Source organism: Rhineura floridana, chromosome 5 (genome assembly GCF_030035675.1).
Source record: "Rhineura floridana isolate rRhiFlo1 chromosome 5, rRhiFlo1.hap2, whole genome shotgun sequence".
Taxonomy (NCBI): domain Eukaryota; kingdom Metazoa; phylum Chordata; class Lepidosauria; order Squamata; family Rhineuridae; genus Rhineura; species Rhineura floridana.
In genome coordinates this window covers 52,839,683-52,983,861 of record NC_084484.1, presented here as the reverse complement: position 1 = coordinate 52,983,861, position 144,179 = coordinate 52,839,683, and the positions used below count along the sequence as shown (strand labels likewise).

Here is a 144,179-nt window from a genome sequence, read left to right as displayed (position 1 = left end):
TCCACATATGACATAAAGTATGACAGAAGTATCCCCAAATGATACTTCCATAAACATGTGTGTGAGATAAGGGTAAACGTGTGCATGCATACAGTAGGGAAGTCAGAGGATTCTGATGAAAATGGGCTGTCAAGCAAATTACTTTCCATCCACCCCATCACAACACAGACTCTTGCTGTTAATGCTTTTCACCTTCGTTCTCTACAACAAAATCTTTTTTAAAAAACATGTGCATATTATACATAAATTGATATATAAATAGATTTGCAATTCATATGCTTATTGATGTATAATTGTTACTGTACATTGCTTTTCTTTTTTGTGAAGTGTTATTTGTTGATTTTTGTGTATTTTGTTTGTTGGTGCAGGCAGTGTATATACAGTAAAGCTGCAATCCTAACCATGTCTACCCAGAAGTAAATTTCACTGAATTAAATGGGGCTTACTCCCAGGTGTGGGATTAGGACTGCAGCCTTAATTGGCTCCCTATTGTGGATTTTAAAAGCCTATGGAATTCATCATTCATTATTGTTCTTTTCACATGGAAAGAAGTGGTCTCTTTTGTTATCTGTAGACTGTAGCGGTTAAAGCTGCTCAATTAAAGTCCAAGCCATCTTGTTAAAGTGAGGAGAACAGTCTGGATTTGTCTGCTCATTTTTGACCATCCATCCCCTAAATCTTTGTTTTAAAAATATAGTTCAAGTAGAACCACATCATGAAGTACTGCAATACACAGGAAATGAAGTGGAACAGGTAGGGCAGATGCAGAATGTAAAGCTTTAAATTGTATTAACTGCATTTTTAAAAAATAAACAGAGTCAAATGATAAATTTAGAAATTAAATTTCTAGGCCTCACTAGAGCATTGCCATAAATACAAAGTTATGTTTATTACAAACATTTTAAACATAAATTAGCTTAAGTGTAATATTAAAACACACACACACAAAAACCATTTTCTGAATAAAATATGCATTTATGAAATAAAATATTGCAATAAAAGAAGAACTTATATCTGGTTAAATAGTATTACAAGTGGGTGAAGGAGTAATTCATACAATCTAGAACACAAAGAACAAAATATCAACATGGTACTAAACAGTCCCTTGCTGATCCCTGTGTGAGGGAAATGAAATAGGAAGACAAGTTTAAACTGAACTGTGAAATCAAGGTAGTGAGATAGGCTGCAGTCCTAACCCCACTTACCTGGGAGTAAGCCCTATTTAAATCAATAGCTCTTACTTCTGAGTAGACACAGAATTGGCACCATAGGAGGTTTTGTGCTGGCCCATTAGCTATTTCATTAACTTTGTCTGTGAGGTGCCACAAGACTCTTTGTTTTGCTGCAAAAAACTACCAGGGCTACCCCTCTGGAAATTAATTAACTTTGAAAGGGAACACACAGGGAAGGAAACACACAGGGAAGGTAATTCATTTGTAAACATCTGTGGGTGGCTAGGATATGCATGCCTATTGTGAGCTATCTGGGCTGCTAGCAGCAGGTACAGGGATACTTATGTACCACGCTCCACAGCCAGCAAAGGCCTCAGACAGCTTTCATTTTTTAAAAAAGTACAACTCTAGCACTCCTACAAATAAAGTTTTGAAGCAAAATGTGGAGGTAGCCTTCTCAGTAATTTCTGTGAAGTGAGTCGGCCTGGCCGCTTCCACCTTTCAGTGTTTCTAGCCAATGTGTAAAGTCTGAGCTGTGATTGACAAATGAGTTACCTGGAATCTCTGGAGTCCTAAAGAGCTGCTGTTTTTCCCCTTCCCTTTTGCATACTTTTTCTGCTTTTGTCTCATTTTGTAGTCCTTGGAATCTTTGTATTTTGCGCTTCCTTTTCCCCCTAACAACCAGGATGTGTCTTTTCTATGGTGGATTTGTCTGAGATCAGAGATAAGTGAAGGTGGATCCTAAAGATACCCCCCCACAAAAAAAATGGCAAATGCAAAATATGAAAACTTTGCAATGTGGTTTATTTAGTCATGTCAGCTAAAGACCAGACACTCATTAGGAATCCACTGTATCTACTACAGTATTCATGTCTACTCACAGGCCCACCTCCAGCAGTGGGCCAGGTGGGGCCCTGTCTGAGGACCCAGGCACTCCCAGAGGCCCTCACTGACCCCAGTTGAATCCATATGCAGTGTGCTTGGGCCTGGAAACTCCTGCTGACACCCCTCTGTGGTATGATATATGGGGGAAAATCTGTATCAGCAGACAATGAAAGGGAATAAAGACTTTTTCAAAATAAACCAATTGGAGCAGACTTGAAAATACCAGACAAAAGTGCAACTGAATATCGTAACAGATTGAGGCACACTCATACATCTCTAGTGTATAGAAATATGAGCAAATCCATTAATAGATTTGGAAATGGCAGCTTCACAGGAGCCATTTTCATCACGACCTCAGCAAGGAGGATATGGTTATACTCAGGGCCTCTGAGAGGAATTTTATCAGGGGGTACAAAGTTTCTTTTGGGCCCCTTCCCTTCTCCATTAGTCATTCTGTTTTTATCCACTACGGTTTTATGCCATGAGCTGTAGCCTGTAAGGTCAAAAAGGGTATGGAAGACGAGAGAGGGGTGGAGTGGAGTGCTCTGTTAATTTTCTGCATTTAAGGCCTTATGCTCTTATACTCCCTCCACGATAAATATAAATACATATAAATAAAATAAAAGAGGATCAGAGATAAGAAAGCACATTTGATTTGAACATCTGTATTTATGCTACAATACAGATAAGGAGAAAGAATTCACATTGAAACAAGGTAGATAAACTTACTATTTACTTTTTAAAAAGAGCTTTCCTGGCCTTTTTTTGTGAAAAATTTCGAATCACAGCATGAACATTAATTGTTCTGGCAATGTTTGATTCAATACTTAGCCTGGCCAAATCCACAAGACGTTCCTGAGACATTGTAGACCTTAAATAATTCTTAATTAGCTTAAGTTTGCTAAATGACCTCTCTCCAGAAGCTACTATTGCTGGAATTGTTAATAGTATTCTTAAGCTAACACAAACATTTGGAAACAGGTCACCAAGTCTGTACTCTGTTAACAAGTTCAACAGATCTAATGGCTTTAACTGTGCATTTACAAAATATGCTTTATGTACTGAGGGTAAATGTTGCATTTCTTTTCCAAAAACATCACCATTAAGGTCAGCAGGATATTGCTCTGATAAAGATAAAGCTTTTATCTCCACATCACTTTCGGACATGGTGAGATATTTCCACAAGAAATCAATTTTTTCTGCCAACTGCTTAACAGCATTGAAGCGGACAGTTAATCCTGCTATAACATTGTCTACCAAAACGTAAAACACACACTTTCTGAAGTAGGCCTCTTCTGGAGTATCATCTGTGTCATTCATTTCTTCTAAGTTAGCATCAGGTGTGCTGTCGTCATGCGGCCTTGCCCTCTTGCACCTATCTCCATCACATCTACAGGAGAGTTTTATTTCTATATTTAGGTTTGACGCCACCAATTTGGCTTCATTCCACATGCATTTCCAGATCTTTCGAAGTTTTGTCAGCTCTGTGAGGAGAGTTTCTATGTTTGCTACTTCAACATCCAGTGTGGCATCTCTAGCTTGGATGACCTTGTTGCAAATATCTATGCCAGCTAATATTTTGTACCACACGGCTGACATTAACACACAGGCAAAAGATGTCACATATAATAAAACTCCATGGATTTCATTTCTTGTTTTGGCCATCAAATTTAGTTCTAGGAGGTCAGTGCTAATTTAAGTGAGCTGCAAAAGGCTTTACACATTCAACACGATCTGACCATCTTGTTTCAGACATACCATGAAGAGAACAACCAATATGGACTTCCGGGAAGGGTGACTTAGCCTGTGCCTGCTTTTGAGACGGGCTCCTGCCTCAAAAGAAGCTTATTCAGATATATCAGTCAGTTTTTTCTTTTTTTTTTGACTGATTAAACTTCTCCCGGGTAGGGAGAAACGAAGAGATTAACCTCAAAGCCTATTTTTGTTGGGACGACCAGATCTCATTAATTTATGGGACGAGGTCCAGCCGACGAAGGTGGGACGGATTTTCAACAGCAAGCTCTATCTGTTAAAGCGAACGTTCATCTTATCTTCTAAGAGAGAACGCACTAACAGGCAAGCACCCTTCTTTCTATATTTTTCTTTTACTTGACTTAAATTGTTGCTGTTTAAAAGAGATTTGCTAGATTGATCGGTTTTTGACATCTCACTGGGGAGCCGTAACTTCTCTCTGCTACGCACTAATTAATAGCTTATCTCTGTTTTTGTTGCAAAAAGCTGTCCTGGATTTGCATTCTAAAGATACACACAGAAGAGGGATTTCTATTCCAGATTTTTATTTTGAAAAATATTATACTGTTTTGAGACTACTCTCTTTTTGGTCTATTTTATTTTGACGAATCTGTTTCTTGACGATTGCCATTAATTGTTTCGATCCTGGGAACTGCATTTTGTTTACTTAACTATTGGAGAGATAAGGCTGTCTGCTCTGTTTATACTGTGATGTCACCAAGTTTGGAGTATTAACCCAATTGTTGCTGAAATAAGAAGTGGTTTTCCTATATTTTTCTTTTAAAATGGCAATTAAGAAAGTGGCTGAGAATCTGGAAATAACTATGTTTCAGAAAATAATGGATGAGATTGAGATAACGAAAATTGAATTGAGTAAAATGAAGCAGGAGATTAAAGATATAAGGGTCCCTGTGAGAGAGGTGACCCTGGAAGGGGTCCCTGTGAGAGAGGAGACCCCGGAGATTGGAACAGGGGTCCCTGTGAGAGAGGAGACCCTGGAGACTGGAATAGGGGTCCCTGTGAGAGAGGAGATCCCGGAGATTGGAACAAACGTGGAACAGGAACAAGATTTGGAGTCTATGGACTTTAGAAATAAAATCTATTGTTTGGAACTCAATGTTATCTCTGAAGAAATTAATGAAGATTCTAGAGATAAAGTTATCAATGGCATGGATTATCTTCTGGACTGGAATGATGTGATGGAGCCCAATATAGAGAAAATCTATGGAATTAACTGCAGCCATGTGACAATGGAAAAACTTTTAAGAGATGACCCAGTGTATTTTGAAAAAAAGAACAGAGATATGATTTTACAGCAGTATTTCAGCAACTTATTCAGAATGGATGGCAAGAAAATATTTGGGATAGAGGTAATTCCCATCAGACTCTTACTATATGACTATGGCTTTGACAGCAAGATTATTATGGAATACTGATAATGGAAGATTGGATATTGAAATTACTGGACTTAACAAGACTACTGAAGATGGAAGATGGAAAATGGAACTAATAGAGATAATAGAACAATGGCTACTGAAATTACTGAACCTAACAGATTCTGATGTGATGGATTAATTGAAATGTTTATTTTGACTATGGTTATGACAATAAGATTATCATAATTAGTAATGAGATGGATTAATCGATATGCTTATCTGGAAAAAAAAAATTGATAGATATATTTCTTAAAGAATTGAAATCTCTCTTTGACTTTTTGTGGAAAGAATAAAGTAATGTTTATGAGATTTGATGATTAAGTAAGATAACTACTGGAGGAAAGTGATTTTATAATATGACTTAAGAGACAGGATTGCTATATATTATAGACTTATAACTGATTTGATCTTTGACAAATGGGAAGTCAATATTTTACTCTTTATTTTTTATTTTTGTTTTTTTTTCTTTTTTTCTTTTTGTTTAACTATTTTTGATTTTGTTTTTTGTCTTTGAATGTTTTATGATTTTGTCTTGTATGTTTTATGAAAATCTGAATAAAAATTATTGGAAAAAAAAAAAAAAAAAAAAAAGAGAACAACCAATATGGTTTTGTAGTAATTCCCATCGCTTAGCACTGGAACTGAACAGGTGGTACAGTTTGAATTGTTCCGAAAAAGGTTATTGCTTCAGGTATGCATTCAGCAACAGCATTTCCACATAAGTTGGGTGTGTTACAACTGCAAGGTGAAAAAATTGCTGTTGAGCATTGTTCTTGTATTTTTGCTTGTGCGCCGTTGTATTTTCCGGCCATATTTGCCCCATTATCGTAGACTTGAGCTCTACAATCACTGAGAGGAACAGCATGTTCTTTCAATGTATCAGTTATCAACTGAGCAATTTCTTCCCCTCTTTTGTTGCTACAATCTGCAAACTTGAGAAATCTTTCTTGAATCTCATACTGTGTTTCTTTTAAAAGTACGTATCTCAAAAGAAATGTTGTTTGTTCAATATGGGAATAATCTGGTGTAGAATCTACTATTATTGCAAAGTACTTTGCAGATTGCCTCTCAAGCAAAATGTGTTGTTTCACAAGATTCGAGCATTCTGCAATAAATTCATTTTGTGAGTCAGGGGACAGATAATGAACTTGAAGCCGCTCACTCCTTTTCTGTGACTCCTCTACACTTAGCACATGATCCTGAAGGATGGGGTCCCACCTGGAGACCAGTTCAATGAGTCCTAAAAAGTTTCCATTGTTTGAATCACCAATTCGATGGGATGAACCAGTAAATGCTAGACCACGTTCTCCCAAGAAGAGTACAGCATCGATGATGCGCTTTAAAAGGTTGTACCATTTCACAGCTTCAGTTTTGATTGACCCTTCTAAGATGATGTCAACTCCTGTATCAGACAGCAGGCGCCTTTCTAGTTCTCACCAAGCTAGGTAACATTCTCTGTGACTATTGCCTTTTTCATGTTTTGGGATCCTGTAGGAAAGTTTCCGCCACTTTCTATTAGAATCCCAGCCTTCAGCAGATACCAGTGCTAGTCTTGACTGTCTTGTGCCAAAATAATTGACACGGAAAGCAATATAAAGCTTGTTTCTGTTGACTCCAGACAAGCCAGTCTCTTACATGTAGTTCTCCATTAGTGCTTTGAAATTTCATTATGCTTTCTGGGAATACTTGATTGCAGGTGTCTTTTGGGAATGTTTTAGGCAGAGGGATGTGACCATTCATAACATACTTTTCTATTTCCTTTTGAGATGGAAACTCTGTTGTGATACATCCAATGTCAAGGCCTACATTATGATTACTCCTCTCATCTTCCAAATTCACTTCCACATGCATCTGTATGTCTGTTTCTTTCTGTTTTCCATTTTCATTTTCTGCATCTGCTCCTTCATCAAAATACTGTGCATGATTACCCAAATCAACTGCTCCTTGGTTGGGGATGAGCTTTCCATCAGTTTCTTCTTGCTCCAATTCTGTAGGTGAGTTCAATGAAAAATTTTTTGAAGCCGCACTTAATCCAAATTGAAAGAGCGTTTGTTGACCCCTTTTTTCATTTTCCTCTCGTTCTTTCTTGTCTTTTCTAGGCTCCTGATTTGTGAGAATACATTTTGGAGAGATGATGTTCTCATCGTGATAGGGTTTAAAGGTTCACACTGCTTACCTTATATGAGCCCTCAAACCGCATTTTTCCTTTCATACTAAAGGGGAAGGGTTAATCTAGCTTCCTAATGACCATGCCCTCTTAAGGTCAAAATATCTCTTCCTCTTGTTACCTTGGCCACCGAGCATGCTCAGTTTCTTCCAGAGTAAGTTTCATAAAAAATGAAAAATATCCTCAAGTTTGATTATTTGTATTTTCAGAATCCAACAGAAATACAAGTATTTGTTTGAACAATGTTATGCTTTTTTGCACAAGTTAGGGGGGAAAGGAAAAAAAGCACCATTTGTAGCAGGCTTGCAGAATGGGAGCCAGCAGGAAATGACATAACAAAGGGAGGAAAAGGGAGCTCCCCTCCTTTGGCTCCCGGGCCCCCTTTTTGACCCCGGGCCCAGGTACAATGTACCCCCTGCACCCCCCTCTCATGGGCCCTGGTTATACTCCCTATCCTTACCTGCTGTGATGCCAATAACTATAACATCTTCCATAGCTGCTGTTTGTATTTTAAAAAAAAAATCACTGGCTAATCTAGCCCTAAGTAAAGCATGCCATTAGAAGCCTAGGATGGAGGACTCACTGAGTAACCTGTTAAGATAAAATGAACATCTCGCTGTTGTCTGCCCTCATTTCTTCAGTTGTATTTTAACTACTGGTTGTCTATATGTTTCCTTTTGGTTTGGTTTGCCCTGGTTATTAGGGTTGCCAGGTCCATGGCCTGAGACTGTTCTTGTATCTTTAGGAGAAGAGAAAGTCAGCCAAGTGCAGGTGTTCTTGCAACTCTGTAATGAGAAAAACCACAAGGTGGAATTCTCCCTTCCTCCTCCACAACTTTTAAAGATACAGAAGACCTCTTGGTTGCCAGGCCCAGCAACCAAGATGTCTTCTGTATCTTTAAAAGGTGTAGAGGGGGAAAGAGGGAAAATTCCACCTTGTGGTTTTTCTCATTACATTGTTGCAAGAACACCTGCACTTGGTTGACTTTCTCTTCTCCTAAAGATACAGGAACAGTCTCAGGCCAAGAACCTGGCAACCCTACTGGTTATACCCCTTCAGTGGTTGCTCTTTAAACCAGGTGATGTTAAAAAAAAAAGCTAAACAAACACAGGGACAGCTCTGCACCCTTATGCAAACCCCCCCCAAAACTTTGCTACAATGCAAAAGGGGGAGGGGCTCTCTCTCTCTGGAATTTGGGAGCAGGTGTGTGCCAAGAGTTGCCTCCCTTTGTTACTGAACCATGAACCCAGACAGACAATACAATTTGAAAGCCCAGTCAGTTCAGACTCTTGTTTTGCCCTGAGCATACCCATAAGAAATCTCCAAGGAAACAACTGCATCCTGCCTTTCACATCATCCCCCTTTATAGAGTGGTGCATAGACTGTAGCTAACAAACCTGAACATTTCCAAACATTATAGTGGGCCACAAACTGTGTCTTGTCATTCATTCTGGCAAAATGCGTAAGTGAATACTCAAGGTGTCATGAAATGGTAGGAACTTGGCAAAACAGTCCACCCACCCCTTCTAAAATAAAGCTGAGGAGTACTGTTTACCTCTATTACAAATACCTACTCCTGGCTATCATTCTGACAGATATATTTTTTTTAAATGCTGTATTGGGAAATGCCCTAGAGCATTTTTTACAGTTTCAAAGCAGTGGCTGGAATTTTTTAAAATAACCTTGTAAACAAAAGTGCCACCCTTCAATATACTTGCACACAGATAATAAATACAGAGAAGTGCTTCTGGTAAGGTGAGCCTGCCCAAACATCACTCTTTGAGTTTACAGTTAAATTAAATCACCACTCCTAATTTATGTCACAGCTTCCTTATGTCCAGTTTCAACTGGCAGAGCAATCCAAATCGCCTTGGTGCTGGGATGGTGGGGGAGGGGGAGTTGGATTAGGCAGAGGTGTCCATCCGCCTCGCTCTGCCGACCTCTGCCTGCAGATTAATTCCAGCATCACCCTGCTGGCGTGGCAGAAATAGCACCAGCAAGAATCTCTGTTGTATCCCAACCTGCCTCCGCTGCCGTTGCATGACAGCATGAGGCTTGATGCAGGCCCGATCCCTGTGTGAGCATGACATGGCTGTGGGTGCACTGGTGGCCCCATCACTCCATAACCCACCGCCGCCACCACACCCTGGGCAGAGAACTTTGCATTTCTCCCTAAGATTCCACCTTAATATAATATTTGCGGCACACTGGCCAAAAAAAGAAGACACAGGTATGCATAAAATTCACAAAGGCAATACATGCAAATTTAGAAATAATGAATGTAATATACATAAAAATAGTTTTCATTTCACCTTTATGGGGAAGACTGTGACCAGACTGTCTGCCAGCTCAGTCTGCTGTCCTGGTATTGTTGACAGGCAACTTCATGGCTTCTGCTTTCTCTTCTTATGGTTATCTTTAAACTGGACGTGGCCTGAGCAACTGTAAAGTAGGAAACAGGGCCGCTCTGCATCCTTCTGCAGCAGTTCCTTTCAAGACATGCCTCTGAATAATATGTTGTCTGAACAGGCTGCTCACACAATTCACTCACAGATTTCCCACAGTGCAAGATTCTTGAAAAGGTGTCATTTGGCAGGTTGCCTACAATCAAGTTGAGTGGATGGCCCATTCACATTAAACATCCAAATGAACATTAAGCAAAGAAGCCGCTTAAGGTTCGGTTTAATGGGAATTGTTTAAAACTAAATGAAGTTGAAAATATAGTAATTGGTTGCTATTTCCCTGCAAAAAAAAAAAACAACCACCAGAGTCCTGTGTGACCTTGAAGACCAACAAATTATTGTTCACTATCAAGTTTATAATGGCATAAGCCAGCAGCTGCCAAACTTTGGGGGCCCACTGGTACATTTACAAACCAGGGCATCACACACACACACACCGCAACCAAACAGACACCAGTCTGTCTCTATGGGCACATGTGCTCCCACAGACACCACGTTGGAAACCCATGGCACAAGCTTTTGTGGACTGCAATTCATTTCATTAGATGAATTAAGTATTATCCTGAGTTGCAGCGACATATATAGTATTTAATGGATGTGGGGAGGAAACAAAATTGTAAAGTATGAGATCAGAAGGAAAGGAAATGATACTGACACAATGGATTTTTAAAAAATCACGCTATATGTGTTAATTGGCTTACCTATGGCAAGATTTCTGGGTTATCAGCACTATTTTTTGTGAAAAGTAAAGGTAAAGGTGTCCCCGCACTTATAGTGCGAGTCGTTTCCGACTCTTAGGGTGACGTCTTGCGACGTTTACTAGGCAGACCATATATATGGGGTGGGATTGCCAGTTCCGTCCCCAGCCTTTCTTTACCCCCCAGCATGTGCCGGGTACTCATTTTACCCACCACGGATGGATGGAAGGCTGAGTGGACCTCGACCCTTTTTACCGGAGATTCGATTTCCTCCTTTCATTGGAATCAAACTCCGGCCGTGAGCAGAGCTTTGGCTGCGTTACCGCCGCTTACCACTCTGCACCACGGAGAGTGCTGTTATAGAAAGACTGCTGTTATAGTATAATTATCACTATCTGTACTTTTCCATGACTAACCCTTTGAAAACATTGTTTTTCAGGATTTCAAGAGAACCAATAGAAATTTAAATGGAAAGACTACCCACAGAATTATTTCAATGCATTTGTGTCACCTCTTGGACAACTAGGGCACCAGTCCAACAGAACACTCATGAAGCAACTAGGATGGCTGTTATCTTTAAAAACAAATCACTAATCAGTGGTTTGGCAAGGAAAGGGAGTGGGGGAACTGAATTGGACTTGAGCTGGTCCAATCATTTCTACAAAAGGACTGTGTAAGTGAAGCCCAGGCTGTTGGATCAGAAAGGAACAGAGCACACCCTTAGGTTTAAGGATTCACATGCAGGAAGACTGTTCTGGCATGTATATGACCCTTAGCCAGATTGTGGTGTATGTAATCAATGTCTGCATGATCTACAGCTTTGGCATTTTCCTCCACAGAGGGACACTCATCTAGTACAGTATGCTGAATCACAACATACAGATGGCTCTTGCAAAAAATAACCATGAACGTAAGAGCTCACAGATCTTCCGGGCAACATGTATTCCTCTGGGGGTAGGGTGGGGGAAATGTATATGTCACAATTGGCATCCTGTCACGGATTTCCTTCTGTTATGATGTACACAGGCAAAATCATGGTGCTAGCCAACCGTTGCTGTAGGAAGCCTATAGCTCGGCAAAGGTCATCTCCCCTCCCACCTCCAATTGTTCATTAGTCATAGTGCCATCACAAAATGGATACAAAGTGATTTATTTTGCATTAGTCTTAACTGGCTTTCTGAAGCAAAGTCTTTAATGCATATGCAAAACCTCATATATGTTATAATCTCCTCCGTTTGATAAATAGAAGGCCTCAGACAGCTGCTTTTAGAAAATAATGCCTATTTTGGCTTATTTCACAAAGAACTTTTTGCCCGTTAAAATCCACCATTAGTGAGAATGTGGGTTTTTTTTCTTTCCTGACAACTCTGAGAGCAACTGTACGCAATTCTGTCTTCTTAAGTCAAAACCCAGGATGTTATTACAAAAGAATAAAAAATAAAATCCAGGATGTTATCACCATAAATTCCCAAAAAGCACTTTGAGGAGAAGGGAAGAATAACGTGATGTTGTTCCCCATATCCGTAAAAGACACTGCCTTTTCCAAGGTAACAGTGAAGTTATAGAGGGTGCAATAAAAAGCTACCATGCGCCTCTCAGCTACCCAGGGAACCATCGGTTTCAATTAAGAATACAGGCTGTGGCATACAATGAAGGCAACTGAAACTCAGTTTAGTGTCATTATAGTCTCATCCAGATGAGCCTTTCCTTTCCATTTTCACATCAACAGATCCTCTTGTCCTCATAAAGATCAAGCTTTATAGCCAAGCCTTTTTGTTGCCGTTCAATCCACCTCTAACTGAGAAGCACATGGAACCTCATTTCTTTCTTTTTTTCTATAGTGTTCTGCAATGTTAGCAAAAGGGCATTTGGGATTAGCTAGATATTCTTGCTCTGTCTGCTGCTCACACCCCGATAATATTACCCAAAGCTTCTCTGGTGCTTAAAGCCCTTGTGCCATGCCCCAAAGAGAGTCCAAAAGTGCAAACAGCTGTGTTGATCTAAAAATACCCACCCCCCAAAAAAAGAGCAGCGGTACACAGCAAAATACCCAATTTATTAGGATCGGATGACTGCAATCCTCTGCAAAGTTCAGTTCAAACCCATTGAATTCAGTGGTGCTTACTTCTGACTGCATAGATTCAACTTGTAAAACACATAGAGCTTGAGCAAAAGACCTTCAGTCAGTTGCAACTTTAGCTTTTAATTAGAAATGCAAAAAATCTTGCAAAAGAGTGCTATCATTTAAACTGATGCTCCACCAAAGAAAAGGCAATCCAGATGATATCATTGCTTGTGCTCTGAAAAAAGCCCCCTGGTGTTCCTTCTCCACTCCACCATTGTAAACAGAGAGAAAGATTTTTCTGTATTTAAACATTCTCTACATTGGTTGTCAGCCTTGTTAAACATAGCCGTTGCTGTGCTCCACATCCAGACATTCCTTCCTACATGTCAGCTGGTTGCACAGTCATAATCATACGCTGCATTTTGTAAACGGAAGGAGGGCATGCTGCCCGTGCTACCTTTCACTTAATAAAATTATGGCAAATCCAATATGTTACCCTGAACTCTCTCTCTTTAATGTCCTGCTTAAACATTCATCCTAGCCTAATAAACGTAACTCAGTTTTCCCATTTATTTTTAGAAGGTACTCTAGGAAATATATCTTCATATCAGAGGGAAGGCACAGACAAGTTTTTAAGAAATATTTATCTGTTTAAGTAAGATGCATCATACATTACGGCTGTTGTTCATGACTGTCTCTAGCTTCCTTTCCAGTGATGCCATCCACTTTTCACAGCAAGTGAAATACTGATGAGATTCCCAGCTCTCCACAAATATATACTTGCAATGTGATTTTAAAAATATTTAGCCCATTGAAGGGGAAGGGCCTTAGCTCAGTGGGAGAGCATCTGCATTGCCTAGAGAAGGTCCCAGGTGCATTCCTCGGCATTTCCAAGCAGGTAGGACCAGGAAATTCTTCTTGTTTAAGACATGGGTGAACTGTTGCTCGTCAGTGTAGACTGGGATGGGGAAACATTTTCAGCTTGAGGGTCACATTCCCTTCTAGGAAGCAAAAGTGGGCAGAACAATTAATGTGAATTTTACTTGTGTAATATAGGCGAGTCCCTACACACACTTACGCATACCTCTCTATCCTCCATCCAGGCAACCAGGAAGAATGATCAGAGCTCAAGGACACTTTCCACCTTGACCAATGCACTCGGGGGGATGTGAAGCAAGGTTGGCAAGGGCTGGGGCTCAGAAGGCTATCTAGTGTGGGAAGGGTCCTAAGGACCAGATCAAGAGGCCTGGAGGGCCACATTTTAGCTCCCTGGCCGATGGTTGCCCATCTCTTATGAAGAACAAACTGAGCTAGATGAGCCACTGGTCTGACTCACTATAAGACAGCTTCCTGTGTCCGTAAATGAAATGTGCAGCTATATGATGGGGATCATTATAGGCCATATTACAAAGAAAGTGCTGTTGAAGTGAACAGCACCTAAGTACTGTTGAAATCTTTGGTCAAGATTTATGGTTTTATCCACAAGATTTATAGTTTAATCCTTGTGTACTGGACATACACAAGGGTGTGTATGAGCTTTCTTCCAGTTGCACATTTCAGAGACCCTGAAAAACTGTCCCTGAAGGGCAGCGGAACTCCTAGAAAGGCATACCATAATATGTGAAGATATGAGTGGGATACTTGCAAACAAATGCACACTCTGCACATAAACATAAGCCTCTTTGGGGTCCAGCCAATGAACATGGCTGGCCCAACCATTGAGCAGAGTGAGGCAGCCACTGCGGATGACAGATAATGGTGTGGCATGGAGTGGTGGCAAGAAAGTGGAGGACGCAATTGTGTGGGCCACCCATGGCCTGATCTGCATCCCCTAAATTAGCCCGCTGCTCCAATGAGGTGGAGGATGCTACCCTATCTCCAGCACTGGATTAAGATTCAGCTGCCACTCATGTTGGCTCCTGTACATGGAATGAGGGGTTAGGAGGAGAGAGGCACCATCTTGTTCTTTGCGGCCCCTGTCCAACCTTGTTCTTGGGCTGGCCTTGTCCTACCCTTGCCAAGATTTACTTGTGTCATCGATTTCAAGAGGTCTTATGTGCTGTCAAAAGCGCCACTACCTGGCAATGTCTCCAATTACAGTTATTTGAATGCTCCCTTGCATATATTTTTTTTAACCCCTGCAATTAAAAATGAACATTGAGATGGCTAGGCTTAAAATTTTCTCTACATTCTGGAAGGTTTTTTTAAAAATAATAATAACAACAACAACAGAGGGAGCATTAAAACAGGTGACAACCAGGTGACTGTTGTGGTGTAGATTTGTATATTTGTTAGCAGAGAACGTCAATGGTCTGAAATGCATGTGTGCCAGTGTGTGCGTTTACCTAAGTAGCAGGCTTTTAACCTGCATTGGCTTAGGAGAGAGAGAGCAGAGACAAAGGTGTTTGCTCTCTCTTGGACAATCGGAGAAAAGAAAACAAGAGCAGAAAGGGCGGAAGGAGGAGGGGCAGATAAGCTTCCCTAAGACATATCAGTCTAACGATGGAAGGAAATCATGCCTATCCATCTGGAGGACCTTTATCTCCCTTCTGGAACAAAAACAAAAGAACAAAACAGGAGTTGCTCCTGCCCACTTCCAACACCCCTTCTCAACGAGTGTTTGATTCAGCTCATGAGGTTCATCTTGTCTTGCAGCTTGAAATGTCTGACTTTGCCCAATGCCTTCTGAGAGCATCTGCAGTCATGTCTTCTGTTGGACAGTACTCCATCTTGAGTAGTCCTTTGCATATTCCACTGGTTTGGGATCTCAGGTAGCTGCTAGCTTCAGTTTCATGGTTGTAGTGCCCTTTAGATATCTCACCACTCTCTTTATTACTTCCCAGTCCTTCTTGGTTGGTAAGCTGGTTTTTCAGCACAGGTATCCCACACCTACCACCACATCTGGCCTGGTAACAGTGTTTATATACAGACGTTTTCTGATGGTTTGTCTTGTATCTCTCAATGTTTCCTTTAGCATTTGGCTTTTTCTTGAATTTCCTCTTGTAGCCTACAGTTCCTTTCTTGAGGAAGCTTGGTCACTGTCCAAGTTTTACTTTGGTGTAGAGCTTCCAGCTCTTCCTTGGCTGCCTGCCTCTACCTCTCAGCTTTAGCTTTGGGTAAGGCTTAAATCTCTTTCCAGGTCTCTGGTTCTGGAAGTTCACCTCTCACAAGGTAAGCAAATCTTTCTGGTGGTACACCTCTGTTGGTGCGTTCAGTGTCTGGGTGCTGGTGCTTTTGCTGCCCCTTCTGGCTCTGTTGCCTCTTGTGACTCAGACTCCTCTCCTTCCTCTGCAGGTGTATTATTGTTATACCTTTAGCATTTGGCTTTTTCTTGAATTTCCTCTTGTAGCCTACAGTTCCTTTCTTGAGGAAGCTTGGTCACTGTCCAAGTTTTACTTTGGTGTAGAGCTTCCAGCTCTTCCTTGGCTGCCTGCCTCTACCTCTCAGCTTTAGCTTTGGGTAAGGCTTAAATCTCTTTCCAGGTCTCTGGTTCTGGAAGTTCACCTCTCACGAGGTAAGCAAATCTTTCTGGTGGTACACCTCTGTTGGTGCGTTCAGAGTGTCTGGGTGCTGGTGCTTTTGCTGCCCCTTCTGGCTCTGTTGCCTCTTGTGACTCAGACTCCTCTCCTTCCTCTGCAGGTGTATTATTGTTATACCTTTTGTGGTGGAAGAATAACTCAGCTTCTTCTTCCTTTTCGCTGTCATCTGTTTGGTGTGGTGTCCCTTCTGGTCAGTGTGCGCACTTTCCTTCATCAAAGTGGACAGCTCTGTATACTCCAACTTCGCCAGTTTTGGGATCTATGACTCGATAAACCTTCTGTGTTGAAGAATATCCAATTAAAATTACTTCCCTGGCAGTATTGTCAAGTTTTCACCTCTTTTGTTTCGGAATGTGCACAAAGGCCTTGCACCCGAATACACGAAGGTGAAACACGCTTGGTGTCCTATCATGCCATAGTTCAAATGGTGTTTTGTTGGTTGCAGATGGCTTAGGAGAGAGAGAGCAGAGACAAAGGTGTGTCCTCTCTCTCGGACAATCGGAGAAAAGAAAATAAGAGAAGAAAGGGAGGAAGGAGGAGGGGCAGATAAGCTTCCCTAAGACATATCAGTCTAGTGACAGAAGGAAGTCAGTCACAGCATCACAGGTAAAGATAGTCAACCCTATTCATCTGGAGGACCCTAACTCTATCTCCCTTCTGGAACATAAACAAAAGAACAAAACAGGAGTTGCTCTTGCCCCACTTCCAACAGTGACAACCAAACCATTGAATATTCACTTCAAACAAGCAATGGCTATATACAAAAAGGTGCCTGGCGAACCAGAGGGGGGGTTATTAAGCCTGCCTACTCATTGTGCTCCCCCTATAAGCTTCCATAATTTTCCACACTCCGGCAGGTACATCACCCTTTCTTCCATCATACAAATGTTCACTCCTTTTTACTGTATATAAAAGCTGTGATTCCATATTAAAACACTGAGTGTGGAAGATGCTTAACCAATAGTCTGAGACATCCAAAATATTTGCTCAGTCAGACGTCTGGGAAATGGGAAGAGCTGTTGCTATTTCTACCCTACACAGAGGCAGTCAACAACTTGAGGAATGCCCGGTGACCGAAGGTAGCTATGAAATTTGGCTACACATACTTCTAGCTAATGAGTTGTTAGCTATAAATAAAGGTCTATATTTATCCCAGAAAGCATTGCACAATGTGTCAATCAGCCCTTCCTGTATAGAGGTGTTAAGGTTTGTCTGTTTTTAAAAGTACAGTGGACCATGCACCAAGCAGAATAAAATCTTGGGGAGGGGATAAGTAGTCCACCTCCCCTCTCCAAACCCTGCGGATGATTGTTTTTGAAATTATAAAACTCCTGAGTTTCAGTGCTTTAAGGCAGCTTTTGCCAAATTGGTGCTTTCCAGATGTTCTAGAGTACAACTCCCATTCCCTCATGGATGCTATAATCCAAAGCATCTGGAGGTCAGCAGGTTAGCAAAGGCTGCCTTAAAGGAACATATTGCTTTTCAGTGCAACAACTTGGAACTGATACAAATAAGCAGTAGCAATCTCAGAATGGTCCAAGAAGTCAGATCCTTCCACCTCCTCCACCTCTTAGCATTCTGCATTCGTCCTTTCTTTACACCGCTGGATACAACATCCATCTTTCAGAGTTGTTTTATTACTGCCTTGCTCAGTTGGGAGGTGAACAAAAAAGTCAATTAGATCAGCCATTGAACTGGGACATACTGTGTGAGTAATGGCCTGAATCGGCAGCATGCACCACAGAGATGCTCACAAAACAGCACAGCTTGCCACTTTGGCTGGCCTGTGGCCCATCTATTAGCACCTATTCATCATTTCAAAGAGGGAAGATGGGGGGAAGGAAGAGGGGGGGAATATTACACTGAAGATGCTGGGGGGAAAAGAAACCTGAAGCACCAAAATGGTCAGGAGAATGGAAAACAAGTCCGGTGAGGAAAGGTTGAAGGAACTGGACATGTTTAACCTGGAGAAGAGAAGAATGATGAGGGTGGAGAGGATAAGACTCCTCAAATACCTGAAGGGATGACACATATAAAGAAAGGAATGGCCAGAGGGCAGGACTCAATCTCATCAGTTTGAGCTACAGGAGGGGAGATTTGGCTGAACATCAGGAAAACGTCTTGATGGTAAAAGCAGTTTGCACGACTCCAAATTTTGCAAGGCTGTTCTTCAGCCACATAATGTGTACAGAAATGCATGTACTAGAGTAAAGTGCACATAAAATGCATATATTAACAAAACCACCATATAGAAAAATGTTCTATCAGGGAAAATTGCTGTACAAAAATATGTCTATTAGGAGAAATTTATGCTACAATGCTGATAAAGTTTCATGAGGGGTTTTTTTTAAATCATGAACTTATGTGAAAATGTGGAGAACTGAAGACTGGAAAAATGAGACAGAGAGGGAATGAAAATGGACAGATTTGCCCATCCTGATGGAGGTACACTCTCCCTCCCTGGAAATCTTCAAAGAAAGACCACAGAGTCATCTGTTTGGGATGTTCTACTCTAGATTTCCTGCAATCTCCAAAGATGGAGAATTACATTTTTGTATGTTTGTTGGTGTTCTTACTTTGCTTCTTTTCTGTGTTACTATTGTTTCTACACAGAATCTAATACAGAAAATTTTATTTCCCTCATTATTCATCCTAGAAACCTGTGCCAATTTATTATACAGCCATGAGAGTGGCTGTATACTATAGCCAGCACAGATTTTTCGCATTCCACAATGTTAAATTGAAAATACCTCCCATGCCATTCTGATGCTTCCCATAAGATCATTTCAAAACAAAATCTTATAAAACTTATAGTCCTGAACTCGGAAATGCTTGCTTAACAACCCTCTAAATATTCAAGCGATACACAAAACAGTCAGAGAGAATAGAGAGTTCAAAGTCTAAAAAAAGAGGGGGGGAAACAGACCCCTTTGGGATTTTTTTCTGTCAGAATGCTCATAATGTGTTGAAATTCATTAAAAATCAGCCATGTTCACAGAGTACCTGTAATCCTATTAATGACCTTGCCCAATACTCTGACCTTCATCTTGCCTGGCTGATTTTTAATTAATTTAAGAAATTTTACCTTGAATTCAATGATAATGTTGGGCGTACTCAGTAAGAACTATCAGTGTTCTAAAAGACAGACTCCCAGCTGCTTGGCTTGCCTAATCAGGGGGCCACACTGTAGGGCAGTCCAATATCTCAGAGAAGAGGTCACGTCTCTTGCTCCCCTGGTCATTCACTACAGCTGCCCAATCTCCCTGCTTTTTAAAGTTTGATAGAAATATCGGTGGGCTATAGGTACATTCTTAAACCACAAGGTTTTTCGCCTATTAGTGAATTTCTCTGCTTTTTAATCTGGGAGGTAAGAAATGGAATCCTGTGCAGGTTTGCTGAGAATGGATTGATCATTTGCATGCTAATTGAGTTCAGTGGGATTTACTCCCCTGCAATCATGCTTAGGTGAAACTGACCACAGGGGATGGGGAGGGGAGGAGGAGGAGGAGGGAGGGGAGAAGAGGGAGGGGAGGAGAGGGAGGGGAGAAGAACAGGTTTGATCATTTGCATGTTTATTGAATACAATGGGATTTACTCCCGGGCAATCATGCTTAGGATAGGTAAAACTGACCAGGGGAGAGGGAAGGAGGGAGGGAGTGGGAAGGGAAGGAGGAAGAAGGAAGAGGGGAGGGGAGGAGGCAGGGAGAGGGGAGGAGAGGGGAGGAGAGGGGAAGGAGGGGAAAGGCAGATCTGATCATTTGCATGCTTATTGAGTTCAATGGTATTTTATTAATTAATTGATTGATTGATTGATTGATTGATTGATTGATTGATTGATTGATATCTCGCCCTTTCTCCCAGCAAGAGCCCAGGGTGGCAAACAGACTTTAAAATATATTAAAACAAAACATCTTTAAAAACATTTTTAAAGAGCTTTCAAGACATCTTTAAAAAAAGGTTAAAAACATTTTTTTTAAAGGTTTAGAAACTTATTAAAAAGCAATTCCAACACAGACGCAGACTGGGATAAGGTCTCAACTGAAAAGGCTTGTTGAAAGAGGAAAGTCTTCAATAGGCGCCGAAAAGATAACAGAGATGGCACCTGTCTAATATTTAATATGTCTAATATTTGTTGTTATGTGCCTTCAAGTTGATTACAACTTATGGCGACCCTATGAATGAGTGACCTCCAAGAGCATCTGTCATGATCTACCCTGTTCAGTTCTTGTAAGTTCTGGTCTGTGGTTTCCTTTACGGAATCAAGCCATCTCCTGTTTGGCCTTCCTTTTTTTCCACTCCCTTCTGTTTTTCCCAGCATTATTGACTTTTCTAGTGAATCAGGTCTTCTCATTATGTGTCCAAAGTATGATAACCTCAGTTTCATCATTTTAGTTTCTAGTGACAGTTCTGGTTTAATTTGTTCTAATACCAAATTATTTGTCTTTTTTGCAGTCCATGGTATGCATAAAGCTCTCCTCCAGCACCACATTTCAAATGAGTTTATTTTTCCCTTATCTGCCTTTTTCACTGTCCAACATTCACATCCATACCTAGAGATCAGGAATACCATGGTCTGAATGATCCTGACTTTGGTGTTCAGTGGTACATCTTTGCATTTGAGGACCTTTTCTAGTTCTCTCACGGCTGCCCTACCCAGTCCTAGCCTTCTTCTGATTTCTTGACTATGGTCTCCATTTTGGTTAATGACTGTGCCAAGGTATTGATAATCCTTGACATATTCAATGTCCTCATTGTCAACTTTAAAGTTACATAAATCTTCTGTTGTCATCACTTTAGTCTTTTTGACGTTCACCTGGAGTCTTGCTTTTGTGCTTTCCTCTTGAACTTTCATCAGCATTCGTTTCAAATCATTACTGCTTTCTGCTAATAGTATGGTATCGTCTGCATATCTTCAATTATTGATATTTCTCCCTCCAGTTTTCACACCTCCTTCACCTTGGTCCAATCCCACTTTCCGCATGATATGTTCTGCATACAGATTAAACAAATAGGGTGATAAAATACAACCCTGTCTCACACCCTTTTCTATTGGGAACCAATCGGTTTCTCCATATTCTGTCCTTACAGGAGCCTCTTGTCCAGAGTATAGGTTGCGCATCAGGACAATCAGATGCTGTGGCACCCCCATTTCTTTTAAAGCCTTCCATAGTTTTGCATGATCTCCATAGTCAAAGGCTTTGCTGTAATCTATAAAGCACAGGGTGATTTTCTTCTGAAATTCCTTGGTCCGTTCCATTATCCAACATATGTTTGCGATATGATCTCTGGTGCCTCTTCCCTTTCTAAATCCAGCTTGGACGTCTGGCATTTCTTGCTCCATAAATGGTAAGAGCCTTTGCTGTAGAATCTTGAGCATTACTTTACTTTCATGGGATATTAAGGCAATAGTTCAATAATTACTGCATTCCCTGAGATCCCCTTTCTTTGGAATTGGGATGTATATGGAATGCTTCCAGTCTGTGGGCCATTGTTTAGTTTTCCATATTTATTGACCAATTTTTGTCAAAATTTGGACTGATTCAGTCTCAGTAGCTTGTAGCAACTCTATTGGTATGCCGTCTGTTCCTGGTGATTTGTTTCTTCCATGTATTTTAAGAGCAGCTTTTACCTCACATTCTAAAATTTCTGGTTCTTCATCACATGGTTCCCCCGTGAATGAATCTTTCATTCTTGCATCTCTTTTATAGAGTTCTTCAGTGTATTGCTTCCATCTTCCTTTTATTTCATCTCGGTCAGTCAGTGTGTTCCCCTGTTGATTATTCAACATACCTACTCGTGGTTTAAATTTCCCTTTCATTTCTCTAATCTTTTGGAACAAGGCTCTTGTTCTTCCCTTTTTGTTGTCCTCTTCTATTTCTATACAATTATTGCAATAGTTCTCTTTGTACCTACGTAATAGTCGCTGTATTATTGCATTTAGGGTTCTGACCGTGTTTCTATCTCCTTTTGCTTTTGCTTTCCTTCTCTCTTTAACCATTTTAAGAGTTTCTTCAGTCATCCATTGAGGTCTTTCTCTCTTTTTAACTAGAGGTATTGTCTTTTTGAATTCTTCCCTGATCATGTCTCTGACTTCATTCCATAGTTCTTCTGGTTCTCTGTCAACTAAGTCTAAAGCCTCAAATCTGTTCCTTATTTGATCTTTATATTCTTCTGGGATGTTATTTAAATTGTATTTTGGCATTATGAGTGCTTTGTTGTTCTTCTTTAGCTTTACTCTGATTTTCAATACGACCAGTTCATGATCTGTACGGCAGTCTGCTCCTGGTCTTGTTTTTGCAGAAAGTATGGAAATTCTCCATCTTTTGTTGCCAATTATATAATCAATTTGATTCCTATATTGACCATCTGGTAATGTCCATGTGTACAGTCATCTTTTCGGTTGCTCAAAAAATGTGTTGGCAAGAAACAAATCACTGGCTTCACAGAATTCAGTAAGTCTTTCTCCTGCTTCATTTCTGTCTCCTAAGCCGCATTTCCCCACAATTCCTAGTTCTTCTCTGTTCCCTACTTTTGCAGTCCAGTCCCCCATGATTATCATCATATCTTGTTTTGGTGTGTGATCAATTTCTGCCTGTACTTCTGCGTTTGACGTTGTAACGTAGACTTGGATGATGGTTATGTTAATAGGTTTCCCATCTAATCTCATTGATATCACTCGCTCAGACCTTGCATTGTAGCTCCTAATTGCTATTGCTATATCACTTCTTACTATTAAAGCAACCCCATTCTTCTTAATTTCTCATTTCCTGCATAAAATATTTTGTAGTTGCCTGATTGAAAATGCCATTCCCGTCCATTTTATTTCACTCACGCCAAGTATTGTAATGTTGATATGTTCCATTTCTTGCTTGACAATTTCTAACTTTCCCTGGTTCATGCTTCTCACATTCCATGTTCCTATTGTGTGCGTTGTACAACTCCGGACTCTCCTTTCGCATCTGTGCATATCAGCCTCTGGGCTTTCGTTCGGCTTTGACCCAGCTGTGTCATCAGTCACAGTACTACTCATACTTATCCTTTGTTCTTCCCCAGTAGCTTGGTGAGTGCCTTCTGACCTGGGGGCTCATCTTCCAGCACTTTGTTGTGTTGCATTTTGGATACTCTGTTCATAGGGTTTTAGTGGTAAGAGGTATTCAGAGGTGGTTTACCATTGCCTTCCTTTGAGTTTGGATGCATCTTAGTCTGGTGTCTCAGCTTTGACCAAGCAGTTGTGAATCTGACTTTTAGAACACTGACAATTGGTTCTTACTGAGCATGCCCAATGTTATCATTGAGTTCAATGTAAAATTTCTTAAATTAATTAAAAATCAGCCAGGCATTTTTTTTAACTTTTAAACTGCAGAAGATGAAGGTCCGAGTATGGGGCAAGGTCAGTAATAGGATTACAGGTACTCTGTGAACATGGCTGATTTTTAATGAATTTCAACAGATTATGAGAATTCTGACAGAAAAAAATCCAAAAGGGCTCTGGGTTTTTTTAGCTCTTTTTAGACTTTGAACTCTCAATTCTCTCTGACTGTTTTGTGTATCACCATGAACATTTACGGGGTTTTTAAGCAAGCGTTTCTCAATTCAGAACTATAAGTTTTGTAAGGTTTTGTTTTGAAATGAGCTTATGGGAAGCATCAGAAGGCAGGGGGGATATTTTCAATTTAACATTGCCTAATGTGAAAAATCCATGCTGGCTATAGTAAACAGCCACTCTTGTGCCTGTATAATCATGCTTTCTGCTTTGATTCTTATAGTCATTTGTTCTCAAGTTCTGTCCCCTTTCCTGAAAAAGTCTTATGAAAGATTATCAGGCAGTAAGAATGTTATTGACAGATTATAAATAAATTGGCTGAGACCTACCCAAGATTGATAGATTAAAATAGAGACAGTCTCCCTTTGAAGATGATTTCCCTAACTTAATTTGTCTTGCCACATTGCCAAAATAACTTGACCTAGGAGGAGGTTTAAAAAATTGTTTAGATTCTTATCTAGTTTGCTTGATGAGGAGCAGGCTACATGGAAAATGTTGCCTAGCAACACAATATCTATTCCAAAATGGAGCAGAAAAGAAATTGCTTACTGGAACCCTCCGTTACCTCACCACGATGGATACGGAATGGAGATTTGGAGCGTGCTGTTTATAATGTCAAATACACGCATGAGATGGCTGAGTTGATCTGATCCTCTTTGTTTTTATTTGCGCTGCATTTTTTTATGGTTGTTTTCATGTAATATGCCCTGATATAGGCATTTAAAACACATTTTTAACTGTAATAATAATACTATCTGGATGTTGTTGGCTGCCTTGTATTCAGGGCCGGATTATCCATTAGGCTTAGTAGGCTGAAGCCTAGGTGCCCGGAGCTCTTGGGGGCCTGCGATCCACGGAAGCAGGACAGGAGCTGCGGATCACAGGACAAGAGCTTCCGAACTGCCCACCTTGCCCCCGCTTCACTTACCTTTTTCTCCACTGTTTTTTGCGGTTTGCCATCAATCAACCAAGATGGCAGCAGAGGCTTCAGCCCCTTAGGGAAACCTTGGCTGCCATCTTGATTGATGGCAAACTTGCGCATGCAGCGCGTGCAGCCGCAAAAAAAGTGGAAAGGTAGGTGAAGTGGGGGGTATGGGATGGGATGGCGGGCAGCTGAGAATCAGCCTAGGGGCCCTCCTCAGCTTAATCTGGCCCTGCCTGTATTCTCTATTAAGAAAAAAAGTGAGGCATAAATAGATTTTATATCAATTGCCTGGAGCTCTCTTACAAAGCTTCAGTAGGCAGAGGTGTGGCAAGGTAGCCTTGTAACACCTTTATTTATTTATTTATTTTTATTTATTTGTTTCATTTATAGACCGCCCATAGCGAGTGGCTCTCTGGGCGGTGTACAAAAAGGTTAAAATACAAAATATCAACAATTGTCACTTTTCATCCCAGCATGGCTGGCCCAAGACATTTTGCTGATGAAGGCAAATGACAAGATGGTGCCCCCTCTCATTCTATGTGCAGAAGCTGAGCAAACACAGTTGAATATTTACTTAAACAGGACAGCATCTTCCACCACACCTGAGAACAGCAGCCTAACATAGGGAGTGCAGAACTATGTGGCATGCACAGGAGTGTCCCTCAACTCTGCCTTGAACAACTTCTGCCACTGCCTTTCTTCCCGCAGGATCTGCCACTTGAGGAAGCAAACTCATTTTGTCTAATGGTTAGGCCCGCCCCACTCTCAGTTTCAGAGGTCAGGAGGGAACATGCACTGGCGGTTTCAGCAACAGGGTTAGTATGTTGAGTAGTTGAACACCATTATTTCAAGTTACAACCAGGGAAGCCTGCTTTTAATACCACTGCACTGACTTCAGGGCCACCTTCTGAACACAATTCAAAGTACTGGTTTTCACTTTTAATGTCCTTTATGGCTTACCAGCATATCTCAAGGAGTACTGAAGATGCCGAGAGCTTCCTTAGAGGCCCATCCGCAGGTCCACCCACCATCAGAGGTGAGGTAGGTGATGAGCTGAGATGATGTTGCATATTCCAAAGGAGTAAACCACAATCCTATATTTTTTGCACTAAGCACTAAGGAAGAAGCCTCCAAGAAAGGAATTTCTTGTTTCTGAAACAGGTTCGGTAATAAAATATTTTGGGCACTTTCAGAACTTTTTATCTGATATGCACCTGAGAAAGGGCCTCTTCTGTAATGACACCCCAGCTTTCAGAATGCATTGCTGGTACCAGCTTGAGCCTTTTTGTGCAAACTGAAGATTTTTGATTTCTTAGATGCTGGCTAGATATGTGAAGGCCTAAGGAAAATTTGGAAAAACTTGAGGGAATTATTTTTAATTTTTCCAACAAAAAAAAGGGAAAATGTTTTGTTTTCAATTTCTCCACTTTTTTCTGGGCCTTCATGTTTCTAATTCTGATTTTAATACACAGTTTTAGTATTGTTTGGCTCTGGTTTTAATATCTGTTTTTATTATTCTTTATTGCATCTGTGATTTTATTGCATGTTTGTGAGCTGCGCTGAGAACAGCTTTGGAGTTGAAAATTGGCACAGAAGTGTATTAAATAAATAGAGTGGCATCCAGTTGGTGCCCTGGGACTCATAGAAAGACTTCTGGATCAGCACAGTGGAGGAGACAGCTGCTGATGGATGAGGGAAGCCAATTTTGCCAATTCCCCCTTCTGTCCCATGCCGATTTCTACTGGGAGGGTGTAGGGAACAACCTAGTCACAAGCTTCTTCCTTGCGCCCCCAAGGTTGCCACTGGAGGACTGGACAGCTGACTACTGCACCAACTCTTCACTTAATCTGGCTGCTTTCAAGCTAGAACATACTGGTAATGGCAGCAGTTGTTTCACAGAGAGCTACTATAGGACCTCTACTTGAGCCAGATGGTTGTAGCAGCCATCTCCAAAGCTGGTCCATGGACCAGATACTCCAATACAACAAATGAAATCTGCAAGGGAAAGCACAGTTCTGCATATGGATCTCCTTAGCTAGCTGAGTCAGGAGCAGATATTAATTAGATGTGCATTATAGTACAGGGAGCTGTTTTTTGCACTACATTACTTTCAGTGAAATGCACTCTTCCATGCACATCACCATGCGTATCAAGAAGCACATCCAAACAATCACTCCACCAAAAGCAATGTATTGGAAAACAACCCTTCCAGTTGATGCATTATGCCCAGAATTTTCAAACACATGTAGGTACCCTATATTTGAGGCTATGTGCCCTTGTATTAATATTTAGAGTAGATTCTTTCCTCCACATTCCACAGCATCTGTGTGGGTTTGGTTTGAATGTGGGAAAGGGCCTTCTCAGTGGCTGCATCTGGGCTCTGGAACGCACTGCCCAGGAAGACGTGTCTAGCTACCTTACAAGCAATATTCTGTTGAATGGCAAAATTGTTCCTGTTCTAGCAGGTGTTTGCTTTACCAGCCTGATTGTTCTCTTATCCCCTGATATGGATAACCAATCTTTTATTCATAAGTATTCTGAAATTAAGTGTTGGATCCATCCATATATCTCCAAACCTAGAGAATGTAAAAATGTGAACATGTAAATGTACAAATAATATACAAAGGATTAGATGTAGATTACATAAGACTGTTAATTAAAAAGAAAAAATATTATCTAGGGCATTCCATTGCTAGTTTATATTGACTGTGCAACAGAAAATAGTAAGATGGTGGCTATTGAGCAGCATCTGCTGGTGAATTCTATGCATAGTTATTTTAACAACATGAGATTTGACATCAGAAACTTACCACAAGAAATCTTAGCAAAGCCCCAATCTGCTTTGAAAACATTTTTGCAGCATTATGCACTACTATTTTAACACTGAAATCCTGAATTAACTGAGGTTGGAGTATTGAAGGCATGTAATGTGTCTCGCTTACATTTACAGCCCAATGTTACAAATTGCTCTGGTGAGATACCAGCCCAGTCTAACACACAACATGTCCCTTTGTCAATAATTATCATCAGTGCTGTTATACCTGTATGTCAATGTGACCCTCAAACACTAGTCTAAAGAGGAATAGATATGGGAACTGGAGCAGGTTCAGAGGAGGGCAACAAGGATGATCAGGGGACTAGAAACACAACGCTATGAAGAGAAACTGAAAGAACTGGGCACATTTAGCCTTGAGAAGACTGAGGGCGATACAATAGACCTCTTCAAGTACTTGAAAGCTCGTCACACAGAGGAGGGCCAGGATCTTTTCTCTATCCATGGAATTCTATGGAGGACATGGAATAATAGGCTCAAGTTGCAGCAAGCCAGATTTCAACTGAACATCAGAAAAAACTTCCTAAATGTAAGTGCAGTACAACAATGAATTACCTAGGGAGATGGTGGGCTGTCCAAAATGGGAGGCCTTCAAGAGTCAGTTGGACAGCCACGTCAGGTATACTTTAAGCTGGATTCCTGCACTGAGCAGGGAGTTTGATTTGATGGCCTTTTAGGCCCCTTCCAACTCTTGCTATTCTGATTCTATGAAGTTGGACCATATTCACCATACATCATTCCACTATTATTCCAGCAGTTTAAGTGACCTGGTGCAGAATATATCAATGTGTTTCTGCAATGTCAGTCTCCATGATAGCCTTAAACTATCACACTTTTCCTCATTGGCCTCATCTATAACCAAGTGTCTTGAATCAAAAACATACCCACAGACCCACAACTACACCTCAAACAAGTTTCCCCTTCCATTCTGTAAAAGGCAGTTTTCAGAGGAAATTCTAACTTACAAGAAGATGAAGTGAATTAACAAAATCATAAATTGCTCCTGCGAAGATCAGAGATAATTATCTTGGCTGCACAGATTAGGCCAGTGGAAGTTCCCCACCATTGGCAATAGGCTTTCCAACATGGGGATGAACCCATGTGCGTGTAGAAGCAGTCCTCTTCAGACTGATGCCAATCACACTTTGGCCAAGGTGGGCTTTGAGGGGGTGGGGCTAATCCTGCATCTTTCTTCATGGTACTCAGTAGCCTTGAGAATGGAGAAATTCAGCAGTTTGCATTGTACCTAATTCATACTTCCCAAATCAGTATGCCACCAAACTGCAGCCATCCTTTGAAATTCACACTTCTACAAATTTTGCAATGCAGTTCTCCAGCCAGGTAATGTGCATAAAAAGGCAGCATATTGATGAGAATATACAAAAATGACATTTCTTGCAAAAAACAAATATTCAACAGATTGCATACAAAAATGTATACATTGGGAGAAATTTGCACAAAAATGCTGAAAAATTTTAATGAATTTTTTTAAAAAAATGCAAACTGATGAGGAAATGAGAACTGAACTTAAGATTGGAAAAATGAGGAAAAAACAGAGAGAAACCTAAACTGACAGATTCTTCCATCCCTCCCCATGTTGGTACTGACTATCTCAACTGCGGTAATGTCAACATATTCCTAGGTTATAAAGGAGCGTGATTGATAACCTTTTTTGAGCTGAGGGCCACCTTGATCCATTTCAGCCCACTAGGAGCTGCATGTCAAAGAAGGTGGGACCAAAATGTAAACATTAGCATGACAAAAACTGCAGGTTTTAAGGCTGCCTTTCAAAAGGCTTTCTGATCACCTGTTTTACACTATTTTAAATATTATTAAAATATTTTCAAAGGACAAATTTGGGGAGTGTCACAAAATTCTTTTGGCATCATAGCAAGGGGCTGGCAGGAATGCTCAATTAAAAAAATAAAAAATTAATGGACAAACTTGGGGACAGTTATGGAGGAGCCCACAAAAACCTTTGGCATCACAGTATGGCAGTGGGGACCCTTGGAAGTCGTAAGTAAATCTCTATATATTATTTAGAAACGTAAAAATTAAAGTTTTTTGAAAATTGACAAATTTGGGGGCTCTTTGGTGGGCCATAAAAAACCTTTTGGCATCACAATAGCACTGGGGGTAGGGCAACAGGAACTCAGTAAAACAATGAGAAATTTTGGAGGACCTTTAGGGGCCACAAACATATTTGGCATCGTAGTAAGGGACAGCGACGAAAATGTTTGCAGGGTCAGGTACAGCTGGTGGATTAGCTTTCTTGGTATAGGATGCATTCAGTTAAATTTCTAGAGATTGGAACAATGCAAAAATATTATAGCAACATCAATAACTGCTAATGATTTAACCAATTATTTTTATTTTTTTTGCATTCACATACATTTTTTTAAAAGAAAACAAGGCTGCAGAAATCTTTGAGAATTGTACACAAAACTTACTTGACCTCCCAGCAGCAGAGTTGCTACTGCTTACCAGGAGAATGGGAGAGATTGGTACTGTGCAAAAGTGCTAGCAGAAGCGCTATATTGGCTTTGCCACATTTGCACAATGCTGACCTCCCCATCATCTTGCCCATCCCAGTAAGCAGCAGCAATGGTGCTGGGACATAGGAAGCTGACTTATACTGAATCAGATCCATTGGTCCATCCAGTTCAGTATTGTCTACACTGACTGGCAGCAGCTCTTCAGAGTTTCAGATAGGGAATCTTTCCCAGACCTATTTGGAGATGCCAGGGTTTGAACCTGAGACATTCTACATGCAAAGCAGATGATATACCAGTAAGTTACAGGCCTTCTCCAAAGGACCTGCTGCTGGGAGGTCAAGTGAGCAGCAGCACCCCTCCACACTATATGCTATTGCTGATCATTGGCCATGCTGACACGAGCTGTTTGGGAGCTGCAGTCTAACTACCTGGAGGGCCAAGGTTCTCCAACCCTTCCCTACTCATTTAATGGGAGTAAGCCCCTATTGAACACAGTGGGGCCTACATCTGATTAAACATGCATAGGATTGCAGAGTTAGAGTTTGGAAATTTTTGTATCTGGTTGTTCAACCCCATAGTCTGTTTTAAGTTAGCATTAAAACCGAAGAAAGGTCACTCTCCAAGGAACTTGATATGTCATTTTAGAAATGAACTGGACGTTGTCATTAAATCATCTCAATTTTATAAATTTGTATTTTGTGTTGTAAATCCCTAGTTCCACACAGTGGGTGACATGTAATGTAGCTGAAGACCTGGAAAGATTGTTCAAGTGGAAAACATCTTTAAACCAAATTACTTCTCAATATATATTATCAAGTAAATCATATGTTTGCATTGATATTTGCAGATATAAAGGAAACCATGACAAAGGAAGCCATAATCCATTTTAATTCAAAGCTTATCACCACCAAACTAGGAAGTACATTTATAAAACCATTTTCAGAAAAGAAAATAGTTTCTTAAACAGGTTTACATATTTTATTCAGTTCAATATATGCTTCAAAGGGAACATTAAATGGTGTATAGTTGACACATTAAAGAGGCAACAATTATTTAAAACAATTACAATATATATTAATTTCTACACTGGAGTATTCATAACATGAATGAAAATTGTTCGATGGGACAATTTTCTTTGGTACAGCACTCGAAGTGAGTATAACTCGGCCATGGGTACGTAGTTTTTAAGAACATACCAATAGGTGTTTAAAAGATATGTCATTATATATGTATTTTAATGCAGCAACAACCACCTACAGTACAGTATACATTATGCATTTTAATATACTTTTTAAACAGTGGTCAGTTTTTGAGTTAGTTTGCATTAAAAAGGCGGGGCGGGGTCCAAGCTTCCTCCTAGACAACTGTGAACCATTTCTTCTTGTATCTTCAATTTCACATAAAGGCAGAGCTGAAACATAAAAAGTTCTATTAGGTGTGCCTTTCTCCACAGAAAGCAAAGGCTATATACAGTATTAAAACGTCTGTCTTCAAATTATTCATATTTACTTTGATCAATGTCAAATAGATAAAACTTGAACTGACTCAGAGAAATATCACATGGTACAGACTTTCTTAGAATGAACCACTTCAGACTACAAGTGAGAGTCCCTATATTTAATGCTCCCATCATCCAAAACTCAGCTGCACATGGTAAACAAGCATGCCTAGTAGAAGGGTTTTAGCTTAGCCTTCTCCCTGATGTGCTAGCTTTCCAAATGAAAGGAATATAAACTCTACCTGTATAAAGTTCAAGAAAGGGCTGTATCACATGCAGTTTCTAAAAAAAATGCCTCAATTCTAATAAACAATCCCTCCCTTCTCTTACCCTAATTTGGGCCAAGAATATTTTTAACTACCACCACCTATTCAAAAGGTCATTTTGTTTTTTGAAAAAGGGTTGGAGTGAGGGGTTCCCAGCCAAATCCAATGAAACTAGCAGATGAAACTGGTTATCTGGATCCATTCAACCTGGTTTATGGACTGTTTGGAAGTGAAACTGCCTTGATCCCCCTGATAAATGACCTTTACTGAGAAACAAGGGGAATGCAACCCCGCTGATTGCTGGTTATCTTGGTAATATTCAATACCCTCAGCCATGATACCCTTCTGGGAAAGCTCTGTGGATTGAGGAACTAGAGGCGCTGCTCTTCAGTGGTTTCACTCCTACCTGGAGAGCTGGTTCAAGAATGCTGTATTAAGGGTCTTCAGCACTGTAGCATTTATGTTATGGGGTTCTACAGAAACCTATTCTGTCCCCCATATTATTAACATTTACATGAAGCCACTGAATGAGATCATCAGATTTGGCATTTGGTGTCATCAATATGCTGATGGCACCCAGCTCCATCTGTCTTTTCCAGCTGAGTCAGGTGAGATAGATGTATCTTATGCCAACCGTAGAAAACAATCTTGGGGTGCACAGGAGATTAGAAGTAGGAAAAGAGAAAGTTCCATTGTGCAATCAGATTTCCATTGAGCAAATGGATGGGCATCACTAGATGTTGCCCAACACTACCAAAAAGAACTTTTTTATCATATTATGACTTTGTCATCATTTAACAGCAGATTTCTAGTGTTAAAATCATTAATAAAATTGTTATAAAATGCAATTAGTTGTGTTTTAAGCAGAACAGGGAGTGCAACAGATGGCACACTCTTATTTCCCACAACACATATTTTAGGTTTTTAAAAATTCTGTGATAACTTCTGTCATGACTACAAAACTACAAAGGCCATTGTGAATTTCAGTAATAATCCTAGGAATAAAAAAAATAAAGAAAGAAACACATTATGAACATAATGGATCTGTTTTCTATGACTCTGAACATACCGCAAGCATAGAACATTTGTAAACCACTTCTAAACACTATTCGTGGTGTTCCCTGCGAAGGATTCTTTCCCTTTCTAATCTCTCTCTCTCTCTCTCTTCCTGTATATTCACAACTTCCTGATCTCTGACATCAAAGCACAGGAGCTCAAGGCGAAAACCTTGTTCCCTTTGGGGGGAAAAAACATAAAAAGAAGAGTTCTCATAAAAGTGCCTGATAATATCAGTAAGAAAGTCTCAATTTAAAACAAAGTGATTTGTTATCACACTTGCTACCAGAATAATTTATACTATTTAAAATATTGATCTGAACTGGACAGTTTATCCTGTCCTATAACTCAAATCCTAAAATCTTCTTGAGTTGACTACTTACTTTTTCCGATCCTTATCTTTTTTAAAACCAACAGTGGGCGTAGGGGGCAGTGGCCTCTCTTGGAGTACATCTGAAGCAGCCTTTCTTTTATTGAATGCAATAATTTCATCTTCCAGAAGTTTTCTTTTCTCTTCCAGTTTCATTCTCTCTTCTTGATCAAGCCGTTTTAACTGTTCAAACTCCAGTTGTAGCTAAAGTCCAGCACAAACATTTCATTTCTGCCACCAGGTGGTAGCCTACCACTTAGCATACTATCCCCAGTAATCACACAGAGAAATATGGACACTGATTTTCTAAAGAAATGTCAGTTTTGCATTTTGCATTTTTAACTTATTCACACAGACACACAGACACACACACACACACACACACACACACAACCAGACCACAAAGAAACAAGGAGGAGGTATTTGCATGCTAAGGGGCAAAGTCATCCTCGCCAACATTTTAAAAAAACTGGGGGGAAAGTGTGCAGTTGCATGGAGGAGAAATGAACACTCATGTGCAGCCCAGCATGGCAGCCAAATGAGCCTCAGCCAGAACTCAGAGCATCAGAGCAGCTGCTTCCTCCTCAGCCAGTCCCCTAACTCGGTCTGCCTCAGGGAGAGATTCAAGACAGCAGAAACACATAACCCCAAGCATAACAATTTGTTAAACTTCCCAATCAGCTCCAGCAGTGTGGGCAAGAAAGAGGAGGAAGGACACACACACACACACACCCAGTGCAGGGGGGGGGCATATATGGGACACAGCTCAAAATTTTGTTGCAAACCCTGGTTAGAGGTGTGAAGGCCTGGAGGGAAAAAAAGAAAAATTTGGGGAGGAGGATAATTTTCCCCACCCTTTCCCCCAAGCCTTCTTTTTACAGAAAAAAAAAATGAAAAGGGGGACATCACCTCCCAATCCCCCCCCAGTTTTTTTCTGGGAGTTCACATCTCTAGTCCTGTTCCTGGTCTAATTCTAACCATGATCAGGATCCACAGAAGGGCCATACTTACTGGGGAGAGAACACCACATACAACCAAAGTTGTACTTGCTGTTCTCACCACAGCAGTTTCTGCTGCACAAGAGTTAAACCACTGTGCAGTTATAAAAAGGTAGTTTGTGTCTTCACCAGGAGAAACTGCAGTAATGGAAACAGCAAAATGCCAGTAATGCTCACCATTCTCTTCAGTGCATTCTTTGCTGGACCCTAGCCAACCTATTCTGGGTTTTTCCCCTTAAATATATAGTACTTACATACGAAGTATTTAATGTCTTCAAGCTACTATTACAAGCAGATGAATATCAAAGTAAATGAGAGATATGCTTACTTCTCGCTCAGCTTCTTTCAGCTGTGCTTCTTTCTCTTTGACCCTCTGAACAAACCTTTGCCTCATTTCTTCTTCTTTCCGCTGTAATTCATTAAGAAATTCAAGCCGCTTAGCTTCATAAGTCTCCTGTAGACTGAGGACCATAAATGAAATAGTCTTTAGTCAGGGCTGGCCCAAGATACTGCACTGCACCAGGCAAAAGATGGCACATCCCCGTTCCCTGTATAAAAGCCAACCAGACTAGCAGTTGACTCTAGCAGTAGCAATGGGACAAGGTCCTCCACCACCACACAGCAGCAGCAGCAGGCTGGCTTAAGGGATGCAGGGCAGGCTTCATGACTCCCACTCTCTGTCCCTATCTGCTGCATGAAGTGGCTGCCTCAGTCTTTTTAATGGTAGGACTGACTTTGCCTTCATCATTTATAAGAGGCAACAGCTTGTAATTCTCATCATATTGCACTCATTGTCAGAGATGTTTATATGTTTTATCGTATGTCTGTACTTGGTAGATTTAAATCTTTTTGAGTAAATATATACAGGTTTTTAAAAGTACAAGCCTCAGCATTTGCTACTTTAATTCCAATTTATACAGACCGTAGAGATGGCAGATGAAAACTTTGTATTTTATGAAGTTTAGTATGTTTTAATAGATTGTTTTAAGTTATTTTACTGAACACTATTTGGTAATTTCTGATTTAAGGGCAGTACAGGCATACCCTGCTTTAATGTTCGCAATGGGACCCGAGATTATACTTTAAGTGAAAATCTACTTTAAGTGAAGCAATTGTCTTCACTTGTACTGCACGCAATCACCACTAGATGGCAGCGGCATCATACCAATAAAATGTACGTTATTGCGAAGTGCGCGAATGTTAAGCGGGGTATGGGGACGTATGGAGCATATATGTTATTGCGAGGCAACGTTAAGTGAAGCAACGTTAAGCGGGGTATGCCTGTATATAAATGTTTTAAATAAATAAATAAGTTGATTGATCTTAATATAAAGAATACCAACCAACCAACAGATCTGAGCAGAATTATGAGAATTGAGAAACATTTTCTAATTTCAAGTAGTGTCTTCAATTCCTTCACTAGTTACTTGTGACACTTTAAAAATTGCTTTTTAAAAGAAGTTACCATTTTAGTTGGGCTTTCACCACACATATTTGATTCCTTAAAGGACTAAAAAGGCCCAACTTGATCTAACAAAGACTTGCCAAATAAAAACATGGGTGAAGACCAAGGAAATTGAAATCATACAATCCATGCAATGTTACAAAAATTGCTTCAATGGTCAAAACTGGTTTATTTTTGCATAAAAGATACTTCTTTATGTTAAGTTTTTGTAGAATGATTGTCTTACTGCTAGACGTGAAGGAACAGGACTCTCAACCATTTTGTTTTGGGGGGGTTCTAAAATTGTTGCATTTTTGCTTTAAAAGCTCTGCTGTATAGTATAGTCAAAAGTTTAGAAGAAAGTTAAAAGCATAAGGGGGTGATTTACTTAGGAAGGTGTGAATGGTGTATAAAGGTTCGTTCTAGGAACCTGGCAATTAAGGAGAAATAGATACTTAACCAAGACTCTCCTCTTGTCTAGTTTGGCTAAAAGGTTGGGGGGGGGAGGAGTAAAAATGGTGTATACAAGTCAAACTAGAAAAACAGGGCAGTTAGACACAAGATTGTGGAGTCAAAAACTTGAGCAGTTGCAAGAGAACAAAAGCTGAAATGTTTTAAGAGAGCTGGAACACTGGGAAATGTTGTGAAAGCAGAAAAAAGTAAAGAGGAAACCCAAAAGGGACCCAGCAGTTGGGATGCAAATAGCTTATCAGAAAAAGTCTTGATTCGGTATAGCTGAATATGTTTATCTCTGTTGATTTTTAAAAAAAATGTTCTCTCATCAGTTTTAAAACAGCTTCACTAATTCCCTATGCATTTCTGTGCAAAATTCAAAGTGCTGGTGTAAACCAGTAAGGCCCTATATAGCTTGCAGTTGCATGTGCTAGAAACTTTTCCACTGCTATATTTTCCCCACAGAGGCAGATTTTGAGGGTGCATGGTGGGCTTTGGAGAGAGGAGAGAAATTCCCTTGCACAAGCAGAAGCCTGTTGTGCATACAGAACAGCAGCATTGGATACAACGTGTAATATCTGTGTTCCAACCCTTCTAATTTCCTCCAGTCTTTTCCACTCTTGCTCTAAACTTTGCATATAACCTTTCCCCTTCCTGGTTCTTTCACGTCCCCCACAACAAGGCTCTGTCATTTAAACACTCCACTTCACAGTTCCTTATTAGATTATTTTCCACCTCTAGTTTATTGCTGTGCAGTAATTAAATATATGATCCAGGTAATGTGCATGTGGGCACTTCGGGTTCACCTGTGTATGCAATTTTAACCTATTATTTTCTGTATGATTCTGTAGTGGCATTTCAAGTCACAAAGCCCCCTCTATGCTTCTATATCATTTTATACTGGCATATTATCACCTTTAAATCTTTATTCATATATAAATAAATACTATAATTGCAGCTACAGCGTGTTTATTGCAGGCTGTCCATCCAGAACAAACACATTAAGATTGCTCTGTGCTACATTTGTCGAATTTTGCTAGTTGATCAAAGCCAATGCAATTCTGTCTGTGTGTGCATAATCATCTCCTGGAAAAATCCCAAGTAGTATTGCTAATTTTCCAAATTTAGTCTTTTAGCGAATATATGTGTAATATGCACACTAGCAGATCTAATTAAACATGACAGAAAATTAAATTCTGCTTAACATTTTTGTAGATCAGCTGACAGATCTGTTTATATCTCTGGAATTATTGTGATATTTCAAAGACTCTAGAGTAGCCTTTCCCAACCAGTGTGCCTCCAGATGTTGTTGGACTACAACTCTCATCTTCCTGACCATTGGCAATGCTAGCTGAGGCTGATGGGAGTTGTGGTCCAACAACATCTGGAGGCACACTGGTTGGGAAAGGCTGCTCTAGAGATTGCCCTTCTGTATTAGAGAATGTCATTTTATCCTTGTTTGCTTGGGTTTCCAATTGTTTCTCCTTTACATGCCAATTTGGAACTCTGATTTTTAAAGCTTCCTCACAGACTACTGAATATGTCCTTCCTTTCTGGCATGCTGACAGCTTGATATTCTCTCAGCTGTTCTCTCTCCAAAGTCACTTTCTGATAAAGAGACTATTTTGAACCAGGCAAACAATAAACTTGCTGATCTTACAGCTGAAAGCTGATTCCAGTCTCACTGTAATAAATACAATAACAACAGCTAGAGGTTTTCCATATTTCCACTCCTGGCATCTATTAAGGAGCAAAAGTGTCTTTTCATTTAGAAAGTATTTTAATCATTTTTTAACAAAGGAACCCACATGTTGAGATACTGTTGTTTATACCAGGGGCCGGGAACCTGTGGCCCTCCAGATGTTGTTGGATCCCAATTGCCATCAGCCTCAGCCAGCATGGCCAATGGCCAGGAATGATAGCAACTGTAATCCAGCAATATCTGAAAGGCCACAGGCTCCCCACCCCTGCTTTATGCCGTGACTAGTTCAGTATTAAGTAGCATCATCCTACAGGTGATTTTTTTTAGTTCATTGACAGTCAACTTTTGCTCCAAGTCTAGCTGTGGTATGAGCAGCACAAACCCTGCTTTTACGCTGGGGTAACAAAATCAGTTATAGCCACTTCACTATCTATACGGATCAGGTGTACGGAACCTATAACACTCCAGATGTTACTGAACTACAACTCCTTTCATCCTTGGCTACTGGTCATGCTTGCTGGGGCTGATGGGAGTTGTAGTTCAGCAACATCTGGAGGGTCAGATTCACCACACCTGGTGTAGATGTACGCAGATGGAGTGAACCCTCTGCGGATCTGCACCCATTCCTTTTGGCCAAGCATACAACCTTTCACAGAACCAAATTACAACTGGTTCTTTCTGTTTCTAGCAGAATGCAAAATGATGACTGGCTGGCCCCTGTGGCAATTCTGAAGCTACATCCCTAGCCCCCAATGAATAAATCTTAAGCCAGGTTAATGTCATGCTCCTTGTGTATTTAAGGGAAGGCTTCCAAAAGCATTGCGGAAGGACCAAAAACCAGTGTTGGATGTGTAATATGTGTAAATACGTATTAGAAGAGTGAAGGTGAAGGCAAACAGAACTCATCCTACAGCTGCAAGGAAAACAACAACTTACCAGCTCGTTTAAGTTACATCTTCAACACCTTAATGTTCAACATACAGCAGAACAGGAGCATCTTATCAGAAAGGTTATGTCCAGGATGATACGTCTTTATTCTATTCTGATCTGACCAGTACTCCTTCAGAGACAGGCAAGCTAAATCTCCCCTTCCCTGTTCCTACAGGCCTATTATGTCTTCTATCCTCAAAAATAATGTTCTGTTGTAGAAGTTAAATGTTAGTACTGCAGTTAATAAAGTCTGCTTTGGACATGAGACATTTCACATATTTGTTTAGAACATCAGTGTAAAAGAAAGTGTTCTTTTCCCATTAAGAAAGAAAGAAACCAAATTAACTTGTATTTAAGAACATAGGAAACTGCCTTATACTACCTTAGACTGTCCACCTGACCCAGGTATTGTCCAATCTGACAGGCAATGATCCTCTAGGATCTCAGGCAGTGGTCTTCCCCTTCTCCTGCTACTTGGTCCATTTAAGTGAGATGCCACTGAATCTGATGCCTTTTGTATGCAACATCTGTTCCAGTAAGCTCTGACCCTCTGTACCCAAAGTTCTAAGGTGCTGAGCTAGTACATAGCTGAAGACATTTTGATTTACACTTTTGTCGTTGTTATGTGCCTTCAAGTCGATTATGACTTATGGCAACCCTATGAATCAGCGACTTCCAGTAGCATCTGTTGTGAACCACCCTATTCAGGTCTTGTAAGTTCAGGTCTGTGGCTTCCTTTATGGAATCAATCCATCTCTTGTTTGGCCTTCCTCTTTTTCTGCTCCCTTCTGTTTTTCCCAGCATTATTGTCTTTTCTAGTGAATCATATCTTCTCATGATGTGTCCAAAGTACGATAACCTCAGTTTCATCATTTTAGCTTCTAGGGATAGTTCTGGTTTAATTTGTTCTAACAGCCAATTATTTGTTTTTTCGCAGTCCATGGTATGCGCAAAGCTCTCCTCCAACACCACATTCCAAATGAGTTTATTTTTCTCTTATCCCCTTTTTTCACTGTCCAAATTTCACATCCATAGATAGAGATTGGGAATACCATGGCCTGAATGATCCTGACTTTAGTTTTCAGTGATACATCTTTGCATTTGAGGACCTTTTCTAGTGCTCTCATAGCTGCCGTCCCCAGTCCTAGCCTTCTTCTGATTTCTTGACTTACTGTCTCTATTTTGGTTAATGACTGTGCCAAGGTATTGATAATCTTTGACCAATGTCCTCATTGTCAACTTTAAAGTTACATAAATCTTCTGTTGTCATTACTTTCATCTTCTTGAGTGTCAGCTGTAGTCCTGCTTTTGTGCTTTCCTGTTTAACTTTCATCAGCATTCATTTCAAATCATTACTGGTTTCTGCTAGCAGTATGGTATTGTCTTCATATCTTCAGTTATTGATATTTCTCCCTCCAGTTTTCACACCTCCTTCATCTTGGTCCAATCCCGCTTTCCATATGATATGTTCTGCGTATAGATTAAATAAACAGGGTGATAAAATACACCCGTTTCACACCCTTTCTGATTGGGAACCAATCGATTTCTCCCTAAGCTGTCCTTACTGTACAGGCGGGCCCCACTTATACGGCAGGTTCCGTTCCGGACTGCCGCCGAAAAGCGGAAACCGCCAAAAAGCAGAACCCATTGACGATAATGGTGCACGTCGCGCAAAAATGACGCACGATGAGCAAAAACCGCTGTAAAAGCGGAACAAGCGCCTTAAAGCGGGGACTTTCCCTAATTGAAAGTCACCACATTAGCGGAACGCCGAAAGGCGGAGCGCCGTAAAGCGGGGCCCGCCTGTAAGTAGCCTCTTGTCCAGAGTATAGGTTGTGCATCAGGACAATCATTTGCTGTGGCACCCACATTTCTTTTAAAGCATTCCATAGTTTTTCATGATCTATGCAGTCAAAAGCTTTGCTGTAATGTATAAAGCACAGGGTGATTTCCTTCTGAAATGCCATGGTCCGTTCCATTATGCAACGTATGTTTGCAGCATGATCTCTGGTACCTCTTCCCTTTCTAAATCCAGCTTGGACATTTCTCACTCCATATATGGTAAGAGCCTTTGTTGTAGAATCTTGAGCATTATTTTATTTACATGGGATATTAAGGCAATAGTTTGATAATTATTGCATTCCCTGGGATCCCCTTTCTTTGGAATTGGGATATATATTGAACGCTGCTTCCAGTCTGTGGGCCATTGTTTTGTTTTCTATATTTCTTGACAATTTTTTGTCAAGATTTGAACTGATTCAGTCTCAGTAACTTGTAGCAACTCTATTGGTATGCCATCTGTTCCTGGTGATTTGTTTCTTCCAAGTATCTTAAGAGCAGCTTTCACCTCACATTCTAAAATTTCTGCTTCTTCATCATACGGTCCCTCCATGAATGAATATCATCCTTGCATCTCTTTTATAGAGTTCTTCAGTGTATTGCTTCCATTTTCTTTTCTTTTCTCTCAGTCAGTCAGTGTGCTCCCCTGTTGATTATTCAACATCCCTACTCTTGGTTTAAATTTCCCTTTAATTTCTCTAATCTTTTGGTATAGGGCTTTTGTTCTGCCCTTTTTGTTGTCCTCTATTTCTATGCAATAACTATTGTAAGAGTTCTCTTTTGTCCCTATGTACTAGTCGCTGTATCATTGCATTTAGGGTTCTGACCATGTTTCTATCTCCTTTTGCGTTTGGTTTCCTTTTTTCTTTAACCATTTTACAAGGACATTGAACTTGTCAAGGATTATCAATACCTTGGCACAGTCATTAAGCAAAATGGAAACAATAATCAAGAAATCAGAAGAAGGCTAGGACTGGGGAGGGCAGCTATCTTTGTCCCTATGTACTAGTCGCTGTATAGTTGCATTTAGGGTTCTAGCCATGTTTCTATCTCCTTTTGCTTTTGTTTCCTTCTCTCTTTAACCTTTTTAGGAGTTTCTTCAGTCATCCATTGAGGTCTTTCTCTTTTTAACTAGAGGTATTGTCTTTTTGCATTCTTCCCTGATAATGGGCTCATTTACACGGGACCTGAACTCTGTTCTAAAGATGAAGTGTTTTCCATCGCGATGGAAGTTTAAAGATCACACTTCCTACCTTCCAATCACTGTTTTCCATACTGAAGGGAAAGGGTTAATCATGCAGCTTCCTAATGACCACACCCTTTAAGGTCAAACTATCACTTCCTTTGGTTACCTTGGCAACCGAGCATGCTCAGTTTGTTCCAGAGTAAATTTTATTTTAAAAAATCCTCAAGTTTGATTATTTGTATTTTCAGAATCCAGCAAAAATACAAATATTTCTTTGAACAATGTTATGCTTTTTTGCACAAGTTAGGGGGGAAAGAAAAAAGCACTGTTTGCAGCAAGCTTGCAGAATGGGAGTCAGCAGGAAATGACATAACAAAGGGAGGAAGAGGGAGTGGGCGTGGACTCACAAAAACATTGGAGCTAAGTGTCTACAAGCCCCTAGAGATATGAAGCACAGATGGTTTTTCCTTCCCTTTTCAGATTAAAATTGAATTGATTTGCTGCAGATTAAAAGCTAAAAGCAGTGAGATGGCTTCTGTTTGCCTCCTACGTCATGTGATCACTGCGAGTTCAACCAGCATGCAAGTAGAACCCATCTCACATTAAATCACAATGTCAACCGGGCCAATGTCTCTGACTTCACTCCATAGTTCCTCTGGTTCTCTGTCAACTAAGTTTAAAGCCTCAAATCTGTTCGTTATTTGATCTTTATATTCTTCTGGGATGTTATTTAAATTGTATTTTGGCATTATGGTTGCTTTGTTCTTCTTTAGCTTTACTCTGATTTTTGATATTGCCAGTTCATGATCTGTACCGCAGTCTGCTCCTGGTCTTGTTTTTGCAGAAAGTATGGAACTTCTCCATCTTCTGTTTCCAATTATATAATCAATTTAATTCCTATATTGACCATTTGGTGATGTCCATGTGTACAGTTGTCTTTTTGGTTGCTCAAAAAATGTGTTTGCAAGAAACAAATTACTGGCTTCACAGAATTCAAAAAGTCTTCCTCCTGCTTCATTTCTATCTCCTAAGCCTTATTTCCCCACAATTCCTAGTTCTTCTCTGTTCCCTACTTTTGCATTCCAGTCCCCCATGATTATCAACACATCTTGTTTTGGTGTGTGATCAATTTCTTCATGTACTTCTACATAAAATCTCTCCAATTCCTCTTCTTCTGTGTTTGCCATTGGAGCATAGACTTGGATGACGGTTATGTTAATAGGTTTCCTGTTCAATCTCATTGATATCACTCGCTCAGACCTTGTGTTATAGCTCCCAGTTGCTTTTGCTACATCACTTCTCACTATTAAAGCAACCCCATTTCTTTTTAATTTCTCATTTCCTGCATAAAATATTTTGTAGTTGCCTGATTGAAAATATCCCATTCCTGTGCATTTTAATTCACTCACGCCAAGTATTGTAATGTTGATATGTTCCATTTCTTGCTTGACAATTTCTAACTTTCCCTGGTTCGTGCTTCTCACATTCCATGTTCCTATTGTGTGCGTCGTACAACTCCGGACTCTCCTTTCGCATCTGTGTGCATCAACCTCTGGGCTTCCTTTCGGCTTCAACCCAGCTGCGCCATTAGTCACAGTGCTACTCGTACTTGTCCTTTGTCCTTCCCCAGTAGCTTGATGAGTGCCTTCTGACATGGGGGTCTCATCTTCTAGCACTATGTTGTGTTGCATTTTGGATATTCTGTTCATAGGGTTTTTGTGGTAAGAGATATTCAGAGGTGGTTTACCATTGACTTCCTCTGAGTTTGGATGCATCTTAGTCTGGTGTCTCAGCTTTGACCATTTCACCTTGGATGCCCCTGCTAGGTCTAGACTCTTGGTCTAGACGTCTGACGCCATTGTTCTCAGCTTCTTCAACACTCTGAAACCCCCTCACCACGTTAAGGTGTGCATGCTAGAGGGGGTTACACTTAAGGTTGTTCATATACAGCTCAGAATCAGTACTGGTATGATGTCATTATCAGTTTATGTAAGACCAGACCGTATTTTTCAAGAATACAGACACAAAAAGGATTTTAAAGACCATGATTCAACCACTGTATAAAGCTACATACCTTTCTCTATGAGTCATCTTTTTGCTATCTGTATAAGGTTTTTGTACTGGGATCCTAGAAACAAAGATGTAGGTTTATGAAGTTGTGCTTCTACAGTTCTTTGCAAAGAACTTCTACAGTTCTTTGCGAAGAACCTAATTTTATTTTATTCTTGCTCCAGAAAGAGACTGAGCATTTGATACTATTCTTAGTGCTAATATTTACAAGTTTCTAGAAATGAATTCAGATTTTTGATACTGAAATATAATATTGCTAAAACTCTGTGCTTCATTTTTTATAATGAAGATTTAAATAGGTATTAGCTTCATTTTTAAAAAGCCCTCAAGAGTATATCTACTTTGTTACTTTCTTTGTATCACATTATCACATTGCTAATGCATTTGAAGACAATGGAAGGAAAGAAACACTCCCTTTTTATCACTTCTTTTTAGCATTTGAAATACTGTAAAATATACAGTGTCCTAATACCATTCAGCATAAATTCCCCACGTGTTCTTAATAACAGGGTTAGAGCCTATTGCTTCTTATCAGCCAAGCTCAGATATCATAGATGGAATTGCAATGTTTGCTGTATGTAGGTTTGCTGCCATTTTAAACATGAGATGTTGAACTTATCCTTTCCAGTCACAATCACAACATCTGGTAAGCTGTAACTTAATTACAGCATCTCATAAACTGAGTTGAAATAACTGGAGAGTTTTACATTGCTTGCTGTAAATCTCTTTCAGCCTGGTGGCAATTTTGGAGTAATAATATATACTAATTTTACAATAAATTAACACATGAGTTAATTTAAGGCATTTTAGCATGTTTTTAAATTGTTTTAAATTTTTTAAATTGTGTTTTAAATTGTTTTTAGAAGATGTGTTTTAAATTTGTATATTTGTTTTTAATGTTTTTAGTTACTGTAAACCGCCCAGAGAGCTTCGGCTATGGGGCGGTATATAAATACAATAAATAAATAAATAAAAAGCACCCCAGAATAATGCTACCATTACCATAAATTAAATATATAAACTGTAGGAAACAAACCCCAGATTCTTGATGTTCTCAGTTTAATTCCATATTTCAGATTATTTGAAAACAGCTGAATAATATCTGCACATTTATACAGTTTTTTAATGCTGAAATTTATTCCTCCATCTGAAGAAAAGGCTTCAACATTCATTTATGTAAAGAACCAATTTATATATAACCATATCATGCTTTCCGTAACGAAGTATGTTACAAGTGTTAAAGAAATTACTGAAATATTCACTAACAGACAAAAAACCTTAGCGGTTTAAGAATAATGTACCTATAGCCAACAGATAGCTCTATCAAACTTTAAAAAGCAGGGAAATTGGGCAGCTATAGCGAATCTACCAGGGGAGCAGGAGACCTGACCTCCTCTCTGAGATATTGTACTGCTCTACAAATTTGTAAAAATGCAAATATAATTTGGATTGGTCTTTTACAGTCCAATTCACTTCCTGTGTAGCTTGGAAGAATTTGGTAACATGTGCCTCTAAGCATATGGAAGGATAGGTATAGGAAGGGAAGGAGAGGAGATTGGGTGGGTGGACACTGGGCCAAGGGAAAGCCCCTTTCCTTTCCAAAAGGAAAACATTGTGAACAATATCATTTTTCGGGATTTCCCCCATCTTTTTATTCTACCGCAGGCACATGTAGTCTTCCACCCAAATTTGAACCGAAGCTGTCCCTGGCTACATCCACACCAGACCTTTATTTCACTTTAGACAGTCATGGCTTCCCCCCAAAAAATCCTGGGAAGTGTAGTTTGTGAAGGGTGCTGAGAATCGTTAGAGCTACAATCCACAGAAGAAGGACTGACTGTTAAACTACTCCGGCCACTGGAGCATTGTCAGGGGAATAAGAGGATTACTTGGGGGAAATCATGACTATCTAAAGTGAAATAAATGTCACTGGGCATGGTTGCGGCCACCTGATCACCCAAGCCAAACATCTATGAGTCTGGCTTTTAGAACACTGACCGTTGGTTCTTACTCAGCATGCCCGATGTTATAATAGACTTCAATGTTTAATTTCTTAAATTAATTAAAAATCAGACAGGCATTTTTTAAACTGCAGAAGATGACGTATGGGGCAAGGTCTGTAATAGGATTACAGGTACTCCGTGAACATGGCTGATTTTTAATTAATTTCAACATATTATGAGACCACTGACAGAAAAAAGTCCAACAGGAGTCTGGATTTTTTCCCTCTTGTTTTATTTATTTATTATTTTATTTATACCCCGCCCTTCCTTCCAGCAGGAGCCCATTTGTTTTATAGTTTAAACTCTTGATTCTCTGTGAGTGTTTTGTATTTCACCATGAAAACTTACGAGGGTTGTTAAGCAAGTGTCTCTGAGTTCAGGACTATAAGTTTTGTAAGTTTTTATTTTGAAATGAGCTTATGGGAAGCAGCAGAATGGCATGGGGGTATTTTCAATTTAACATTGCGGAATGCGAAAAATCCATGCTGGCTATAATGTACAGCCACTCTTGTGGCTGTATAATAACCAAAATACAATGTGCTTAGCACTAACAGCCAATCATTTTGGTGTTAGAAGCAAACACCTGGATGGTTGAGTTACTGTATGTGTACTCTACTGAAAGCAAAAGTATGACAACTAATGGTGAAGTACTGGAGCTTCCATTCATGTAAATTAGGTAAGACAGTGATCTCTACCAACTTAAAATCACCATTCTGGTTAATTCAGTTTAGTTGCCATTATCTATAGCATTTCCCTTTCATTACCTATTTCCAAATATTTGCTGAATTTACATCCGTCTGCCTCATTCCACTGACTTCAACAAGTGTGTTTGTTAATTCATGGGCAGCTCACATTTGCAGGTTTATGAGAATGCCTGCATATGTGTTACAGGTATTATCTTTCATACATATACCATCACACTCTTGCACAAAACCAGAAAAGCACAATCATATGAAGCCCAAAAGAAAAAGGTCAGAAACTTGAAGGCCATGGCTAACTTTTCCCACAGAAAAAAATCACTTCCTTATTCATTTATTTAGGCTATGTATACACCACCTTATATCCAAAACATCTCTGATGAGTGGATCTCAATTGTAGATGACTTACAGAGTTTACATAGAAAGACAGTGGAGAAAAAACTGCTTCTCTTCAAATTAATAATATGTTCATTTTACTAACTCTTTATCTACATCAATTGCAAGAGTCTGCAGTGCAGACAATGCAAAAGATGTTACATCTATCATGTGTCTGATGTTTACACAGGTAATCCTAAGGCTGATGCATACTTGCTAAGAGACTTTCTGTTCCCTACTGAATTCCCCAACACCAATTGGAATTTCCCATCAATGCATTAACTTCGTGAAAAGGCCTATCTGTACACGGCAGAAATTCATCAGTATCTGTAGGACAAACCTCAAATCGTTTTTTGGTGTCAGTGTTTTCCAGTCTACTCAGTTATTGATAAACCTTTTATGCTCTTGACAAGCATCAATAGTACAGCTTCCGTTTCAGGTATTAGTGACAGGAAAGGAAGAACAGTAAGAAGAAAGTATAAGAAAGAAAGGTTATAGAGAACATATTTACTTGCATTAGTTGAAAAGACAAAAGAAAAGGAAAAGTAGGTAGTGCACATGAAGGAAGAACTGGCACTGCCAAAAAGGACTTCTGAAAGAAATTAGAAAACATCTTAGGTATATCTTCCTGAGCTGAGAATACAATTAGTTTGCACCACTTTAACAGAGGACAACATAAAGACAATATTGCTGCAGGACCACAGAAGGCAACAATGTGCCATCTGATAAAATCTCCAGGACCTGTGCTGCACACCCAACCCAGAGATATATCGGGCAACTGTTGTAATTAGAACAGGGCAGCATTCAGCACAGTGACAGATTTGCTTTGGCTGTAATCTACTGCTGTACCTGACGGCCAGATATCTCCTGCTGATTTGCTTTCTAATACTAGCACTGGTCCAACTCTTGCTGTCGCCACCCTTATCTTTCAAACCACCCAACCACCAATGAATTAAGGATGGACCCATCAACAGTACAATTCAAAATGATGACTAGATAAGTGCATTAAGTAAAATAATACAGAATTTTTTCCCATCACCATTTTAAATTCTAGATTTTATGGATCAGTTTATAAAATAATTTAGTTCCCCCTACTGAAGCTACTGAGAGCCAGTGTGGTGTAGTGGTTAAGGTGTTGGACTATGACCTGGAAGACCACGGTTCGAATCCCCACATAGCCATGAAGCTCACTGGGTGACCTTGGGCCAGTCACTGCCTCTCAGCCTCATGAAAACCCTATTCACAGGGTCGCCATAAGTCGGAATCGACTTGAAGGCAGTACATTTACATTTTACTGAGGCTACAAGTAGAAGTCATAACGGAGGGGGGAATTTTCATATTGCACACACAAAGGACTCACTCTCTAACCTGCCAGGTTTGTTTTCTGGATCAGTATCTCGGAAGCCCATCTCTTCCAATTTGCACCGTCGGTACAGTTCGTAGTGACACATACGAGTCTGTTCTCTCAAGTCTTCCATATTTGTACAAATCAGCATTTCCCGGAGCTTCACAAAATCACAATGGTTCTCATTGTCCACTAATGAAATGAAATAATATATTACCAATATACTATTAGCATTTACTATGGGAGGCATCAAAAACAACACTTACAAATGAAATCCTTCAACCTATTCCTATTGGTGGCTAGGAGTGCCTTTTACCAGCTTTATCTGGTAAGACTGCTACGGCCATGCCTGGATCGTGATAACTTGACCACAGTTGTCTATTCACTGGTAACCTCAAGGCTGATTTACCACAATGTGCTCTTTGTAGGGCTACCCTTGAGCTTAGTTCATAGGCAGCAGCTGGTGCAGAATGAGGCATATAGGCTGCTTGTGAGAGCAAACTGGCACTACCATATAACACCTTGCTTGCAGGATTTGCACTGACTTCCAATCTGCTACCTGGGCCAAGTTCAAGATTTTGGTACTAACACATAATGCCCTGTATAGTTCAGGACAAAAAATATGCCATCTTCATTCAGGGGTCTTTTTTAAAAAGGCTATTTATTAGGAAATGGCAAAATGTGACATTTAACAGTAAAAAAGACGACAACCACATAAAAGAAATTAAATCTGTTGGCAATCTTAGGAAATTAATTCTGGACAAGTAAGAGTTCAAATTCTCCTTTACCTTCCACAATGCCCCAAGGATACTGGCGAGCTTTTACTGTTTTGTCTCCAACTTTTACCTCTTCCATACTCCCCACTACAGCAAATGGCAAGTGTCCCTGCAAAAGAGAGAGTAAATAACTTTGTTTTGCTATGAACACTAATAAATGAACAATTGCAATATATATAATATATAATCTAATTACATGAAATTGGTTAAAAATAAGAAAGGGTCCCTGTGAAAATCTTAAAGTGAAGTACTTACATTCATGTTAGCATTAATCTTAGCAATGCTCTCATCATCTGTTGGAAACTGGTATATCTGGAGTCTGTTATTGACCAGTTCATTCATTATATTGACCTTAAATTGCTGTAGTTCAGTTTTAGAAATAGTATCTGCTTTGGCTATAAGGGGAATAATGTTCACCTATTAAAGAAATAAGAAGTATAGTATATGGCTCACAAGTAATCTGAACTTTTTAGATTCAAGTTACCGCATCATTGAAAAAGCAAGCTGCTTTTTAAAGAGAATAGCAAATTACCTCTTCAACACCATGAGCTGCTGCAGAGAAAAATTTGGACTTTGACCACATTAACTAAAACTATGGGTAGAGAAACACTACTGTTCTCTATCTCTCTCTTCTGAAAATGGGGGCGCACGATGCTAGTCAAGCCCTGCCCCTTTTTACTGGAAAACCTGGTGGGAGCAGATTCAGCATGAGTTGTTTTTAATTCAGCTTCAAAGAGATCTCGCAACTGATTGGCAGATCAGCCTGATTCCCCTCTAGGTGTGGTTAATGGAAACATTTTGATGTAGTGACAATTGTGTTTACAGCCTATATATTCAGTTTTTACCAGAAATGATACAAAAACTTGGCCTTTCAAGAATGAAACATCCAAAAGAAAAGGAACAGTCTGCATTGCTGTCGTCATTTTTTTTTAACTAAGGCATTTATCTGTTGCTTTTTGTATAATGTTTTATGTCGTAACAGAAAGATAATGATTTCCACAAAGGGTCCCTTAATAGCAATTGTTCATTATTTGTACTCCAATAAAATGTGCTGCTGCTGTTAAAGATATTTCTTATTTCTGGACATGCCTATCCTTTTGCCTTCCTCATTTACAAGCCAAATGTATTTGAATACACGTCCCATGTGAGCTGACAACATTTCAGAATTTCTAAGAAAATACTGCCAATCATAACGAAGTCAAAATTCCATTGCTTTTTCCATAGCAAAGTTACTTTATTCTTAGTTTGCTTCAAAATAACAAACTTAAAACTGAAAATGTGCAATTATGTTTCAGTAAACTTTGGGCAGAGGAAAGCTTACTCAGCTGCACTTCATCCCTAGGCAACGTTTGTTTTTACTGAAATCTTTCTTCAGCCTTGACATTCATGTATTAAAAGATCTGGTTGCACAAATACATCAAATGTATTTTCATAACACTGCTATATTTGCCTTGCAAGTATTCTAAGAGAAGCTGCAAGAAAGAATTTTGCTGTTTTTCTAAAGCTGGTTTCAACATCTTACCTTGCGATCAAGATTTTTCATGGTTAATAAATCAAGTGTTTTAAGGGAATGCCCTGTGGGTGAAATAAAGTACAGGCACACATGGATGCGAGTGTCATCGTAATTATATAAGGAGCGTTTAATTTTCAGCTCTTCCTGGAGGTAGGCTTCAAACTGTGCATCTATGTAATCCACGATTGGCTGATAGCTGGAGAGGGGGGAAAGATTCAATATAAGATGACAGGAGTTGAGTTACACTCTAATACACTGCTGCACACAAATTGTCAAAGGACAGTAAAACAGCAGTGGCATTGACTTAAATCCAAGGAAGTCCTAGGAAATAGTGGCATTAACTCAATCTTAGAAATTTTAGGAACTTCGTCTCTATATTGGTTGTTCCGAATAATGTCTAGTACATCCTTTTCATTTGAATATTATTATAATCACAAACCAAAACAACGAGGGCACATCCACAGAAGTCCACACATTTGGGCTGGCCTTGGTAACCTACCCCAAATCTGGTGTGGCCAACAACCCTATCCAAAAATGGTTGGATGTTTCACTGACATCTCACTGAACTTCAGAGCCTGAGGCAAGCTCCTCTGAAGCTCAGTGCAGTCAGTGACAACCCCATATCTCCTTTCCAAGCTCAGAAGGGCAAAGTCACACAGCTCTTTCAAGTTTCCCTCCAGAATACTTGTGAATCTGAACTATCATCACCTCCTTCTTAGCACCTCTGAGCACTAGGGAGTGCTCATTCAGCAGAGTATCTGTTGCTGCCTTTCACCAAAGCTTGGGGTAGTGGTGATGACCCATCATGCTCACTTGCCACGTTGAGTGGATTTGTGAATGGCTGACAAACCAGCACAGATTAAATGCTCCAAAAGAGCCTTGGCCTGGGCATGACTGTTCCACTAACACTCAGTTTAATACACCACAGGGCCTAGGTACCATTAAATGCATTTATTTATTCATTCAAAATATTTCTTCATGGTCCTTCATCAAAAGATTCCAGAGTGGCGTACAGAAATGTGGGGGGGAAATCACACAACATAAAAATACAATTTAAAACCCAACAAACAAACAAAATATATAAAAAATACAAATAAAATAAAATAAATCACTGGGTTGTGTTAGTTAATCCTCAGAAAATGGCCAGGATCCAAAGATTTGTTCATCTAGTTGAATAAGCCTAAAGGGACTTTGTTTTTCTTTGAACAGTTACTCCTCCATGACAGATGGCAGAATGTTTTCAGCTCCCCAATGGAAAAAAAGTCAGTAAGTTATAGCAGGTATACACAAGCCTTTGGGCAAGCATGAAATAGATCTTTGGGTCCTGGTCAATGTCTCTAGGACTGGAGTGCTTTTCTAAAATACTCATGTTAATAAAATGACAGTAGAAATTGTTTCCCCAGATCAGCATATCCAATAAGAGTCAAAAGTTTGAAAAAGTTTACCCATGGCTTGTTTAAGTATGATGTTAAATATATTGTATTTTAGCATTTTTATTGTAAGCCAACTTTAGTTATGGGAGGGTGTATAAACCTTGTCAATAAATAAAACAAAAAGACATCAGTAATCCTATACTACTACATGACACAAATGTCAGAGCCTACATGTCATGTCACCGGGCAAATTAAGATGACATTCTTCAACTAAGGAAATACCAACCTATCATCTTTGTTTATCTGATCACCAAATCCAACAGTCTCTACTATAGTCAGTTTCAACCGAACGTTGCTTTCCTGAAGTTCATATGCTTCTGCTTTAAGTCTTACATTTGGCTGAAAGTGTGTTGAGACACGGTAATCAAAACTGGTATTAAACAAACTATGAATCAAAGTTGATTTCCCAATTCCCGTCTCCCCTAAAATTAAAGACATGTAAAAATGTATATAAATGTCACACAAATTTTACTGTAACATGAGGGCAACTACATATCTCCCATTTGGAAAAAAATGCAAAATGACATTTGCTATTACTTAAAATGGGATGAATTCAGAAAAGCCATTGTCTCTTTTTTTTATTCCTTTGTAGCAGTATCTAATTGTTATGCCATGACATTTTTCCTACAGTACTACCCAAATCTGTGTTTCTTCTTTCCCTCATCAATTCAATTTTGCTATTTTCATTCTGTGGGAATAGCATTCAGGCAGTAGTAATTAAGAACGTAAGAAGAGCCTGCTGGATCAGGCCAGTGGCCCATCTAGTCCAGCATCCTGTTCTCACAGTGGCCAACCAGGTGCCTGGGGGAAGCCCGCAAGCAGTACCCGAGTGCAAGAACACTCTCCCCTCCTGAGGCTTCCGGCAACTGGTTTTCAGAAGCATGCTGCCTCTGACTAGGGTGGCAGAGCACAGCCATCACAGCTAGTAGCCATTGATAGCCCTGTCCTCCATGAATTTGTCTAATCTTCTTTTAAAGCCATCCAAGCTGGTGGCCATTACTGCATCTTGTGGGAGCAAATTCCATAGTTTAACTATGCGCTGAGTAAAGAAGTACTTCCTTTTGTCTGTCCTGAATCTTCCAACATTCAGCTTCTTTGAATGTCCACGAGTTCTAGTATTATGAGAGAGGGAGAAGAACTTTTCTCTATCCACTTTCTCAATGCCGTGCATAATTTTATACACTTCTATCAGGTCTCCTCTGACCCGCCTTTTCTCTAAACTAAAAAGCCCCAAATGCTGCAACCTTTCTTCGTAAGGGAGTCGCTCCATCCCCTTGATCATTCTGGTTGCCCTCTTCTGAACCTTTTCCAACTCTATAATATCCTTTTTGAGATGAGGCGACCAGAACTGTACACAGTATTCCAAATGCGGCCGCATCATAGATTTATACAACGGCATTATGATATTGGCTGTTTTATTTTCAATACCTTTCCTAATTATCCCTAGCATGGAATTTGCCTTTTTCACAGCTGCTGCACACTGGGTCGACATTTTCATCATGCTGTCTACTACAACCCTGAGGTCTCTCTCCTGGTTGGTCTCTGCCAGTTCAGACCCCATGAGCGTATATGTGAAATTCAGATTTTTTGCTCCAATATGCATAATTTTACACTTGTTTATATTGAATTGCATTTGCCATTTTTCCACCCATTCACTCAGTTTGGAGAGGTCTTTTTGGAGCTCTTTGCAATCCCTTTTTGTTTTAACAACCCTGAACAATTTAGTGTCATCAGCAAACTTGGCCACTTCACTGCTCACTCCTAATTCCAGGTCATTAACGAACAAGTTGAAAGTACAGGTCCCAATACTGATCCTTGAGGGACTCCACTTTCTACAGCCCTCCATTCATGGCAGGTTGTTAAGCTAAACTGAGACTAAATCCTCTAAGAAAGGAATCCAAGTGAGGTAAAGTAACTCCACCCAGTCTATAGCGGGGTTGGATGGCTTCTTCTCTCTATAGCATACTATCTTTGGAAAGAGGCTATCATGAGAATATGACTCTGTTAGCTACTTCTTGTTACTGGAACATATGAGGATGGGATGAAGCTTGAATCAGCACTGTCTGAAGCCCAGTGCTGTCAAGTATGTGCTTTTCAGAATATGCCTTCTAATGCCATTTTTCTGCAAACCTTTAGCAGCTTGGAGAAAACCTCCAGCCTAATCTTCAGTTACATTTAAGGACTTCATCTGTTTCTCTGAACTGGTGCTAGCAGCTTGGCAAGAAGATATAAATTTACTGCCACACTTTTATTAGAATACTGTTCCCAAACACTGGACCAAGGGCATGTAGCACATGCTCAGCAGAAGTAGCCAACATGGTGCCCTCAAAATGTTATAGGCTACAATTCCTATTATTCCTGATCATTAGCAATACAGGCTGCAGCTGATGGGAACTGTAATCCAAAACACCCGAGAGGCACCACATTGGCTACCCGAGTGCTAGGTCAGAGAAAAAGAGAAACAACAACAATTTCCCAATGTCCTCTTTGCACATATTTCTTTAACTGCTTTTAGCTCTGACAAGTACTGCAAGTTGAAGCTTTGAGGAAAAGAAAATGGAACAGCCTTTTCATTAATAATTGTCAAGCACATTGTTAAAATACAATAATATGCAAAGTACATATTTTAAATAGGTCTGGAAAGCACATGTGAATCAGTGTGAAATTACTGCTAACCATAAAAGAACAGTAACCCATAAAGAGATAACCAACAGTTCTGTGAAGCATAAAGAGTGAAACAATTAAGGATCATAATGGGAAAAAGCATAATTAAGCCTAATGCATTATTTAACCATCTAGCAGGCAATATCCAGTGGAAAATGGCAACAACTATGCCATTTAAAAAAAAATCTGTAACTGTATCACTTTTCATTGCTTCAGAATTTTCAACAAGAATGAGATTTAAAATGAAATAACTCACACTGCTGACAACTATTTTACTCACCAATACAGAGAATATTGAAGCTGAATCCCTGATGGATAGATTTATTAACCAATTGATCTGGTAAACTATCAAAACCAACATGACCAGACAAGGATAAGGGTTGGCAACTCTGCTGTGGAAAGAGAGTACTGTAATGTACATTTGAATAAAAATTGCAACACTATTTCTATGTTACTGGCAGTGATTCACTGCCAAGTCTACAACAGATAACACCCAACATTTTAAGAACTTGCATAGTGCCATTTGGTTTAATTTTTCCCCATTTAAAAACAAATTCACTGTAGGCAGATGATCTGCAAACAGGGTTTAAAAACCTACAAAATTGCTGATAAATATAAGGCCACAGAGGTGTTACAGCTTACTGCTCCTTCATGATGTCTACGCTACTTATTGGAAAGCAGTATTCTCAGGCACTTTAGACTGGTACCAGAATGAAGCTCTGCCCCTTCCTCCCAGTTCCTCCTTGCACCTGTTTTGTATTTCCATCCTTCAGCTTCCCCTTTTGCCTGAATCTCTTTTATTTTACTGGAGGACAGCTGTGTTGACAGCTGGGGACAGGGCCTTTTCAGCGACAGTTCCCCACGGCAGAATCCCCCCCTCGCAGGTGCATCTGTTTCCCTCAGTTGACTTTCAGGGGGATTCTACTTTATTCAAAAGCAATAACAACATTTATAAAAAATATTCCTGTTTATTCATGCATTCGATAGCCGAAAGCCACTCTTCCTGGCAACTCTGATATCACTGTTTTTTAGAACATTTTGAACTGTTTTTAGAATGTTTTTAACTGTTTGAGAATGTTTTTTAAACAATTTTTTGTCATTGATATGTTTGCAGGGCTCCTTTAGGAGGAAGGGCAGGATATACATTGAATAACTAATGATAATGTAATTTTTCTGTCCCTTGAGGAGCTTCCTGCCCCTCCCATTTTATCTTCCCATCACCGTTGTCCTTTCACTTCTGTCCTCTTCCTCGTCTTATCTTGTAGACGCTTTTCCGCTTTTCTTTCACTGAAGGGCCTACCACGAGGTTTAACTTTAATATGTACACTGTTCTATAGTATCTAGCTGCAAGCAAGAGAAAATTCACTAACAGGCAAAAAAAACCTTGCAGTTTAACAACATACCTACAGCCAACAGATATTTCTATCAAACTTTAAAAAGCAGGGAAATTGGGCAGCTATAGTGAATGCACTAGGGGAGCAGGAGACCTGATCTCCTCTCTGAGATACTTGTACTGCCCTACAAATTCGTCAAAATGCAAACACAATTTGGGTTGGTCTTTCAGTCCAATCCACTTCCTGTGTAGCTTGGTAGAATTTGGTAACATGTGTCTCCGAGCATATGGTGAGTGGTGACAACACCTGCCATCTCCAAAGATGGAGAATTACATTTCTGTATGTTTGTTGGTGTTCTTCTTACTTTGCTTCTTTCCTGTATCACTACTGTTTCCACAGAGAATCTAACCTAGAAAATAATATTTCTCTCATTATTCTTCCTAGAAATCTGTATCAAATTTATTTTTTATTAATTTCAAAGCCTTTTTATTGGTCAATGTCATATGATGGTGAAGACAGCCTTTTGTGTTTCAAAGTGGAGGTTATATTCTATTTCTGTTTTGGATGCATTAACAGTTGAATCTGAAACTGGAGTTTGATGTAAAATCAGACTGATTACAATATGTTGCTACTTCACCAATTAATCTAGCTGCTGGAAAAAACAAATGTGGCCTGCCCAAGATGCATGTTTTCAGCCTGCTATGTTTAAATCACTTCATTTAAGGCAAGGTGGGCACAGTCAATTAAAAACATAGAGCACACCTAGAAATTTGCTGGAATATATTTCACCTCCCACTGTTTTGTCTTGTGCAACTTGAGATACTCCTCATGTCCACTGGACACTACTCTGCAGAATAGTCAGTTATTCCACAATTATTTTTAGAGGTTTTGCAAAGTGTTGCTGTACTTCACATATTCACAGAAACAGAAGCAAAATAAAATGATTTACTATAGGCAACTTCACTAAAATTGCAAAGTAAATCAAACGTATCTACAGTGACTATCTGAACTATATCAACTTTCTTAATATTGTTGCTTCCTCCCTGCTAAAACAAGATCAGCTCATGTCTTGTTTCTGTTATTTGGGCTGATTGGAGATGTTCCAACCACTCACCATATGCTCAGAGACACACGTTACCAAATTCTTACAAGATGCACAGGAAATGGATTTATTTGACTGTGAAAGACGACCGACCCAAATTGTGTTTGCATTTTGACACATTTGTAGGGCAGTACAGTATCTCAGAAAGGAGGTCAGCTCTCTTGCTTCCCTGGTGCATACACTATAGCTGCCCAATTTCCCTGCTTTGATTGAAATTTGATTGAAGTATCTGTTGGCCATAGGAACATTCTTATTTAACTGCAAGGGATTTTTTTGCCTGTTAGTGAATTTCTCTGCTTTTTAATCCGGGAGGTAAGTAATGGAATCCTGCGCAAGTTTGCTGAGAATGGATTGATCATATGCATGCTTATTGAATACAATGGGATTTACTCCCCTGCAATCATGCTTAGAATAGGTGAAACTGACCATCAGGGCCATGGGGAGGGAAGGATGAGGAAGGGCAGAGGTAGAGGAGGCAGAGGGAGGGGAGGAGGAAGGGCGGGAGGGAAAAGAGGAGGAAGGGTGGGAGGGAAAGGAGGAGGAAGGGCGGGGGGGAAGGAGGAGGAGGGCAGGTTTGATCAGTTGCATGCTTATTGAGTTCAGTGGGGTTTACTCCCGTGCAATCATACTTAGAATAGGTAAAACTGACCATGGAGGAGGAAGGGATAAGGGATTGGAAAGGGAGGGGGAGGGAGGGGTGAAGGAAGGGGGACGGAAGGGGTAAAATGGAGGGGATAGGAGGGAAGAGAAGGAGGAGGGGAGGGCAGGTTTGATCATTTGCATGCTTTTTGAGTTCAGTGGGATTTACTCCTGTAAATACTTAGGAAAGGTGAAACTGACCTGGGGCAGGGAGGGGGAAGAAGGGGAAAGGGGAGAGAAGCAGAGGAAGGATACAGATGGGGAGAAAGGGGGAGAGATTGGGTGGGTGGGCACTGGGCCAAGGGAAAGTCCCTTTCCCTTCCCAAAGGAAAACATTGTGAACAGTATCATTCTTTTTCAGGGTTTCCCCCACCTTTTTATTCTACCACAGGCACATGTAGTCTTCCACTCAAATTTAAAATTAAAATTTTGTTTGTTCACCGCCCTGAGAGCTATTTCGCTAAGGGCGGTATATAAATTGAAATAATAATAATAAAATAATAAAACAAAGCTGGCCCTGGCCACATCCACACCAGACCTTTATTTCACTTTAGACAGTCATGGCTTCCCCCAAAGTATCCTAGGAAGTGCAGTTTGTGAAGGGTGCTGAGAGTTGCTAGGAGAGGCCCTATTCCACTCACAGAGCTACAATCCCCAGAAGAGGGGCTGACTGTGAAATCACTCTGGCCACTGGAGCCCTGTCAGGGGACCAGAAGTCTCCTAACAACATTCAGCAACTTTCACAAACTACACTTCCCAGGATTCTTTGGGAGAAGCCATGACTGTCTAATGTGAAATAAATGTCTGGTGTGGGTAGGGTTGCCAAGTTCCTGGCCTGAAACTGATCCTGTATCTTTAGGAGAAGAGAAAGTCAGCCAAGTGCCGGTGTTCTTGCAACACTGTAATGAGAAAAGCCACAAGGTGGAATTCTCCCTTCCCCCTGCACAACTTTTAAAGATACAGAAGACCTCTTGGTTGCCAGGCCCGGTACTGAGCATGCCAGGAGCACCCACACACTACAGACCTGCTCTTTCAGAGGGAGTACATCCCCATCCAAAGCAGGCAATTGACCAATTATCCAAACTCGGGAAGCACCAACCCACAGTGCGATTCAGACTCAGTTTATTAGCCCTCATCTAGCTCACCACCAAGTCTAGGCACCAGTCCAGGGCTTGCACGGCCTCTCCAAGTTCAGAGGTTACAGATAAATAGAGCTGGGTATCATCAGCGTACTGCTGACAAACGTTTAAATACATTTTAAAAGGTTTAAATACATTTATCATACATTATCTATAATGGTAACTTCCAGAGGGGTAGCCATGTTAGACTGTTGCAGCAAAAACAAAGCTTTTGTGGTCTGTAGTCATCTAAAGCTCATGCCACAGTAAATTTATATGTCTTTAAAAGACTCTTTGTTGTTTCTGTACCAGAACAGTAATATAAAGGAAAAAACTCTGTAAAAACATTTAATACTTTACTCACACTCCTCACATCTTGATTATCAACTGGTGGATTATAGGATGATCTCATTCTGGTATCAGATTGATAGCGCTGGAAGAAGTAGACCAAATAATTATTTAAATAACCGATTTAAGAAATGGGGTGATGGAAAAAAGGTAGGACTAACACTTGATTAAAGAAAAATTTAACTGATCATATGTATTTTATTTAATTGCTTTATCTTTTGACTAAATTTGCATATCAGTAAAAAAACAAGATTCCTGAAGCAAAAGATGCACGTATGTGTTAGGATTGCCAGGTCAGAAGCATCCCAAACCCTGAGATTTCAGGGGAGGGCCCAAGTGATGTCATTAAGCATGATACATTAAACATCAACCACAGTTGCTTGGCACACAGAATTCAAACAAAAACATTACAAGAAGTCTTCTGTACAAGAAGTCCCAGGTTAAGGCCCAAGGGTCTCTAGGTTGGAATTAGGATTGCCAGGTCAGAAGCATCCCACAGCCTTATTTTAGGCTAAAATATTTTTTCCACAAGGCAAACCAATCTCTATCCAACAACTGAAAATAGATATTCCTTTATGGAATTTAGATTGGCTACACACACTTCAATTAAAATCTATATTGAAAGACCCCCAGATTAAAACATATTCTACTAAAACTATTACACAATTTGAAATGTTTTTATTGGAAAATGGTCATAATGGAAAAGGATTGGCATCCAAAATATACAAAATACTACTGGAAAGTACTATGGGAAATTTAGTAGGATTAAAAAATCAATGGGAAAAGGACTTGGGATATGACTTGGAAACATCTGAATGGACATCAATATTTACGTCTAAATACAATAAAACTGTTTCAGCCATACACAAAGAGACTTCTCTGAAAGTGCTGCATAGATGGTACTTCACACCAGTTCAGCTCTCACATATTTCTTCATTGATGTCCCCTCTATGTTGGAGGGGATGTAATCAAAAAGGAACATACTTTCATCTTTGGTGGTCTTGTTCAAAAATCAATAAATTTTGGATTTCAATTCAAGAAGAAATCAATAAAATTACAAAAGGAACGATACATCTAAACCCGGAACTATTCTTATTATCTTTATTCAAAGGTGAAAAGAGTACATTAAAATCAAAACACCTGATTTCCAAATTATTATTGGCAGCAAGAATATCGATATTACAACATTGGAAACATTTAGATGAGTTGAACATGCAGAACTGGTACAGCAAAATTTGGACAATAGCAATCTTGGACAAAATCACGCTGCATCTTCGATTTCTGAGAGGCGCTGCAAAACCAGAAACATTCATACCAATTTGGTGGAGATTTATCAATTATACTTCACAAGATCTACATAAACAACTTTCTTCATCAGCAAAAGCTATATGGTTTTCATAAATTCATAACTAACTAATCTGGTCCATACGGTTTTACATCTCCCAAACATTATTATAATATACTAAGTATTCAAACTGCAAAATGCTCACGTGTATACTGGCACATACCTATGTACTCTTACACTTCTGCATATATACTATAGCAATATCACAAGTATTGGCTCTGGGGAGGGGGGAGGGGATTAGGGTTACATTTATTTAGCTGTATTATTTATGTTAAACTTTTGTATAACAATAAAAGATTAATAAATAAAAAGAAGCATCCCAAATCGTAAGATTTCAGAAGTGGGCCCTAATGATGTCAGAGGGTGGACCCTAGTGATGTCATTAAGCATGATACATTAAGCATCAACCACAGTTGCTTGGAGCATACCACTCAACCAAAAACATTTATCCGATTGGAAATTAAGATAGAAATCTTAGCTAAAAGATGGAGCCTGGGCAGGGAACATTTAATCTAGCCTACTTGCTTCTGGCAAGAACCGTTTCAGTCACCAGAAGGCCATTGTAGGAAGAAAGGAGCCTAGGGTTGTGGAGATGTTAGATGGGAGCACTCAGGAGTAAAGATGAATGCCCCTGAAGGCTGCAATTCTAAACACACTTACTAAGCCTCATAGAACTCAACAGGACTTACTTCTGAGTAGATATAGTTTGGATTGTGCTGTTGGAAAGGCTTGACTGGGATCCTCTGTAAAGACATCCATAGCCAAGCAGGGTTGGCAACCCCTGCCTGGAATGCCCTGCCCCTATCTTTTAACATGGCTGTTCCAAACTTCATTATAGATTTGACCCTTCACTTCAGGAAGAGGTATAAGAAAAGAAGATTCCCTACTGTTTTCTGTCTACTCTATGGGCTGCTATAAACTCACTTTGACAGCCAACCCAATTTCAGTGAGTAATAATTGTCAGAGAGAAAACACACATGGTTTGGTCTACCTTCACTGGCAGCAGCTTGCAAACAACAATTGCAGCCCCACTTCCAAATATGTGAATTCTCTTTTACCACTTTTGGGCAAGAAACAAACCATCATGCAACCAATAAGGTGCATCATCAGTGGGTTTAAGGGGGTTGAGCTGAGTACATGGAACCACTGTTGTTAAGGGAGTCAGGTTAAAGATAAATGAAATGCAAACAGAAATGCAAATAGAAAAGAAAAACAAAAGACAGTGATATTTTTTGACAATAAACTATTTATATGGGATGTATGTATTTTTACATCTGCAGCGTGTGTGTGTATTATATATGGAATATTTCCAACAACCCTGAAAGGTAGGGTTGGAAACCAAGGCAGCTCACAACAAGAAATAAAGCCATTTAAAATCCAATAACAATAAAACAAGTATAAAACAGTTGCAAAACAGCTTAAAGTGACATGATTCTGAATTTTGGATTGGGTGAGGTTCTTATCACTGAGTTGCAGTCCTGTGTATGCTTCCCTGACTGAGTAAGCCTCATTGAATACACTGGGACTTGCTTCTGAGTAAACATGCACTATAAATATTTTTACAGGTTGGGTAAATACTAAACATGTTTGACATTCATGCTTATATAATTATTTCTTCATCCTATGTCTTGATATATATCTGATTTCACATTATGGTTGTAAATTATTATTTACAAATTATTATTTCCTCTCCATTTTAAGCGTGCCCTTTTTCCTTGGAGTGGCCTGAGGGGCAGATTAGGCTGAGAGATGGTGTGTAGCCCATGGTCACCAAGTAAGTTTGTAGCTTATTTACATTTTAAAATGTAATTAAAATTATTTATATGCAGGCAAATTTAAGAAGCAATGCAGATCCACACAATACATTTAAAGCACATCCAACTTGCATTTAAAATGAATGACTTCCCCCAAAGAATCCTGGGAAGTGTAGTTTCCCCCACAGTTATACTTCCCACCACCTTTAACAAACTACAGTTCCCATGATTCTGTGGTGGGATTAATGTGCTTCAAATGTATCTTGAATGTGCTTTAAATGCATGATGTGGATCTGCCCTAGTATGCTATGCATTCATTAGTGAATTGAAAAGAACCATTTTAAAAGACAGTTTTTTAAACAGGGCTGTAGCTCAGTGGTAGGGCACTTGCTTTGCATGCAAAAGTCCAAAATTCAATCTCGGGAAGAGACAATTGCCCGGAATCCTGGAGAGTCAATACTAGTCCATGTCATCAGTACTGAGCTAGATGGTATCAAATGGCCTGACTCGGTATAAGGCAAATTCCTTTGTTCCTAAAATAAGAAAGAGACCCAAGAGCCACAGTGATTCCAAAATTTATTTATGTATTTTATTTACAACATTTATATACCATTTTATTGTAAAAAACCTCAAAGCAGTTTATAGAAGGAATTAAAATAATAAAATTATTGGCAAAAACAGTTAAAGGCAGGTATTTAAAAACATTCAAAATAATAAAACCAACAAAGAGTTAAAAACAGATAAAAAACATAATAGCTTCTACATGCCTGGGTAGGCCTGCCTAAACAAAACTGTTTTTAGCAGGTGCTGAAAAGAGCAGAATGAAGGCATCTGCCTAATGTCAATAGCCAGGGAGTTCCAAAGTATAGGTGCTACACTGATTTCTTACAAGGACTGATTTCTTACAAGAGCAGAAGAAGTACAGTAGGGCCCCACTCATACGGCAGGTTACGTTCCGGACCGCCGCCGAAAAGCAAAAACCGCTGAAAAGCTGAACTCATTGAATAGAATGGCGCGTGATGCCTGAAAACCGCCGTAAAAGCAGAACAACCGCCGTATGAGTGGGGCTTTAGTCTAATTGCATCTAATTGAGACCGCCGCATTAGAGAAGTGCCGTAAAGCGAAGTGCTAAAGCGAGGCCCTACTGTACTATGTGGCACCCATAACATCTAAAGCACACCTTGAACTTGGTCTGGTAGCAAATCAGCAACCAGTGCAGAGCAGAGGTATTATGTGCTGAGAGGGTCTCACTCATGTCAGCAATTATGTCACAGCATTCTGCACTAACTGCAGCCCCCAGGCCAGGTTGTGCTGCATGGGGATTTCTGTGACCTTGGCTGACTGGCTGCTAGGATTATTTTAGTTTTGGTTAGGAATCCTGACTGGCTGTGGGATGCTGAGTTTTCTGTCTTACCCATAGGAAGTTGGGGTTGGTGTGGTATTGCATTTAGGAAATCATCACTTTTCTGTTTGCATTTCATTTACCTCTGACCTCACTCCCTTAGATCCATAGAAGCAACAACAGTGGTTCCATGTGCTCAGTTCAACCCCCTTAAACCCACTAATGATGCACCTTGTTATTTGCATGATGGTTTGTTTTTTGCTCAATAGTGGTAAAAAAGAATTCACATACTGGGAAGTGTGGCTTCAATTGCTACTGTTCCTAATCTACAGCCTGTGAAGGTAGACCAAACCACGTGTGTTTTCTCTCTGTCTACTCACAACACTCACCCCAACTTTAAAAATAAAAATGGAAAAACCTTAGTTCTGCAGAGCTAAGTTTGATAAGGTAAATTCTTTCTGCTAAAATGAGCTAACAAAAATGCATCTGTAAAGAGCAAGATGTCATTACATGGCCAATTATCTTGATGCAACCATCTTTCACTTCAAAATGCTGAAACACAGGTATCAGAAGTACCAAGCACCAAGTATCCTGTGCTCTTTAATTTTTGCCAAAGAGAAGACTTGTAGGTGCAAGTTTTAATGAGGAAACGAAGTAACTCAGTGTCCGCTAGAGATACTGAAAGCAGTGAAGACATTTGCAAGCCTGAACATCTAACTATCCATGCTACAAAATAAATAATATTTTTCTCACTGTGTTTATTAATGGAAATACAGCAGGTCACTTATTTTTTACATTATTACTACTAGTTATTATTAACATATAACAAAAAGACCACCTTTTTGATACTATACTTAAAAGAATAAGAAGTTAGAAGTTCTTGCTACTCAAAGCTGTCCTTTTCAAATCAGTACCAGTTAGTCATCTCAGGAGTAGAGTGGCTACACAGTGCCAGTATGTCTGAATCAGATCCAACTTCATGCAAAGAAGAACTCGATATATGTATTCTAAATGCTGCCAAAACTCCAGATATAAAAATTATTTTTTTTGTTTTTGTCTAAATGATACCATCTCGGTTTCACACACCAAAACAATGTCCAGTTCAGACAGTATACATATGTTTTCAAAATATATTTTCATAGTATCCTTCACACAATATTTTTTCACTTTATATCAGTGATTCTCAAATGGTGCACCGAGGCACACTGGTGCGCCGCAAGAGGTGGCTAGGTGTGCCGCGAATATTATGAAAGTATATTATTATTAAGTTATTTTTATTCATAGTTTAAAATATATTAATATATTTTTAATTTTGTACACAAAGTGTGCCAGAAAATTTTTATATATTTTACAGTGCGCTGCGTACCAAAAAAGTTTGAGAACCACTGCTTTATATGTGCAAATTTGAGAGGGGTCCCTCTTATTAGCAATTTTTTCTAGGCACTAGGGCATCAGAGTGCTTTAATCCACTTTAATTTCCTGTACGTGCTTGAATTCCTCCCACAAAATAGTGAGTCTGGAGGCACCAGAAATATTTATTTTTCTCCTTCCATCCCAACATTCCGATTGCCTTGGTAACGACTGCACACTATTATCCATGCTTTCCTAATTCCTCTCTCCCTTATTGATTTACATTTATCCATTCATTCATTTATTTACCACTTTTCTAGGCATATATCCTCCACAAAGCCACTTACAATATAATCAAACTAACATAAATACATTTTAAGCAAACCGCGAAAGCAACTTAAACTATAAAACACTCACAAAATCAGTTAACCTAAAACTAAGAAATATCTCAGTACTAACCAGCAAAGATAAAACACAAATAATCTGCCATGTTTCACACACTCACAGTTCCATAGTCCACACTGCCATAGATGAGTACATTTTTACTGTTAATTTACATTTTTCCTACCCATATCATAAGGAGAGTTCAATATTGCTCCCTAAATGTAATTCACACAGAGCATGCCTGACCAGGTTTCTGTCAGTCCTTTTGATATTAAAAAGCCTTAAATACATTAATCATATGTTATCTATAATGCTAACAACTTTCAGAGGGGTAACTATGTTAGATTGTTGCAGCAAACCCAACACAGTGTCTTGTGACACCTTAAAGACTTAGGTGGCAATCCCATACATGTCTACTCAGAAGTAAGCTCCACTGGGTTCAATGGGACTTACTCCCAGGTAAGTGTGTATTGGATTGCAGCCTTGAAAATTTATTATGACACAAACTTTTGTGCCTGTAGTTCACAAATGCTCATGTGGTAACTAATTTAAATCTTTAAGGTGACACAAGACTTTTTGTTGTTTCTGTTCTAAAAAGATACCCTGTAGTCACAGTCTCCTTGTATCTTGATTATCAATTGATGGATTAGAAGTTGCTTTCATTCCAGTATCAGATTGATAACTTTGGAAAAAGTAGACCAAATAATTTAAAAAAAATTAAACAGCAAATGTCAGATTTAAGCAACTGGATAAGGAAAAAGGGTAGGTCAAAGCTTGATTAAATTACATTTTAATTGAATAATCATGTGGATCTGACTTATTTTGCATAAGGGTCAAAATAAAAACAGTATTTCTGAAGCAAAACACATTCTGTTTTCAGATGATTAACATTATAACTCAGAGAGAGTGAGATCTTATGAGAATAAGATGATTGTCATCTGTAGTTTGAGGTTGGCTTGTTTCAAACAAACCACAGTTAACATAGTTAACCACAATTTATATGTCCAGATAACACAACATCAGGTTCAACAAAAGCAGGAGTCAAAGCTTACAATTTCCTTCATGCAGCTGCACCAAAGGAAAAAATGGAGTGAAAGCACGCCAACTGAAGGCCCACTGTGTCTTGTTCTTATCAAAGTAAATTTTTTTTAGCATGATGTCAAAACACAGCTTATGAGTTCAAGTAAACTAAGCTGCCATTTTATCTTCAGCAAGAACCCACCTCAAGAATCAGCCTGGAAGAATATGTGATACACTAAAACTGCATGTTATTTTGCCTAAACCTCTTGGTACTTGAAACCAGCCACAGGATCCCAATAACACGGTCATTTCCCCCTCTTTAGATTTACACTTCTCAACCCTCTCTTCTCTCCAGTTTCCTACTGCTTAACCCTCCTCCTCTCCCTGCTAACACTCTAAACTTGGTAAAGTTTCCAGGAGTTATTCATGTTCTCCTGATCCCTCTCTCCCTTACTGATTTATTTATTTATCCATTCATTTCCCCCCACATTATTGTTTATTTATAACTAATTAAATAAATAATAAAATTTCTTATCTGCCCTTCATCAGAAAATTCCAGGATGGGTTACAATAATATAAAAATACAATATTAAAATAAGTTGAGATAATTTGCATTCTTTTGTATTCTAGACAAATAGGATACCTTTCACAAAGCATCTAACAATATAATCGAACTAACATAGATTTTAAATATAAAAACACTTATTAAATAAACAGCAGCATTAAGGAACATCTCAGTGCAGGCCAGTCAAGATAAAAACACAAATAATCTGCCTGTTATACATGTATGGGATTGTAATCATAATTAACTCCAAGATCATTCAATCATAGTGCTAACTAAGTAAACGTCAAATTTACCAATTCCCAACACTATTGCTCCTTTTTATAGAGTATTCCATGGCAGCAGAGACCATGAACATGGTCTCATTTCATTATGTATTATCTCTGTATATCACTAATTTCAAAGCTTCACATGGGGAAGCCCACAAACCTCTAAATCTGTACAGCAATAAAGATTTTGCAGAGAAAACATCCTTGAGGCCAGGGTTTATTCAAAAAGTTTTCCCCATATTGCACGAGCAACCAAAAGGCTGCCTGCCCCCAAACATTTTGTAATGAGAGAACAAACACAAGGTGGAATAAAAGAGAGAAGTAACAACAACTGAATAGAGAAAGATAGGCATGCAGGAAGGAAGAAAAACAACAACGTGGAAAGAAGGGAACAGCCAGGAAAGTTGACATAGTAATAAGAGAAAATAAAAGGCAGAGAGGGAACAAGAAATATAGAAGTACTTTAAAAGGAATGGGAGAGTAAGGGGATGCTCCCTTGCTACCAATTATTAGGAATGAGATTATAGTTGGGTATTGCGACTCTCCCCACAAAAAGCATAACTGAGGGACTGACCCCTTCTCCCCAAATTATAGTATGTGGTGACTAGGATTTGTCCTCTGTGACAAAATGCTTATTGTCCCTGTAAAGTGTGTTGAAGATTCAGTTTCTATTTACCGTTATTGAATAAGTAAGGGTTTTCACAAAATGGCTGCTCAAAAACTGCAGTTGTCTGTAACCAGGGGCTGTATGATTTACAACACAAATATAATAAAACCAACATTTCTGACAGCCCTTCAGTTTGTCTCAGGCTTGTGCCTCTTGGCTTACCTAGTTTAGGCTGTCAGGCCTAGCCCAGGCCTTGTCTCAGTTTGGGACTCTTGAGATGGTGCCTCCTATAAAGCCTGTGTTTCAGTGAGCCTTCCAGAACTCTAGTCATGTGATATGACCAGGATTACTTTACCAGGGCAAGAGAAGGAACAAACTAATGCTGACAAACAGGAATGAAGCTGCAAGGATCTGGGAATTGGATCCCAACGCAAGAGAGAATCATCCTGTGCTGTCACGACTGAAAGAGAACAGAAGGAAGATTGCAGAAGGAAGGAAAAGAAACCATCATAAATTGCCGGAAGAAACGGATTGTGATTGGCCAAGATGCCTGCCGAGACAGAGAGAACCAACTGCACTACCAGGCCTAAGTTCAGCTGAAAGGCTGAGCAAGAGGTCCTCTCTTCCTGATGTAGCTGCTGGAGACTGTTTCTGAACTGCAGGCTTTCAGACAAGGAGTCAGCACTGAAATGCACCACTTTCCCTTTACAAAGGGGACTTCCATGTAGCTCGCTGGAATAGCAGACTCCATATCACAATGCCCTGCCATGCTGGAATTAGGATACTGGTGTCAATAGTGTTTTAAGCCTGTGTCACGTGCAGAGTAGTATATTGCTGGCCGGATGGGGATGTTCCTCACCCTTGTTGCATCCCCAGCCCCATCATTTCTTCCCACCTCCTCTCATTATCTCTTCTCCTTTATAGGAAGGCTCAACTCCAGCAATGAAAATGGCAAGAGTCTCAGTCAAACTCAAGAAAGCAAGTGGGTGGGTACAAAGAGTTCTTCTACTTTCCTTCTTTCTTGCCTTATCACTAGCACTCTTGCAGAGGCCAGAAAAAGTGACTTCCCGGCAGAGCTTGGAAAAGTTACTTTTTTGAACTACAGCTCCCATCAGCCCCTGCCAGCATGGCCACTGGATTGGGCTGATGGGAGTTGTAGTTCAAAAAAGTAACTTTTCCAAGCTCTGCATCAGAGTGACAATCCAAGTTTTCTCAAAGAGGAGTCATGGAATTGTAAAGGCCTGGAAGGTTGAAGAAATCATAAACATCCAACAAAAACAGAGCCAAGAGGGAAGTCATTGGCATGTGGTTGGGCATTCACTTGCAAAGGAAAGGTTGTATGAAAAGCCCTTGAGTTGCATGTTATTCACTTATGGCTACCATTGCACCCACTTGCTCTCCTGTTGAAAGAGGAACAATGAACCAATCTGCCGTATGTGTGTTACTGTATAGTAAGAAGTTAATCTAGCCTCTTGCATGCCTCTCCACTCTAGGGATGGGTGACAACTTCGATTCAGTTCACATTTCAAGCAGAATTTATAAAATTCACAATTTCCAAAACAAGATGAGAACCAAAACACAGCTATACTTTGAAATTTGCATTTATTGAATTTTGGGATGCAGTTCGCTAACTAAACAACATTTACAAAAATGCATATATTAGGAGAAAGTGTGCATAAAAATGAACACGAGTGAAAATAACATGCAAAAAGGCATGAAATGATGAGAAATGGCTGGCAAAAATGTGTACCTTTGTCAAAACTGCCTACACAATGTGTTTATATGGAGAAATTTACACTAAAATGGATAATTTTCATGAGGATCTTTTAAAAAATTCACAGATCGCTGTAGAAATGTAGAGAACTGAATTTAACACTGGAAAAATAAGAAACTGAGAGAACTGAAACAGATCTTTCCATCCCCACTCCACTCCAATATAATAAAGCAAATTTCTACAATAAATGATTTTAGAGAAGGAAATTTTTTTGCCAGCACAAGTTCTCTTTCTGTTAAAGCTGCTTAAACCACATACAACCACATTTAAAGCACACGACTTCCCCCAAAGCATCATGGGAACTGTGGTTGCCCTTTACAGAGCTACAAATTCCCATCAACTTTAACAAACTACAGTTTTCATGATTTTTTAGAGAAAGTCATGGGATTTTAAAGTGTGTTGAATGAGCTTTAAATGTATGGTTCAAAATAGTTTTGTATTTTCGTCTTCAGATGGTAACTTTAAAAACAGCTTTATTGACCTTTTTATATTCACACACACACCCCAACCCCCCCACATATATTATTTTCTTAGGAAATTGATTGGCAACCACGCTTTCTGCTCTTATTCTTATAGTCAACCTCCCCAAGTTGTTTAGAATATGATTTTCACATTCACTGAAAGTTTATGAAAGATTAAGAGGTAGTTTTATTGACATATTGTAACTAAATTGGATGAGACCTACCCAAGTATAATAGATTAAAATAGAGACAATCCCCCTTTGAAGACAATTTCCCCAACGTAATTTGCCTTGTCACATCACAAAAATAAATTGACCCAGGAGAAGGTTAAAATAATTGTTTTGATTTTTATCTAGTTCGCTTGATGAGGAGCAGGCTACATGGAAAATGTTGCCTAGCAACCCAGTATCTATTCTAAAATGGAGCAGAAAAGAAATTGCTCACTGGGACCCTCCATTACCTCATCATGATGGACACAGAATGGAGAGTTGGAGCTTCCAGTTTATACTGTTAGATATGTGGATCAAATGGTTGATTTGATCCGTGGCATCCCCTTTGCATCTCTGCAAGCCATTTAGGCTTAAAATATTAATACTACAAATGGGCAGAACAGGGGTTGCAAATTGAATCCGTTCTTGGCCTACACCTCACTCGACTATATAGTGTGACTCTGTGAAGCCCTTAGTCAACATAATAAACAGGGAAGTGGGGGGGATTAGCTTCCTGTTTGTTTGTTTGTTTGTTGCATTTGTATACTGCCCCATAGCCAGAGCTCTCTGGGCGGTTTACAACAATTAAATACATTAAAAACAAATATACAAATTTAAAAACACATTTCTAAAAAGGAATTTAAAAACTGTTCTGTTAAAGGCATTGCCACTGAACCTCACGAAAATGCAAATAGTTTAACTGAAAAGGTCTTAAATCCACTGTAAACTAATTTATGTTCATTTACTCCCATAGAAGTTGTACTCCAGACAAAACTTTCATCTTGTCTGGCCTTCAGTTATCACCATCACTACTCCTATTACAAAAATGGATTATCTGTGCCCAATTGCACTGGAAACCAAACTAGGCCCACTGAGACAATTAAAGCTGGATACTGTATTATCCAGGAGGAGCTCTGAGACTTCCATATTCCACTATCTCCCAAAATGACAGGAGAGCTGAGCGTACTTCCAGTGCTTCTCAGTGGCTGTGTCCAGGCTCTGGAAATCTCTGGAGGCACATCTAGCCCCATTACATGCAATCTTCTGCTGAATGGCAAAATCTTGTTCCTGCAGACATTGTTCCTTGCCTTGCCAGTCTAATTAGTCTTCATAAGTGTTCTGAATTGTTGGATCCAATGGGATCCAGACTTAATATACACAAATATGTTTCCAAACCTCAAAAATGTAACAGATTTTTAACATTTTAATATGCACATAAATATGGTTACATGTTGATTAGAATACATGAGACTGTTTTTAATTAAACAAAAAGATTACCTAGGGAAGAGGTTCTCAAATTTTCTACCCCCAGGGCTCACTTGAGAATTACTGCTGAAAATTACTGAGATCCACCAGTCATAAAACGATAGTAGCAGATAGAGACAGAGTTTGGCATGATCAGCTGGCAATTACTGACATTATTTTCTACTGATATGTAACCTATTTTAGGAAATTGCTGAATTCTTTGCCACAGCATTTTCCTGATAACAAGGGGTTCCACAATTCAGCTTTCCTCAACCTAAGTACAGAGATTTGCTCTGGAAGTACTGTGACTCAGCTTCCCCTTTTTAGGCAGAATTTGATGATCCAGACAGAGGCTCTAAGTAGATAAGGCTTTTTCTTTCTTTTTTTAAAACATTTTTTCCATCTAACTTCCATATGGCTGTCAAAGTACTTTTATCCATCTCCTGCAATTTCTTCTGTTCTCCTTTCGCAGCTCAACTCCCCCCACTACCATTACCGCCACCAAACTGCCAGTTTCTTTTACCCTTCATCCCAGGTCCTTTTACATTCATGTTCCCAGCTTGTTTGTTTGTATTATTAAATATCTATTAATAATAAATTTGAACCTTTGATCTCACTCCCTAATTCCCTTCAACACCTCCTCTGGCCCTTTCCCTCCCCTACTCTCATGAACTTCTGTCTCCTCCGAGCCACCTTTATGCAGCATGCAAGGAAGTGTTGATGTTATATTGGTCTAACCAAAATGCTATGGCAAGGCTAGGGGGTGGGGCAGGACAGGCAAATAAGAAGGCACTGGGCAGGTTGTGGCACTGTGGCCCATTGTTTGAGAAACACTGTTCTAGGGCATTTATACTGTGAATCAGGAAGCAGTGAGACGGTGGTTATTGAGCAGCATCTACTGGTGAATTTTATGCATAGTTATTTTAACATGAGATTTGAAATCAGAAACCTACCACAAGAAATTTGAGCAAAGCCCCAATCCACTTTGAAAACATTTTTGCAGTATTATGCAATAGTATTTTATCATGGAGATGTTGGATTAACTGAGATTGCAAGCCATGTAATGTATCTTGGTTACAATAATTACAGTACAGTACAATGTTATGAATTGCTCTGGTGACATACCAGCCAACAAGGTCTCAGTATTAATACACAACATGTCTCTTTGTCAGTCATTATCTTCAGTGCTGTTAGGCCTGTATGTCAACTTGCCCTCTCAAGAGGCGTGGATGTGGGGTGAAGCTGGAGAGACTCCATACCCAAAGAGCAGAGGTCATAAACATGTACATAGAGCACAATTTCCTAAGCATTATCTCCAAAGGCAATTCCTAACTTGCAGCAGAAGTAGCTTACAGGAAACCGGTGGCAGCAAAGTAATTCTGTAGTTAAGCCCAAAGAAGGAAATATTAGTTAGAAAACACACAAAAGGAGACCATCAGACTCCTCCAGGTAAAATGGTTCAAGACAAAGCTTCTCAAGTCTACTGAAGACAGGAGATATGGTAGGAGGGAACACAGAATGTTGCAAGCAATAGTAAACAATTAAGGATAGAATAGAGTCAGGAACAAGGCAAAGTTGAGAGTGATCACTAACAAAACTGGGCAGGAAACAGTTAATCTCCAGTTTTGTTAATATAAAAACTGCTTGGTTTCTCTTTATGCCTATTGTGTACTACCAAGGAATCTGAGTTTTGCCTAAAGATGGAAACAGATCTAGTTAACAAATCAATTGTATATTGTATTTTCAAATCCAGGGCATCAACAACTGTATGGTCCTTTTTACCAGCAGCCCCCAAGCTTTTCTAGCTGGATGAAAAGATCTCTGCCATAAGTTAAAAAAAATACAAAATAGAAAAAAATAATATAAATAAGTAATGATAATCTATCTTAAGTTTTTGTAATGCTATTTTAGCAGTTTTTATGGTATGTTTTTAAATTGTCTTGAGGCGGTGTAAAAGGTGATTCCAATTAATAAAATAGTTGCAACCTGAAATCATCGTAGCACCAGCCTCATTTGAATGTCTGCTACCTCCTCCCAATTTTCATGTTCAGCCTCTGACCAGATTAAGCTCCATGGATTCAGCTCAGCCAACTTTTTTCCTAGCTAAAGAGTTCTGGAGAACTTGGAAGACTGCACACTATTTTGTGTTATTTGTTTGCTATAATAAAGGTATTGCCCCAATATGGATTTCTGGTTTTTTCTTATGGGACAACACAGCTACCTTTACCTTTTGTATAAAAATATTTGTAGACCAGCTCTGCTTCTGCCAGCCTATTGCTGAACTTTCATTTACATATAGTGACCTCTTTTTAAAAATCTATACCAAACCTCTTAAAAGTGTAACCCTGAAACAGTAGACTTGAATTGACAGTGCCCCTTTCTCTTTAAATTCCCGATAAAACACTGCATTTGGGAAGAGTAGGCCTAGCTAGGGAATCTTGTTTCAGCTAAGAATAGCTGAACTATATGGAATGCCTACTTTTCAGTTCTTTTCCCTAGATTCCCTAAGTGGCAAGGAACACAAAAGGAAGCACATTGGCTCCAATTATAGTTGGGCTCTGGTGTTCCTTTACTATGAAGTCTAATGGAAGGCTCTGGGATTATCTTCCTAACAATAGTCTCAGTGACCTGGCACAGAACATATTAAAATGTCTCTGCAACTCTACTCTGCATGATAACTCTATAACCAGGTGTCCTGAATAAAAAAAAAACTGCTTTTCTCAAACAGTGGTACACTTCTATTGAAGAGGAACTACTATTTTAGAAGAAAATTCTAACTTGCATTTCTTTTCCTGAAGGTGTACAATAGAAAATAGAAGAGAAAGGTCTAATATGGCAGTCAGCAAAACAGTTTGGTTGTGCCACTCCCAGTTGGAGTGTGAACTTCAGAGAATTAGTTTTACCATTCTTTGGAACTAGCCCCTACCTAGGACAAATCTACACATAAATCATCCCTTTGGAAAATATATGTACTTCCTGTTCAGCATTATGACTTATTAACATGTGCTTCAGTACCACATGGAAATGTAAAAAACATGTAAATTACATGAGTATTCTTGATTTACATTAAACTATTGAAAGGGCAAGTAGTCACCCTGATGTAGCAAACAGGATCCACATTCAAAAGTAGACATACACACTAGTGGTGAGCATAGAGATGCATTTCCACACCGCAAGCACATCTTCTCCCAACTGAACTGACTAGATGGGGATGTATATCTTCCTTCCAGGCCACTAATAATTGTGCACCACCTGACTGGATTCAGGTCTATGAGATTTAGGACAAACAACAGAGAATAGTATCTCCTGTACTCTCCAGGAGATATGTAGGAGTGACAGAACAGATTGGACTAAGAATATATCATAGCAATTTAGGAGTAACACTGTCTTAGTGACATTGTAATAAGCACATACATCACACAAGGCAGCCTCTTATTTTCAGAGGTTTTTGAGGAAAAATTCTTAAAATCCAGAAGCACACTCAGTTCATATAATCAAAATCATTAGCACTGAACTTATTTTGCAAGGGATATTGGCTGAAAGCTAGGCTTAGGCAAGAGTTGGAAAGGTATTCTCTAGCATATCCCCACTAATTTTGGTGGTTGTCGCTTTAATCTCTTAAGTACCACCAATAGTACCAGATGCCCTGTTCTGGCATCCAGTATCAGTGGGTACTGGATGGGTGAAGGGCCCCATGAGAACATGCAGGGTTATTCCTGCCCCCTCAACACCACTGTGCACACACTGTCACCCCAGGCAACATGTGACCGCTAGCATTCTGAAGGGGGCACTTCTCTGGGCACAAGGTTTCCAACATAGTGACAGGAATCCTGGTGAATTAAAGTTCCCATCCTCTTGGAGGAAACCCTATGTGTGTAGAAACAGCCCACTTCAGATTGATGTCAATTACACATCAGCCACGGTGGGCATTGAGCAAGTGGACCTGGCTGCCAAATGCCTGAATAGCACCAATGTCTTTACAGTTTATATAGTTTACAGTTTACGAAGCAGTGCGATTATGTAGGGCATCTGTATTTGTACAGAAAATTAAAACTGTGCAATCATATTATAGCAATGTCAATAATTACTAAACATTTAACCAAGTACATTTTTATTTTCAAAGTTATGCATGTATAGAAGTATTTTTAAAGCCTACAGAAATCCAAGGATTACACAAACAGCTGCTTTTGTTTATTAGTAAATTGGAACCATCAGAAAGTTAGCAACTATTGCCTGCCCTAGGTAGTACAAGAACTTTAAAATTAAGTTAAAGTTATGTTTAAAGTACAATCTTCTTCTACATGTTTACTCAGAAGTAGTTCAAAAGAACGTTAGTTTTAAGCTTAGGCTGCAATTGTATACACCAGGGAATCTGTGGCTCTCCAGATGTTGCTGGACTACAACTTCAAACATCCCTGACCACTGGCCATGCTGGCCGAGGCTGATGAGAGTTTGAATCCAACAATATCTGGAGTTCACTGGTTCTCTATACCTGCTGTATACACTTACTGGGAGTATTCCCCTCACTGAACACAGTAAGACCTGCTTCTGATTAAATATGCATTTGCATAGGATTACAGAGTTAAAGGTTTATTTTGGAGGATTTTGCAGCTAGTTCTGCAACCCTATAGTTTGTTTTTAGTTAGCAAAGTGTTAAAATGGAAGGAAGGCCTCACTCCAAGGGACTTGATGTATCATGTTACAAATTGAAATTGTCAGGGTTTTCATTAACCAAACCTAGTTTTATTTGTTTTTATAAATTCCTAGTTTCCATGAAATGTACAGTCTTTCTTGTTCATAAGCTTACAAGTGGAAGATATGTTTAAAACCAAGTTGGTTCTCAATATATATTTTGAAGTGAAGCTTATGCTTACATGAATACTACATGAATAATTCAAAAGCTTATCATTACCACAACCTAGAAAGAGCATTTAGAACATTTTCAGAAAAGGAAGTGGTTGTTTAAACAAGTTTACATATTTTATTCAGTTGAATAAATGCTTCAAAAGGGAACATTAAATGGTGTACGGTTAACACATGAAAAAGGCACCAATTCTTTAAAAGATGCAATATATATTCACTTCTTCACTGCAGTATTCATAATGTGAATGAAAACTGTTTTATGGCACAGTTATCTTTGGTGCATGCAACTTGGCCATGGGTATACAGTTTAAGTGCTTATCAGGAAATGCCCTTTTAAATATATTAATGCAACAGCAACCTACAGTACAGTATGCAACACTGATTATACATTTTAATATATTTTTCGTTAAGCGGTGGTCAGTTTTCAAGTTAGTTTGCATTAAAAAAGGGGGATCCAAATTTCTTCATTGACAGCTGTGAACAATTTCTTCTTGCATCTTCAATTTCACAGAAAGCCAGAGCTGAAACAGAAAGAGTTCTATTAGGTGTGCCTTTCTCCACAGAAACCAAAGATACGTACATTATTAAAACATCTGTCTTCGAGATATCTGTATTTACTTTGATAAATGGGGAAAACTTGGACTCAAATGTTGAGAAATATCACATGGTACAGTCTCTCTCAGACTGAACTGCTTCAGACTACACGAGAATTCCTAAGTGAAATGCTCCCTTCATCAAAAACTCTACTGCACATGGTAAACAAGCATACCTAGGAGAAGGGTTTTAGCTCAGCCTTTCCCCTGATGTGCTAGCTTTCCAGATGAAGGATATGTAAATTCTACCTGCACTGGAGAGGTCCTGGTCCAATGTTTTGGGAAGAGGTCCCAGGTTCAATTCCTGGCATCCCCAGCTAGAACTGGGAAAGATCTGTACTTGAAGCCCTGGAGAGCCTCTGCCAGTTAGCACAGATTATACGGAACTAGATGGACTAATGGCCTGAACTCAGTATATGGGAGCTTCCAATGTTTCCCATTGGGCTCAATCAGGATCAATAAATTGAAACTCAGTCCTGGAAGACTAAGGTGCTGTTGGTTGGCAGTTCAGGGAGGTTGTGCACTCTCCCTAAATAACCAGATGTGCAGTCTGGGAGTACTGTTAAATTACTTGAGGCTCAATGAGCCTTGGTGGCACAAAATACCTTCTATCAGTTGTGGCCAACACACTGACTGCGACTCCTCCTAGACAGGGATAGTTAGCCAGTTATTCATGCCCTGGTAACTTCTAGGCTGGATTACTGCAATGTGCTTTATGTGGGTTCGCCTTTGAAAATGCAGGTAATCCAAAACACTACAGGTAGACTGCTAACAAGGATCAAGGCAGAGATCAATTCTTGTCTGTACTGAAATTCCATTGGCTCCCAGAAAGTTTCTGAGCTCAGTTCAAAGTGTACAGCACTATGTGATTTAGAACCCCTTCTGCCATATCAATCCACCTGTCCACTGAGATAATCTGAGTCCTTTGTTTGGGTGTCCCCAGCATCTAAGGTGTGGTGGGTGGCAACCAGAGAGTATTTGCAGTGGCAGCTCCTCAACTCTGGAATACCCTCCCCAGGGACAACCACTCTGAGTCCTTATTACTATATTTTATATGCCAGGAAATGGCCTTTCTGTTTTTCTCAGCTTTAAAGAACTGCTAGCATTAACATTTGTAAATTGGACAGTAAAATCAAACTGCTCTATTGAATGGACTCTTGCTTATTTAGTTTGTTGTATGTGTTTGCCTTTTTATTGATTATTCTCAGTGTTTTTTTCTGACAGTACTCACCAGCACAGTACCATCACCTCTTTTTTTGCTGCCCATGACAACCATTTTATGTTGCCACAGTACTTTTATCAAGGTATAAGTCCCAGCACCTCATTTTTTAACCAAAAAAGCACTGATTATTCTTATTACTTAAATTTTACTTTTGTTTTCTACTACTTGTTAGCTGTCCTGGGAACATACATTTGTGTTGAGGTTGTGAGGTATAAATTATGTAAAATAAGTCTTTAATCTGACATTCTTGAAACATATTTGCAATGTTAGTATCAAAACTATGTTGTTCAGCTAAGAGTAAGGCTTCTGTCAGCAAAAAGGGGAGAGAAGCAAGTTTTAGCAATTCCCCCTTCTCCTAGCAGCCCCGATCACAGTCCTGTATTTTCTCCAGAGGGTCGGGAAACCTATGGAGCAGATTTGGGGAGTATACTGTATGCATGTGTGTGGAAAAGAAAAAATTGGAAGTCCCATCGTGCAACCTGATTTCCATTGGGCAAGCAGGCAGATATAATTGGATGTCACCCTACACTCACTACTGAGGAGATAGCATTTCTTATCAATGAATGACTTAAAAGGCAGATGTCTACTGTTTGACCATTAATAAAAAATGTTTCATATACAATTATTCCTTAGAGCAGTTGGGATTTTGAGCAGAATTGTAGCTGATATCCAGTGCTGTCATAATCAGCATTGACCCATTGAAATCACAAGACTAACGCTGAGTTAAGTAAGTCTACTTTGAGCATGACTAATGTTGGATATCTCCCAGTGAGTACAGCAACTGTCACACCTAATTTAACCCAATACACATTTTAGGTTGTTTATCATTCTGTAATAGCGTCTGTCATGACTACAAAACTCCAAAAGGTTGTTGTGAATTTGAGTAATATTCCAAGGAACACAAAATTCAAGAACACACTGTGAACAAGGATTTGTTTTCTACAACTTTGAAAACTAACACACTCTAAGCGTATAACATTTGTAAACTACTTCCAAACACTATTCATGTGTTCCCTTCAAAGGATTATTTCTCTCACTCAAAATTTCTCTCATTCAAAATTTCCTGATCTTTGACATCAAAGCACAGGAGCCTAAGGCAAAAACCTTGTTCCCTTTTGGGAACGTAAGAAGAGTGCTCACAAAATTATCTGATAACATCAGTAAGATAGTCTCAATTTCAAGCAAAGTTATTTTTATTATACTTGCTACCTGAATAATTTATACTCTTTGAAATATTTCTCTGAACTGGACACTTTATCCTGTCCTATAACCCAAATCCTAAAATCTTCTTGACTACTTACTTTTTCCGATCCTTATCTTTTTTTAAACCAACAGTGGGTGTAGGGGGCAGTGGCCTCCCTTGGAGTATGTCCGAGGCAGCTTTTCTTTTATTGAATGCAGTAATTTCTTCTTCTATAAGCTTTTTTTTCTCCTCCAGTTTCACTCTCTCTTCTTGATGAAGCCGTTTTAAATGTTCAAACTTCACCTGTAGCTAAAGTCAAGCACAAAAATTTCACTTTGCCCACAAGGGGGTAGCCTAGCACTTCGCATACTATTCTCAGTTATGGCATGATAAAATACAGAAAATGATTTTCTAAATGTGTCAGGAATTTTGCATTCTTAATTTATTGATACTTGTGATGTTCCACACTTTTATGTTAAAATGTTGTATGTGTTTGCATTACGCTACTTATGGGTAAGTAGGTTTTATTAGAATGATTAAGGTGAGTGTTGGGGGGGGATAAATGAGACAATGTTGGTGCAGGCTGGTTTGTGATTTTTGAGTGAATTGGGGTTGAGAATTTTGTATTTGAGTGTTTGGCAGTTGAACAGCAGATAGGGATTTGACTTGGGAGAGACAGGGCTGACGTTTGAAGAGACAGAGAACAGTTTTTGAGAGGGCTAGGGTTGGATGGGTACTTAGTAGTGGATAGTGAGGCAGGATTATTTGTAGTAATAAAGGAACATAATGAGTAATATAAACTGAAGAAGAACAATCTGTAACCCCACACCTGAAAAACTGAAGTAAATGTATTCTTGTTTCATTAATCAGCCAAGACAGTAGCTGTATACTATAGTCAGCATGGATTTTTCACATACCACAATGTTAAATTGAAAATACCCCCCATTCCATTCTGATGCTTCCCGTAATTGTTACCAAATTCTTCCAAACTACACAGGAAGTGGATTGGACTGTGAAAGACCAACCCAAATTGTGTTTGCATTTTGACAAATTTGCAGGGCAGTGCAATAACTCAGAGAGGAGGTCAGGTCTCATGCTCCCCTGGTGCATTTACTATAGCTGTCCAATTTCCCTGCTTTTTAAAGTTTGATAGAAATATCTGTGGGCTATAGGTACGCTCTTAAACCACAAGGTTTTTTGCCTGTTAGTGAATTTACATCTTTTGTCAAATAAAATCTGTTGGGGTTTAAAACATGCCTGACTCTTGGCCAGCTATTAGAAAGAGTGCAAGTGTTGGCAAAACATAAACAAAGGTGGAAACAGTATCAATGGTGGCAGCAGAGTACCTGGGAGAGTAAATGAAGCAGGTTACAGGGGACCAATCCAGGGCTGTAATCTTTGAGAGATATAGAGATATACAGGGGGCTTGAGGCTTGACTGTGAACCTGGATGGTTATAACAAGGGCTGAGGGAATGAGGCAAAGTCCCTAACAGCAGCTTTGTAATAAAGAGTGTGTGTCTGGGAAAATGTGCCTCCCTCTGCTAAAGGTGGAGTGTTGGCAGGCACTGGCATGACAATACTTATACACACATGCACTTACAGTACAATCCTAAAAATGTCTACTCAAAAATAAATCAATAGGAGTTACTTCCAGTCAGTGCTTTCTTTAGTAAAAAATGAGGTACTGTTATTCATATCTTGATAAAAGTACCATGGGTGCCAGCACAAAATGACTGCCATGGGCAGCAAAGAAAAGAGGCTGCGGTACTCTGTACTGGTGAGTACTGTCACCAAAAAAAGCACTGCTCCCAGGTAAGAAGGGTTACGAGTGCAGCCCAAAACCTTTTTACAAGACCAATGGCTCTGAATTAAATTCTTTTTAATTACAACTGTGGGAAAGAGTTTTCATTACTCAAGCTTTTGTAAAGGGAGTATCATCCTTTAGGAATATCCCATACTCAAATTCCCATTTCATGGTAAACTGAGAACAGGTGAAAGCTCTGCAAACTGAAGACGGCTTTCTGCCTTGATCATCTTTCACTATGCATATAATACTGTGAGTGAAACCATAGCCTTGGGTCAACAATCCCAAATTGAAGGGACTGGCTCCTGTTAATCTTGTTAGGTCAACTTTTCATGCCACTGAGAATTTTTCAAATGCTGGTTTCTATCATTTTCTAGAACCCCCTTTAAAGTCAACAGGAAGTTGCCACCTTATATAAACTAACATGAAGTTGGTGGTTTCTCCTGTATCTATCAGTTAAGAAACAAAACAAGACCAGCCACAGGTAAGATGGAGGTTTCCACATACTCAGAGGACTTTCCCAAATGTGTACAAAAATTATCATATTGGTATACCAAGAAAACCTTAAAGGAGCAAAAAGTGCAAAATTGCATGGAGGAAAGAGGATGGGAAAGGAGCAGGGAATGAACACAGATGCAGCTCAGCAAGGCAGTCAGACAAGCCCCAGCCAGAACACGGGAGCAGCCTCTGCAACCTGCCCCCAATTCTGCCACAGTGAGGCGACAGAGGCAGAAACACAGAACCCCAACATGTAACCTTAATTGCTAAAGTTCCCAATTTCTCTCACTGCACATACAAGAAAGAGGGGGAAGAACTCTGCCTCCTGTAGCAAGGTACAGAAAGAGGATGGACACACCATGCACACACACACATGCTGGGAGCACAGCACAAGATTTTGTTGCACTTCCCACTGGTCCTGATCCAGTTCCAACCATTATCAGAATCCAGTGGCTATACATATATTTCTGGCTTTGCTGCAGAAGAGACAAACAACTGTTTCTCTTCAGCAGTGAAAACTATGTCACGGGAAACAGCAAGCAAAGTGCCAGTTGTGCATGCAATTCTCTTCAGTACTTTTCTTTCCTGGATCCCAGCCAACTATCCTGTTTTTTCTGAAATACACAGTGCTTAATCTCTTCAAGCTACCACACAACCAGATCATATTCAAAGTAGAAGGCAGACATGCTTACTTCTCGCTCAGCTTCCTTCAGCAGTGCTTCTTTCTCTTTGACCCGCTGTACAAACATTTGCCTCATCTCTTCCTCTTTCTGCTGTAATTCACCAAGGAATTCATGTCGCTTAGCTTCATAAGTCTCCTGTAGACTGAGGACCATAAAATGCAAATAGCCTTTGTCATTTATAAGAGGCAGCAGTATGGAATTCTTACTGCATTCCACTCATCTACAAATTTTATTTAGATATTTTATCATTTTTGACTATACTTATGTATATTTTAATCTTTTCAAGCAACATACGCACATTTTCAAAAGTACAAGTCATTAGTTATTTTGATCTAAATCTCAGTAGCAAGAATATAAACCAGTTCTTCACGAAGCAGTGTTGCAGTTCTGAGAACAATTAGAGGAAAAGGCAGCACAGGCTATTCAAGTAGTTACAAGGTAGTAAATATCACTTCACATTGAGGGCTTATCCAAACGGAGCAGGATAATCCACGGTTTCCATATTCGGTTTGTCATCTGATAGTCCTCACTTCGCCTTTTAGTTCGCTCTTTCCCAATTAAAAAAAACACGCTTTTTTGCACCTGCACACGCAGCGGTAAGACCCCTACATTCTTTTCGCTTTTTCCAAGCTCCGCCTCTAAAACCTCCCCCTATCAACCAATTGGTCAGCAAAAAAATTACGTATGCTCCTCTCCCGCTTTGCAACGAAGCATAATATGGCTGTAAAGGAGTTCTCGCCTGGGAAGGAAAGTCTGCTGGTCGGTTTCACGCCTGCCTTGTTTGTATTTGCGATATTATGCTTAAATGAATGTATGCTTTTCTGCCTTTATTGATATTTAAGGAGATACACACGCTGGCAATTGCACTTATTTCTCCAAAAAAACAAGGAACGTGTCACCCCCCCTCCTTCTCCCTTTCCTTCCCATGGAGAATGAAATTGACAAAGCTTTCGGGAACAGGCTTGAAACCGACCAGAAGCCCTTTTCTAAGCTTGTATTTGCGATATTACACTTAAACGAATGTATGCTTTTCTGCCTTTATTGATATTTAAGGAGATACACATGCTGCCAATTGCACTTATTTCTCAAAAAAAGCAAGAAACGTGTCACCCTCCCTCCTTCTCCCTTTCCTTCCCACCGAGAATGAAATTGCTTTCGGGAACAGGCTTGAAACCGACCAGAAGCCCTTTTCTAAGTTTGTATTGATATTACACTTAAACAAATGTATGCTTTTCTGCCTTTATTGATATTTAAGGAGATACACATGCTGCCAATTGCACTTATTTCTCAAAAAAAGCAAGAAACGTGTCACCCTCCCTCCTTCTCCCTTTCCTTCCCACCGAGAATGAAATTGACAAAGCTTTCAGGAACAGGCTTGAAACCGACCAGAAGCCCTTTTCTAAGTTTGTATCGATATTACACTTAAACAAATGTATGCTTTTCTGATTTGAAGCAAAAACCCCAGCAAGTACAATGAAATTGACAAAGCTTTCTGGAGGCAGGCTGAAACCGACCATCCCCGCTTTCTCGCTTGCTGTGCATTGCTGTGATCTCACCCAGAGCGGCCACCCAGTTTGCAGGCTGGCAAAAAATAAAATGCATCTGCGCAGTAGTTGCAGACCCCCCCAACACCCCACCATTGCGATGATTGGTTCAATTTTCCCGGGCTTATTCTCGCACATGCGCAAAAGTGCAGATACGTGATTGGCTGGAATGAGGAGAAGGGGCAAGGGGAAACGCCCAAGAACCGCCCATCAGCTGTAAAGTCCGCGGTATTGCATCCTAACTCCTGAAGGCACAGCGGATGATTCCCGATTTTAAACAGCAAATCGCATTTTTGCCGGTATTGCAAGGAGCGGATTTAACCCGCGAAAATGCGTAACAGTGTGAAACGTCATTTGGACGACCGAAAAATAATGAACACACATAGCGGGTGTGTCACACATTTTGCAGTCATCTGGATGAGCCCTTAGTCTCAACAAAAAGATTCCAGAGCCTTTGAAAACCTTCATTTGAGAAGTTCTCTGACCCGTAACAAATTAATGTTCCCTTGTAACAATAACCTATTTTTCAGGGACCATGCAAGGTCAGACTGCCATCTGCAAATGACCAGACCTGACACTCTTACCACAGTAAATACAGTGTACAGGGTTCATTACTTGCTGTCAAAAGTACCAGTCATGGGAATTCAGAAAGAATTTCCATTCTATTCTCAATTCCTACAGTAGTTTGTTTAAATATCACTTTTTAAAAGAAGTTACCACTTTAGAGTTTTCACCACACATATTTAAGTCTATAAAGGGGCTAAAAGGAATTTCAATTTGACCTAACAAATAAAATTAAATATAAAAGCATGAATGATAAAAGCAAACAAATGAGAGTAGAAAGAGAACAGGTTGTGAGCAGATGCCACTCACTAGCCTTCCAATAGCTGAAAACCAATGCAGAGCTGTTCATACCAAGGAACTCCAAATGGTACCATCCACACAAAATTATACAAATTACTTTAATTTTCAGAACTGCTTTATTTTTGTATAAAATATTTTATTTATGTTGAACTGTTGTCTTATTGTGGAGGTGAAAGATCATTTTGTGTTGTGTTTTTGGATTCTAAAATTGTTAGGTTTTTTTGTTTTTGCTTTAAAGGCTCTTGTACATAGGAGGGTCAAAAGTCACAGGAAGACTAAAAGTACAAGGGGATATTTTGCTCAGAAAGGTTTGCACAGGATAGTTAAACATTCATCTTAGGAACCTGGCAATGAAATAGAACCTTAACAGGCACTGGAATCCAAGCTCCTTTTATGTTAGGAGGAAAGGGGGTTGGGCAGAGGTGTCCCTCTACCTAGTCCAGCCAGTCTCCCCAGGCTAGGAAACAGTTTGCCCTTCTGCATGAACAGCAGGGCTGCAGATGCAGAGTTGTGCCGTTCCCTGGCCAGGGTTTGGATTGCAGCTCAAGAGTCCCCTCTCCTGCCAGCTAACAAAAAAATTGGTAGGGGAGTGAAAATATTGTAGGTATGTCAAGCTAGAAAATAGGGTAGCTAGCCAGAAGGTTGTGGAGTCAGAAACATGAAGAGGTGGATTTGATAACCTGCAAGGGAGAAAGGGATTGAAACAGTAACAAAGCTTGAACACTAGAAAGTGCTATGAGAGCTGAAAGGAGTGAAAACTGAGAAGGGGCCCAGAAGCTGAACTGAGGGATTCATATTGATAAGTATTGGCGTGGTTAGAAAAACAGTCCTGAATAGATATAGCTGCATCTGTTTATCTCTGTTTAATTTTTAATTTGCTCTTATGGGTAACTACTCAAACTGTATACCTAGTTTTTCTAAAAAAAAATCTCAAAAACATTTCACTTGTGGCCTTATTAATCCTTAAATAAAACCATAATTTGCTTTGTGAAAATTTGGTCTGAGTTCTTCACCCAATGCCTATGTGCCATACCACTCTACCCAGTATTGAGTTTAGCCAGTTAAGATCCAGACGGTGAAAGGGCTGGTTTGTAGAGGTAGCCAATGAAAAATAAAGCTATCCACTTGGTGGCAGCAGTGAAGTTAACAAGAGGAGTAAGTTTGGCTGGTTTACTTGCCCCTCTTTCCTCTCACGGTACAGGCTACAGCCCATGCCATCGCATGAGGTATGTGAATGTGACTAGTAGGATAATGAAAATGGGTATGATTGAAGGTCACAAGAGGCCAGCTGCCATGAAAGGCACAGAACACAGCACAGACTGCTGAGTAGCACAAGTCATTTGGAGCATCTCTCTTCAGTTTTAAAAGAGGTCCACAGACTCCGTATGCATTCCGAGGCACCTATAAGGCCCTATATAGCTTGCAATGGAATGGGCCAAAAACAAAATCCACTGTTATATGTTTCCATGGGGAAAATATCATTTCTAAAGATTAATTGTTTGACAGCCATGACATAAAAAATGGATACAATATACCAGTTAAACTGAACAGTATCAATGTTGCTGTGCAGGGGTAGGAAATATTTCTGGCCAGTGGGACCAGAGTTCTCCTACTCTCTGTGGGTCATTCTGACAAGTGAGCAGGGCCACCTACCTAACAATAATCTGGTGTCATTATGTTGTCAGGTAGCAGCTTCAGACAAAACCGTCTGGAGGGAAAGTATGCATTTGCAAGGGTTGGGAACTCCCTAATGCAGCCAATAGCAGAAGGCCTCATTGTCAGCAAATGCCACTTGCCAAAGAACAATCAGTATCACACTTTAAGCTCCAGATTGTTCCTTTGCAGCCATGTCTTCACTTGCCCTACATCAGATGTGACATCGGGTGTGGGGCAGATGGGCATTGCATGGGGAAAAAAATACTGACAGGCCAAATTAGAACCATTCCTGGACCTAATTTGGCCTGTAGGCCAGAGGTTCCCCATGTCAACTGTAGCAGGTCCATATGTATGACAATGAATATACATATGACATATTAAGGGTGAATAGCTGTTCACCCAATGTCTCCATTTGTGCAATTTTTCATCATTTTGGAGACAGAATAATGTCGGTCTCAGAGATATTTATACCTTTTGCAATGTGCTATGAGCAGTTGGGAAAAATGTCTGGGGCTTGGTGTCTCACCATAGTATTTCCTTCTGGCCAATGTGTAAGCCATCTCGAAAAACCGCATTAGGTTTCAACATGTAGGAGAAGGCAGAGAAACAAATTAATCATAACTAAGTGACAGCAGAATTTTGTTCTTAAGATTTGATCCTAAATGCATCTGACTTGGAAGTAAGCCTGATTGACTGAAACGGAACTTAATTCTGAGAAAAGGATTGAAGTGTTAAGTAATAAGAATTTCACAAGATCACTGGACCTCTGAAAGGGATTTAGGGACAAAGTCAGCTTAATGGTACATATAGAATGCACAGAGAAAAGTCAAATCTGTTTAATAGTGTGTATTTGTAGAGAGGTCTTTTTACTTCAACTGTCTGTCTGCATAAACTGATATACCCACTGGAATTACTGGAGTATTCCAAAAATTCTAGAGGTTATTCTGAACTTGAGAATGTCATTTTATCCTTGTTTGTTTGGCTTTCCAATTGTTTCTCCTTTACATGCCAATTTGGAACTCTGATTTTTAAAGCTTCCTCACAGACTACTGAATGTGTCCTTCCTTTCTGGCATGCTGACAGCTTGATATTCTCTCAGCTGTTCTCTCTCCAAAGTCACTTTCTGATAAAAAGACTATTTTGAACCAGGCAAACAATGTTGAGATACTATTGTTTCTTTTATACCAAGGGTCGGGAACCTGTGGCCCTCTATATGTTGTTGGATCCCAACTCCCATCAGCCTCAGCCAGCATGGCCAATGGCCAGGGATGATGGGAGCTATAGTCCAGCAGGCTCTCCACCCCTGCTTTGTGCCCTGACTAGGTCAGCATTAGGTAGCATCATCTGGCAGGCTGTCACTAACAGTCACCCCTTTTTGCTCCAAGTCTAGCTTCTGCATGCACACCACCTTGTTTCTTCCTTGCTTGAATGCTGGGATCAAAATCAGTTATATATGGAATGAGCCCTCTGCGGATCTGCACCATTCCTTTTTGGTCATGCATACAATGTTTCACCGAGAACCAAGTTCAGAAGGAACAAGTGATTCTTCCTGTTTCTAGCAGAAACCAGCAGTGCAAAATGTTGACTGGCTGGCCCTTGTGCAATTATGAAGCTACAGCTATTAAATTAATATTTAACAAGATTAATATCATGCTTCTAGCATATTTAAAGCTGCCAAAAGCGTTGGGGGAGGGCAAAAACCTAGTACTGGATTCAGAGTGGTATGTGCCATTAGAGGTGTGAAGACAAACATCCCGCAGCTGGAAAAAAACTTAGCTCATGTTGGAAGGTCTTCAATACCTTACTGTTCAACAGGTAACAGAACAGCAGCTTCTTTCCAGAAAAGTTATGCCAGGGGTGAGATTGTGTCTTTTTTATATTCTGATCTCACTAGTACTCCTTCAGAGTCAGACAAGCTATCAACTTTCCTATTCTTATAGGATCTTCATGTTCTATTACAGAAGTTAAATGTTAGTACTGCAACTATTACTATAAAGAAACTCTGCTTTGATGCCAGCAGACATTTCAGATATCTCTGTAGGAGTGAGAAACCTTTTTGAGCCCAAGGGCCACATTCCCTAGAGTACTGGAGGCCATAGGCCAGTGGCAAAAAAGTGGGTAAGTAGAGATGTTGTTGTTGTTATGTGCCTTCAAGTCAATTACGACTTATGGCGACCCTATGAATCAGTGACCTCCAAGAGCATCTGTCATGAACCACCCTGTTCAGATCTTGTAAGATAAAGATGTTACTGTTACATTTATATAATAAGTAATATAACCATACAAAAGTCCAACGTTTCTACCACCACCACCCACATACACAGTGTTCCATCCTCCATCCAGGCAGGCAAAAGGCATGATCACAGTTCAAGGACACATTCCAGCCATGCAAATGAACTTCAGGATGGTGATAATCAAGGCCAGTGAGGAGTGTGGCCCGAGGAGGAGGCATGGTTTGGTGAGAGTCCTCAGGGCCAGAGAGAGGAATGGAAGGCTGCATTCAGCCCACAAACCTGAGGCTCCAGCCCTTGCTATAGAACATCAATGCTACATAAAGACAGACAACAATTTAATTGGTATTTAAGAACATAGGACGCTACCTTTTACAAGATTAGACTTTTTGTTCACCTAGCCCAGGTACTGTCTACTCTGACAAGCAGTGGCTCTCCCGGGTCTCAGGCAGATGCCTTGCACATCTCTTGCTACTTGATCATTTTAACTGGAGATGCCATTGAATCTTTAATCTTCTGTACGTAAAGCATCTGCTCTACCACTGATCTATGGTTCCTTCTCTATGTTTGTAATGTGATGAGCTAGTACACTGTTGGAAATAATTTTGAGTTACACTTAAGGTGATTCATGTATAGCTCAGAATCAGTACTGGGATCAAGTCATTATCAGTTTATGTAGGACCCATTATCAGGTCATATAGAACTATCCTCTCTCTTTCTAAAGCACATACACAAATTTAAATACCATAGTTCGACCACTCTACACTAAAAGGCCACATACCTTTTTCTATGAGCTGTCTTTTTGCTATCTGTATAAGCTTTTTTACTGGGATCCTAAAAACAAAGATGCAGTTTCATCAAGGCCTTCTACTTTTCTGTGTAAAGAGTCTAAGGCTGCAAGCCTAACCCATTTACCTGGAAGCCCCACTGAATTCAATAGGATTTACTTCTGAGTAGACATGGTTAGGATTACACTATAATTTAATTTGTTACTCACAGAAAGATGCTGAGCATTTGATGTTGTTCCAAGTGCTAACTTTTACAAGTTTGTAAGAATTACATTAATCCATTATTTTTCCTACAGAAATATAGTACTGATCAAATCCCATACGTCATAAAATTAAGATTCATGTTTAGCACTTACCAATAAGACATACTAATGCATGCCTATAAAGTTTACAGTATAAGGACCACAATATTTAAATACTGTCACTTTTGGGGCAATGGACAATACTGTTGCGTGCCTCCCCAATCTCCGAGCGGTGAGATTTCAGGGGTCCCTGCGCTCATCCAGGGTTTGGTTTCCTTTGGGAAGGTCAGCGGAGACTGCGGTGTCTTTATGAAATATGGTTTATTTATTTACACACATTCCAACCTGAGCTTAGGATGGAGGGGTTCAAGGCATCAGCAGTCCATTATCCAGCTTTTCCATCAGTGTTACAGGAAGCATCCTAAAGTCATCGTGCAGAGAGCCAGCCTCTCTGCCTGCCTCCAGTTCCCAGCCATTCTCTCGACAACTCTAAAAACACTCAAAGTACAAACTTCTGCTAGCTGCCAGGAGGGGGGGGAGGCTCTCCTGCAGAGTATAAAAGACAAAAGGATCTTCCTGGCCCATTCACCAGTTGCTGGGCACCTAATAGGCCCATTAACAACCTGACCACTCTATTAGCTTAACAAAAGAAACTCCAGCAGAGCCAGCCTCTCACCTCAAGGCACAGGATTCCAAATCAGAGGCTGGAAGGGGACTCACAGGGATCATCCATTCCAACCCCCAAACTCACAACAATACTTTCCCAGAGATTGGATTCAAGCATGCAATGAGTGCTTTTTCAGATCAGGTATTAAGACTCATCAGCTTTCTCCAGTGAGGAGGGAAAATCTTTATTAGGCATGTGGCATCTCAAGTTTCAATAAGAGGCACATGCCTAGTATGAACATAGTCAGTGCGACAAAAACTTCTACTGGAGAAACCAAGGTTCAAATGCTTAGCCATGAACATTACTGGCTCATGACCTGAGCCACTATATCTCAGCCTAGCACACCTAAAGGTTTGTTGTGAGAATAATTGCAAGGAATACGGAAGCCAGTTAAAAAGAGAATTTCCATTTCAAATCTGGGAACACAGACAATCTCTTGAATCTTCATTTTGTCTGCACAATTTAATAGTTCATTTCCTCGGAAAAAAGTCTTAATGACACACCCAATGCTTAAGATTGCTTCAGGAAAATAGTTACAAAAGCCACGTTGGCAACTGAATTCTATACCAAATTGATGCTGCCCTATTGTGTAAGCAGTGGAGGCAGATGCCTCAGCCATTTCTTAGGCAAATGTCAAACTGGCCACTGCCTTATTTTGAAGCTGAGCTGAGAAACGTCTGGTGACAAACACAGCTTCAGCCAAACTTTTAGACAATAGACTACATGGTGCACTCTATACTAGCTTCTACTTTTCCACCTCATACTAAAAGCAAATGCAGAAAGGAGTAGCAATCACTTAAGATCTACCTTATTTTAAAACAAAAACTGCAAATCAAGTTACAGGCACTTAATGCTAGTCAGGGCAACAGCCACTAAGCCAGAGTTATTGGTACATCTATGAAACAGACTAAACCTGGTGTTTGGCTATGCCTGGTTTGCACATCACACTAGGTCAAACCTTGGTTTAGCATTAATGCACAAGCATGTGGACTCCCAGAGAGCAACTCTCAGATGCTTTGCTCCTCTGGGACCTTTTTGCTACTATGCTGCACTGAGGTAAGCTTAGCATGTCATTTGAACCTAGTCTCATGGTTTATCTCTCCCAGATCAACAACAAGCCTTATACTAAGAACAATCTTTGGTTACAGCTTGCAACAGCTCATGGTTGATCTAGAGAGCTGATCCACAAGCCTGAGTTCAAACTACACACTAAGTGTAGTTGCTCAGCATAGTGGAGCAACAAAGATGCAAAGCACCTACAAGCTTCTCTCTGAGAGTATGGCTAAGCATGACTTGCAAACCAGGATTTTAAGACACCAAATGTCCATTACTGGCAATTACAGAGTATAAAAGTGTAGCTGATGGTCTACAATGGAGTCTTCAGAACTGTTTTTTCCTTTTGTCCTCACACAATTACTTAATAGTTACACTAAACAGGTGTTATAAATGCTATTACTGTCAAATCAGCAATCCTTTCCTTACACACAGATGACTTGATGTGTGTTCTTAAGATTCATTAAGAATATTTTAATCACATGGCATTTTAAGCTGTGTCTCTTTGAATATGCAATTCCTCGGAGTTTATTTAATTTAAATATGTAATCTAAACCTGTTTATAGGGTCTACTTAACAGCATTACAGAATGAGTATAATAATCTTATTTTATATTATTTGTTCATTCATTTTATTCTAGTCCTGCCAAAATACCCTATAGAATCTCTCGGGGTAGTATTTCAAGTTTTCATATATCTATTATATGAAAAAGCTAATTTGTAAATTTAAATTGCTATTAGCTTCATTAAAACAAACCCTCAAGAGTAGATCTGCTTTGTTACTTTCTATAGCCAGCCTTATCACTTTGCTACCATGTTTGCAGCCAATGGAAGGGAAGGCATATTCCCCTTCCACACCATTTATTTTTAGCATTTAAAATATTTTTAAAACAGACACACAGAGTCATATTATTCAGCATCAATTCCCCATATGTTCTTAATAACCGGGTTACAGCCCGTTATTTCTTTATCAGCCAAGCTCAGAGTTCTTAGAGGGAACTAGTATGTTTGCCATATGTATGTTGAGTTTGTTCTTTCCAGTCACATTCCCAACATCTGATAAGATGTAACTTAATTACAGCATCTTATAAACTGAGTTGAATAACTAGCAAAATTGCTTGCAATTCATCTCTTTCAGCCTGGTGGCAATTTTGGAGCAATAACATGTACTAATTTTAAATTAAATTAATACTTTAAGTGAAAAAGTACCACAGAATAACATTACCATTCCCATAAATTAAATATATAAACTAGGCAATAAACCCCAGATTCTTGATGATGTACATTTAATCCCATATTTCAATGATATTCTGAGAACGGATGAATAAAATCTGCACAGGGCAATATTTGAAGGCTTCAGCACTACTTTCTATCTAAGAACCAAATATTTTATAAATGTTAAAGAAATTAAATAAATATTACCAAAACACAATGTGCTTAGCACTCATAGACAACCATTGTGGAATTGGAAGCAGACCTGGATGGTTGTGTTATGTGTACTCTACTAAAAGCAAAGTATAGCAGCTAAAGGTTAAGTACTTGAGTTTCTGTTAATTTAAATTAGGCAAGACAGTGATCTCTCCTGACCTAATATCCCCATTTCAGTTAGTTCAGTGTAATTGGCATAGGCTATGCACTTCAGCATTTCCCTTTTATTACCTATTTCTCTATACTTGCTGAATTTACATCCCCCTGCCCCATTCCATTCATCAACTGAATTTGTCCACGTATGTGAAGTTCATGATCGTGTACACACATTTCCAGGTATATGATAATGCTTTCATATGTCTTACTGGTATTATCTTTCACGTGCATGCTAACACACTCTTGCACAAAACCAAAAAAGCACAATCACGTGAAGTGCAAGAAAAAGAGGCCTGGTGAAGGCCATGGCTAACTTTTCCCACAGAAAAATGTCATTGTGGGTGGATTATAGGGATTACATGGGAATATTTAGGGGGTGGGGAGAAAGAAAATACTCGTATTCAAACCAATAATATATTCAGTTTGGTAATTCTGTTTTTATATCAACTGCAAGTGTTTGCAATACAGACAATGAAACAATATCATAATATACATTATGATATACTGTAGTTAGCAAGCCTTCAAGCAGGTCAGGTGAGTATTAGTACCACAAATCACCACTAGCGTGGTAAAAAAAAATAGTACAGATATGCACTAACAGCTAATCTACATGTAATGTGCACACCAGTATTTGTTGTAATGAAAATGGACAAGAAAGGAAGGCGCCAATGTTCAGGGAGATGCAAGTAGATAGATACTTCTCCTTCACACTTTATGTTGACAACAGCCACACAGTCTCAAGTGTGATTCATTCCAAACACTAAGAACTGCTGAAGACTGCAGAAATTGCTCAGGAATTTGTGAAATCTTCATCCCTGCAGATTATGTCTGAACAGAAATCTGGAATAGCATCTGTCAGCAATGGTCTTAAGTCTTGACAATCCTATCATTGTCTGATGTTTAAACAGATAACCCCTAAGGCTGATGCATACTTGCTAACAGACTTTCTGTTCCCCACTGAATTTCCCAACACCAGTTGGGATTTCCCATCAGTGCATCAACATCTTGAAAAAGCCTATCTGATTTATCCCAGATACCCATCAGTATCTGCAGGGCAATCAATCTACTCAGTTATTGCTAAACATTTTCTGCTCTTGAGAGGCATCAACAGTACAGCTTCCATTTCAGGTATTAGTAACAGGAGAGGAAGAACAGTAGGAAGAAAGAATAAGAGAGAAAGGTTATAGAGAACATATTTACTTACATTAGTTGAAAAGACAAAAGAAAAGGAAAAGTAGGTAGTGCACATGAAGGAAGAACTGGCACTGCCAAAAAGGACTTCTGAAAGAAATTAGAAAACATCTTAGGTATATCTTCCTGACCTGAGAATACAATTAGTTTGCACCACTTTAACAGACAACAACATGAAGACTTGCCAGTCCTCAAGACATTCGTGGCTAAAAAAACCCCTCACCATTTCACTTCTGTGAGCATCAATATTGCTGCAGGACCACAGAAGGCAACAATGTGTCATCTGATGCAATTTCCAAAACCTGTGCTGCACACCCAGCCCAGAAATACACCACAGGCAACTGCTGTAATCGGAGCAGGGCACCATTCAGCACAGCAACAGATTTGCTTTGGATTTAATCCACTGCTGTATCTGAGAGCCAGATATCTCCTGCTGATTTCCTTTCTAATACTAGCACTGGCCCATCTCTTGCTGTCGCCACCCTATCTTTCAAACCACCCAATCATCAATGAATTGGGGTGGCCCAATCAAAAGTACAATTCAGAATGATGACTAGATAAGTGCATTAAGTGAAATGATAGACTGTTTTTTTTCAATCACCATTTCAAATGCTAGATTTTATGGATCTAAATAATTTAGTTCCCCCTTCTGCAGCTACAAGTATAGTTCATAACAGAGGAAAATGAATGTGTTCATACTGAAAACACAAATGACTCACTCTCTTACCTGACAGGTTTGTTCTCTTGATCAGTGTCTCGGAAGCCCATCTCTTCCAATTTGCACCGCCGGTACAATTCATAGTGGCGCATATGGGTCTGTTCTCTCAAGTCTTCCATATTTGTACAAATCAACATTTCCCGGAGCTTCACAAAATCACAATGGTTCTCATTCTCCACTAATGAAATGAAGTAAGATATCAGTATACTACTGATAGTTACTATGGAATGCACCCAAAAGTGCACTCACATAAGGCGAGTTCTCTGCCCCCTTCTCCCTGCTGCAACACTTACACCCTGAAAAGCCTCTTCACACAATGAAGGGTTGCAGTGGGGAATCAAGAGGAAGAGCTTGAGCAAGTAGAGGTACTACTAGTGTATCTCCAACCAATTCCCCCCCCACTACATCCTATGTCCCACATTCCAGACATTTCCTGAGGGTCCCCTAACCCATAGTACTGTCACAAACCACCAATTTAATACACAAAACCTAGAATTTTGTTTGGTTCCCATATTTGACAAAAAGATATCTTCTTCATTCAGGTGTTTCTCAAAAATAAAGCGGCAACTTTATTAACATGCTGCAAAATGTAAACTTTATCAGTTAAGAGGCAAATGGTTAAGAAGATAGAAGAATTTTAATCTGTTGACAACTTTATGAAATCAGTTCTGGAAGAGTGAGAATTCAAACTGTCCTTTACCTTGCACTATGCCCCAGGGATACTGGCGAGCTTTTACTATTTTGTTTCCAATCTTTACCTCTTCCATACTCCCCACTACAGCAAATGGCAAGTGTCCCTGTGAAACAGAGGTTAAAAAATCTGAATTGTTATCATTGATAATAAAAAAATGAAAAAAATGCAATATATCAACATATAACATGAAAGGCAATTGCACGGATTAAGTGTCCCTGTGAAATATATATAGAATAGTTAGGCATTTAAGAAAATGTGAAATACCATTAAAAAAAATAGAAAAGATAATTTTTAACATTCCTGTTCAGGGTTGATTTTGTGTCTGTACCAGGGGAGCACTATCCCTCTTACCAAGTGAGCTGTAACAGAGTGAGGTGGACCCTTCCTTACTGCTCTGTGGACATCCACTATAGTTTCTATAGTCAGCTAGACAGAAGTGCTTTAGACACCTTTCCTCCCAATAAAAACCGTTGAAAGAACAGCAACAAGGCATCAGTTTTCCTAATATCTGATATTTTTATTAATTAGAACCACAAGGCCCTTTATATTATACAGCCACAAGAGAGAAAAGCCTAGAATCCTTTTGAACTTTTTTCTCTCAGAGTTCTCATAATCTGTTGAAATTCATTAAAAATCAGCCATGTTCACAGAATACCTGTAATCCTATTACTGGCCTTGCCCCATACTCTGACCTTCATCGTTTGCAGTTTAAAAGTTAAAAAAAATGCCTGGCTGATTTTTAATTAATTTAAGAAATTCTGGCTGGAACTCAATGATAATATTCGGCATGCTCAGTAAGAACCGTCAGTGTTCTAAAAGCCAGACTCACAGCAGCTGAGCTTGCCTAATCAGGGAGCCACACCCACACCAGACTTCGATTTCACTTGAGACAGTCATGGCTTCCCCTGAAGAATCCTGGGAAGTGTAGTTTGTGAAGGGTGCTTAGAGGAGACTTCTATTCCACTGAGAGAGCTTCAGTGGCCAGACTGGTTTAATAGTCAGCTACTCTGATTGAAGGTCTGTGAGGGGAACAAGGCATCTCCTAGCAACTCTCAGAACCCTTCACTAACTACACTTCCCAGGATTCTTTGAGAGAAGCCATGACTGTCTAAAGAGAAATAAAGGCCTGGTGTGGATGTGGCCAGGGGCAGCTTTGGTTTAAATTTGTGTGGGAGGCTATATGTGCCTGCTGTAGAATAAAAAGGTGGGAGAAATGCTGAAAAACAATGATACTGTTCACAGTGTTTTCCTTTTGGAAAAATAAAGGGGCTTCCCCTCTGCCCAGTGCCCACCCACCCAATCTTCTCCCCTCCCTGCCCCTCCCCCAGGTCAATGTTGGACTATGACCTAGGAGACCAGGGTTCAAATTCCCATACAATCATGAAGCTCACTGGGTGACCCTGGGCTAGTCACTGCCTCTCAGCCTCAGAAGAAGGTAATGGTAAACCTCATCTGAATACCATTTACCATGACAACCCTATTCATAAGTCAGGATCAACTTGAAGGCAGTCCATTTCCATTTTCAAACATGATTGCACAGAAATAAATCACACTGAACTAAAAAAATATGCAAAGGATCAAACCCACCCTCCCTCCTCCCTCCCTCCTATCCCCTCCTTCTTGCCCCTTCCCTCCCCCTTTCTTTGCCCCTCCCTCCCCATCCCCATCCCCTTTTCCCCTTCCCCCTCCCCTTCCTCCTCCCCATGGTCAGTTTTACCTATCTTAAGCATGATTGCACAGGAGTAAATACCATTGAACTCTATAAGAGTGCAAATGATCAAACCTGCCCTCTCCTCCCCCTTCCTTTGCCCCCCTCCAATCCACTCCTTCCCCTTCCCCTTCCCCCTCCTTCTCCCCCATGGTCAGTTTTACCTATCCTAACCTGCTAGGAGGAAGGGCAGGATATAAATCAAATAATGCTGGGAGGAAGGGCAGGATATAAATCAAATAAATAAATAATAAACCTTGATTGCATAGGAGTAAATCCTATTGAACTCAATAAGCATGCAAATGATCAGACCTGGCTTTCCCTCCTTCCCTTCTCCTCTCTCTTCCTCCTCCCCTTCCCACTCTAGCCCTCCCTCCTTCCCCCCTGGTCAGTTTTACCTATCCTAGCATGATTCCATGGGAGTAAATCCCACTATACTCAATAAACATGCAAATAATCAAACCTATCCTTCTCCCCTCCCCCTCCTGCTTGCTCCCATCCCCCTTCTCCCCTCTGCCCTTCCTCCCCTCCCTCCTCCTCCTCTGCTCCCCATCCCCTGTGGTCAGTTTCACCTATCCTAAGCATGATTGCAGGGAAGTAAATCCCTCTGAACTCAATAAGCATGGCAATGATAAATCCATTCTCAGCAAACTTGCACAGGATCCCATTTCTTACCTCCTGGATTAAAAAGCAGAGAAATTCACTAATAGGCAAAAAATAATAATTGTGGTTTAAGAACGTATCTACAGCTCACATAAATATCTATCAAACTTTAAAAAGCAGGGAAATTGGGCAGCTATAGTGAATGCTCCAGGGGAGCAGGAGAGCAGACCTCCTCTCTGAGATATTGGACTGCCCTACAAATTTGTCAAAATACAAACACAATTTGGGTTGGTCTTTCACAGTCCAATCCACTTTCTGTGTAGCTTGGAAGAATTTGGTAACGTGTCTCTGAGCACATGGTGAGTGGTGGCAACACCTGCAATCAGCCCAAATAATAGAAAGAAGACATGTGCTGTGCTGATCTTGTTTTAGCAGGGAGGAAGCAACATTATTAAGATAGTTGATATAGTTCAGATGGTCACTTTAAATATGTCTGATTTCCTTTGCAATTTTAGTGAAGTTTCCTATAGTAAATCATTCTCTTTCGCTTCTGTTTCTGTGAATATTTGAAGTACAGCAACACTAAAAAAAAAGCTCCAAAAACAATTGTGGAATAATGGCACTGACTGTTCTGCAGAATAGTTTCCAATGGACATGAGGAGTGTCTCAATTTGCACAAGATAAAACAGTGGGAGGTGAAATATTCTAGCAAAATTCTAGGTGTGCTCTATGTTTTTAATTGACCGTGCCCACCTTGCCTTAAATGAAGTGGTTTAAACATAGCAGGCTGAAAACATGCATCCTCTTTTTTCCAACAGCTATGAAGCAGCAACATATCGGAATCAGTCTGATTTTACAGTAAACTGCAGTTTCAGATTCAACTGTTAATGCATCCAAAATAAAAATAGAACATAACCTCCAATTTGAAACACAAAAGGCTGTCTTCACCATCATATGACATTGACCAATAAAAAGGCTTTGAAATTAATAAAAATAAATTTGACACAGATTTCTACGATGAATAATGAGGGAAATAAAATTTTCTAGATTAGATTCTCTGTAGAAACATTAGTAACACAGGAAAGAAGCAAAGTAAGAAGAACACCGACAAACATACAAAAATATAATTCTCCATCTTTGGACATGGTAGGTGTTGCCACCACTCACCATATGCTCACAGGCACATGTTACCAAATTCTTCCAAACTACACAGCAAGTGCACTGGACTGTGAAAGACCAACCCAAATTTTGTATGCATTTTGACAATTTTTTTTGTTTTAAATATATTTCTATCCCACCCTTCTACCTTGTAATAGGGCACTCAGGGCAGCTTCCAAAAATAAAATCAAACATGTACATAATAAAATTGTAAACAATAAAATCACAAAAACATTAAAATAAATTAAAATACATAAAATACAATATATATACACACACATATACATTTATATAGGGAGTGGTACAAAAGGAGACTACAAGGGTAAAATGTAACGTAGAAGGCATAAATCAGTGTCAGGTTCTACCTTCAGTCTACATTCATGCTGGCAAATTTGTAGGGCAGTAGAATATCTCAGAGAGGAGGTCAGGTCTCCTGCTCCCCTGGTGGATTCACTATAGATGCCCTATTTCCCTGCTTTTTAAAGTTCGACAGAAATATCTGTGGGCTATAGTTACGTTTTTAAACCAAAAGGTTTTTTGCCTATTAGTGAATATCTAACTTACCCTCATACCTTTCTCTGGGATGTACTGAAAGGAGAAAAAACTAGCAGAACCAATTCCAGAGACTTATGGAAAAGGGAATTAACTTTACTAAGAATGCTAGGGAAGGTTTGAGCACCCACATTGATAGCTAGCTAACACTGGCCCAAATTCAGACATCTGATCAACTGAGGGTATAGACACTGAAGGATTCTGAAGGATTGTAGTGTAAGCATGAGTGTAAGATAGTGAGATATGGAACCCAAAAAAGGACTCTTGCTAAATTTGAGAAAGCACTGATGTAAGGGCAGCTGAACCTCCAAGTTTAGATTTCACAGAGAAAATATGGTCCTCTAGAAATACCTCAGAAAGAAAAATACGACATACCAAAAATCTAACTATAGACTTAACTCATTCTGCTCAAATTAGCTGGTTTTGCTGAATATCCACTAAGAGATAGTGTGGAACCCATGAATGACATTTCAAAATACTGAACAAAAGTATTCTAAGCTTTATACAGGCTTGAGGAGAGACAAATCATAAGAACTATAATTGCAAACAATGACAGTTTGGATTTTGTTCAAAAACAGTATTATTGGGTCAGTGAAGTACTTACATTCATGCCGGCATTAATTTTAGCAATGCTCTCATCATCTGTTGGAAACTGGTATATCTGGACTCCATTACTGACCAATTCACTCATAATTTTGATCTTAAATTTCTGTAGTTCAGATTTAGAAATTGTATCTGCTTTGGCTATAAGGGGAATAATGTTTACCTATTTAAGGAAGAAAGAAGTTCATGGGTGTGATCCAAAACTGGTGTTATACATACATGTCAAATTCCTGCCTGTAATCTATTAGACACAAATGATCACAATCGGTGAAAAGGCAAACCGCTTTTTCAGCTGAGTAAATTTTCAACTGAGCAGCGTCTTCAGCACCGCAACCTGCTGCAGAGAGAGCTTGAGCAAAAACCTGCAATTTCCATAGCTCATTTGGATCTTGATCCTTATAAATTAAAAGCAGACATTCAGTTTTGTTAAAGGAGGCCTTAAAAATCAGATATCCATTTCACCAGAAATGATATGATTTTGCCTTTAAAGAATGAAATATGCAAAAGACAAGAACATTAAAAAATTCTGATGGCAGCAATTCAGGTGTGTGTGTTTTTTACACTATATCTATGTTTCAGAGAGAAGGGTGAGATGTTTTGGATAATGTTTTGTGTTTAATGAACTAACAGTGTTAACAACTTCTACAAAGGGTCCCTTGCTAACAATTACTGCTTATTTGTACACCAATAAAATGTACTGCTACTTTTAAATACATTTCTTATTTCTGGAAGAGCTTGTTCTCTTGCCTTCCTCATTTACAAGCCAAATACATTTGAATACAATTCTAGAGCTTCTAAATACCAGCAATTGTAATCAAGTGAAAATTCTTGATATGGGATAAATAATACAAAAAACTAGCTTTCCTGTTTGCCCTTAAAGTTATAGGAAAGACTATTTGTATTGCTGCTTGGAGTATAATGCTTCTTTTATACTCTGTCCATGTTTCTGGATGCTTTCCTTGACTCAGCTACACCCTAAGGCATCAGATCTAAGTCTTCCACACCTATTTTTTTCAAAACCTGACTTTCTAGCTAATTAAGTGAGTCTTTTATGACAATAAGTCTTCCGCCATTAAAGCTTCTCCATCTATGCTCAGTGAGAAATGCAAGTGGAAGAGTTAAAAACATGAGTTGGGTGCAATTGCAAGCCATGGTAGAGATGATAATGTGATGAAGGGTAGAGGGTAAGATTTATAGAGGTCTAGTCCATGACCCTCTCCAGCTCATTGTTCCACTATGACCTACCCTACAATTTCACTGGTCACTAACAATGAGCATTCTAGTGGCAATTTAGGCTATCAAGAAAGTATGCTCCTATGATATGATGCCATTTTTACTTATCAAAATCTGAACAGCAATTGTGGAATCATATGTTTATAAAATGAGCTGGCTGGCAGCTATGAGAACAGGATGCTTGACCAGATGGACCACTGGTCTGATCTAGCAGGATCTTCTTGCAGTTTCTTATGAGCTACTACTTTAAAATCCGTTAAAATTCAGGATGCGTTAAAGAAAGTAATTTGATTTTTTTTAAAGTATGGGATTTTCTGAAGCCCAAAGAATACTCATGTGAAAAGGAAGGTTTGTGTGTTTTCTAGCTCATTAATTACACCATAGGATTAAATATTTGCTTATTTATCTAACACAGTATCTTCATACCATCAGTTATTTGCATATATTTATTAAACTGCCATATACAAGTGCCAAGAGATTAATGAGTTAGTGACAAGCAAGAAATGGGTTCAAAACCATACTCAGCTATAGAAAAATTGGATGACATTGGGTTAGTCGCTACTACTTGGCCTAACCTACCTCACAGAATTGTTAGGAGGATAAGTTAGGGTAACCCTGTTCTCCCTGGATGAAGGATGGGATAAAGATGTAATAAAATACATAAAAATAAAAAGATAAGGATAATTTCACAATATGGGCAGGTGGTGAATCTGGACAGGACTAAAGTGATGACTGGCAAATTAATAAGGGATTAAACTTTGCTCAAATTACTGCCCAAGAGTTTTAATTAATTTACCTACCTTTAGTTCTGCTATTTATGGTGATAAATTGCAGCTTTAGAAAGATCATTGCTTTAAATAGACCTGGCTGATTTATTATTTACATATGTGAGGAAGACTCTGTCCTTCAATTTAAAATTAATTTTACACTCCCTCTAAGGAGTATTTGTTTTAGTTAATGGTACTTCATCTTAAAAAGTACGATGAGCTGCTATTTTAATTAGCATGGAACATCTTGCACAATGAAATGGCAAGAGGAAAAAACTACTGAAATAAATGCTGAGTGGACAAACAAAAAGTTTCACCCAAAAAAAGTGAAATATTTACTTATACCCATATCAATATAATTCTGAAGTACTAAAATTTGAAACAGCCACCGCTGAACAGAATTCACTCCTGAAAAACCATCATAAATGAATTAACTTCTTTGCTAATTAAGAAAGGCTGCAAAATCCAGTTGCACATGCACAACAGAACTGACTCACTGTTGGCAATGGCAGGGAAAACACCCCTTCATGTGCTTACATAGTTCCATTTATATAGCTGGCAGTGATAGCCCCATGCATACATGAAGCTTTGGCTGACAACCATAACCAAGAATGTGGGCATGATCTGTTTGAGGGTGCAGGGCCATTGACTGTGTGTTCTGGTCTCCACGCTTCAAGAAGGATGCAGACAAACTGGAATAGCTTCAGAGGAGGGCAACAAGGATGATCAGGGGACTGGAAACAAAGCCCTATGAGGAGAGACTGAAAGAACTGGGCATGTTTAGCCTGGAGAAGAGAAGACTGAGGGGAGATATGATAGCACTCTTCAAGTACATGAAAGGTTGTCACACAGAGGAGGGCCGGGATCTGTTCTCGATCATCCCAGAGTGCAGGACACGGAATAATGGGCTCAAGTTGCAGGAAGCCAGATTTCAACTGGACATCAGGAAAAACTTCCTAACTGTTAGAGCCATACGACAATGGATTCAATTACCTAGAGAGGTAGTGGGCTTTCCGACACTGGAGGCATTCAAGAGGCAGCTGGACAGCCATCTGACGGGAATGCTTTGATTTGGATTCCTGCATTGAGCAGGGGGTTGGACTTGATGGCCTTATAGGCCTCTTCCAACTCTATTATTCTATGATTCTACTTTGGCAAAGACTACTGTTGCTGTTTTCTTTTGAACATGTGACCTCTAAATGAGATAAAATTAAATCAAGAGTTGGGATTTCTAATAAGCAGAAAATAAACATGCAATTAGTCAGTTATGCAGTTTGATGGTACCAACTGGTTCCATTTATTTCCTACATCCCCACTGTCTTACTGAATATGAAGTGCAATTGTATGAAACTGGACTACAAAAGTTCTGAAAGATTGCTTGTGTTTTTTAGTACAGTTTATCTCCACAACATCTTGATAGGAGCCGAGATCTCCATATTAGCACTTTTAGTTTATACCTTCTGTTAAAATGTATTTTTTCACTTCCATATTCTTATTTGACAGATTCTTAGATATGTTTTTCAGAATATATTCATGTCAAGGTCTATATTGAAGTATTAACATAACCTGGACTTGGCTTTTTTTAAAAAGCAGTAGAACGATAACAATAAGCCCATATTTCCTAATGGCCAAGATTAAGACAGAGTAAATTCAAAGCAATACACACACTTTTCTTTAACCATACAATAATAACTTAAAGTTAGAGTCTTTTTGCTGTTTTTATCCATGAAGGTAGGGTTAGTAGACCTAATCATAAATACCCTATTTTAGTATTGTCTTTCTTTCTGCTCTTTTATAGCCTTTTCCCTCTAATCAAGTTGCACTGTTTCAGATACCGCTCCAACTACTTTACTTCCTTGACAAAATTTCAAGCATCCCAGCTGTAACCTCCAGTGATGAAATACAGTGTTTTCATTGGCCCATTTCTTTCTGTAACCTTCCATCTTATTTATTTATTTATTGTCCTTATATACCGCCCCACAGCAGAAGCTCTCTGGGCGGTTTACAGTAACTAAAAACATTAAAACAAATATACAAATTTAAAAACACATCTTTTAAAAACAATTTAAAACACATTTTAAAAATTTAAAGCAATTTAAAACACATGCTAAAATGCCCGGGAGAAAAGGACATGTGTGTTATCTAGCATATTTAGAAACACACAGAGGCCTGACTATATAGCTAAGAACATCTCAGCATTGCTATACTCTCCCAACCCTCCCCTGCTAAAAAAAAAAGGTTTGCCCTATATTCTCTTCCCCATTCTCCAAGAGTAAACCTAGAATATCAAATTGCTAAACACGTAAAGGACCAGCACCAGGTGCCCATGGGTACCATGGCATTCATGAAGGTCTTCACTGGCACCCAAGATAAGACCCCCCCCAGACATTGAGTTTTCTTTTTTTTTAAAGTGAGTATCTAGCCCTTCTTGAAAGGAAGTTATGAAGCAAAATGTGCAGATACCCTTCTAAGCAATTTCTGTGAAATGAGCTAGTGTGGCTGCCTGTCAGTGTTTTTAGCCAGTGAGTGAAGACAGCTGTGATTGCTAAGTGAGTTGTTTGGATAATTGGCAATATGTATCCCTAAGGTTCTAAGACCTGCTGGTTTCCCTAAAAGTTCCCTTTAGTGCACTTTTCCTGCTTCTGTCTTATTTTCTAGTAGTCCTTGGGATCTCTGTAGTTCTCTTTTCTTTTTTCCTAGCAACCAGGGTGCATCTTTCCTGTGGTGGGTTTTTCCCTATAAGTTATTTTGGGCAAATGCCACTACACAATCAGTATGGGTGGATGTTAAAGAATCCAACTCCCCAAATGGCAAATGAAAAACTTGAACACTTTGCACAGAAGCTTAGGCATGTCTCCTGCTGATGTCCAGGCACTACCTAAGATTTCACTGTATAGTTAACTTACATGCCTACTTCAGAAGTAAGTCTCTTTGTTTAATGGGGATTATTCCCAGGTAAGTGGGTACAGGATGGCAGCCTAGGCTTTGGTTTAGGGTTGACATTGGTTCTTGTGCCATTAACAGCTGTACTTCCACAACCACGACTAGCAGGACATAAGTAACTCCCATGATAAGTGTGAGATTGTCTGGGGAGAGTGGGCAGTGGAGAAGCAGCAATGACTGTACTCTCTCTAACTGGTGACTGGTGACCACAGCACTCTCTCAGCATGGAAATGCACATACTGGGACAAAAAGGTTGGCAACCCCTGCACTAAGTTAAAATGCAACATTAAATGTACTTTCATAACACTACTATATTTAGAAAGGAGCCTGTGAGATCAGCTGCAAGAAAGAATTTTGCTATTTCTGCTAAAGCTGGTTTTAACATCTTACCTTGCTGTCAAGATTTTTCATGGTTAATAAATCAAGAGTTTTAAGGGAATGCCCTGTAGGTGAAATAAAGTACAGGCACACATGGATGCGAGAGTCATGGTAATTATATAACGAACGTTTAATTTTCAGCTCTTCCTGGAGGTAGGCCTCGAACTGTGCATCTATGTAATCCACTATTGGTTGATAGCTGGAGAGGGGGGAAGAGGACAGTATTAGAAGACAGGAGTTGAGTTTCACTCTAATACACAGCTGTACACAAACTGTCAGAGGACAATAAGACAGCAGTGGCATCAACTCAGTACCACTTTTTTAGTTGTTCAGAATAATGTAAAGTACATTATGCCATTCTAATTAGGAGGATAGCTTATCATAATCCAAAACACAACAGTACATCCACACATGTCCGCCCCTTCTGGCTAGTCTTCTAAGACTATCCAAAATCTGAAGTTGCTGCAACCATGTCCCCAAAGGACTGGAAGTCTCACTGACATTACACTGAACTTCAGAGGCAAGCACCTCTGAAGCTCACTGCAAGGTCAGTGATGATCCCATTATCTTCCTCCTAAACTCCAAATTCAGCAGTGTAAGGGAATATCCATGCCAATTGGCTCTTTCAAGTTGCTCTCCAAAATGCTTGGGAACCTGAGCTACCATCACCATTTCTTTAGCATCTCTCAACATTAAGCATTGCTCATTCAACACATGAACTCTTATTGTCCTTCACCACTGCTTCCCTTGCTGACTAGCAGGTCAATCACTGAGTATTGCCTAGCACTGACAGGCGGTGGAAGGAGGAAGAGGACGGTGAAGAGCACACGGGATCTTCCATATTTCCTCATAGTCCTTCAGCAAAAGTTTCCACAGTGGTGTACAGGAGTGTAAATAAAATTCACACTGCATAAAAATACAATTTAAAAGCAAACAAACATTAACACAATGCAGCGTACAAAATAAAAATAAAATAAACAAAATCACTGGATTGTACTAATTAATCCTAAGAAAATGGCAAGGATCCACAGAACTGATCATCTAGTTCTATGAGCCTAAAAGGATTTTTTCTTTAAACAGCTGCTCCTCTGTGGCAGACGGTTTTCAGCTCCCCAATGGAAAAAAAGCCAGAAGTAGTTGTGGGTATACACAAGCCTTTGGGCAAGTATAAAATAGGTCCTTGGGTCAGGACATCTCTAGAACTGGAGTGCTTTTCTAAAATATTCTCTTAATAAAATGACAATAGAAATTGTTTCCTAGATCAGTATGTAAAAAGTGGCAATCCTTCTGACAGTTTCTCTAAATATTACATTAAATGTATTGTATTTTACCAGTTTTATTGTAAGCTGCCCAGAGAAGTCTAATTATGGGGAGGCATGTAAATAAATAAAATAAAATAAAATAAGAAATTCTATCAATGCCAGTATATGATAAAATGTTCAAAGCCAGGATGGCACATCACTGGGCTAATTAAGGTAACATTATTTAAGCGAAGAGATACTAACCTATCTTCCTTGTTTATCTGGTCACCAAATCCAACTGTATTTACAATGGTCAATTTCAACCGAACATTGCTTTCCTGCAGTTCATATGTCTCAGCTTTAAGTCTTACATTTGGCTGAAAGTGTGTTGACACACGGTCATCAAAACTGGTATTAAACAAACTATCAGTCAAAGTTGATTTCCCAATTCCTGTCTCTCCTAAAATTAAAGACAGGTAAAATTTAGTTATGTGAAACAAACCAGTCCCACAAATTTCATTATTAACATAAAGAGGTTTTTCATGTTTGAAAAAAAATGAAAAATGTTATTTGCTTTAACTTAATAAAGGATGTACTGATAGAAATCATGATCTCTCTTTCTATTCCTTTGAAGTAGTATCGAATCATTATGCCATGAAATTTCCCATAAAGACACACATAGTACTATACCCTCTGCTCCCTCAAATTTGTATTTTTTTCTCCCCCTCATTCCCAGTTTGCTCTTTTCAATCAATGGGAATAACATTCAGGCTGCAGTGATTCATGGCAGGTTGGTAAGCTTCACTGAGAGTAAATCCACTACTCAGGAAGACATCCAAGTGGAGGAAAGTAACCCACCCACTCTATAGCATTTTTCTTTCCCTATACCAGGTATGGGTTGTAGCTACTGGCCTTCAGATGTTGTTGGACATTGGCTATGCTTGGTAGGCCTGATGGGAGTTGTAGTTCAGCAACATCTGGAGAGCCAAAGTTTCCCCACACTTGCTCTACACCATATTATCTTGGGAAAGAAGCTGTCATGTGAATGAGATTCTGTTGGCTATTTCTTGTTCATAGAACACTGGGGGATGGGATAAAGTTTGGAACAGCATTGGTCTGAATCTAAGTCAAAGTATTCATGTCATTGTGCTGGCACGTCTGTGTTTTTCAGAATATTTCCTCTAACATGTCATTTTTCTGCAAACTTTTCAGGGCTTGGAGGAAACCTCTACACTATTTTTCAGCCCCAGTTAAGAACTTCATCGGTTTTTCTGAACTAGTACTAGCAGCTTAGCAAGATCACATTTATTTATTGCCAAACTCTTACTAGAATACGGTTTCCCAAACACTGAACCAAGGGCTAGTGGCACATGTTGCGTAGCGTGTTAATGCCGAAGCTAAATGCCCGGTGTCCAGCGTACCCTTATGACCACAGTCGAACAGAATAAAGAAGGACCACAGCGAGTCATGTAGAAAGTATCTTTACTGTTTCTTTAGGCAAAGTACTCAATGATTCAACTCTCTTACTTCTATCAACACCCCCCACACCTTGCGGTTTCTTTTTCCAAGGCTTTATACACACGGTTCGCTCTGTGCCAGCTGCAGCTTCTCCTGTGAGCTGTCCTTGAGCTGCTGCACATGTTAACCCTTTCCTGTCTTTCTGGAAAAGCTAGCATACTACACTGTCCAGTAGCCTACAGCTCCCACCTTTTCCATAAAGACATATCATTACACATTTGTTCATGTTACATAATGCATTTTCAATGGTATGGTTTTATACAGTCAAAATACACAGTTTCTTCTGTCATTTGCTGCTTACTCCTTTCTGGAGTCCCTTTATACCCCTTTGTGTTTTGGGCTTGTAGAGCACTAACATGAAACCTCTCTGGTGGTTTTCCTATGTTTGCTCTTTCAGACCTCCTTAACGTTATCAGGGGCTCTAATACTTGTTCACTGTTTGCATTCGGACTATCAGGAGGTTGTTCTTCTTCCTCCTGCTTTATCCCTGTCTCTTTCTCCCCTTCGATGGTTTCGTTGTTGCTATGTGAGTTTTCCAGTTCTACATATACTGTATTATCCCATTCTTGTTCCTGCGCTTGGACACTTCTACTGAGCACAACCCTTCTTTGCTTTGGTAGCCAGACTTTATAATAAACATTCTGGAACCCCAGCATGTATCCCCTCTCTGCTCTGGGAGCCAGTTTTCCTTTTCGTTTCCCTTTGGGAACGTGCACCCAGCACTTTGCGCCAAACCTCACAATGTGTAGTAGTCTGGGTTTCCTGCCATGTAGTCGTTCATATGAGGACATTAGTATTGTACTGTGAAACAGCCTGTTTTGTATGTAATTGGCGTATAACACACACTTCTCCCAAAATGCATTTGGAAGATCAGAATCCGTTAACATGGCTCTCATCGCATCCTGCAGGGTTCTATTTTTTCTCTCTGCTATTCCATTTTGAAACGGAGAAAATGGAGCCGTTAACGCATGTTCTATCCCTTTCTGTAACAGATACTGCTCAAACGATTTACCAGTGAATTCCCCACCTTGGTCTGAGCGAATCTGACGGATGTGCGTGTTATGGTGTACTTCGACTTTCTTTATGAACAGTTTCATTTTCCCTTCTGCTTCGTCTTTAGAGTTCCACAAATATACAGTACAAAACCTGGTATAGTCATCCACTATTACAAGGTAATATCGAGCTCCACCCTGCGACCTTTGAAACAGTCCTGCTAGGTCAACATGTATGGTTTGATATGGTTCGTTTGTGTCACTCTGTGCCTCTTTATGTATGGGAGCTACTGTGGCCTTAGTTTGGTTACATATTTCACAATCTACATACTTGTTGCACTCCTTGAGCGTTACATCCTCGCTGTTATCTGGCGTCTTTTTAATTATGCCGAAATAAGCATGGGCTAGTTTCCTATGCCACAAGTGAACGCACCTCTCATGAGGTTTCTCATTCGTAATCATTGTTATACGTTCTGGGCTCTTGCTGTTAGCCTTGTGTGGTTTTACTTCGTCTTCCACCCTCTTACTATCCCTTTTGGGTCTCAAAGTTAAATAAAACAGTGAATTCTTTAAATAACCTTGTAAACAAACTCTATCCCCCTTTCTTATCGTACATATTCCATGTTCAAACATTACCCCATAACCCATGGAATTCAATTTCGTAACAGACAATATATGATTCTCCAATTCAGGTACATATAATACATCAGTCATTATGGTATTTAATACACATAATTGTATGGTTCCCCTTCCCTGTACCTGTTTGTGCATACCATCTGCAAGAACCACATCCTCTTTCGTGGGAATCATGGTTTTGAACAGTGTTCTGTCTGTGATCATACTGTGGGTAGCCCCTGAGTCTACTACCCACTCAATATTGTCTCTGTTTCCACTCCTTTTGTCCTTGTAGGTGTCGGAGCTCACTAGCTGTACTTGTGACGGCTTTCTTCCTCGCCCCCTTCGTCTCAACTCACAGTCCCTTTGTAGATGTGCATGCGAACCACAGATATAACATGCTTTTATCCCAAAAATCCTTGTACTCATCTCGGTTCTTTCTGTTCTTCTTTCTCTCCTTTCTTTTGTCTCAGATTCTCGATTTCTATCCTCTGCTTTCTTTCGCCTCTCCCATTCTTGAATCAGCTTTCCAGATACGTATTGGACAGTCAGTGCTTCGTCTGGCATGGCTTCCAAAGAACAGACCACCGGGTCCCAGGAAGTGTTCAACGAAGACAGAATGATATACACTTGTTGCAATTGCGAGTGAACCACGTTCCTTTCTTGCAACTCAGCAAACAGTTTCTTCATTTCTAATAAATGTGCTGACATTTTTACGTCATCGGTCAGCCTCATTTGGTAGAGCTTTCTCGCTAAATGAATTTTACTACTGGCTGTTTTCCTTACGTGCACCTCGTTCAGAGCAGTCCAGATAAGCCTCGCTGTCTGTTTATCCTGTATGTGCAGTAACTGGGAATCATCCACTGCTAAGATTAGATACGACCTTGCCTTTTCTTCCAGTCGAATCCACTGCTCTGGTGGTGGAACGGATGGGGGTTCGTGTATCACCACTTGCCATAAATCCTCCTTTGTCAGAAATGCTTGCATTCTCAGACACCAACTCAAGTAATTTGTTTCTGTCAGCCGTTCGAGAGGCATCCCGGCTGAAAGCGAAACTGCCATCCTTTCAGACAAGTTCTCCAGATATGTCCTCTCCAGCAGCCCTCCTTGACTCTGGTCTAGTTAGGCACTCTTGACTCACTCTGGGCACTCTGGGCCCATAACCCTTGTTGCGTAGCGTGTTAATGCCGAAGCTAAATGCCTGGTGTCCAGCGTACCCTTATGACCACAGTCGAACAGAATAAAGAAGGACCACAGCGAGTCATGTAGAAAGTATCTTTACTGTTTCTTTAGGCAAAGTACTCAATGATTCAACTCTCTTACTTCTATCAACACCCCCCACACCTTGCGGTTTCTTTTTCCAAGGCTTTATATACATGGTTCGCTCTGTGCCAGCTGCAGCTTCTCCTGTGAGCTGTCCTTGAGCTGCTGCACATGATAACCCTTTCCTGTCTTTCTGGAAAAGCTAGCATACTACACTGTCCAGTAGCCTACAGCACATGCTATCCAGAAATAGCCAACATGATGGCCTCAAAATGTGGTAGACTGCAATTCCCCATTATCCTTGCTCATTGGCCATGCAGGCTGGAGCTGACGGGAACTGTAATCCAAAACATCTGGAGGGTACCACATTGGATACCCCAGTGCTAGATCAGAGAAACAATAACATTTTTCCAAGTCCTCTTTGCACATATTTCTCTAATGTCTTTAGCTCTGACAAGTATTGCACCAAACGTTGAAGCTTTGAGGAAAAGAAAATGGAATGGCCTTTCCATTAATAACTGTCCATCAGATTGTTAAAATACAATATGCAAAATATGAATTTTAAATAGGAAAGCACATGTGAATCAGTGTGAAATTTCTGCTAACCATAAAGAAGCAGTTACCCATAAAGAGATAACCAACAGTTTGGCATAGTGGTTAGAGTGTTGGACTACGACCTGGAAGACCAGGGTCAGAATCCCCACAAAGCCATGAAGCTCACCGGGTGACCTTGTGCCAGTCACTGCCTCTCAGCCTCAGGGGAAGGCAATGGTAAACCACCACTGAATACCGCTTACCATGAAAACCCTAATCATAGAGTCGCCATAAGGTGGGATCGATTTGAAGGCAGTCCATGTTGTGAAGCAAAAAGGGTGAAACAATTAAGATTATATCAAAAAAGGCATAATTAAGTCTAATATATTATTTAACCATCTATCTAGCATCTATCTAGGCAATATCCAATGGGAAAAAATCTGTCTGTCACTTTTCACTACTTCATACCTTTCAACAAGAATGAGATTTAAAATGAAATAACTCACACTGCTGACAGCTATTGTACTCACCAATGCAGAGAATGTTGAAGCAGAACCCCTGATGGATAGATTTATTAACCAATTGATCTGGTAAACTATCAAAACCAACATGACCAGACAAGGATAAAGGTCGGCAACTCTGCTGTGGAAAGAGAGCAATGCAAATTCGAATAAAAGGTTGCAACACTATTTCTATGTTACTATCAGTGATTCATTGCCAAGTCTATGACAGATAACACACAACATTTTAAGAGCTTGCATAGTGCCATGTGGTTTGATTTTTTCCTAATTTAAAAACGAATTTACTATAGGCAGATAGTCTGCAAACTGACTTTAGAAAACCTACATAATTGCTAATAAATATAAGGCCACACAGGTGTCATGAGTTACTGCTCCTTTGTGATGTCTTGGGTTCCTTATTGAAAACTAGCATTTCCCAACTTATTGAATCCTAGCACGGATCACCTGAAAACAGTATATACAATCATGGCCCAGTAATGTCAGAAAGTTATAGACGGGTACCAGAATGAAGCTCTGCACCTTCTGCCCTTCACTTCCAGTTCTTCCCTGCATCCTTTTCATAGTTTCATCCTTCAGCTTCCCCTTTTGCCTGAATCTCTCTTATTTTTCTGTCCGTTTAGCTTTCCTGCCTCTCCCACATTATCTTTCCATCCTCTTCTTCCAAGATACACAGGAAGTGGATTGGACTGTGAAAGACCAACCCAAATTGTGCTTGCATTTTTACAAATTTGTAGGGCAGTACAATATCCCGGAGAGGAGGTCAGGTCTCCTGCTCCCCTGGTGCATTCACTATAGCTGTCCAATTTTGCTGCTTTTAAAATTTGATAGAAATATCTGTGGGCTATAGGTACGTTATTAGTGAATTATTCCTTTTTATATTAGCAAGCCTTAAATACATTTATCATATGTTATCTGTAATGGTAAATTCCAGAAGGGCAACTATGTTAGATTGTTGCAGCACTCCCAAAAAAGAGCCTTGTGACTCTTTGTAAAGACTTACAAATGTATTATGTCCCAAGCTTTTGTAGACTGTAGTCCATGCAGTCTTTAAAGTGCTAGAAGACTCTGTTCTATAATATTAGTATAAACTGAATTTTTAAAATTCTTTACTCACTCTCCTTGCATCTTGATTATCGACTGGTGGATTAGAGGGTGTTCTCATTCCGATATCAGATTGATAGCGCTGTAAAAAAGTAGAGCAAAGAATTGTATTTATATACTGAAGAGAAAGAGATCAAATTAAAGCAATAGGATGAGGGGGGGAAATTAGGGCTAAAACTTGAAATAAAAAGTTGAATAATCATATGTATTTTATTTGATTGACTAAATTTGCATACAGGTAAAAACAATATTTCTGAAGCAAAACACATATTTTCAGATTATGCTCATGTGTCATCTTAGAAGATATAGTCCTCCCTACTATGTGTGAGTGAGAGAGAAACACGAATGCCTATTTTAAAATAGTATTTGCTATCTGCCATTTGAAGATGACATGTTTCAAACTAATCAAAGTTAACATTAACCATAGTTTATAGGTTTGGATGACAGTATGACGTCTAGTTAAGCAAAATGGAACGGAAAGCTCCCAAACTCTCCTTGACGCTACATTAGAGAAGGAGGAAGGGGGAGCACACAAGGCCCACTCTGTCTTGTTCTCATCAGACAAAGCTATGTCAAATGTGATGACCAAACACAGTAATTCAGAATAGTCCATCAGAAAAATGGCAGTAAAGATGCAATCCTGTGCAATCTACCTGGAAGTAAGCCCCACTGACCACACTGAGACATATTCCAAATTCTTTTGGATAAGGTTTCCAGCATGAATAAGGCAAGACTAAAAACTGACAGCTGAAGAGGCAGCCTTGAAACTGCACAAGAAATCAAACTGTATTCTCTTTTCTACCCATTGTCCAAAACTGAACCTGACAGGCTTATGAGGAACTTTATGTTTTGAAATTCACCCAACCTATGGAATAACAGCTGCAACATAAAATTATCAACAAACTGCTGTCTTTGTAATATGATACCAACTTCATTCTAGAAAAGTACAGAGCTTGGAAAAGTTACTTTTTTTGAACTACAACTCCCATCAGCCCAATCCAGTGGCCATGATGGCTGGGGCTGATGGGAGTTGTAGTTCAAAAAAGTAACTTTTCCAAGCTCTGGAAAAGTATCTATAAAAAGAATTAACACCATTGATAATATTTAAGAAGTCAAAGACCAAGGTTCAAATAAAGAAGAGATAAAGACCACCTTAAGAGTCATCCTCTGGAAGATAGCGCTACAGCTGTTTTAGTGATACACTACATGCTTTTATCTAAACCTTCCAGTACTTGAAACCCTCTAGAAAAACAATTTCCCTTCTTTTCAATAAGCCTTCAAATAGTTCAATTCTCTATATATGTTTATACAGAAGTACATCCCACTAAATAAATGCACAGTGCATTTCTATACATGTCTAAGCAGAAGACGCACTGTGTTCAATGGTTCTTAATCTGTAACAGTGGTATATGATTGCAGCCTCAATGTAGCATGCTCCAAGGTAAGTATTCACAGGATTGCAGCCTGCAGGTTTTTTCCTACATGGAAAGTGGCTGGTTTTTTCCCCCTTTTCCCTTGTATCAAAAAACTAAAAAGTGTCTGTGTAGATGACAAGGAAGAACAATGTCAAAAAGTCCACCTTGTTCTCTAGAAGGTATTTCATAAACTGGCCAAACCCGAGTTCCAGACATCAAGACACTTTGCATGTTGAATAACATAAACATAGTAAGGACAAACATTTGGGTTGCCTACAGAAAAAAAATACAACTCACTAGTTGGGAATTTTTTTAGTCACACCAAATTTTAAAATAGTTTAAAAAAAACTTAGCTCTGCAGAACTAAGTTTAACAAGGAAAATTCTGCTAAAATGAACTTGGAACTGGAATAAAGGCATCTGTAAACAACAGGATATGTTTACATTACCAATTGCCTTGATGCAACCATTCTTCACTTCACAACAATGCTGAGACACTCATATCAAAAGTACCAAGCAGTTTATTTCCCTGTGTTCTTGAACTTCGGCCAAAGAGGATACTTGTAGATGCAAGTTTTAATCAAGAAACTAAGTGACTCAATGTCTGCTACAGATATTTAAATCACTGAAGGGTTTTGCAAGCCTGAACATCTAAATATCCATGCTTTGGTATTATGAATACCAAAGTATTTGGTATTATTTCTTGTTTGGGTATTATGAATACTGTTATTATTATTATTATTGGGTATTATGCTGTTATTAAAGGTCACTTGAGCTTCACCCGCAGAAGATGTACTTGCACAGCAAAATGGAAAAGACAAACAAAAAACTAGCAACAATTTGCCAAGTACAACAGTGACTAAGACTTATCCTTCTATTACCTACTTCTTAATGGGTTCAAAAATGAATCCACACCAGTGTGTCTACCCCAACACACAAATGCTATGCTGTTGCCACAACAAAAAGCTACTCAGGAGACTTCCGGGAAGGGTTGCTTTGCCTGTGCTGCCTCTGAGTCGAGCTCTCGTCTCAGAAGAAGCTTTTTCAGCTCTAAAATCAGTCACAACGTTCTTTTTGACTGATAAAGATTTTCTCCCGGGCAGGGAGAAACGTAGAGATCAACCCCAAAGCCTGTTTTTGTGGGGAGGACTGGATTTCATTTATTTATGAGAGAAAGTTCAAACTGCAATGCCGGACGGACTTTCATCAAGCTCTAGCTGATTATAGCGACACATTTATCTTTTCTTTAAAGAAGACGGACTCTAACAGGCAGATAAGCATCCTTCTTTCTATCTTCTTTTTTTACTTGGCTTAAATTGGTGCAGCAAAAAAGAGATTTGTCAATGAATCAGCTATGAAGAACTCTTAGGTGAGTTTTGGCTTTTCTCTTTCACTAACGAAATTAAGGAGGAAAGAAATCAAAAAAGCTTATCTTTGTTTTTATCGCAAACAGCTGTCCTGGAGGTGCATTCTAAAGATATCAACGGAAGAGGGATTTCTATTTCGAGGGGGGGGGGAATTCTTTTTGGTCTATTTCATTTTGACGAATCTACTTGTTCACGACGCCACTAATTGTTTTGATGTTGGGAACTAAGTTTGTTTTGTATTCCTGAACACATAGAGATAAGGCAGGCTGTATTGTCTACACTGATACAAGCAAGCCTGAAATATTAACCCAATTGTGGCTGAAATAATTTTTGTCTCTGTGGTTTTAAGAATGACAACCAGGAAAGTGAATGAGATCATGGAAGAAATTATGTTTCGGAAAATAATGGGTGAGATTGAGATAACGAAACAAACCCTGAGACAGGGTAGACAGGAGATGAAAATTGAACTTAACAAAATGACGCAGGAGCTTAAAGAAATAGTGGATTCTGTGAGAGAGGAGTTTGATGGGATAGGGAAGCTACAAGCCCTGGAGATTGGAACAAATGTGAAATTGGAAAAAGATTTGGATTTTATGGATGTTAGAAATAAAGTTGACTGTTTGGAATTCAACGTTGTCTCTGAAGAAATTAATGAAGATTTTGGTGGTAAAGTTATCAATGTCTTGGATAATTTTCTGGACTGGAATGATGTGATGGAGTTTGACACAGAAAAAATCTATGGAGTTGGCTACAGATATGTGACAGTGGAGAAACTCTTAAGAGATGAGCCAGTGCATTTTGCAAAAAAGAAGAACAGAGATATGACTTTGCAGCAATACTTCAGTAACATATTCAGAATTCTTGACTGGAATGATGTGATGGGGCCTGACATGGAAAAAATTTATGGAATTAACTACAAATATGTGACAGAGCAGAGATGCACCCAGAACAGAGATGTGACTTTACAACAATATTTCAACAACATATTCAGAATTGGTGGCAAAGACGTATTTGTGATGGGGGAAATTCCCATCAGACTTGTTATATGACTATGGCTATGACAGCAAGATCATCATGGGATACTGATAATGGATGAATGGATACTGAAACCACTGGATTTAACAGGACTATTGAAGATGGAAGATGGAATTAATATTGATAATGGAAGAATGGTTATGGAAATTATTGGACTTAACAGATTTGACAAGATGGATTAATTGATATGTTTACTTGGACTATGGCTATGACAACAAGATTATTATGGGATATTGATAACAGAAGAATGGCTACTGAAATTACTGGACTTAACAGGATTATTGAAGATGGAAGATGGAGTTAATATAGATAATGGAAGAATGGCTATTGAAATTATTGGGCCTAACAGATTTGAATTAGATGGATTAAGCGACATGTTTATTTGGAGAAAAATTGAAAGATATATCTTTCAAGAAATTGAAACCTCTCTTTGACTTTTTGTGGAAAGAATAAAATAACGTTTATGAGATTTGATGATTAATTAAGATAATTACTGGAGGAAAGTGATTTTATAATATAATTTTAGAGATAGGATTGTTATATATTCTAGACCTATAACTGATCTGCGACAAATCAGAAGTCGACATTTTATTTTATTAATTGTTTTTGTTTTGTTTTGTTTTGTTTGTCTTTGAAAATTTGAATAAAAATTAATGAGAAAAAAACCAAAAAGCTACTCAGAACTACATTTCTACAGCAGAATCTGAGACTAAACTTAGAAGGATAAGCAGCTAATAGTTCTGGCATTGTTTTGTTGCTCAAAGTTGTCCTTTTCAAATCAGCACCAGTTAGTCATCTCAGGGGTAGAATGGCTACACAGTGCCAGTAAAGCTGAATCAAATCCAACTCTATGCAAAGAAGAACTCAATAAATGTATTCTAAATGCTGCCAGAACTCCAGATATAAAAATGACTTCTTTGTATTTATCCTCCTGTAACTGACTAAATGAAGCTTGATTTTTCACACCAAAAGAGTACTCATTTCAGACATCATGCATATGTTTTCAAAGTATATTTTCATAGAATCCTTCATAAAATATTTATTTTATACATTGCAGACCTGAGACTGTGATCCAGACCCCACTATATATTCAAATATGCTGTAACATTTCACTTTGATTTATACATAGCAGTACTCCCACTGACTTCATAGCAAAAGCAGTGGATTTAAGGGACGAATTAAAAAACGGTATGGCTCATTTCATGTTGTATATTTCAGTTTCAATTTAAAAAATGGCAGCATTCTGACCCAAGGTTTGTTGTTGTCAGCATGAAGAGGCACAAGCCTTTGAGTTTGTATTCCCCTTCCCCAGTGCTTTGTGCGCAAAGAGAGAAGAAGCTTCCAATTGTGGTTTGTAACAAACTACAGTTTGCCATTTCACACAAAACCAAGTAACTATTGTTTGCAGAAATCCCAGTTTGTCATATTACCATAGTTTGGGCAAAATTCCAAGCTATGGTTTGTTACTTATTACTGAAAGCATTTCATCTCCTCCCCTTGTGTGCAAAGGGAGCTCACAAGCTGAAGGCTCATGCTTGCTTGTGGTAAAGCATGGTTTGTTATTACAGCTGAATCAAGCCACAATTGTTCAGTGCAGACTAGCAGATGCTCCTTTAAATCAATTTCTACCTCTTTCACAATCTCAGTTTGGCTTATATAGCTGTGCTACTAAATTACTAGACTGTAAAAAAAAATACTCACCTGCTTTTTACTCATAAAACATCTTAGGATAACAATAAGTAAAAAGCAGGTGAGTAAAAAAAAATTTGCAGGTTACAAGAGTGGAGTTGCCACCATACCTTCCCTCACTGTTCTACTTTCTCTCCCCCGCCCACCCCCAACTGGCAGCTCAGCTCTTCTCCCCTACTCCCCCCACCCACCAGCATGGGAAAGGGCTCCTTTTTCTTCCTTTTGTATCTCCCCCCCCCCACATGAAACTATCATGTGAGCCAGCTCCAGCCACACCTGACATCTTCATTTGCCAAAGTGCTTTTGGGCCTCACACAGCAGGCACATCTGGAGCTTGCTTGGGTGGCACTTGTACAGAAGTCAGCGATGGCTTCAGTTTCTCAGTGAGAAGTCACTTCCTCCACAGCTAGTGTGGAAGATGATTGGGCTAGTAAAGCAGGAATACACCATTCTGCTTCCACCAGCCCAGGAAGAAGGGGAGTCACTTTCTTCACAGCCAGTACGGAAGCTGATCAGGCTATTACCAGCCCATTCACTCATCTGGATTGCAGTGTAACTCTCTCCTGTTAATAGGTGCTCCAGTAGCTAGATGGAATAAAAAAGAATACAAGATTCCCTGTACAGACTCACTGGGTGATTCTCATTAGATACACGATGGCATCTCTTGAAGCCAAGAATCTGTGGTGCTAGTTCCTGGGGTCCAGTAGGAACAGAGCTCCACAATAACAGATGCATGAGTCAGTGGAATCCTGAATGCGAGTTCCATCAGCTCAGTGGCCTTTACTCTCTAGTAAGTGTGCCTAAGAATCCAACTTTATAAAACTCAGATTTCCACCCTTTGTCATAGAAAAGTTAAATATATTTCAAAGATTATCTTAATTAAGAGATGCTTAGCCGTGAACATATTTTTGCATTAAATTGATATTTTCTTTTAAACCGATACTTTACACGGACCTCAGGGTTTTTTTTTAAAAAAAGATAAGCGATATAATTGATTAAAAAAACTTTATTTGAAAAGAAGATTGTTTTCATACACCTTGTTGCTATGCAAGCATGGTTAGGATTGGAAACTGATCTGTGCATGCTTACTAAAAAAAATCCTGTGCAGTAGAACCTCCTCTGAATAAAGCATACACAGAATTGCAGTCTTAAAGGTACAGACCTAAGCATAATGCAATGCTGACATGTCCCTGAAGTTGAAATGTAGATGGCACTAATCAGCTATGTACTAATGGTTTTTCAAATGAATAATTACATGCAGTAAACAGCCAAATCAGACAAAGTCCATGACTGAGCATAGTGACCATCAGACTACTATGAAACAAGTCTTGTAAAATGCACACAATGTGATCACCAGTCTCTGTACTATGAATTTTATTACACAGAAATCCTTCCAAGCATCATTGCTATATCTGAAGAAAGCAGAGATTTTTAGGATCAACCACTGACTTAAAATTATAATAGGGAAATGGATCTAAAGACCCTGTTCAGATACAAGGATAAACCAGACAGCCAATGTTTCATGGACCACAAATCCCATCAGCTCCAGCCAGCATGACCAATGGTTAAATGATATGAGAATTACAGTCCAACAACATCTGGAGGGCATCATGTTGGCTACCACTGAAATAGACAATGTTAAAAGAACAAACCCTAGGTGAACCTAAGGTTCCCACCCAGTCACCCTTCCTGAGCATGGCTGGAAGGAGGGCTTTAGAAACTTCGGCTTCCACTTCATTCTAATAACCGCTATGTATCATGTCTGAAGCCAAACAAACTGTTGTTAGTCTTATTGATGATTACTTGAAACATGCCAACTTCAAACCATGGGTGCTTCCAACTTCCTCCTTGTGGCAGTGCTAGGGGGAGAAAGGACAGAAGCGAACACACACACACATATCAGAGCTCACAGTTGTAAGAATAAAGGATCTTACCATATATTGAGCAAGAAATGCCAGACGTCTAAGCTAGATTTAGAAAGGGAAGAGGCACCAGAGACCATATCGCAAACATACGTTGGATAATGGAACAGAGCAAGAAATTTCAGAAAAAAATAACCCTGTGCTTTATAGATTACAGCAAAACCTTTGACTGTGTAGATCGTGAAAAACTATGGAATTCTTTAAAAGAAATGGAGATGCCACAGCATCTGATTGTCCTGATGCACAACCTATACTCTGGAAAAGAGGCTACTGTAAAGGCAGAATATGCAGAAACCTATTGGTTCCCAATTGGAAAGGGTGTGAGACAGGGGTGTATTTTATCACCCTATTTGTTTAATCTGTACGCAGAACATACCATACGGAAAGCGGGATTGGACCAAGATGAAGGAGGTGTGAAAATTGGAGGGAGAAATATCGATAACTTAAGATATGCAGACAATACCACGCTACTAGCAGAAACCAGTAATGATTTGAAATGAATGCTGGTGAAAGTTAAAGAGGAAAGCACAAAAGCAGGACTACAGCTGAACACCAAAAAGACTAAGGTAATGACAACAGAAGATTTATGTAACTTTACATGAGGACATTGAACTTGTCAAGGATTATCAATACCTCAGCACAGTCATTAACCAAAATGGAGACAATAGTCAAGAAATCAGAAGAAGGCTAGGACTGGGAGGGCAGCTATGAGAGAACTAGAAAAGGTCCTCAAATGCAAAGATGTATCACTGAACACCAAAGTCAGGATCATTCAGACCATTGTATTCCCGATCTCTATGGATGGATGTGAAAGTTGGACAGTGAAAAAAGCAAATAACAGAAAAATCAACTCATTTGAAATGAGGTGTTGGAGGAGAGCTGTGCGCATACCATGACTGCGAAAAAGACAAATAATTGGGTGTTAGAACAAATTAAAACAGAACTGGCACTAGAAGCTAAAATGATGAAACTGAGGTTATCATACTTTGGACACATAATGAGAAGACATGATTCACTAGAAAAGACAATGATGCTGGGAAAAACAGAAGTGGGTAGAAAAAGAGGAAGGCCAAACAAGAGATGGATTGATTTCATAAAGGAAGCCACAGACCTGAACTTACAAGATCTGAACAAGGTGGTTCATGACAGATGCTCTTGGAGGTCACTGACTCATAGGGTCGCCGTAAGTTGTAATCGACTTGAAGGCACATAACAACAAAAAATAACTGTGTCTGAACCAAGCTAATGACTTGCAATCCTATGCACCTCTACTCTGAAGTAAACCTCATTGAGTTTACTGAGACTTTATTGTCAGGTAAGCATTGTGGCAAGTACAATGCCAAAATCCAGTTGTGTAATCTGGAAGAGAGTCTGAGGTTAATAGCAACACTTACATTTAAACAATTTTAAATATATAAACAAAATAGCTTTCCTTCAATATATGACACTTGTACAATATCATATTCTTTTTTATACAATAAGCTGACACTTCCGTCCTTTCTGTTGGTTAAGTAAGTCTCGCACAGCATTGGGGTGTTGCCCAGGTGACATGGCAAGCTGATGCTCCCATGCTGATCCTCTGAGTTGCAAGCTGCCAGACGCCCTGCTCCTTCACAGTCATCCTCCACAGTCCCTTCCATACCCTGTATTTTTCACCTCCAGACATGTATGCATATTTTTTCAAAGTAAACTCTACAATGTTCAATGGAACTTACTACCAATTAAGTATGCATAGACGTGTGCTATATAGTTCTCCTAACCTTCACTCAATACACTGGTTTCAGTGAATTTATCCTGACAAACTCTCCTATTTCGTAGAAGTCATAGAAATGGAGAGCTCAGGCAATCTCTCTGAGAGCAATAAGCATAAATCCTAAACAAGGGGGCTTCATGAAGAGCTAACAGGTGAGAAACCTGCAAATCTGTGGAAGCAGCACAGGAGAAATATGCAGGTAAGGCTGGGGAAACTTTCTCAGATCAAGGACCACATTCCTATCTGGGCAGCCTTCCAAGGGACACATGCCATTGGTGGGAGGCATGAGTGGCAAAAGTGGGCAGAGCTACAAATGTAAATTTTAAGTTTGTACACAAGGTAGTGTACACACACTACACACATACACACACACTTCTATTCTTCACCCAGGCAAACAAAAGGTATTATCAGGGAGTTCAAGGACACATTCCAGCCACGGAAAAACACTCAAGGAAAGTGTAAAACAGGGCTAGTGAGAGGCATAGGCTTAGAGAGAGGGGATGTGGCTGGGGAAAGTCCCCAAAGCCAAACAGAAATGCTTGGAGGGCCACATTTGGCCCTTGGGTTAAGGCATTTCACAGAAACCAAAAAGCTCACCTGTAGTCCAGAAAAAAGGACACCACAATAAATCTGGTAGCCTTTTAATGTGCCACATAACTCGTTTTAGAAAAACTTGTTGGGAAAGCAAAGATTGTGCTGCATATGTACATACGCCTATTATATGACTACACCTACACCATGATATGACTGTGCCTTAATGCTATTCTATGCATGCTGACTTGAGTGTAAGGTCTACTGAAGTCAGTAGGCCTTCTCAGTAAACATGAATAAGATCTTGTGAACAGTTTACTATGATGTCATTCCTATTTTCGTTTGCATGAGGTCATTACAGACCTTGGGGTTTCGATTTTGAGGAAAGAAGCCAGTTTTCCTTTAGAAAGCAGGAAACTCTGGAAAATCTTATGCCTTCGCTAGCAAGGACGGGAAGAGGATCGCAGGAGTGCTATGACTGGGCAGCTAAAGAAAGAGGAGCCTGTAGAATCCCGCCACAAAGAAGGCAGATGATGGAAGAACTTCAGGGAGTTTGCACGAAAAAGAAGGGGGGAATCAGAAAGATCTCTTGTCAGTATACAACCCGGTCTCATGCCAAGTTAGACTAGCTTCAACCCACTGCAACGCCCTAATTCCGTTTAGAAGTGCACATTTTCAAGCCCGATACCCCCGGCTCTCTACTCGGGAGGAAAAGCCCACCCCAGTTTCACTCCCACAAGAAGCATGCATAGAGTGGTAGCCCAAGATGGACCCTTGACGGTGGTCTTTGTCATCCTACCACCCCCTCCCTTCACCCACCCCCTGGTCGGTCGGTCGCGCGGATCTTACCAGCTGCCGGGCCACATCCGAGGAAGCCATGACATGAGGGGAGGGGCCACCGCGCGCCAAAGAGAATGGAGGCGGGAGGACCGGCGGCAGCGAGCGCAGAAGTTCCAACTCCAATCCCAGCAGCTGGAATGCAACCAGCGGTGAGGAGGGGCAGGACCGAAAGCTCTGCCAATCATATTTCAACAGGAGATGTTAGACGACTGGGAGAGGGGGAGGGGCTACGCTGCTGTCAACTGGCGAGGTAAAAAGCGCTGGGCGCGGCTGGCTTTCCTCCCCGCCCAGAAGGGGTGGAGCCAGAAATGGTCGGACGGGGAGATTAATTAATAGCCCGCCTCGAGGGTGACCCCGCTCCGCCTTCTCCGCTACCAAATTTAAATTGGGCTGACAGGCGCCTCCTTTCCTCTCCTCTGGTAGCGTCACGTGAGAAAGGAGGAGACCAGCGCCTTTGGGGGGTACAATGACGGAGACACGACGCGGCTGTGATTTGAGTCTGACGATGCCGCCAGGAGAGCCGTAAGGCGGCGACAGAGAAGGAGGAGGAGGATGTTAGTGGCGATGCTATGGAAGAACAGGAGATGAAGGAGCCGGGAGAGGAGGAGGATCCCGACCTGACGGCTGCTTCTGGCAGTGGACGGCAGCACCCAGAAGGAGGAGGAGGAGGAGGAGGAGGAATCTTTTCCGTTGGGCTCAGATGGCTGCGTCGGTGGAGCTGAACCAGGACGCGGTCCTGCAGTTCTTGGCGGAGCGGGACGGCCGGGCGCGCAACGCCGACCTGTTGGACCACTTTCGAGGCTTCCTCAACTCCCCAGAGCCCCAGCGCCGCGCCCAGGCCCGAGAGTGCTTCAAGGAGCTGGTCAACGCCGTGGCCACAGTGCGGCAAGAGCCCGGCTCTGGCGCCAAATATGTGCAATTGCGCAAGAAATATCGGAACGCGTTGGGCAGTAGCTGCGACACTCGACCCAAGGCAGAAGGAGCAAAGCAGGCAGCGGCCTCTGCTGCTGCAACCGACCCTCCAGCTGCCACCGAGCTGGCGGTGGAGACCACTCCGTGCCTCCAGCCTGATCCTGAAGGTCGAGACAACGGCAGCAGCAACAGGCGGGATGGGGATTCTCCTCCTGAGGTGGGAAACCCCTTGGAGAAAGAGGCAAAGGAGAGTGTCTCGGCAGACACTCCTGCCCGCTTAGGAGACACTCAGTCCGATGAAAGTATAGCCTTGCCCCCCTCACACCGGCAGCCTGAGAAGCCCCCGCCCAGTGGTAGTGAGATATCTCAGCCAAGCCCGGAGACCCCTGGAGAAGAAGGGGCGGATGGAGGAGGGCTGGCTGAGAAAAGCAGCTCCCGGGGTACGGCGGGGCTGCCTATGCATGAGGGAGTAGAAGGGGTCGAGGCTGAAGAGGAGCCCGGCGGGGGCAGCGGCGAGCTCCAGCCCGAGGACTCGCCGCCCTGTGCTAGCCCCGCCACTGCCTTAGGCGTCGTCCAGGCGGCCTCCAACAGTCCTAGGTGCGGGCGCAAGAACTTCCGGGAGCGGATGGTGGGCAGCTCCCCTCAGCTGAAGCGCAGCGGCTTGTTCCCGCGCGGTGGTAGCGGCAGCAGCCGCGGCGGAGGGGACTCGGATAGTGCTTCGCTGGCCTCTTCTTCGGCCGAGGACGAGAGCGGCAGCGGGACCGGCTCGGTGGCCCTGGACCCGCTGGAACACGCGTGGATGCTGTGCGCCTCGGACGGGCGCTGGGAGACCCTGGAGGGGCTGCTGAGCTGCGAGCCGGCACTGATTTGCAAACGGGACTTCATCACGGGCTTCACTTGCCTGCACTGGGCCGCCAAGCACGGGCGCCACGAGCTGCTGGCCATGCTGGTTAACTTCGCCCACCGGCACCGCCTGCCCGTCGACGTCAACGCACGCACCAGCGGCGGCTACACGGCGCTGCACCTGGCCGCCATGCATGGGCACCTGGAGGTGGTCAAGCTGCTGGTGGGCGCCTACGACGCCGACGTGGATATTCGCGACTACAGCGGCCGCAAAGCCTCGCACTACCTGGGCCGTGGCACTGCCGAAGAGGTGCGCAGCCTCGTCGGGGCCCTGCAGGACGACGCCGACAGCGGGGCGCCCAACGGCAGCGGCCGCTGGAGATTTTCCAAGGTGCTCACCTCCAACCTCATAACCTATAAGCTCTCGCACCTCCACCACGGGGACGAAGGGGAGTCGGGAGAGGGGTCGGGAATGCCTGGCAAGGGCAAAGAACTCAGCAGGAAAACCTCCGGTAGCGGGAGGATAAAACCGCGGTTCAACAAAATCCGCTTCCGTACCCAGATCATCCATACAACTCCTTCTTTTTGTGGGGATGCAGAGGAAGAAGGTCAAGAAGAAAGGTCTTTCAAAGCTTCGTTCAAACTCAGACCTAAATCCAATGTGTTTGGGTAGAATAAGAATTATTTCTTACACCTGAATACAGCAAGGTGGATTACTGCTCTAATGATTAGAGTTTCATATCACTACCTTTGCCTCGATGGGGCTGTTTAAGGATATATCTACCTGGGGCAATGCCTTTAATTGCTTGACAAGCACAGGGCTAAATAGGATAAATATTCTGAATAGGACGCTTGAGAGAGTAAACATTTTCCAAGGCTATAAATACAGCTGTGGTTGCAGTTGAAGTTCTAATAACTCACCAAACTAATTGGCTCTGCTGTTTTGCTTTAAAATTTGAGTTTTTCTTTGTTTACTTGGATCAGATTTAATGTCTGATTATCCCATATATATTGGTACAATTCTAACTGGTACAACTGCTGTTTCTGGAGGCTTTTTATAGCCCAGTTCTCACTGAACTGAGATGCAAATGTCTGGGCTGTACCATTTTAGGCTATATGTTGCTCCTCCATAAAATAAAATTCACTGCACATAGAAAACTACCATGTGTGAGAGGAAGCCAGACTTTAACACTTCTCTCTGCCAGCCTGTTTTGTCTGTGGAAGGATTTCACTTTTAATTTTTATTTTGTATGGAAGATTTTTAATCTTGTGAGCCGTGGCTGAAATGGTATTACACAGCTTTATCCCACAATGAGAATCTGGGCTATAAGGGCCAGACTAGAGATTCTTAGCAAATGTTTCATCATAGCCACATTTCACAGAGAAAAAATGCACCTGTGGGTGGCATTCATAGAGGAGGCTAAGTGAGTAGGTAGAAATGTGGTTAAGCTTGCCCCTGCCTCCCAATTCTCCCTTGAAAATGCCAATGTTCCAAGGTTTCCTCCAGCCAGAGACAATTTCAGAGCCTAAATGGAATGGTTTTTTTTTTTTAACTTTTTAGAAAGGGATATTTTGCAGGGAATAATTGGTGGTTAGGGGTAAAGGAAACACAGCCTGAAAACTCTTGTATTGCCCTCATAACTAGGTTAGCCTTTACACTAAGGGACATGTGTTTAAGAATACATTGTTTTTGAAGACATACTCTTACCTGTCTCATGACAACTACAGTATAGGTTGAGTTTAACTGAGAACCACTAAAGTGGGTGGATGTGCTATTAATTTTAGAGGATTACTGAATGTGCCTAAAGGTTTTCTAAAGGCACGCCTTTTTCTTTTAATACTTTTGAACATGTTTTGAACATGCTTTGCCTATTGAATACAATGCCTTGGAAGGCTTAACAGTGCATGAAGTGAGCTTGAATTTGTGAGATAGGCTCACAAAAAATGATTTGTGTGTCAGTGAGACTTTCCTTTCGTCAGCTCTGGAAAGGGATTTTTTTATTCTTTCCACTGGGAGACTGCTGTATGTAAGGTTTTCAAAACAAAATCTTCAGAAGCAATCTTGCATGTTAGCTCCAACATGTATCTAATAGTTGCATGCACAGAACGCAGCTCATGCTGCTGATCTTTCTCTTTGTTTCCTCCCCCTCTACAGTGCCTGCACACACACACACTTAAAAAAGCCTCTCCCTCCTGATTTCAGGTGATTTCCCTCTCCTGCTGTAGCCTGTACAACATGGTCCACGCTGTTTAGGAGGACTCCCCCATTCCCTGGAGAGATTTTTCAAGGGTTAAAGGGGGGAAGAGAAGGAAAGGGGGAGATTGGTTGTGTGAGCTGCCTTCCACTTGCACTGTCAGTGGATACAGCCCAATGACTCTGAACGTCTGTCATTTGGGCTTATCTTGAAGATTAGTGCTAGTGCATTTTAACCATTAATTTGTTTAATGCAGAGTTGATTTTATTCAGAAGGTGTGGGCAGAAGATATTCATAGAACTGTAACAAAACTTTCCATGTAATATTCTCATTAAATGGATTTCCCAGCTGTCTGAGACACACCTGCTTTGATTCAGAGATCAGGAGCAGCAATGGGATGCATGCTTACTGGTACACCAGTGGACACAATGCCAATTGTCTAAGTGTACAAATGAGGATAATTATGGGGTCCAATGTGACAGTTGCACATTCATTCCTGTTGCTGAATGTGAACTGTCACATGTGCAGGCTTATGCCCATCCAGTACAACAGTTATCACATGGAAATCTAAAAGCACAGGGATTATGCTCTCTGAAATCTGTTACAAATGTCTTGGAAACTTTCTTATGTCTTGCTTGGCAAGTGAGTTGCTTAACAATCCCCCCTCATTTTTTGAACAGTGAATAAATGTGTCAGAGAAAAACACCAACAAATCTTTATAGCTTGAAACTTGAAATATTTTCTATTTTGCTTCAAGGAAATACTAAGAATAATATTTGGGAAGAAGTTACTAACATCAGTTGTTCCAAAGTCAACAATTTTTCCAAAACATGAATGAGAGACTTACGGTGTTACTACTTTCTCTTCAAGAATGATATTGGGGCAGGACCTCAGATGCTGCTGACATGAATATAAAAGTCAAAATACTGTCAAATAAATGCAAGACTTGCTAAAGTATGTTTTTCACATGCTTTGAAACTGGTAGTTTTACAGTGATCTAAGGGAATTAGAATGCATTTCTAAAATAATGGATATAAACAGTACTGTTTCTGAAAGCAGCTTTGGATTTTATCAGATGAGGCTCCATTAACTCTAGGAGGAATTATGCAAAGCCTCTCACTGTGCCTATGCAAGTTCCTTTTAAGACGCTGTGCTACAGAGAATGTATTGCCACCACCCTTTCTTCACAACTAACTTCTTGGACATTATGGCAGAAGCAAGAGGGTTTTTGTATATTCTTTGCTGCTTGCATATTCACTTGAAGTAATGTCTGAAATGTCCAAATAAGCAGTTCAGTAACTGCAGATTTAACTGCTTGTTAGACCACTACCATAGACTTATCTAAATCCAAGCAATGCATAGGTGCTAACTTATAAACAGGAAAATGGAAAAATGTTGTGTAAATGAACTGCTGTATTAAACTCTTCCAAAAACATAGTGATAGGAGTCTGACAAAAGTTGTAAAGTCAAACTGCTGACACAACATGTAGTTAATGCTAAGCCAAACTATGGGTTAGCATGAATAAGCAAGCCTGCTGGTGCACACTGAGAAAATCACAGCTACTTTGTTCCTGCTGCTATTATGCTACTGGGAACTAAGTCATGGTTTGGCTTGCCATTATGTCCAATTGAGCTAATGGTTTGTCTCCCCTAAGCAAACCACAGATAAGAACAAACTTTGTGGTTTTTTAGGAACAGCACTAAGCCAAACCATAGCAGTTCCAAATAGCAACAACAGTCTTTCTCACTGTGCACCAGAACATTTTCTGGTTCACACTAAGCCAATAGTTTGACTTAGCATTGTGCATGAACAAAGCTATTATTTAAAATCCTTGCTGGAAGAAACTGAATGATAAGGAACAACTTAATGTACAATCTTCCTTATGCACACAAGCTAGAACAAATGCAAAGGCATTCTCAATTTTAATTTATAAGCTATAATTACATGTGCCTTTTGTTAAACATTACAAATCACAAAGAAAGGAATATATTGAGCACTTCAGCTCACATTTCAGTGGGATGAAGACCAGTGGGGTCTCCATCTTTCTGCCAACATGTAACTTATTGTAGCAAAGTAAATATTCTAAAGTGTCGCTGCACTACAGCACTAGATGTTTAATCTTTTGTAGCAAAGAATACAAAGTTCAACAATTCTGCAGTGCAGAATACTATCTGAAGTAGATTTCTTTAAAATAACATGAATATTGCTTACTTCAACTTTCCTGTGTGATCTCTAAGAGGAATGTGTTCCACATCATTCTATTTTTAAATGTTGACTGTCTGCCTTATTTAAAGTACTGGTATAGCTGTCACATGTTGTATTTTTATAGGTACTGTATTTAAATGTTGAACTAAGAGTTAAGTCTAAAAGCTTGCATATGCTGTTAGCTTCTAGTTGAGGATTTTAGAGATTTTGAACTTTTAGATTCTTGGAACTATTGATACTTACTATACTGTAGCAATTTCAACAACCTTGTTCACTAGCTAAGGGCTCTGTCATAAATTAGTGATACAATAATTGGTCAATATTATGTGAAATTGCATCACAGTATACCATTCCAAAAGCTTACTAGTCAAAATCAGTAAGCGTAACAGTTTTATTCTAAATACTAACTTAATGCTGTGGGGTTTTCTTGCATACTATGTGCCTGCAGCATGTACGACTATCTGCCTGTTGGACAGAAGTCGTGGGTGTGCTCTCGGTGCAATGAGCTCCTGGCTCTCCGGGAACAACTTCATTTCCTTGAGGCCAAGGTGGCGGACCTGGAAAAGCTGAGAGAGGCAGAGAGGTGTGTGGAGGAGGCCTTCAGGGACGTTATAGCTGTGTCCCACTCCAACGATGATAGCTCTCCTGCTATCATGGACAACGATGGTCTCGGGGAAGGAGAGCATCCAGCTGAGGAAGAGGGAAACGATCCCTTAGAAGGGACCCATTCCTTGGGGGATGAGCAGCTATCCTCTCGTGCCGAGGATATATCTCCAGGGGGTGGAGGGATCCTTGTAGTGGGTGATTCGATCATTAGGAACATAGACAGTGGGGTGTGTGATGGGCGTGTTTTGCCTGCCTGGTGCGAAGGTTGCGGATATCGCCCGTCGTTTAGATAGTTTGGTAGACAGTGCTGGGAAGGAGTCAGTGGTCGTGGTGCACGTTGGCACCAACGACATGGGGAAATGCAGCCGTGAGGTCCTGGAAGCAAAATTATGTTGCTAGGTAGGATGCTGAAAGCCAGGACCTCCAAGGTGGCTTTCTCTGAAATGCTACTGGTTCCACGCGCAGGACCAGCCAGACAGGCCCAGCTTCGCAGTCTCAATGCGTGGATGAGACGATGGTGTCGGGTGGAAGGGTTCGGATTTGTTAGGCACTGGGGAACATTTTGGGACAAGCCGGGCCTGTACAAAAGGGACGGGCTCCACTTGAACCAGAATGGAACCAGACTGCTGGCACTTAAAATTAAAAAGGTAGCAGAGCAGCTTTTAAACTGACTGAGGGGGGAAACCCGACAGGAGCTGAGAAAGGTCCGGTTCAGAATAAACCTCCCCCCTGGGATAAAAACCAAAGAAATGATGAAATTTTAAAAGGGGTAGGCCTAGAAGTAGGCATTGTGAGAGCAGGGGCACAGGATATAAATTCAGAAGAGCAAAATTACCACAGGCCTAACCACAAGTGCCAAAGACACTTGAAGAGAGACACTGCTTACAAGTGCCTGTACGCTAATGCTAGGAGCCTCCGAACCAAGATGGGAGAACTGGAGTGCTTGGTCTTAGAGAAGAGCATTGATATAGTGAGCATAACGGAGACCTGGTGGAATGGAGAAAACCAGTGGGATACGGTTATTCCTGGATATAAACTATATCGGAAGGACAGGGAAGGACGTATTGGTGGCGGAGTCGCTCTATACGTGAAAGAAGGCATTCAATCCAGCAAGCTCGAAACCCCAAAAGAGGCAGACTCCTCCACAGAATCGTTGTGGGTGGTGATACCGTGCCCCAGGAGGGACTTAATACTGGGAACGATCTATCGTCCCCCTGATCAAAATGCTCAGGGAGACCTTGAGATGAGATATGAAATTGAGGAAGCATCCAAACTAGGAAATGTGGTAGTAATGGGTGACTTCAACTACCCGGACATAGACTGGCTGCATATGTGTTCCAGTCATGACAAAGAAGCAAAGTTTCTAGATATTCTAAATGACTATTCCCTAGATCAGTTGGTCATGGAACCGACCAGAGGGACGGCAACCCTGGACTTAATCCTCAGTGGGGACCGGGACCTGGTGCGAGATGTAAGTGTTGTTGAACCGATTGGGAGCAGTGACCACAGTGCTATTAAATTAAACATACATGTAACTGGCCAATTACCAAGAAAATCCAACACGGTCACATTTGACTTCAAAAGAGGAAACTTCACAAAAATGAGGGGATTGGTAAAAAGAAAGCTGAAAAACAAAGTCCAGAGGGTCACATCACTCGAAAATGCTTGGAAGTTGTTTAAAAACACTATATTAGAAGCTCAACTGGAGTGCATACCGCAGATCAGAAAAGGTACCGCCAGGGCCAAGAAGATGCCAGCATGGTTAACGAGCAAAGTCAAGGAAGCTCTTAGAGGCAAAAAGTCTTCCTTCAGAAAATGGAAGTCTTGTCCAAATGAAGAAAATAAAAAAGAACACAAACTCTGGCAAAAGAAATGCAAGAAGACAATAAGGGATGCTAAAAAAGAATTTGAGGAGCACATTGCTAAGAACATAAAAACCAACAACAAAAAATTCTATAAATACATTCAAAGCAGGAGACCATCTAGGGAGACAATTGGACCCTTGGATGATAAGGGAGTCAAAGGTGTACTAAAGAACGATAAGGAGATTGCAGAGAAGCTAAATGAATTCTTTGCATCTGTCTTCACAGTGGAAGATATAGGGCAGATCCCTGAACCTGAACTAACATTTGCAGGAAGGGATTCTGAGGAACTAAGACAAATAGTGGTAACGAGAGAGGAACTTCTAAGCTTAATGGACAATATAAAAACTGACAAATCACCGGACCCGGATGGCATCCACCCGAGAGTTCTCAAAGAACTCAAAGGTGAAATTGCTGATCTGCTAACTAAAATATGTAACTTGTCCCTCGGGTCCTCCTCCGTGCCTGAGGACTGGAAAGTGGCAAATGTAACGCCAATCTTCAAAAAGGGATCCAGAGGGGATCCCGGAAATTACAGGCCAGTTAGCTTAACTTCTGTCCCTGGAAAACTGGTAGAAAGTATTATTAAAGCTAGATTAACTAAGCACATAGAAGAACAAGCCTTGCTGAAGCAGAGCCAGCATGGCTTCTGCAAGGGAAAGTCCTGTCTCAGTAACCTATTAGAATTCTTTGAGAGTGTCAACAAGCATATAGATAGAGGTGATCCAGTGGACATAGTGTACTTAGACTTTCAAAAAGCGTTTGACAAGGTACCTCACCAAAGGCTTCTGAGGAAGCTTAGCAGTCATGGAATAAGAGGAGAGGTCCTCTTGTGGATAAGGAATTGGTTAAGAAGCAGAAAGCAGAGAGTAGGAATAAACGGACAGTTCTCCCAATGGAGGGCTGTAGAAAATGGAGTCCCTCAAGGATCGGTATTGGGACCTGTACTTTTCAACTTGTTCATTAATGACCTAGAATTAGGAGTCAGCAGTGAAGTGGCCAAGTTTGCTGATGACACTAAATTGTTCAGGGTTGTTAAAACAAAAAGGGATTGCGAAGAGCTCCAAAAAGATCTCTCCAAACTGAGTGAATGGGCGGAAAAATGGCAAATGCAATTCAATATAAACAAGTGTAAAATTATGCATATTGGAGCAAAAAATCTTAATTTCACATATACACTCATGGGGTCTGAACTGGCGGTGACCGACCAGGAGAGAGACCTCGGGGTTGTGGTGGACAGCATGATGAAAATGTCGACCCTGTGTGCGGCAGCTGTGAAAAAGGCAAATTCCATGCTAGCAATAATTAGGAAAGGTATTGAAAATAAAACAGCCGATATCATAATGCCGTTGTATAAATCTATGGTGCGGCCGCATTTGGAATACTGTGTACAGTTCTGGTCGCCTCATCTCAGAAAGGATATTATAGAGTTGGAAAAGGTTCAGAAGAGGGCAACCAGAATGATCAAGGGGATGGAGCGACTCCCTTACGAGGAAAGGTTGCAGCATTTGGGGCTTTTTAGTTTAGAGAAAAGGCGGGTCAGAGGAGACATGATAGAAGTGTATAAAATTATGCATGGCATTGAGAAAGTGGATAGAGAAAAGTTCTTTTCCCTCTCTCATAATACTAGAACTCGTGGACATTCAAAGAAGCTGAATGTTGGAAGATTCAGGACAGACAAAAGGAAGTACTTCTTTACTCAGCGCATAGTTAAACTATGGAATTTGCTCCCACAAGATGCAGTAATGGCCACCAGCTTGGATGGCTTTAAAAGAAGATTAGACAAATTCATGGAGGACAGGGCTATCAATGGCTACTAGCCATGATGGCTGTGCTCTGCCACCCTAGTCAGAGGCAGCATGCTTCTGAAAACCAGTTGCCGGAAGCCTCAGGAGGGGAGAGTGTTCTTGCACTCGGGTCCTGCTTGCGGGCTTCCCCCAGGCACCTGGTTGGCCACTGTGAGAACAGGATGCTGGACTAGATGGGCCACTGGCCTGATCCAGCAGGCTCTTCTTATGTTCTTATGTTCTTAACTATAGGTCCATGTGTCACAGGGTAACTTTTGGTGAGAAACTGATGTCTGGTGCCATGGTACTGTTGTTTCTATGACTGTGTTTAGACATAATGCTAAGCCACAACATAGGGCTTGTTTAATTATACTGCACATGAGCTGTGCATACTGCTTGAACAGTCCCAATTCACTTCTCTTTCAGTTGTGTAGGTAAACAAACCACAGAGTGACTAGCTTGGTATTATGTCTAGACCAGCACTCATGGTTTACACTCCATACAAGTGCTGGTTCAGATGTAACGTGAAGCCAGTCACTGTGGTTTGTTTACCCACTCAAGTTAAGGGAGGAGCAAAGCAGGAACGCTGCATTAAGCTCCTGCCTGGTATGTTTAGACAAACCCTACTTGGAAGCATTACATCTGAGCACAGCTGATTTGCGCTACTAATGTATGCATGTAGATGTAAGAGGAGTCTTGCCATGCACACAGCAAACAAGGACTTATGGGTGGTAGATGCACATTCTGTTTTTACAATACGTTCCGCAGAACTCAGTCAGACTGACTGAACAAGTAAATTGAACAAATTACTGTAGGTGAACACTAGCACAATTCTGTTCTAGCCACATTATATATTTACAGGTCAATAGCATATACTCTAGTATTTCCTATAATAGGATTTCATTGTTTTACCCATTGATGTCACATTCCCCATAGTCATTTCATCTTAAAAGCCTTTTGTCATATCACAGGCTTCTGTTGAAGAAAACAATTATATTGTATTGGTACTTGTGACTTAACTGGTATACCAACAGTCAATGTTGTGCGGAACATGTCACTTTGTATGGTGTGGTACAGAATTGGAGCTCTTGTGTCTAACCTTAATAGAAAAGGTATGCATTTTGCTACCCCTTTCTGAAGAGGTGTGAAGTGAAATTAGAGCTTCAATCCTGTGTCCATTGACTTGGGAGCAATTCCCACTGAAATCACTAGGATTTACTTATAAATAAACATGCATGGAACTAGGTCATCATTTTTGTTACACCTGAATTCTTTGCTGTATAACATTCATTAAGACTGTTGACAAAACCAGACTTTAATATGTGCCTGAATGAATGGTTGAGCGAACACTCACTGTAAAAAACATCTTTTGATGAAATAAAGTGTCATAGTTCATTTTATTGTGAATTATGATTGTAGTGTGTTTTATATGCTCATCAAATAATGGTCTGCAGGACTGCTATATTTGTGGGAATGGGAGAAAGACAGATTTTTCTTGTAATAATTAAGTAGTTTGTATATAGTACCAATTGTCTAGGCCACATCTTTAGTAAAATGTAATTTTGTATCAGTCACTCATCTGTAGATCATTTGGAGGACTTAAAGATTTTTCACATTCTTAGCTTAGATCTGGGTTGGGTATCACAAGTTAGATAAATTATGCCCCGCACCCTTAATTATGATATGCAGTCAAGGACAGAATATATTTAAGGTTGAGCATCTGTGGAACCTTTTGTTCTATGTTTCTTGCCAAATCAACATGTACTGTGAGGTTTTACCCCCTGCCTCTAAGATTAGCTGAACCTTCTCACTCAACAAAAACTAATCTTCTCCCCACACACACACAGTTCTTGGATGATCAAATAATTACCAAATGCGCACAATTACTATTCACTGCTCTTGGAAAGTTTTAGACACTTGTTCCTCAAGCAAATTATGTTGAGTGACATTGTAAATGCACAGAGAGGGAAAAATACTCATTTCAACTTGTCCTCTCCCCAGTTCTTGTCTATCTGTAGAGAGAATATTGAAGTGCAGAAAGCATTCACAAATCTGGATTGATACACTCAGATAGTTGTTGCAGTTCACCATGCTTTGACTCTGTTGGATTGTGATTATAATTAAGCAGATATTGCATTTGCTAAATAGTCATTATTATGGTCACCAATTAATATGAACATCTCTTAGGTAGGATATGATTCCTGGAAGTTGCCTTTTACAGAGCTGCTGCACACTGGGTTGATTTCATTGAGCAATGGCACCAATATATCTTTCCTAGTCTATCACTGTCAGCTCATACCCTGTCACTGATACATGGGGTTAAGATTTTTTGCCCCAATGTGCATTACTTATTTTGAAATGCATTTGCCACTTTATTGCCCATTCACTAAACAAGCTCTCTGCAATCTTGTTGTTTTTCACCACCCTGAATAATTTGCTATCATCCATGTACTTTGCCACATCACTGTTGACCCATGGCACCAGATAATTATGAACAAATTAAGAGGCACTCAGTTATAAAGCATACATACAAACAAGTCTGGTTCAAATAGAGTTAGCATAGCTTCTCAAAACATCAGCCCTTTCTCACCTCTCAAATAATTTTAAATGATAGTAAGACAGGATTTGCCTTTCAGAAGCCATGTTGACTTTTCTTTAACCAGATCTAGATGCACATAGTTGTATTTTTAATAAAGCTTTCCACCAACTAATCTATGGTCCTCCTGTCCTGTCCTGTGGTACAGATGCAGATCTTAGGAACAAATTACATATTTTTTTTAGATGGCCAATGTAATGTTTTTCTTTAAGACTTCTTGAGTTGATACCATATAAACCCTATGATCTCTTAATTTTTAATTGCCAGGAAAGAGTAAAGCGTCTTCTCTTTTGTCACCACTATTTGCTTCAGTTCTTCAGACTTTTCCGAACAAGTCAGCTCAGGCATTGATATCTGCCGTACATCTTTTGTACTGCAATGTGTCTATCATTAATGCACAAGTAGCAGCAGCCACCCTAAGTTAGCAAATCTTCTGTATGTGCTCCATTCTGGTTTTTAGCATTTAAAAATTAGGTTACTGGTACATAGTTGTAGATTAACATATATAACTTTTAACAGGTATTCTGTATAATATGGTTCAACTATTATTTTATACTTAAAAGGTGCTGTATGTACATTAACATATAAAGACAGCCCTAGCCTGTAGGTGGCTCACACAGACATCATACACAAGGAAAAAGGAATAGAAATGGAAGAGGAAAGCAAACATTAGAACAGCTGTTCCTTCACTGCAAAATGGATGGTGCCAGGTTGGTCTTTCCTTGCCATGATTATGGCAGGGAGTGCAACAGTCCCAGATCATCTGGCTCGTGGAAGATCCCAGATTGTGCAGTTGGAGCAGAATGTTCTTTCTGGCAGAGAGGGGAGAAGCAAGCTCCTGGCAGTTGCTCCTTTGCTGGCTGGTGGGTAGGTTCAGGTTGGCCTTGCTATTTGCTAGGATGATCTTCCTGGGAGGTCCTTGGTGCTCTGGCTCGCTTTTGGCAGAAGCCAGAGTATGCTTCTCTTTAGTTCTGCAGTCCTAGGGCAACATACATCTTTAATTCCTTTAAGTATTAATTCCTTATTACATGAAATGTCTGGGACACTGGTAAAAAAGATTTGTAACCTTTTAAACCAGCAAAGTGTGTGTTCTGAATTGGTATAATATCTATTTGTATAGCTCACTAAAATTACTGCACGTGCAGTTCCAAAATTACTGAGAATTATGTCAGCATGTTTCATTAGGATCATGTCAACTGTCTGATACTACTCACTATTTGGAACCACAGAATATTATATTCTGGGCCATCACTTTGCTAAAGGATGGATTATGATTCAAAATTATGCTTTGCTCTCCTCCATCAACTGTTAAAATCTGTTGCCAAAGGACTGGCCTTGTGTGTGGCCCTTTGTGATATTTGTATAGATGCTTCACCAGTGTTTCCCAGGATGTGTTCAAAGGCGTATAAAAGCCAATCAATACAGGGGCTCCCACCCCATGGCACTTCATTCAGCAACCCCACCACCTAACCACAGACACCACCAGCCACCCCCTCACCAAACTCCCCAGTGCCTGCAGGCGTTGACATGGTGGCCAGCATTGCCTCAGACCAACTCAACAATCCTGGGCCACCCTCCCCACTCCCAAGATTGGGCTGGAATAAAGGTGTGCGTATGTGGATGGTGTCTGAGGAGACCAGAGGAGAGAGAAAAAGAGGTGCACCACCCCCTCAACAAACACCAGCACCGCTGCCACCAATGCCGCCGCTTCCATCTCTTTCTCCCCCTTCTGCCATTGCTTCTGCTGAAGCCTTCTCTGAGCCCTACCAAAGCACTGGCTGTTGCTGCTACTGCACGGCCACTACCCAAATGCCTGGCTGATGGAGTGGCATGGGGTGGGGGTGGCTGACTTCAACTGCTGCTGCTCCTGGAGCCAGCAGGGGGAAGCAGCCATGGAACAAAAGAAGTGCTGTGACAAGTGGGGGCTCAAACATTATGTTATAATTATCCCGAATTATGGAACAGCTTACCGGAGGAAATACGCCTGGCGCCTACGGTTCTTTCTTTTAGGTGCCAGGTTAAGACCTGGCTGTACTCCCAGGCATTTTAATGTTCAATGTTTTATGTTTAATGTTTTAGTTTAATGTGTTCCTTTCTGTTACTGATTTTATTCTATATTGTATTTTAATCTCGTTTTGTACACTGCCCAGAGAGCTATTAGCTATGGGCGGTCTAGAAATGAAAATAAATAAATAAATAAGAAGGCTTTCATGTGCTTGCTCTCTCACTGCACCTGGCCTGGCCACACAGGTCATCACACTGTAGCTCACAGCACCACCTGTCTTTTGCCATGCAAACTGCAATGTGATGCTTACATTTTTATGTGTATAGGAAGATCTATAAACTCTTCCAAAATCAATTTAGATCTCTCAGGAAAAGCCACACAAAACTTTTTAAGTAAATCTGTGACAGCTTTTGAGTGTTCAAAAGAGCAGAATTTGTTTATATGAGAGAACCAAGCTTCAGTAGCTGGGGCTGCTGGATCCTTGCAGTTATTAGATATACCCCTGATGACAACACTGAGTGAAAATCCAAAGCATGGGCTGCTGCAATAAATTGTAATCCCCCAACTGTTTAAAGGAAAACAAAGGAAGGAAGACAAAGCCATTATTCTTTGAAAAGGTTTTGCATGTGAAAGCAATTCTGAATGCTGGTATGGTCACAACAGCCCTTTTGGGAAACCAAGCCAAGTGGGCAGCTGGCCAGAGTCACAAAACCATCAGAATGATATCAGGGATCCCTCCCAACAGGCTTTAAATTAGATAAGCAAATCTGATCACTGCTTAACGTTTAATCCATTGCCAATAAGCCCCAATCCTTCAGCACCTTTGTGGAGGGTTGCCAATTCAATGTTCCATACGTATGTGTGTTAGGAGAGCAAGGCCTGCCTGTGTGTGTATGGCATGCAAACACATCCATACAAGAGCAAATTGCAAAAGCAATTTGTTAGTTTTACCCCATAATAAACACATTTTAAGAGTTCCTATGGTACCACAAAGATGGTGAAAGTTATATTTCCTAAATTATATCTCTGATGTTATTGGCTAATATAAGCTCTCTGATTTGTACAGTGAGGGTGATACCCCATTTTTAATATCTAAGGAGCTCAGATCAATGAAGTCCTCCTGCTACTCCTACTCCTACTTCAGTGTTCTTTCCCACAGAAGAATAAGACTAAATGATACAGGAACCCGGTCCAAAATGTGGAACACCATTCTATGAAAAGAGGTGGGGCAAGTTATAAAAATGATTTTTTTTAAATGTAGGTGGTATTCAACTAAATAATTGCTCTAGCTCAAGGATTATTGCTAGCATAATAGGACTTTCCCCCTCCTCCCCCTGCATGTACCACACAATGTCCCCAAATCTGCTCCAGAGGGTTGGGGGAAATCCCAGAACACATTTTGGCAGTCATGGGGGAAGGGGGGAGAACGCTCCATTGTGCACTGACTGAATCAGAGACATAACACTATGCTGAATACAACCCAAATTATTTAACTAATATCTTAGAACAGCCTTGTATGTGCAGTGAAATGTTATTTGGTACGTGCCTCCCCTCTTCATTTACTTTACTTCCCCAATCATGGACGTGGTGAGCGACTTTAGTTGTTAAGAAAATATGCACTCAGAGGGGATGCCTGAGCGATTTCCACGATAATCTTTTCAAATTTTCAGTACAGTTGTATTTTTTTATTTATTTTTAAGCCACCTGTCAGATATGCTTTTACTTGGATTCCTGCACTGAGCAGAGGTTTGGACTTGATGGCTTCAAAACATGCTGGAAGCATGAAACAGCTGAAGATACTCTCTGTCAGCTTTCAAAAGGCAAAGGATTTATACAATCTGAAGATAAACCAGAGCATTCTCTGTCAACTTTCAGATAAACATGGTTAGTCAACTACCATAGAAAGAGGAGTAGCAGGCAGGTGTGTGTGTGCTCTGCAGAATCTGTGACTTCATTAATTACAGCTGGACTTCCTGAGACTTCCAGCTTTTATTTGAAGAAAAAAACAAGTTTCTATGGATGTAGAGAAAATTCTGAATATGTGTAGGCAGGGCCAGCGCCAAAGGCCAGCCAGGTTGGGCCCTGGCTGAGGGCCCCTGTGACCCAGAGGGGGCCCCTGAAGGGTCGCTCCTTAGGGTGTGGAGGTAGCGCTTCCCTTCCGTCATCCTTGGCAGGGTTGACTTCTGACCCTGCTGCAGATCGCAGAGATGGAGCTCCCAGCCACCACCACCCCACAGACCATGCAAACCCGTCTGCACCACCTACCTCTCCTCCTTCTGTGAATGCCCTGTGTGTGCAGCTGCCAACAACCAAGATGGCAGCAGAGGCTTCTCTAAGGGGCTGATGCTCCTATCACCATCTTGATTGATGGCAGGCATGTGCGTGCATGCATACACGCAGCATAGCATGCATGCATGCCATCAGTAAAGATGGCAGCAGGGGTATCAGCTGCTTAGAGAAGCCTCTGACGCCATCTTGGTTGATGTCAGTGACCTGCATGCCCAGCGCACAGGGCATTCACAGAAAGAAAGAACAGGTAGGTGGAGCTGTCCCACCCAGTCTGTAGGGGGGGCTGGGAGGAGGGGCCCCAGGGCAGGCTAGCGCCCTGGGTGTAGGCTGTGCCTGCTCTCTGCTGAAGTCTCAGGAACCCTGAAAACTTTGCATATACCTTGCAGTGGTCAGAGACTGAAGCCATTTTCCATTGTTTGTTCTGAATGCAGAATTTTGATTTGCTTAGTCCAACAAAGTATGCATTTGAGAGTGCAATTGTACTGATTAGAGTGAGGGTTTGCCACAGAATTTATAAACAGTGGAAGCAGGAACTCTCTTACAATTCCCTCATTCTTGCCCATCTCCAGGGAACTACTCCTACACCTACACTCTAAACAAAGACAGCATTTTGATGTAAACTGGAGTAGGAGGAGGTGGCGAGCATTGCTTTCAGGAACTTTTGTCAGAGGACAAGTAATAGAAAATCCCAACAGAACAGATATCACTGGTCCTTTAGCAACCAGTGTACCTTTCTTAGGCTCTATTTAACATATTTAGAGACTTGTATTAAGAACATAAGAACATAAGAACATAAGAAGAGTTTCTTGTCCACTCCATTTTTTTAAAACAGTTGTTGCATATATTACACAAAACCATATTCTTCTTAAACACTCAAAGTGTTGAAACAATCACTGCAATAGATTAGAATGTGTTTGTTTTTCTCTTTTCTCTTTTTCCTGATCCAGGTACAAGAGTCTATATATATGTATTGACTCTTACCTTTGTGTTTATTTATTTATTTAAAAGTTTTGAAAAACATATATATTCATCAACAATCTAAACAATGCTACTTTACCCCATCCCCCCCATAAATCTTCCTTCTTCCCACCTATTCAACATCTTCCATTTTCCATTGAAAGAATTTGTCTGTTTTTCTAATCTGTCCCAATACAAGGTTTAGCAATGGGATAATACACTTCAAAAATTTAAATTCTATCCCTCTATCTATATATACAGTTTGGAGGGGTATGAAATGTCTTGCTGTTTGCAGTAGTATAATCATGCTGATGACTGTGTAAATGAAAGATTAGTTAAGTATGTTAAGCAGTGACTCATCTGCCTTGCGGTTGCATTTGCAGAAACATCTAGCAATGTGAGTCCAGCCATAACCCAATACATCTACAGGGCAAGGAAGGAAATCTAAGGCTGAGGGTAAGTGCCATAGAACTCAGTGGGGCTTACTCCTGAGTAAACATGGATAGGATGGCTGATGCAGTGCATCTGGTACTTAACTGAAGAAAATGGGCTTCTGCCTTGCCTGGTAATCCAGTGAAAAATAAACTAGTAATCCAATGTAAAAAACTTGAGTTAGTCAATGTGCTTGTAATCTCCCTGTGACAACTACTGGGAGATGGCTCTTACTACTCTAGTACGTGCTTTTAAAAATGGTCTACAGCAGGGGTAGGCAGAAGGTGGATTGGGGTCTGTCAAATCTGTGGGAGATTTTAAGTAGTTTGGCAAGGCTATCTCACTCCCAGCTAATACTCTGTTCCCTAATTCAACTCTAGTCACTGTTATGCACCTGGCTTTATTGGTGGATACTGTGGTACTAGTAGAAAACAAAGCAGATCCCACAAGCCTGACATCTGCCCACCTCTGCCCTACACAAGCTATCTGTAGATTGGGAGTGGAGGGATACTATAATAACAGTACAAAACAAGTCAAAAGCCCTGAGTCAGACTGTGTTGTTACCATAGTAACTTATTTATGCACTCCACCCAAGCAGCACAGTAACTTCTGATGCATGAACACACCACTGGCATTACAGACATGATGCTACTTGAATGTTTTCTTTCCTGATATGATTAGGACACCCCAAAAATGCCAAAATTCACAGTCTTTTAATTCATTTACCCACAAAAACAAGATCACAAGATTTAAAAAAAATTAAAACACTTATTCTGACCTATCTACTTGTTGCTTTGCCAGATTTCAATATAATTCACAAGATGAAGAGGCAAGCTAAGTGAGGAGGGCCTCCTAATACATAAGAACAGAGAAACTTCTAAAAATGCTAATCATGATTTGTTTGAAACATTCTCACTTTTTCTGTTTGCTAAAAACAGCCTTTTCCCAAGAGGCTAATCTACATATATGGAAAGGATTTAGCTTTCCAACCTCCTAATATTAATGCTTCTTTCTAGATACAAGATTTCAGTAAACTAAAGGCTTATCAATGTTATTGTGCATCAGCAAATCTCATGGCCTAGAGAAAATGCACAGAATAGCCTGTAATAACTAATTGCAGTAAAGTGCCACAGTTTTCTCTGAATGCCTATTTGACATTTATATTTCCCATAGGCCTTCCACCTTATTGCTTTTAAATGTTTGGCTCCTACAAGCATGTTAGGATTCACTTAAGCTCTCTCAGATTCTTAACCATAAGGAGAAGAGCAAGGTGCATGGCTGGTAACACCTAACACCCAACCCTCCTTGTAAGTCAAAGCTTTTTCTAGTTCTTCATGTTCATTCTAGATAATAGGGATGTATATTTAGGCTCTATCAAGTTCAGGAAAAGTACACTTAAGCTCATAGGTTTTATTATTTATGTCTGTGAGAACTGCCAACTTGTGATCCACCCAGCCAGCGGCAGTTGGTGGCTCCATGTTAATGGAACAGTGCAATCCACTCCAACTTTTAGTCCAAACTTTAAAGGAGCTATCCAAGGTGCTTGAAATTTTGGACTGAAACCTGGAATGGATTCCACTGCCCCACTGACATAAAAGCCACCAGTGCACCCAGCCAAGTGCAGTCCAACCAGCCATGCACCATGGCCCATCCTGACTCAATAAATCTCATACTAG

At 40.2% G+C, this 144,179-nt stretch overlaps 3 protein-coding genes across 5 annotated transcripts; 1 reads left to right on the top strand and 2 right to left on the bottom strand.

The window, feature by feature from the left end:
* Positions 1 to 30,961: 30,961 nt before the first annotated feature.
* On the bottom strand, positions 30,962 to 55,239 carry LOC133385818 (septin-10-like). Of its 2 annotated transcripts, XM_061629390.1 has the most exons (11): positions 55,190 to 55,239; positions 54,872 to 54,980; positions 52,154 to 52,266; positions 50,504 to 50,690; positions 49,237 to 49,398; positions 48,994 to 49,090; positions 48,229 to 48,397; positions 34,489 to 34,621; positions 33,176 to 33,366; positions 32,806 to 32,971; positions 30,962 to 31,383 (listed from the first exon to the last, which is right to left on the bottom strand). In XM_061629390.1, the coding sequence occupies exons 2-10, from the start codon at positions 54,950 to 54,952 to the stop codon at positions 32,842 to 32,844; spliced, it is 1,263 nt and encodes a 420-aa protein (XP_061485374.1). In that variant the 5' UTR covers positions 54,953 to 54,980; positions 55,190 to 55,239; the 3' UTR covers positions 30,962 to 31,383; positions 32,806 to 32,841. The 2 variants fall into 2 exon arrangements, with proteins under 2 accessions (XP_061485374.1, XP_061485375.1); XM_061629391.1 differs by lacking the exon at positions 32,806 to 32,971.
* Positions 55,240 to 76,175: 20,936 nt separating this feature from the next.
* Positions 76,176 to 124,398, bottom strand: SEPTIN10 (septin 10). Of its 2 annotated transcripts, none has more exons than XM_061626734.1 (11): positions 123,823 to 124,398; positions 113,276 to 113,344; positions 112,171 to 112,279; positions 106,983 to 107,178; positions 105,490 to 105,676; positions 100,158 to 100,319; positions 95,539 to 95,635; positions 94,848 to 95,016; positions 82,311 to 82,443; positions 79,434 to 79,624; positions 76,176 to 76,838 (listed from the first exon to the last, which is right to left on the bottom strand). In XM_061626734.1, exons 1-11 carry the CDS (start codon positions 123,850 to 123,852, stop codon positions 76,823 to 76,825), a joined length of 1,359 nt encoding a protein of 452 aa, XP_061482718.1. In that variant the 5' UTR covers positions 123,853 to 124,398; the 3' UTR covers positions 76,176 to 76,822. The 2 variants fall into 2 exon arrangements, with proteins under 2 accessions (XP_061482718.1, XP_061482717.1); XM_061626733.1 differs by having other exon boundaries at positions 112,171 to 112,282; positions 123,823 to 124,394.
* On the top strand, positions 124,055 to 128,112 carry SOWAHC (sosondowah ankyrin repeat domain family member C). The gene has a single exon (XM_061626732.1). The coding sequence runs from the start codon at positions 124,514 to 124,516 to the stop codon at positions 126,239 to 126,241; it is 1,728 nt and encodes a 575-aa protein (XP_061482716.1). The 5' UTR covers positions 124,055 to 124,513; the 3' UTR covers positions 126,242 to 128,112.
* Positions 128,113 to 144,179: the final 16,067 nt, after the last annotated feature.

Bases quoted from the DNA above. Each gene is read 5' to 3' on its own strand.
- LOC133385818 (XM_061629390.1), bottom strand. From the start codon at position 54,952: ATGTTGGTTTTGATAGTTTACCAGATCAATTGGTTAATAAATCTATCC. The intron at 48,398-48,993 runs GTAAAGGAGAAT...TCATTTCATTAG, and splicing joins TCCTTGGGGCATTGTGGAAG to TGGACAATGAGAACCATTGT. The intron at 34,622-48,228 runs GTTAGAGAGTGA...TATGGTCCTCAG, and splicing joins CCAGAAAACAAACCTGGCAG to TCTACAGGAGACTTATGAAG.
- SEPTIN10 (XM_061626733.1), bottom strand. From the start codon at position 123,852: ATGGCTTCCTCGGATGTGGCCCGGCAGCTG. The intron at 105,677-106,982 runs GTTAGTATCTCT...CCCCCTCTCCAG, and splicing joins CAGATAAACAAGGAAGATAG to CTATCAACCAATAGTGGATT. The intron at 95,017-95,538 runs GTAAAGGACAGT...TCATTTCATTAG, and splicing joins TCCCTGGGGCATAGTGCAAG to TGGAGAATGAGAACCATTGT.
- SOWAHC (XM_061626732.1), top strand. From the start codon at position 124,514: ATGGCTGCGTCGGTGGAGCTGAACCAGGACGCGGTCCTGCAGTTCTTG.